Here is a 137,336-nt window from a genome sequence, read left to right as displayed (position 1 = left end):
AATGAGAGTTGTAAGCCCTCGCCGGTCACAGGACCACCGCCATTGCTGCATAATCTTGCCACCGGCCATTCTTATGCGTATCCGAATAGTCACATATATCCCGAATGACTAAGCAAGGAGAGTGAGAGTGATTTATCAAACCCGCAGCTTCTATCTCGAAGCATAGAACCCCCTTTTCTGCTGTAAGTTTGTCTATATTGGGGCAGCCTTCATGAGTTGGTTTGCTGATACAATTAAGTTATGGTGGGACATGGTGTTGTGCATCTGTTCCAGTTCTCTGATGGCACATGACTAAACTGGATCAGATATAGAAAATCGTTCAAATATGACAGGCAACTTGGGTTGACAACGGCCTCCAATGCAGATTTAAGTCCGAATACTGAAGAGATGAGGCCGCTGGGAAGGTAAATAGAAAGTGAATAAATACTTTCGGAATCATTGTATCTACCTTTTTAGTAATTGCACCCCACAAGAAGGACACAGAATGACCTATGCCTTAGGTCCTGGGAGCTGTAGGTAAATCTCGTATACCGAGTACTTCTTTAAAGTAATGGATAGGAGTAAATTACCAGAGTTACGTGACTGGTTGGTCATCCTACGATGTAATCATAATTAACTTGAGGCCTCGGGGCCTTTTCAGTGACCAAGATCCTATTACCCTCAACTCCGACCTAGGGTGGCTTCAAGCATAGCATGTCGCTGGGCAGTACCAGCTCGGGATGTTCTCGATCTATACCCTGCCACCATCACGAAGCTGCCGCCACGTCGGTGAAAAAGTCTGTGTTCTCATGATGGTTAGGGAGAGATTTTCTTTTATTCTATTCCAATCTTAAGACTAAGGTTTGCTTCTGTCTCTAATCGAGATGCTGCATGTGGGCGAGTGCCATCACGACTACTGGAATGAACTGCTCCACAATATGCAATGACGGAGGCATTCTCTTCTCTCTCTCTCTATCTCTCTCCACTGCATGATCTTGTGCTCTCAGGAGAAATGAAATAATTACCTTGTAGTCTAATCACCCTAGTTTCACTATCAGTCAACCCTTTCTCTTTCGTCACTTGGCACGTGATCGCAGTTGGAAACTCTTGCGCGAGCAAGAAAACACTCCAGGTTGCTAATTGGTCTGGATATAGTCTCTGTGAGGCTGTTGAGGAGCTACAGGTAAATACTATGCCAGGGGTTGTGAGCGTAATGGTCAGGGGGTGTCAGAACTCGCACTTGGCTACAACGTATCTATATGTATCCACACCAAATATCCGGCGCGCTGGAGACAGATGGTGGGCAGATGTACCTAGTAGTAAATATGCAGATAATACTCATTTAGGCTATATACAAATAGCACTTCCGTGCCTTCATCTTATGCATCGCTTAGAAGAAATACAGATAGAACCACGTATGACCTAGATACATCACCAGGCCAGCAAGGTCTGGAGGCTGCACTGGATATGAACTAGGGACCTTAGGTCAGGGATGGACGAAGGCCTGTGGTGTGAAGATCCAGAGAGTCAGAAAGTCAATATAAACCCTGAAAGCTTCGCGTAAGGCCAGATACCTAAGTACTCGGAGCGATCAAATGGTTTATCCTCTGCTCTGGTATACTCTCCTTCTTTCATCTATAAAAATTCATCAAAACAAACTAACGGTCTTTTAGACTACTCAAAATGCAATATTCTACTCTCTTCGCTCTTACTATGGCAGCGGCCACCACTTCAGCCTGCATGTTCAGCATGGTGGCCCAGGAAAACATGAATTCAGCTGATGGAGGCATTGCGATCCGCTGTGACATGTACATCTGGTCTGATGATCTGGATGTTTCGTACAGTATTACCATCAAGCCTGCCCATGCGTCCAAGACTGATTGTGATGAGGGCTGTGGACTGGAGTTCAACCATCGAACTTGGGAGTCTTGCCATTCATATTCTCCGCTCTTGGGCCTGACGCAGGTATCTATGTCAGTGTGCGGCAGACAGATAGCAATGGCGACTTGCTATTAATTCATCCAGAAGGGAGAAATAAGCATAAAAGGGGCGGGCCCCCTTTCAATATCGGGAATGCCCATCATTACTGGAGAAAGGGCATTAATTGTTGAGCGAAGAGACCAGGTATGTAGTGTTCCATACACTATATGTATGATAGGCAGACTCCCTCTGTTTATTGTCCTTTGACTCCCCCCCCCTATCATGTATGTAGTCGTGAGACAAGAAAGAACTGGGAGATCGACAGTGATGAGAGCAAGAAGAATTCACCACTAGTCTCTCTAGGGCTTCTTTGAGCCATCACTGCGTATAATGGAGAAATCACGTTCTTATTGGACCAACCCCCACAAGCTCCACCGGTGAGATTAATAATCACCTTGCTTCTAGTTAACTTAATGGTTATAAGTAGACGGATGAATGAATGGAATGTCTATCTGTGTTGAAAATCTTCATAGGAAAGGCCTGACCAGAACTAGAAAGTAAGATGACTCTTCTTGACTTCAAGCCCAGAAATATCCTCCTCTTCGGTGCGACAGGCAACATCGGGAGATACATTCTCGATGCCATTCTTTCCGCACGAGACGAATTTGACCGAGTTGCTGTCTTTACGTCGCTAACTACTGCGAACTCGAAGAAAAATCTCCTCGATGACTTAAAACGCAGCAAGAAGGTGGAGGTATTCGTGGGAGATGTGCAAGATGAGGACGCTGTTCGCAAGGCTTATAATGGTACGTCCACTGGCACTCGGTGTTTTACCCCGCCTCGACGGATGATTCATTGAATGGCAGTGGAGAAGCATTTCCGATTAATCAATACCAGGGATTGATACCGTAATCTCCGCCCTGGGACGAGGCGCAATTGATCGTCAGCTGGCTCTAATCCGCCTCGCCGACGCTTCTCCCACTGTCAAATGGTTCTTCCCCTCGGAATATGGCACGGATATCAAATATTCGCCGGCCTCAGCCCACGAAAAGCCCCATCAACAAAAGCTGAGAATACGTGCGCTCTTGGAGAACGAGAACCCCAACGAAGGGACCGTGTCCAATTTAGCGTATACCTATGTTATCACCGGCCCCTATGCCGATATGTACGTTCATTTCACAGATAGTCCGGAAGCGGGAGGGTGGGACGTGAAGAGCAAGAAGGCGACCTTGTTGGGAGAAGATGGATGTGCAAAAGTGAGCTTGACCACAATGAAGGAGTATGTCTGTCTACTTTCAGCTTGGTAAATAAATGCCTCGCCGTCGTCCGGAGACTAACCAACGGGGGGTTTCTGGTATCCAGTGTCGGGACGCTCGTGCTGGCGATTTTACGCCATCCCTCCGTTGCCTTCAACCGCGCACTTCGGGTTAACTCGTTCACCACAACACCGTCGGAGATTCATGCCGAATTTGTGCGCCAGACGGGTGGCCAGCCCTGGACGGATGTCCGATACACGCCGCTCTCCCAATTACGTGAGGTGGAGTCGGAAGCGTGGAAGGCGGGAAATCCAGTGGCCGCGGTGCTGACACTGGGACGCATCTGGACCGAAGGGGGTACTTTGTATGATCAGCGGGATAATGCATTGATCGGCGAGCCACCTCTGCAGACCCTGGGGGACGTGGTTGCGGAGGCGATAGGGCAATCGTCTTAGGATAGGGAGAGGGAAAGGAGATGTCTCTCATGCGGTATCTTGTCTACGCGGAATAGTTTTCTTATGATGACTATGTTGATATATGGGCTATACAGCTTCCCCTTCACAATTACATGCCACCGCTATTGAGTCTTAACTCTTGAGAGGTCTATTGAATAATTCAAGTCTCTTCCAGTCCAGGAATGCCACTCGCAGTTTCTTATACAAAAGACCTTTTATATCTTTTATCGCCGCGGCGGATAGCAGCGTACATGGATACTGAGAGGAGTCAGGAAGATAAAGCCATTTACAAATGGTTTGCAGGCATTGACTACTCTAAATAACAGAAATACTGCTTAGACAGATGGCAAAAAGGGACCAGTGGATGGCTTATTAAGTTAGAAAAGTTTCAACATTGGTTGGGTAAGGATAACCAGATTCTTTTCTGCCCTGGTATTTCTGGTTCCGGGAACATTTTTGCTGCCTCCTTTGCCATTAATTATCTTTGCCAGAACTACCATAGAGACATGAACATGGACATTAGTATTATGTATATATACTATGACTGGTAACAGCCCCAGACATTATATAATAATCTACTTTCAAGTCTTCTTTTGCAGTTGATTCGGCCTTCCATTCCAGAGGTTATAAGGAGGTTTTATGAACAGAATAGAATCTGAATAATACTCTGAATATTTTGGTGAATGCCATCCATAGATATACAAGGACCTTTATAATTATTAATACTCTGGATAAATGTAATGGTTCTGTCGGGTCACAGTCAGAAGTTACAGCAATATTATTCAGTCTGCAAATAAAATCAGTGTGAATCTCTTTGTAGTATCCTGACATATTCATGTAATAGAGAAAGAATTTGAACAAAGAGAGAGTATTATGCTTAAGATTTATGCTCGCGATAAAGATATCCAGAGATATGTTGACAGCCACGTAGCTCAACTACCAAAATTTATTCTGGAGAACCCTGAGATAGAAGAAAAGACTAGCAATTATTAAAGCAGCTGATAGGATGTAAAAGTGTGCATATACTATTATTTAGTAGTCTACTTAATCTTGGGCCGGGCTCCTCCTTATCATTATTTGCAGTCATTAGGGACTACTATCTCTGAAATCAAAAGAATTTTAGAAATACCATCTAAAGTATCCAGCGCATATAAGCAGGTATATAACACAACTATACACCAAATTAACAGTAGCCAACAAGCTATGGAGTACTAGCTGCTTAGATTCTTTCCTGGGTAATTCATGCACGGTGACTATTGGGAATCATAGAGCTATAGTATACCTTAGCTATTACAGAAAACTTATCTACAATCAATTTAAATAATATCTTAACTATTAAAGTAATAGTCAATATTTATACTGACCTGATCACCGCTAAAAGCTGTAGAATAGTACGCCTTTTCTACTTCACAGCGCAGGAGTACATTGATGAATCTTGGACAGCATGGTTTCCCAATGCCGATTTAAATATTATAAGGACTTGTATAACCTACTTTTTACGTAAAAGTTTTAAAAGGGGGCTGACTATGACTTGGAAAGAATACTGACAGCAATCAAAAGACTACCCCCTTGTGAATATATCACGTAGTATTAGGGTTTCTATACTGGAGAAGCCTAACTTGAAGCTAAAGACTTAATATCTAAAATCCTGTATTATAACTTACAGCTTGCCAGCGCAGTGCAGGTTCTAGTAGAAGAAGGATCTATTTTCTGTCTATTAAGAAAACTGGAAGGGATGATAGAGTTACATATTGCTGCATATTTCAGAATAAATCTGGAAGTTATAGACTTTCTAAGGAATACTCTGACCATAAATGCAGTAGACAGTTTTGGTCATACCATTGTACATTGAGCAGTTATGGAAGGACAGGTACAGACACTTGAAGTTCTTCTGCATAAGGGACTTGATATGAACGTGACAGATACCAAGATAATATCTGTATTACATTACACAGCAAGTAAAGGCAACACTGTATTGACACACCTCCTGTTAAGTAAAGGTACGCTTACTGAGATTCAGTACATAGATAGAAAGACGCCCTTACTGGCTACAGCAGACAAGCTCAACATTACAGCAGTAAAAGAGCTATTAGATACAGGTGTCTCTGTCAATGCCTTAAACATAATAAGTCAGAATACATTACATTTGGCAATCATTGCCACAAATGACCTAGACAGCGAGGAATGGATGATGAATACCGGTCAAGTATTTCTCTCTATACCCCTCATCTCCATGGAACTGTAGCACTGACTGAAACATTTCTGCAGGCCGAGTACCATTCCACCGAGTTATTTTATGGAATCGAGAATGAAGAGGCCGCAATACAAAATCTAAGGAGAGTGTTGACGAGACCCGGTCGGCTACTCGTCTTCTTCAACGTTCTTCAACATCGGGTTCGGGTTCAGTCATTCAAACTTGCCGATCCCACAAAGCCGGGCCTCCGAAAGATCTTGGCTATGTACTTAGCGGATCCACATATTCCTATTCTGTCGACGGCAAATGTCCCTCCTCAGAGAAAGGACTGGTGGGCAGATGAAGTTCGAAGGGTGCCCCCGTTCCAAGGCTTGCCCTTAGAAATATTCGAGATGATCATGCAGCATGTGACTAGCTTCCCCCTTAGTTGGGAGGAGGCCTAGAAGTAAGGAAGGCTCTCATGGATGAACGAGGAGCATTAGCCGAACACACCAATGCTGAAATTGAAGATGTATGTTATCTTTCGTCCTCAGAGCGCTCATATAGCCCACTTGCTCTTGTCGCGGGGTATTGATACTACCTTATGCGATGTTGATAATATGACTCCTATATTACGGAGTTACAACAGGAAATCGCCAAGTTGCAGATATACTTCTCCAGGTAGGCATCGACATACATTAATACTGGCATTGCAAGAAAAATTTAGACTATTAGTATAGAAATTGGGAAAAGAACTTATCGAAAATATCAGCTCCCTAAAACTGCAGAAGAGAATATTACCAACGCCATTGGTCTCAAATCGCTGCATTTTGCAGCATGTAGCAGCCACTGTACAATGACTGAATATCTCCTGAGCAAGGGTGCCAATCCAACTCACAGTCTCACGATAGGGGCACCATTGCATATTGCCCTGAATAGAGACCAAGAAAATCACAAGGAATTGGAGGAAATTGGCAAACGATAACGTATGGCAGACAACAGATGGCAAGTCGAGCTTTGTGCTGACTACATATCTGACTATAAAGGAGAGAAAGAACGCGAGATCTATTAATATATCAATATACAGAGATTAGCAGTATTTATTATCCTTCTTGCAAGAAATAATATTGATATAAATATCCCAAATATTGCACTAGAATTACCACTTTATAAAGTTCGCTATAGCAAAATTGACTCAGAAGTAGTTATTCAGGTACTACTCGCGAAGGGGGCTAATGTGATGGCCAATCAATATGAAGATGTTGGTGCTATCCTATCTAGAATTTCAAGCATGAGGGGAAAGGGATCCAATCGTTGTGGGTTGAACACAAGATGTATGAAGGGAAATCAGCACGCTATGTAAAACAGCGCAAGCACTGGTGAATTCGTCACAGCTAATGCTTTTACATGTATCTAGAAAGAATAAACAGCATTATATCTTACCTGCAGTGCAGAAAGTTCTATAAATATCTGCAAGTTCCTTGACTGGGATTGTTCTACTACAAACAAGGATTTAGAAGGTACAACCACTCTATATTACACTGTATACCAGAATAGGCGTGGTACAGTAAGAATAATTCTAGATAAGGATAGAGAGACGGGCCAATAGCTATATCGCTAAACGGACAAGGCAGATCTTTAATATATCACTATCTTTAATCAAATATCTGCTCTTTCAAGATAGTCACTATCCTACTGGACTATAGTATAAGAGTAAACATATTAATAAAAATGGAGACACCTCTCTAAGCTTATACTTATAGAGATTTAGATTATTATACCGGACTGCAATTTATCTCTTTCTTCTGTAACAGGAGCTAACGCACTCTAGACAAACTTAGAAGAAGAGAACTTAGCATACCTAGAATTATCACTGGAAGGCAGAGGTTGAAACTTTTGAAGATTTTGTCAGACCATGATATAAATTTATCCGCGGGCAAGAGTGGAAAGAATATCTTATATCATGGAGCTAGTCATCACTCAGCAAGTAAGCATATTCTTGACTTCATTTTGCAAGAGAATCTCATCAACTGGAATGACAGAGACGAGGAAGGACTGACCCAATTTAAATATGTGCTGGAAGAGTGCAAGTAAACACGGCATCCCGACCTGTTTGCGTCAGATAGATGGAAGTGCACATGGGAGTATCTCAGTAACCTAGCTGGGGATAAAGGGCTTCAGATATAGGCGGAAGTGGCTTTCAAAGATCCATATAATACTACGAACACTGAGCTGTCGCAGCTAGTAAGTCGCCATTTTGTTAATATTGGAGTCGCAATCAGGCAATAAATAAGAAGATCCATGTGAAACGATATTGTCTAGTTTATATTACAACTTAGTGAGCACGTCTCAAATCGAAGAATTAATGTTTAAGTGGGCATACTGCTGTTGCCCCTACTTATTAGTAATGCCACTACCATCCGTCTAGATCGCTGTTGGATTCGGCGTATTGTCTAGTATAGTGTTATATTGCTTGATCACTGTATCTGTGTCCCGCTCAGTCATTATATTTGATGGATTCCAGTATGGCCTGCAATATAGGACTGGACGCCCTCGATATTATTGCGACCATCTCGCCCAATCTGCTTTGCTGTAAGATCTTCGACCTTCTTTAACGGGTCCTAGCTCCACAGTCAGCATGAATTACCGAGATGTTTATTCCCTATCCCTTCTCCCCTTGGTACTATTTCTACCATTTCCATGGTTTTGCTGGTCTGGAGCTGTAGCAGTGATTCCGCGTTCTTATTCTCTAGAAGTCGATGCATCAAGGGTAGGTGGGCTTCTATGTTGAACCTCATTGAACCTGTCAGATTAGTGTTGGGGAGGAAAAAGTTGGAGAGCTCGGCACAGGCGTGAGTTCCTAGCAACGTCCCTCTAGCCCTTGTAGGTAAAGACTTTTCCTACGGGATTGCAGTATGGATTCAGTCTAGGGTTCAACCGCAGGCATGTTTCTAGTCCCAGCCTTGGAGATCTCTATTAACCGGAATACTCTATTCCGTACGGGGCGCATAAACCACTGTTAAGTTGCGTTGCATGGGTGTCAGATTGGCTCGCCATATAGATGGGTTTATTTTTCTAGGTTGCTGACAGCCCAATAAATTAAATCTCCATCAGTTTTATTAATAACGCTTATTCGCACAAAGATTCAGTGGCGCCGCCACGCGGCTTGCCATTGCCTTAAAAAAGTCTTGGTTGTTCACCGATATTTAAGTCCAACAACTAGCTTAGCGACATACACATCTGATACGGATAGATTTTAGTATAGCAGCGGGACCATGCGTTCAAAGCAATTGTAGGGGTCTTGCCGTAAGTAAGGATGGTGTGCAACGTCCGCAATCCCCTCCCTGGTGGAAGTGGTGATCTGAGCGGCTGAGAGCTTTAACACTCGCAACCACGGAAATCATGACACTATTCGGGACAATCAATGTATTTCATATATGTCAGGAAAGCTTTCAAACGAGCATTCACATATCTAGGGAGTATATGTACCCCCTATTCTAGTATCGGTGCAAACTTTCTATCTTCCGGTAGGCTATTAGCAGCTGGACCGACGCTTCTTAACCCTCGCGATCTAGTATTATCATGTCGAGAGTCATGCAGGTCACCGTGCGCCGCCAGCCACGAATGGCCAGTTCACCAGTAGATGAGCACACACACACACACACACACACGCACAAACATACCCTTGTGTATTACTTTTCCCCAGTGGTCAAGGATCGTGTCCACAAAGAGCCGCTTCCTGGGTCAATCACAGGCTGTCCGAGCCCATTGGCGTGCTTGGCAGCCGATGTTTGGCGGATGCCTAGACTTTGGGAATATTAGCCCCCAAGCCATAAGGCGTCCGGTCGGCTAATGATGGGGCAGAGGGATATTAGCACGTTCCTTGCCAAGGATTTCAATATAACTCGCCAAGTGTTTGTACGTCATGGGCGCTGTTGTTAGGCTGATGTAGAGGATCGTGTCGGTCCAGTTACGAGGGAACTGGCAAGCCACCCCCAACTACAACGACAGGAGAACTTCCAATCCCCGCAAAACATAATGTTTCCTCCCCGTTTCTTGGCCTTCCCCATGCCCTGGAGAAACCCTGCGGTCTCGGATTACCGCATTGATCCAGCCGAGGGTGTGGAGGAATGGCCAAGCTACATAACCAGCTGCTGGTCGCGATCTACCCATTTCAGAGTCCACACTTCATTCCTCACTACTTGCGCCGTCCCGTGCGTGCTTGAACATCATGTTTGGGCTCCCGAAGTATTTTGGGCTTAGAGGCCGAGCCTTGAACTTGGCGATCAGTTCCCTAGGGAGTCTTGATTTCTTGTATGGTGCTGTTGCCAAAATCTGGCACTCATAATGTCCTCACTCGTCACTGACTGGCGCCACAAACAGACTCTTCGGATATGATCAAGGTGTAACAGGTGGTCTGCTTGACCTCCCGTCGTTTTACAAATACTTTCCTGATATCAATCCCCTGAGGGCGGAAGAAGATACACCCGAATTCTCGCGGCTCCGTTTGAACCAAGGCATTGCAGTGGCGTCTTACAATCTGGGATGCTTTATTGGTGCGATCTTGACAATCTTTATCGGCAATCCGCTAGGCCGACGTAGAACAATCTTCTGCGGCTGCATAACTATGGCGACCGGTGCTCTATTACAATCAACTGCATTTCACTTGCCGCATTTCATCGTCGCACGCATCGTTACGGGGATTGGAAACGGTATGAACACCAGTACCGTGCCCACCTGGCAATCGGAATCATCGAAGGCCCATGACCGGGGGAAGATGGTCATGATCGAGGGTATGCTCATTACGGCGGGTATTACTCTGAGCTACTGGATTAATTACGGTGAGTGTGATCGGGTTCCGCGCTGCCTGGAGCGCAGTTGCTGACATGATTGGCAATAGGATTCTCATTTATCCCCGACAGCGAGGTGGCATGGCGATTTCCCCTGGCCTTCCAGATTCTCTTCGCCGTGGTGATTTTCATGTCAATCCTCAATCTGCCCGAGTCTCCGCGATGGCTAGTCATGCAGGGCCGGAATGACGAAGCAGTCGAGATCCTCGGATATCTAAACGAAAAGCCTCCCGATGACCCTTTCATCAGGAACGAACTCAAAGCTATCCAAGCGACAGTCGAGGAAATGTCCAAGGGTTCTTATAGAAGTCTGTTCGATATGAGCGAGTACCGTGAATTCCACCGAGTCGCACTCGCCTATGTCAACCAGATGTTCCAGCAGATATCCGGAATCAATCTGATCACTTACTATGTAAGATCTCGCTCATCCTGATGGTATCTAATCCCACTGCTAAGACGGTCACCATTAGGCGCCTCAACTCTATAAGGAAATTGGCCTTGGAAGCGGCAATCTGCCAAAGTTGCTAGCCGCTTGTAACGGAACTGAATATCTGATGGCTGCTTTTATCCCCATCTTTATTATCGAAAAAGTTGGACGCCGTCCACTCATGTTATTTGGGGTATGCAACTTATCGGCTGTCCGGTTTGAGATCCTGCCTGCTAACCACACTTGTAACTTAGGCCGCTGGCATGTCCATCTCGATGGCAGTTCTCGCGGGTACTAACTATCGGTTGCTGGAGCTAAAGGATAAGCAAGCTGGCATTGGACAGGCCGTCTTTCTTTTCGTCTTCAATACCTTTTTCGCCATCGGGTGGCTGGGAATGACATGGCTGTATCCCGCCGAAATTGTGCCGCTGCGAATTCGTGCCCCGACGAATGCATTGGCAACTAGGTAGGGCAACTTTCCAGCATCTCTATTAATGGTACCAACTCACTAACGGCTTACTAGTGCTAATTGGATCTTTAACTTCATGGTCGTTATGATTACCCCTGTCTCATTCGCCAACATTAAGTGGAAGACTTATGTTATCTTCGCCGTGATGTAAGATTCTATTACGGGGCCCTTGGGCTGTGCATTAGCTGACAATTGCAGAAATGCATTCATGTTTCCCTGCGTGTATTTCTTCTTTCCCGAGACACGGTACCGCTCTCTCGAGGAGATGGACAACATCTTCAAGAAATCCACCAATGTCTTCAATGCCGTCACCCTTTCGATCAAGGAACCTTACCGCTACGACAAGCATGGCCAACTCAAACCAGAGTACCTCGAAGAAGCCATCCGCCGCGAAAGCGCTTCCGTCCAGCCCTCCGGCAAGGCGTTTGACAGTGATGATAGCACGCATGAGGTCAAGGCCTGAGTGACCAGAAGGAGATCTGGATTAGGTGTGCCGTTACTAGCATTCTTGTACTACATCGATGGCCGCTGGCCAAATACAAATCTACAAATCTGATCCGGGAAGTTCGCCTGCAAAGGGAGCATGCATGCCTGGTCTTTTGCTTTCTTGTATCTAGACTTTGGTTGAGGTAGAGGCTTTGGGCTGTGATGGCTTACTGCAGCCCAGTACGCCAGCAATAGGACTATATTTTAATGTAGGGCAGCCGCATTGTCACCCGGCTTTGCCGCCTTTAGAACAGCTGTCTATTAAAAGAACGTTCATCTCTGATTTCCGACCTTTTCTGCTGATCGTTCTCACGGGTGAGGTAGCAGTAATATTTCCAAGAGGAATCTGGGGTGGACATAATTGGGTGCGGCGTGATCTAAGTCAAAGATCAAAAAGTACGGTATGCTGAGTGCCATCGATAGTAGTCACGCTCGGGATAGCTTCCCTTCAAGCAATATTTCTGCGTCTGTGAGACCTGTCTTTGGGGCCACTGGTGGATTGGGCAGTCCTATGCGATATTGTTACGTTGGTGAAACGTCCAATTGGAACGCTCCCAGGAACTGATGTCTGTCCGTCCATGGGATCAGATCATTTCACCTGGAACAGAATGCTCCGTATCCCCCGGGTTTCCGGCCCCATGGGGCAGAAATGTGGTCTACATTAATAGGGTTCGAACTATCAGAAGGAGGTTTGGCGGCACAGTCCGACTGTTGGAGATGGCTTGGCGTCGAGGAAGATGCCGTCTGAGTCAAAAATAATCAAGCACCACTGTGGCTGCATAAGACTTTCCTTAGCAGGGGACCAAAGATGTACTGTCAGTTAGCTTAGAACTGTCTATACCCAGGACGATGTTTCGCCAAACGGAGTCGGAGAGCTGACGCCGTTCCACAACTCGGATATTATGTTCCGATGCAGTCCAGTGCGGAATACTTTTCTAAGACAGTACTGGAAAATAAGAAGAGAAATTGAACCAGTCCATGTCCTGCATGTCTTTCCGGGATTCGGGATGTTAAGAACACGAGGCCAAGCCTTGGCGAGGAAATTGATACTACCTCGGGTTTCCCCATCCAGCAAACCCGCGGGGAAGTGAGGAAAAGAAGGAAGAATGATTGATCCCGAGGGAGAAATCGGACGTTATGACCAGTGACATAACCAATTCTGTCTAATGTGAACGTATGATACTAAGCGTGTGCAAGACACGTCGAGATAGATCTCTTCCGTTGGAAGTAGATTGTGATGCCCAGTGTCCTACGATTACTAATCACAGATAAAATCTCAACCACGATAGGGCACAATGAATGGTAAAACGAGCTTGGTGGAAGATGTGATAGTTATCGCGAGACTCAGCCACCGGGTGCTTCAAATCTCAAAGAATATATATATATTCGCAGCGACCAACTCTTATTGAGAATGTTGGTAATTTTCTGGCCTTTTTCTGCGTTTTACATCGTTGCTCAGTGAAAGGGGGTTGCAAGACCTTGAAGACCTTTGTACGGGCTTGCCTATATAAAGGGCCTCACCTACCCCTTCAGATAGATCTAGTTGATCATCAAGACAGTGAAACATATCGTTTCTTCCTTTTCAAAGACTTCTTCACAACTCCAGCTAGCAATAAGTTCCGCCAATCCTAGCCACGCTCAACCAAACGCGTAATATGTTTGAAGATATGTCGGAGTGGTTTGTCGATGTACAACGACCGTTGCACGCCACTGGGAACCTTTAACAACCTGCGAAATCACAGACCCTAGTCAGCACTGCACCTGCATTAGAGTCACCAGAAATGGGGACGCGTGTGGGAACAAGGTATCTAAAGAATCCCGTGAAACAGCCTCTCACAGACTGGAGATCCTAGCTATATGTTCTATCAATGACCCCCTTATTTTAAAGCAGCAGGCGATTGCCGGCCTCCTCGTCTGCAAGCGACGGCATCAAGACCAGGTGACCTTATTGAACAAGCGGTGGTGTACGCGTCAGGATCTTTTACCAGAGCAAGCGCGCCAATACTGAATCCAGCTTGCTCACAATCATCACAATACCGCTATACCTAGAGTAACCAGATCCCAATAACAAAGGCAGAGCGCCGCGTGTCTGGAAGCTTAACAAACCTGCTAATCACCTGCCAGCAAAGACAGAAAGCCACTGTTGCCATGATTCAGGAGAACCGGATACTGTCGCGCCCGATATTGCCTTCCATGCCATATACATAAGTTGTTTTCAAACCCGAGTCACATAATACGCTAAACTAAATATCCAGTAATTAAACTGTTTTGTCTCTAACACGTAACAATATCATGCCTTGTATAATACCAGTATGGACCCCACAGTGATCCTAGAAAGCAGGTCCTGAATCCGTCACGTCACCCCTCATAGCTTCTTGCGGTTGCGGCTAGCCAACGATGGGAGCCACAGCTAAGAGCCAGAGCATCCCTGAACCTATCCAGAATCAAGGAGGATACGTACTCTACTGTCTGATAGCACAAACTCTACATTGTCACCAGAGACCGTCATTTTCTCTCTCTATATATAAAAGGATTCAGTAATAAATTAGTATCTCTATCATAGAACCTGCGATAGATGCTGCCAATAAGACTTATAAATCATTTGACCTCAGATAAACTATTACAATTAATCTGGATGTCCTGGAGAGAAAGCTCTGCTATCTTCTCTGCTGGACAGATCAGTATATGTTAAAGATATAGGCAAGCATGCCTTATCTGCAAATATTGCTAAAAAGGCTTCTATAATCTTTATATTGTTCTGTTTCCTAGACTTAAGAGCAAGTAAGGAAGCTACAAATAGAACGACCTAACAGTCTCTGAAGCAGCCTTAAGCAATCGTGAAAGTCCTGCAGTCTTCAGAGTAAGTTATGGAATAGAGATATGCAAAAATCTTGTAAATGTTGATAACTCTTTCCGTCTAACTACTCCATTTACTCCTGTTACCTAGTTCAGGGTATAGCTTGAATAAACCCAGATCTATCAGACACTGCAGTAAGACATCCGCATTTTCCTTGGATTTCCAGTTGTCCCTGTGTAAGGTATTCGCCAAAGTAATATCTCTTACTCTCCCCAGATTTATGAAGTCAAAAATCTAGGAAGTCTCTTATATCTATTAAATACATTTCTAAAGCTTTCATAACATCCGCGTAAACTTGAGAAATGTGCCTTCCGGATAGCCACGAGTATCAAGAACAAAGAGTGAAATCTTGTTCAAACTTGGTTTATTCCAGTCCTCAACATGCTGATAGAAGCTGTATTGCAGTGCAAGAAGCAAAGAGCTGGTCCAGCTCATGAGATTGCAAAAACACATTCAATTATCGGTTCATCAAAATCAGTCCGATTTATTGGTCCGTTGGCACTATTCTCCTTCCATGGCCCGCTAACTCAAGCATTTAATGCTGACATGTTGCATGATGACAAGGCTCCAGGGTGCACAAAGTAGGAGCTCTTGCTATTCCCTATAATATCCTGAATTAGGTGCTCCCTGAAGATACTTTATCTACTTTAGCCATCTGTCTGGTTAGAGTGAGAAAGATTTACCTTGTACACTGATAGAGCTTTAGACATGATGCTATCTTCAACAGAGGAATGAAAAAGTGGCTAGAAGACCAAATCAAGAGAATAGTGCGCGTATGTCAAAGAACTGAAAGGGTGCTAAAAAAAAGAAGTACAGGAACAGACTACTGATCCAGCTTTTCTCTGTAGCAGTGGACGCATTCTAGAATATAATATTGCAATGCTGACAATATACAGAATTACCCCTTCCTAGGAGGAAAGTAAGGGTGCCTGCCCAACCATGCCAGGATTGCTGACAGATAAAGGGAATGAGAAGGATACTGTACGGTTTGACATGTCACTTTTAGAAAGAAAAATGAATGAGTAAAGATAACTATCACGTCCACTCTTATAAAGGTTTGCGGCTAGAGGACCGTATTCTTAGTATAGGGAAGGTGCTTCGCCGGATTGGATCGGCTCTCGGGCGTACAAGTCTCTGTCTTAGGATCTCTCAGCAGGCTCTCTGGAGTGAGTGAACCAGCTGATGCGTGTTTCTTTATCCGGTCCTGAGATTTGGATTCTCCACACAGAGTAAACAGATTCTCAGTTGCTGTTCTGGGGTTTCGGCCCCAGCATCAAAATCTCTTCTTAATCCCGGCCTAAAATGAGTTACTCGGCATTTTATTAAGGATATTATGTACTAGGCACATGACTACTATTCTAAATAGATACGTGACATGTATTGCAAGTACCTAATTTAGATAATATTTCCAGTCTTGCCTTCCTTATATCTGTGGTACTAAAAGTAGGAGAGGCGATTTAAAGCTTCTTGGCGTCCTGGTAGTTGCTCTCACGGTCCTGTTTAAGGAAGCCCAGGACAAGAAACTCTGGTAATTTGGTCAGAAGTGCTGTGAATAAAATAGGACATTTTGTCTTACCTCCAAGTGTGAGTTTTCTGTCCCGGGTGATATCCGCTGAGTCCATGGTAGAGTAAATCCAACTACATGCTTTTTGATGGTCTTCCATAGCCTTCTCGGCCTCTTCCCTAGTTTTGTAGCCCTCAGATTTTGGCTCAATGTTTTGCAGGAATTCCTCGACTGACAGGCGCCCTGATTTGAATTTAGCTCTAATATTCTTTTACTGTCTGACATACACATCTAATACGGATAGATTTTAGTATAGCAGCGGGACCATGCGTTCAAAGCAATTGTAGGGGTCTTGCCGTAAGTAAGGATGTTCACGGTCATACAAAACCCTAGCGAGCTCTACACAATGCTCCAGGACCAATATATTGATATGTTGCCCTGGAGTGATGACATTCAGTAACAGTCAGAATAATGGGCTCTATATATGTCTCATTATCAAGATGAAAGGGGGAGAATGGCTGAAATTGACACAGGGCACTTTCAGGCGCAACGTGTACTGCGCTCCTTGACTTGTAGTTTCTTTCAACTATCTCGAGTAGCTTCAATGTAATAAGCGGGTGAGAGCCCAGTAACCATCCGAGGATTATTGGATATCTTCTGGGACTTTCTAGATGGAGTCCCTGAGAAAATTCTCCGATATCTGATAGCTATATCATTTTAACCGTTTTACTGAACTCTACCTTCTTGCTATATTCGTCGCACCGCAAAGGAGTACCTTCGCTATGACTGAAAAGGGGTTTCCGGGATAAACGACTATATGTTGGACGGGGATATGCACCTATATGTGCCTAATTTTCTAGACAGACCGTATACTTCCTCTTCTGGACGCCACCGCCTAAGTGAGGGCGCTGAGGGAGGCCCGCCTGCTCAGTGGGTATTTCACGGGACGGATCACCTCCCCCTGATTGCTCAGCACTCCTCAGTAAGTAGCCGTGGCCGCTCACCCCATCTATTTTGTCTGGATAGTTTGACAACTATATTCGATGATTTTTAAGAACGCCAAAGTCAGTAAAATGTCCATACAAGATAACGCACTAGAAATTGATGAAACTCAGTCCATCCTTGGGTAGAGAAATCTGAGATGTAGCAAACCTTAGGGCTGTAGTAGATAGATGTTGAGGATAAGTGCGAACAAAGCATAGCTTTCCTCTCTTTTTGGGGACATTATATCGTGTAGAGAGTAAAGTATCTAATATCGTCACTTTTTTGTACCATTTTGCGAACCGGCCAATAGCGTCTAAGGCGCCCCTAACCATTCCCAAGTTTAACTGGTAGTGCCTAATCCATCCGCATGCATCATGCAAAAGTATCCATAACAACTCAAAAAAAAAAGTCCCCGTTGGAGAGAGGTTGAATACTCACTTTGGCAGAGGTAAATTCTGCCCAGGAAAAGCTTTCGGGCGACGGGAATCGATTTCAGCTAGAAGGCACATCAGGATTAAGTTATAAATTCATATTCCCGTGCTTGGCGCTGGGGCTTCTTGTATCTTGCGGTGACGAAAAGAGGGGCTATCCGTTAAAAGCACAGATTTAAGGTATGTCCGTTTTCCATGTACAGGGAGAACTTTTAGACGTTAGGGATATGCCCACTTGGCATGAAGATATCAAGCTGGACATGTTGGTGTCATTGCAATGGCGAGTCTTGGTCGGGTTTTATCACTTTTCTACACTTCATCTTCCGATCTCGAAAGAGAGGATGAGGAATGGCGTGAAGTCACTGAAGCACTCTCTGCTTGAAGCATGTGTTCTCGATACGGGGGCTTTTCCTAGAAGCCGGCTTGGTAGATTTTAAGAAAGCACCTCCCAACAACTTTGCGTAGCACATATAAAAGACAACAAGGGTGTACGTCCGGATGGGAGGAGGAACGGAGACCAGTTCTCTAACTAGCAATGATTATTTTTACTCAGATAGAAGCGCTGAAAAGCACATGACAATTATAAGTCCATGAAGTAAAGGAACTTCACTCCCATGCTGAGGTCTGACGCCATTTTTATGCATAGCGTTATTTTTACGCAGATGCAATTTCCTCCATAGAGCCCTTAACTTTGTTTAGAACCTCTTTAGTGAACGTTTCCTCATCAGTCACACCCAAAACACCAACTTGCCAATTCAGTGTAATAATCATGTCCGCGTCTTTCACTGTCACGACTTGAAAGTTCAGTGGAGAAGCAGTGACATTTGCAGGTTGAGAGAATACAATCTTCTCGATCTTCCAATCATTCTCTTCCTGTGACGGTGTAGCAGTCGCAGTAGCCGATCCATATATGGAAGGATCGAAAATACCAAGATTACTAATCTCATAGGACGAGTCTCGACGCTTTCCTATCTTCTCAAGAAACCAAGGGCGGAAGTTACTGAGGTATTGCAAGAGTCCAACAGGTTGATCATCGAGCTTGTTGGCAGCATCCGATAATCGAGATGTCGTTTTCCGTACCGCATCCCAAAATGATTGATCGTATGTTGACTCAATACCAGAGCAGGCTGACGTTTCATAAACGGCAGACACACAGTTTCCCATCGTGTTATCTGAATAATCTGATAGAAACGATCTCAGATCGATAACGATTTGTCCAATATAGGCCTTATATCTAGTCTCGCGGGGTAGGGCCTCGCTCAATGCGCGTACGACCAGTTGGCTCAGCAGTCCTGTCAGTTTCCCACGCTGAGTCCTACACGCTATTAGGACGTCATCAAGTAGGTTCTTCTGAATTATTAAGGTTTGAGAACCTGTGCGAAACCTTTCGGGAATGTAGGTTATAGGCTGGCCAGTATATGCATGGGCTGGTGGTTGGGACTGTACGCCGAACCAGCGGCATAGGAAACGTGGTAAATGCTGTTGAAGGAGTGGGGAGAGTAGGTAGGACCAAGAAATCCGTAGATTGCATGCATCTTCCAATGGTGGCGGAAGAGGGGATATGGGTGGTTGGCAGATCATGTTTTGATCATATTTATGTTCTGCGGTCTGGAGTCCGTGGAGGAACGATCTATGAAAGGCTAGGCCAGACTTTCCATCCCCATGGGTATGAGAATACACGAACATGACGTATATCCGCTTCTGCATAATATTTAGGGGGTTAGGTAGCGGCAGGATCAAGATCTTCCACTGGGGGATAGTCCCCACGTTCGACCAGGGTTGATCATGGGCCTCGAGGGTAGCTTGCTTTAGCAAATCAAGTGCATCGTGAAACTTATAATAGGAAAACCCTGGCTCGAGAATCTTGATGTGGTTTTGGAGGTCTAACTCTGGCGGGCGAATAAACATCGGGGTTTCGCTTGAGTCTCCTTCAATGGCGGCGCTAAGGATGGGGTGAGACTCGATACACCATTTCAAAGCAGGAAGATAGGAAGAGACAGCTGTAGCGTCAAAAGCTGTGCCTTTCTCCAGAGTATACAACCCTGAAATGACCAATGATCGATACCACCCAAGAGCATGACGCATAATATATCGTCTCTCATTTTTACCTGTTGTAGTAATTAATATTGATGTTACCTCTTTGATATTTAATTTATACTAACTAGCTGCCCGTAGCCTTGTAAAAGATTGTAAAGGCATGACGACTAGCTCTAGGTAATGTGTTTGAGAGCATATAATGAAACATTCATAGATAGGTTTAATGTCACAGTCCGCCGTCGTTCCAAGTACACATAACTCGTGTTTAAATATGCCAGACCATCATGTTGAAGACCGTGATCGGAGTCATAAGCGTGCTCCACAGTACGGGAAAGTGTGCGACTACTGGCAATCCGATTGGGCTGCAGAAATAGCCCATGTACTATGTAAATGGGTGATTGGCACACTACTCCACTTGTACAATCATAGTCGCTTACTGGCAGTGTTTCCAGATACGTCGTGGCTGACATGACGAGTAAGGAAACAAGCCACTAATTAATGGGTAGTCACAATAGCGGATGTACCACCCAAAGAATTACAATAGGCCGTAGAGTACCACTTCATGTTTGGGGTATGACTTGGATCATATGATACAATATATACAATATATACAATATACTATAATTTATGCGATGGTTCGATGTCCTCTCGACAATCTGGATAAACAAAGAAAAATTCCGGGCCGATTGTAAATCTTTCGATGCAGTCAGAAGCGTCACGGAATGGCCCTGAGAAGTGGTATTTTCCAGAACTTTGGTCCATATCGATGGTATGCGCCGGCGAGAATGGCCATTCAAACTTCACATTTCGAGTAAAGTAATACCAGAACCGATTGGTTAGATGTGGGTAGTTTAGGGTTATTAGCCTGTCTCGAAAACGCGGCCTGTAGACCATTAGTCCAATTCAACCTAAAGCGATGAGATCCGCCACTATACCAGGCAAAATAATCAATTACAATGCAATGGGGTTTTGAGGGTTTAGCTCTCCTATGAAGTATGTATCAGCGGTTATTCGAAAAAGAACTGAAATCTAGCACACCTTGGGCAAAACCATGGTGGAAGACACGGCGGGCGGTCTGGACAGACACGGGACTACTGCAGTTAGCAGCGTAGCATATAAAAAGACAAAAAGGGATATAATACTAAGAGCAGAAGGTGGATTCCGCGAAGAAGGGCAAGCCTGGTCGCTACTGCGGTGCCTGCCATCAGGAGGGCATCAATGCGGTGTAGAATACTCCATATAGGACAGGTAAAATATTCGTGCTGAAGCACATTCCATCCCAAAATAACGCCGCGGATCAGGGCATCCTGATTAAAATGATCGTTTGTGCATACCTGTGAGGGCTTGAACAAACACACACTACCAAGGATCTCATTCAATGAATCGCAGAGACTAGTGCCGTTGTTGGCACAATCGTTGAGTGTAAAGGGGCTGGTGTCAGTGCAAGCCCCTAGACTCTAAGAAGCAACATAATCGTCAGCTTTCCCTTCCTAGAGCCTACGAGCAGGCACGTATTACATTTGAGGGGGACGGTAACAATGCCAAACAGCGCTGCTCCATGTGGAATAGGCGATTGTTGATAGATTTAAGGGAATTCTTCAAAGCTTCCCGACGTCTAAGTTGAGAGGCTCGGTTCATTCGTCGCTTACGATCCCTCTGGGCATCGCTTAATAAACGACCAGAAGACCATGGGATCCTAGGAAGGCCCTGATCCATCGAGGACCTCGGTTTGCCCCTGATAAGATATTGGGGCATAATATAGTGCGAGGCTGGATATGCCAGTTATTTAGACGAGAACGTAGCAGAATGCATGAGGAGATGCATGTAAGGAAAACACAGAACAATGGCAACTCCTCTCCTATAGGAGGCGTAGTTGAGAAAGAGGGTTTTTCTAGATGGCAATGCATAAAAATTCTCCACTGACCCAGGGCACCAATCGGATTCGAGATAGTCGCACAAATCCGATTGGGATTGATGCACGTGATCATTCCTTTGCCACGTGCAAGATCTAAGTATTTCTTGGATGACGCTCCGTTATAAGGCGGGAGAGGCGATATATGAAGAAGGGATGCTTGATATATGAATTTCTGAGGGAGCTAAATTGGGTTCGTTTGCCAAGTGATGCTGTAGCTGGCGAGACCTCAGCAATTACCTAGCCGTTCGCAACGGAATAGTAAAGGAACCCCATCTGCCATTACTCTGTCAAATATTCGATAGCTCTGTAGTCAAACGAAACTCTCCCAAGGCTGTTCAATACACAGGCCACCAGCAAGTGAATAATAAAGGTATACTAATAAGGTATCTTACAGTGGCTAGCTAGTCTTCACTTAGGGTTGGATACTAAGCGGTAAAATACTATCTGTTATGGAAACACTATATCCCGCAACCGGCTTAGCGTGCAGGGATACTAGTTGGAGCTATTCAGCTCCTGAGCCTTTAGATAGAAGAGCACTCTGAGGGCTATAGAATGATATAGCTAGGAATGCAATAGGCTCAATTGGTTGAGACACGTTGATTCTTGGTGTTTCCACCGATGACATCTACCTCCTAATTAGGCACCCGATGAGCCTGTAGCCGATACGATAGCTCCCTGCGCTCCATTCCACTTGAGATTTCACAACACTATCTCGCAAAGTATGATTTATCTAGCGCCCTATCAGAGTCACCAAAGATATTCACCTAAAGCTGGTGCCGGCTTCTACTAAGATCGTCGAAAATTTTTGATTTTGTTCAGATGCTTGTTTAAGTGTTGCATTGGTTATGATAAGTAAAGGCGAGAAGAATTAGGCAACGGAAGAAGGCGGTACTGATGCCTAATGGATAAACTGGAGACCCCCATTTGGAGCACCGCATTTGCGATTTTCTAGCGCCCAGGATAGAAGTAGGAAAGGACCAGCATCGATCAGATCCATACCCTCCCTTAGCGTCGGCAAGCGCTCTTGATCACCTGCTGTGCCGGAGAATTTCCGATAAGCTTTAATATCCGTAGTTGAGGCCATAATGCAAGCTATGGATTCCCTAATCCTACGATGTCGTTCAAACGGCAGATTTTCGTTGTAGGAAAGATCTGCTTATCGCGGTGCGTTCGTCACACGCTTATTCCTTGTTTTGCTTTGAAATTTGTGTATACAAGACGCCGTTTTCCGCTGTATATTCGTTGTCAACCAAAATTACCATTAAAGCACCCATATCGGCCACCACCATACTAATCTACATCAGCGATCCCGATATCGGATAATAGTCATATTAAGGCCTATAAATATTGCTCATTTTATCATTAGGTCAAGGAATTAGACCTCGCCATTTCTTCATTGCGCCCCTTAGGTAATACTGAATCCCAGTGTTATTCGGACGAGACGCTAAACTAAGTAAAATATACACTCTGTATTGGGGATACCGCATATTTGCTTTTTGATTAAGGAAGAATTACGTGGTACACTATAATATCGGAGCAAGTAGAGAGAGTTTCTTTCATATATATACAATATTGTGATTATGATTATGATTATTATTAATCAAGTTTAACATCCATATCGTTCCGTTGGCTATGACAGACACATTGTGCCTAGGCAGTGGCCTCGGCCACTGCCTCTAAATGGTCCCTAGGGGCTCTATCAGCCTCCCCCCCTCTCCTCTAACGTTTGTGCGTCCATTCTGTTCCTTTCCCTCGCCCGAATCACCTATCTGCACCAGAGCCTTTGGGATATGCCCTCGTGTCCGTTACCTTCTGGGCATCATCTAGGCGTGCCTAGATTGCCTCTTTCTACTATCCCTCCCTCCTTGCTTTCTGCTTCTATTAGCTCTACTCCTCTAAGGTCGTCCCTATAGGCCCTATCTATCTCCCTAGCTGCTTCCCCCGGGAAGTGTCGCAAGGATAGTCGTTAGGGTCTTTGTGGCCCTCTGATCCTCCAAGAGACGGCATTCTGGGGCTATTTCACCCTGTATAGGTGGTGGCACTCCTTCCTTGACTAGGGCCTGTACAAGGCCTGTATCTGGTGGCGCCATTGTCTACATTCGACCTGTAGATAGCCTGCTGTTCCCTGTGGAGCCTGGCAGCTCTAACATCTACGTGAGTCTTGAACCACTATCTGACTGAGGTAGGTCGGTATTGCGGCGTGCCCAACCTTTAGCTGATAGTATCGGTGAGCGAGCTGTTTTGGTGCTGCTCCTGCTACTAGATCTAGTTTCTATCTTTTCTGGGGTTGATAGGGTTGTTGGGTCCTGTAGCACCGTTTCTCCAGAGCCTATACAAGCCATTGTTGCCTCTGCGCCTGGATTGCCTCAGTACGTTCTCTGTGTAGATAGGCTAGACTAAGGCTTCTGTCTATGTCCCTGGGGCCTTTTGTACAGCTATTTTAGCCGCTTGATTGCCCTTCTAATTTTCTAGTATACCTTGATGGCCTGGGACCCATTGGATAGTGATTTGACATCCTTGATTCTCGAACCTTCGGGCTATATCTTGGGCCTGAATTGCCCGGCCTTGCCCTGGGCCAGCTCTATTGTCTTGCTGGCGAGCTACAGCAGCCTGGGAGTCTAATGGGACCCTGGTAGGACCTTTATATCCCAGCTGCTCAGCTATTTCAAGTGCACCCGCTTGATCTTCCAGGTACCTGATGGCTCTAGCCATGCAATGCCTGCGCCAGTCCGTCCACCCTCTAGACGTGAACCATCTAACCATAGTGTTAGGCCTTTATAGGGGGTGCTTGCCTACTTGAGGGCTTCTACCTCTATGGGCACGTATAATACCTGGAAATATCTTGGGGGAAACCTCCACTACCTCTTCAAATCCTGCGGAGGGATCTATCTCTAAGATAGCTGCTACCTTAACTGCTATATACTGACATTAGTTCGCGTCTCCTAAAGGATGGTAAGAATCCTACTTGCTTAGTTTCCTTTTGGACAAAGTTTCATTGGCCGCTAATGTACGAGGTAGTTCACCAACTAGGCGGAATGCAATACTTATACCAATGCATCTCCGTATCAGCATCCTTAAACTTCCCAATCTTGTCAACCACCCCATCTTCTCCAATCCTCCACTCACCAGCCCCCACAATCTGCGCCCAGCGTAGCAGTACTTTATCTAACTGAACCAGACCGCGATTACTGAAGCCATTAAGTCCAGACCAGTAGAGGCTCTTATTATCCCCTTCAGGATAGGATTCAACTTCTTCTATCACTATTCCAGGTTGATCTCCATCCCTAGTGCGCGTCCATCATTTTTCCTAATCTTAAAAGATAAAATAAGATAATATGTGTTCAAAAAGGCACGGTTCATTATTGAATAAATACGTTCCATATATAATCATACTGGGAGCTCTGGAATATTACTAGGCGGTTGATAGGATGGTTGAGAGGACAGTAGTGAAAGAGGATAAAGCCCACGGCCAGACCCTTCTTGCCATCCGTATAGAAAAGAAGCAAAGATAGTGATATTGGATCATTCGTCAGGTAAGAGCCGAGATAGGACTGGATAGTGAATTCTGCAACAGTTGGTAGTTAGATTCCAGGTGCAATATAGTGAAAGGATATCTTTTGGGCGGACAAACCCGTAAGAAAGTCATATGCAAAGGTTTTGGTGGTAGATCAATTGAGGTAAGCAAGTCTGGATCGGACTAAGGATTGTAGGAGTCAGCTGCTTTACGGGCTGGTTAGCAGGCCTTAATAGAATCAAGTAGTCTTTGCATAGCAGATAAAACATTATCTACATCGACTTTAGTATATGGGTAGAGAACCCATGGCTTCATAAGCCTAGGCCAGTGTGGAGGACTAGGGCATATCAGGGTAACTTTGCCTTCGTCAATCATGTCAAGATATACATCAAGAATGACCTCCAGTGACTTGAATCCCCAGCCATGAATACACATCGGAGATCCCCTCTCTTACAGTTACCCCATAGCTAGAGAAAACAGCCCCAGTTATTTTCCCATATTTCTTTCATCCCGACATAGGTAAAACTCACGTAGTTATTTATAGTCTTGAATTCAGTAAATGCCAATCCACTGCGGCCAGTTAGTATTGTTAGCAACAACAAGTCACAAATAGAATATACTTACAAGCGAAGAGCCACCATGTTATCCTAGTATAGTAATTAGAGTTAGTGTATTCATGATACTAGGGTAGGGCACTCACTTCATCATAAGTAACAGCTTTGCAATACTGGCCGTAGTACTAGGATAGTGCCAGGGTGTATTGGCTCTGTCAATATTGCTTAGCACAAAGAAAGTTATTAAGGCTTATAAAAGAAGTAAATTTATAGTTATAAATACATTACCTGTTGTATAATAAGAGCCCGCAGTAATAGGGGCATAGATCAAGCCAGAAGCCTTGAAAAGCCACCTGGAGGGCTAAAAGAAACTTATCAGGATGTCCCTTGTCTATCTAGAAGGCAAAATAAGGTGAAGAGTCCCTTACCCTTTGTAAACGCGTTGTTAGTTGTACACCCCGCTACAGTCCCCTAGAATATTTGGGATTCCAGCTTAAGGATTGCGTCTTGGAGATAGGGAGCTCATCGGTGGAATAGCGAGCTGCTAGCTCTTCACTAAGATGATGTTAACGGAGAGACACAATAAATCATAAGTGGCCTCATGGTTACAGTACCTCCTGCATCCTTTGGCTTACTAGGTTGTTTTACCCTAAATAGTGTGGACTTCATAAGGCTTAGGCAAGCACAAAGGGGAATCAAATCGATGTTCTTGATCCTATATAGCATAAACCACTGTCCCTGAACTCACATTGCACTTTTTGGAGATTTATTGACAACTCAGCCAGGAATCAGATGGTTGAATCAATGGCCCAGGACAGCTCGTTGGTGATGGGACAGGGGTTACGGTGGCAGTAACTGGCACGGTGCGAGTTGAAGCAAACAAGATAGATTCGTAAAGAATTCGCTACATAGCTAGACGATACCTTGTTGGTTTTTATCATCGGTCGGTAGATTGTCAACAACAGTAACATACGAGGTCTTTCTTGTAAAGCTTGGTTACATCCATCATATCCTTGGTTATCTGGGTCGTAGAGAAGACCCGGTCTAAGCATTCTGGAGGTTTATTATCCTCATACTCATAATACTCTTCGGGATCCCATCTAGGCAAGTTTAGCTGCCTATTGAGAGATTCATAGCTCAGCTGTTCCTGTTCCCCTACGGAATATAATCACTACCTTGCAAGGTCTATGAATTCACAAAGCACCAATTTTATGAGCTGAATGTAGGTATGTTAATAGCTCTAAATCAATATTAATGGAATGAGTATCCCTTCATCTATCTCTAAACATCTCTAAACATACTAGATCGTGCCCTTCATTCCATGTGGTTGGAACAGTCTTCGCACGCATGTAGACGTCCCCAATAAACACCGTCTGCTGATCACAATCTCGAGACGTCGCACATTCTTGGGTACACAACTGTGTCGTGTTCTTCGTAGTCCAATCTAGGTCCAAACTAGATAATTCATGATATTACGTTCAGCAGAATACTGCTGAAGGAAAACAAGGCTAGCAGTACTAGTTGGAGCTCGAGACCGCTTGCTTCCTGTCGCTCCATCATATAGAACTGTGTTGTTTCTAAAAAGGGATGATATTTGCGGCAAGCTTTAAAAATTCAGAACTAAGTACAACGACTTCAGGCATTGTTCAGAAAGCTCAAAGTGTTCCTTTAAAAGCTGACTATCTAGTCTAGCATATACATTGAAGGATCCTTGCACCACATGGAGGAGACTAAACAGATGAAGAAGCATAGTCCCGTGATTCTAGTAGCCTTGACCTGATATACCATAGTGTGAGGAAGGGTACTTGCCGTCAGTTACTCCTTTGACTTGGGATGAGGCAACAACAGAGTGCCGGACTTATAGAAGCTTAAGGAAAAGATAGCACATAGAAAGGGATAATAGAAGCAAATTCAGAAGTTCCTCGGTAGTTCTTCGTGCAAGGGATCGTAGCTCAATGGCTCAATTTCAGGTATTGATGTAAAACTGCATCTGCTGATAAGAAGATTTGTTAATTCACTTATACCATATTGACATCAAGACCTCTAAAGTTGCAAATTTGATACCTTAGCACAATGAATGACCCCAATGCTCGTTAACAGGGGAAGGGGCCAATAGTTGCAAGGGCCTCTGGATAAAGCTATAATATTCTCTTATTTCTATTGTGAAAAAAAGCTGACAGGAAAAGAAAAATAGATTAAATAGATCTAATTAATATAACACTTTAAGTACAGTATGGAATTTATAGATTTGTCCGGTAGGTTTCGCAGCCGCAGACCCGAGAAAGGGGGGGTTAGGTAGGACAGGAAACCAAAGTAAATAGGCCACGACAGGCCGTAACGAGGCTCCAAGATTATCCGCATGAAATAGTATATTGTAAATAGACATGCAAGGATAGTTGCGGTTATAGTAGCCTCCATATCGCTTGTTTTGCGAAGGGTCAGGATAAATGAAACAACCAACCAACCAGCCTAGTGCAATAATAATTATAATGTGGATCTGCGGGTGATCGATGACTTATCTCCAGTTCCCAAAGACGTAAAGATGTTGGTAGACAGTAGAGGTGAGATCCACGACGGAGTTATGCTAGTAAGGATTCTTGGACTATAATGCTCTACCGGGTCCCCTACCTGAGTTGAAAATAATTTGGAACAGAGCTATCTCTATGCACGGAGTGGAGCGTTGTGCGCGGAGGAACTCCCTAAAACGACCATCTCAGCAGCTATCGCAGAGGATTTTCCTATTAGGGAATAGGGCACCTGCAGGTCTCACGATTGGCCAGAAGGTGGATCCAGCCTCGGCTTCTGGCCTTAAGCCATACCCTTGATAGCATCCTGTTATATGCCACCTTGATCATTTATATCTTATCTAAGTATTAGGGAAGCCTTACCATATATATTTGGCATACAATCCCACCATTTGTTAAGCCTTTGTCAAGACTAAGGAATTCCTTCGATCTGGAATCCGGCTTAAGTCCTGCTGAACCCTTTGGACAATATCGCCGAGATGAAGTGAGACCTGCAGAAATGGAACCCTACCTCACACAATTTGCTCGGCTTTCACCACGACATCTACTGCGGAGTTCGTTGTGTGCATTAATTATGAGACAAATTAGGATAGTCGTCGGTGGCATAGCTTGGCCGGGGTTCACTATATAAGGGACGAGGATTCCCACCCGATTCCGATACAGCAACCTGTTCAGCATCCTCTCAAACATCAGTATCCATCCTAATTCCATTTCATCTCAGACTCCGTAAGCTGCGCCTGATCTATCCCCTTACGCGCTAATATGATCTAACCCAAATCAGTCAAAACGAGCCAAGATGCATTTCTCCATCACCAATCTCCTCGCAATCGCTTCACTTGGCGTCCTAGCCGTCGAAGGCAAGGGAATAAACTGTGAAGGCAGCTCTAACTGCGGCAATGTTGCCTTCCACATTTCTAAGCTCATCAACGACGTTAAGAACATCGATCCTAACCGCTGGTACTACAACGGGAACCGCATTGCTTGCTGGCAGAACGTGGCCGGATCTGGCTTCTGCGCCTTTCCACAGAAGACTGGCGGTGTGCCGGGAAAATCCATCCCAGATCTGCTACAGAAGATCAGCGACCACGGTTGCAAGCGCTGCGGTAGTGTTCCGCTCTTTTATCCTCAGGACAACAATATCGACAGTCACGGTGAGATCACGGTGAATTGGGTAAGCAGCACCGGTGGCTGCAATGGGCTTTGTTAGGTCCGGGATAGAGCGTACGCTGCCGAGATATGGGGTATGTCTTCGTGTAAGGAGGCACCGGATACGTCGTGGAAGGGTCATGTCCTGGGAAACGAAGCTACTATGAGGCACGGTGGAGGGTTTTTCTCATTAGAGGGGTTTCCCTTCACTTGTGTATAGTGTAAATATCTTGGAATGATTATTTCAGTAATTGTCAGCGGTGTTAGCCTTTCCTTTGTCGAGATCCGAAAGCACTGCCACCTAAGCTAGAACAGAGACCTACAATTTCAAGCTCTTTACAAATATGCATACGTACCTCTCTACCTCTGACTACGTTAGCAAGGATGTACTTTCTCCCTCTTTTCAGTGAAAGAAAAGAGGGAGAAAGTACGAAGGCTATCGCACTCACATTTACCTAGTCCCTGCTGGATGATGTATGCAACAATGACTCCCCGTCCTCGTATGATCCCTGGAGCCACGAACTTGCTTACTGGGTGTCCCCCCATTACCATCCTACAACACGATCTACTCCAAGCCCAACCTCAGCTGTCACTGAAGAGAAGAACACATTGCAATTAGAGTAAAGATTGACAGTAGAGAATATCCCTATTCAGCCCACAGCAGACCACAGAAAATCCTACAAGGTGGACGCAGCTTACACAAACTTGGCGGACCATTGCGAGACCGTAAATGTGCTCTGAGCACCTGTGAAAGGTGTAGTGCTGAATTGCAAGGCTGAGGTACATTAGCAGGTATGCATGGGCAAACAATGCCAAGCAACATTGAAAAACAGAGAGCCGTACTGATGAGGTACTGGGAGTGAGGAGGATAGGATTACTTCTCCACCAGATGGGAGAAGAAGTCCTTGATATCCCTAGCGAAAGATGTGACGGGGGAAGAGGCAACGAAACTGCACACGTTTATGTTGCCATTCATGCCGTTCCATAGATCTCAGGTGCGTCCGCCCATATGGGCGGTGTTGACTTTAGAGCCAATCGGGCTGATATTTCCGTACTTTGCGAGCCTAATGCGCAGTCAAGTAAACACCAAGGTCCCAAAAAATCTCAAATGTCAGACGATTTAGAAGCTGGAGTAGCATTCTAGATCATTAGCACGTAGTCACCGCTGTAAGTGACATGGTTGATATTGGCTGCGGTGAAGAGATCATACGCAACATCGGCGTTGATGTTGGTATTGTCATAGTTCCGTTTGGTGGACGTGGGAATGCTCGAAATATCTTTGGCATGCTTCTTCTGAAGCTCTACTCCAGAGTTCGGGTAGCTCTTGACAGAGTAATCACCGCCAGACCAATTCCATTTGACGTGCCACGAAGCACCATCACCCGAGATTTTGTCAACATAGGTACACTGGGACCCGGTGCCAGAGACCTTTCCCCACATGTTGTTGTTGACCGTGTATCCTCTGGAGAAGTAGGTGTCGTATTGTGCGCAGTTTGGCTTTCTGAATGTAATCTTGTCCAAAAATGTCTGAATGAGTTGGTGATTGTTTATCTGGAAGGCCAGCCCAATTAGAGTTATATGTCTCAGCGGGGGGATCATCTGATTGAGCACGATCAAGCAATACTCAACAATACTCGGACGGCTGAACATACGATGTCCAAAGGTGTGCGTCTTGGAATCCTGACAACGAAGGCACTCCCTTCAGTTCAGAATTCCGCGTGAAATGGAGCAGGAGCCGTGTAGATCATGTCTAAACGGCCACCGAACTGCGTTGAGAACCTTAGTGTATGGGTTATGGGTTATAGTTCATTTAGGCTAAGTAAGTAAAAGCCTGGCTGCACTGCGGTAGTTCAGTCCGGCAAAATTGTTCGTTCGTGAGGTCCACTTTCTTTACATCGATTTAATTCGCGCTTCCCTGCCAAACCATGAAACATAACTAAGCTTTTAATGTCAGAGCATGTCATATTGATTAAGGGATCCTGGGATGGGGAGCAGTGTTACGCTATTGGCATCTCTTTGTAGAGGGTAGGTATCCTTTGTGCTCGAGTTGTTGATTGGGCGTTTACATGGAGTTCTCCTAGCGTCTGAAAAGAAAAGGTACCGGTAAGAACCTATTTAGATACCAGAGCAGGCTTTACCTTTGCTGTCAAGGTGCATACTGTAGATAGGATGTGTCGTTGGCTGTTATATCCGTGCGATAAGCAACGATGCTTCCCGGTCACCACTCTCGATATTACAGGCTATATACATCCTTGATTTCCGAGACTACGTCCCGACTCCCACATGCTTTTGTCGTCTCTCTCTCTAGTGGATCGGATTCCTATCATATCAGGTTAGATCCGGAACATGCTTGATGATCTGTAAGCGACCAAGCGAAAGAGCGTCGTGTCAAATGCAAGGGGTTTATCTGCCGAGCTAAAGAATATTCGCCCGATCAAATCTAGCATAGCGTACGGAGTAGTGAATGGCCCTTCCCCCTAAATACCGGCATGATATCGATTTAAACGGGGTTGTTGGTATACCGGAAATAAGGAGATGTACTTTGTCAACCCGACCAAACTCCTATACGAACCCGAATAATAGGGTAATTCCGAATTCTATGGGACAACCGCCGCGCACATAAGAACCGATTTGATCGCAATCACCGTTTCAAACTAGCACGGCAACGTCTCACTCGCATTGTGGACACTTTGTATTGGAAACAGGAATGTAATAGCAGGAATACTATTCATTGGTCGTCACACACCAAACTCTCTCTCTCTCTCTTTTTGGTTTTTTCTTTTCACTCCATCAACGACTCCACTAGAACGGCGCAAATTAGTTGTAGATAGTTACCGTTTGACTAGTACTCTTCGGCGCACCACAAGCATCGACAAAGTCATTGAATCTTTCACCCAAACCTTCCACAAATGCGTTGAAGTTCGACGCACCACAACTATCACCGGGTCCACCGCGACATCCCTGCAAAGGCTGCGGGCCCGAGTTCACTAGCACCCGATAATAATCGCCCTCGTCATATCCATAACTATCGCAGCTCATCTTCTCGATCGCAATGTTTGCCAAAAAGGGCAGAATGGAACTGCTCTTCCACGCACGGCTGTAGTTGATTGTATCTGTGGGCATCGTCTGGTTTACATCATCTGCCCCTGAAAAGGCACTGTTGTTGAAGAGACCTAGGGCTGTGATGATGGTTGGGGGTAGTTCGCGGTGCGTGAAGGAGACGTAAACATCCTGATCCGCGGTGGATGCTAGAGCACGATAGCTCGCATTTACCCAAGGGAACCCGATTCTGGGCGACGCATATTTCCCGTACCCCACATTATGGAAGTACCGGATATCCTCTCCGTACTCAAATGAGAGCCAATCATCTGAGGAGAAGAGATTCGTGTCACAGTACGGTGAATCGCCCCGGATAACGGTCTCGTAGCCGCAAAACTCAAACATGCTGACTATATCGGTCGTTGTGAAGTTGAAGTTGGGCGCTTGGGCGTTGAGCCTTTCCTTGATGGGCGCGGTGTACTTTTCTACCCATTCCTGATGCATCTCCCCTTAGCTAGGGGTGGATGTGGAGGTGAAGCAGGCGACGAGTGCAGGGGAGGGCTTACCTGGGACTGATCACTGCCATAGCTCCCACTATACGCGGGGCAGCTTTTGTAAGGTGTGAGGGAGTCAACCCCCGTATCCTTCTCGACTTCCACTAGATGCATACCCTCAGTATGATTCAGCGTATACCCTTTGATAAACCCGTCGGCCGTCTTGGTCGTCCTGTCTGCAGATGAGGACCACACTTTCCTCGGATGGCGGAGACCAGCATAGCGGGTACGGAATTCCACCCCCAAATTCACCGCTTCCCTGTATCCCACGCGCGTGACCTTTTCGAGATGCTCTTTGTCCACGGGAGCTCTCCAGTTGACGAGAAACTTGAGGTCGGAGGTTTTCGACCAGTCCTGGGTTGTGTTGCGCAGCTTCCTCACGAAAGGCTCGAGGTAGGTTTCGTAATCAAAGTCGTTAGCATAGACGGCAGCGTGCCGGATCAGGTATGCGGCTTTTGTTACGTTGCACCCCTGTGGAGGGGAGGGGTCTAGCGGAGGTTCATTGATAGTGTGGTAGGGAGCGATGCCGGCGAGATGGTTGAGGGGACTGAAGGATTCGCTTAAGGATGGGGCCGCTAGGGCGCCGAGGAGGGTGATATGTGCGAGGTGCATCTTGGCCGAAGTGCCGCTGGACTGGAATAGAACTGATGAGAGGCTCATCGTTCTTGTGTGCCTCTTGTATTTATAGGCAACTGACTGGGAGCCATCTCAAGCTTGCCTGCTGCATTACGGAACTCTGCATGGTAAATCTGGCTTGACATCCGATGCTGATGCATGCTTGATTCGTCTACTGGGAGAGGTGGGAAGTATACTGACGAAGGATCTACATTGTAAACAGGGAAGTAAGCAAATTACCTCATTCCGATCACCATAGGAATCATTGGGTTGTCAGTCTAGCGTCAAAGCTCCATTAAACCTCCTGCAGCCATTAGGGCAAATCTAGTAGTAAATTAATTAGATGACGTCATACTATCTGTCCCCCTTGATTTCCGTCTCAGTTGGAGAGTCCAAGATTATTATTATCCTGGCCTCCGCCCTTTGTTATTTTTCAGCTCATAATGTTCAGTTTTATTTCTGCGGGGCTAATCAATTGAATACGGAAATTATATTTCTAGACATGCCGAAATCTCGGAAGGGTATGGGAAACCAGTATTAATCTGGAAACTCCAATTTGTACTTTTCTCTCCTAACTAGTCTATTTGTACATCCGTACCTCAAGAACAGGTGTTCCGCCCTGTCCAATCGTCGTAACGGACATAACTTCTCAGGTATACAGCCGTTGATGCCAGGAGTACCGATTCGCGATCAAGTGAGGTCTGCTCTAGAAATCTAGAGCATGGAATGAAAAACCTCTGTTTTCTCAACGATAGAAAGTATTTCCCAATCGGGAGAGACTGCCGGTGGTGCAAGTGACCGGAATCATACTACCCAGAAGCAAGATCATACTACTCACTGTCAAACAAACATCGGATAACACGCATGGTGAAGTGTCCTGCAAAGGTCCAGCACGATCTATTGAACGGCCGGATCCTCTGACAGGTAGCTGTCATACTAATCAGGAAATATCGCCCGTGAAGAACTGCTGTCAGATGATTTCAAGTCTACAAACTTTATTTTATGATTCATAAAATCCCATGATTGTGAGGGTAGTAGCCAGAGTAGTCTGCCATGTGCCTGTAGAGATCAGGAGATTTCTGTTGCCACGAAGAGATGGGCTAGAAGCCAATGGGCAGAATCTATGGTTAGGGGGTTAGTTTGGCCTATGTAATATATGATTGGAAACACATCTATAACTACTACTAATTACATGTGTACATTCGTGCTCTGTCCCCAGAATCGTTTTCCTACATGGCAGAACTTTCGGCGTTCAACATGTCTGTCTCTCACCTACTTTCCTCGGCACTAGGGGCTGCGCATCTCGTTATCGGGATCCTCTCCTTGGGCGCTCCTATCTGGACTACGGTTACACTATATGGCGTTACGCCAGAAAAGCCGGTTGCAATGGCTACTCGCATCGGCGGTTCGCGTGACACTCTCCTAGGAGGGTGGCTTCTCTTCTTCTGCGACGGGGACGAGCAAAGAAGACTGTCAGTCCTTCTCTCCCTGATTAACGCCACGGACGCTGTTAGTGCAATTATCTGTTGCTCGGAAGGAAACATGCCTCTTCCGATTATGAAAAGCACGAGAGCTGCATCTGTCCTACTTGTTGCACTTGGGACTCTCGCATGGTGTTTGTAAATTATGTCGACCGCCGGACACTCGCGTTGTTATATACATAGAAATTTTGGGGCTCCCGTTATGTGCGAGTGCCAGCCAACGCCTTTATCCTGGCCAGTATCTCTCTTTGTACGGTGTTCGCGGACCCATACATCGCTGTTACTTATGAACTAGGATTGAATCCAATAGTTGTGTAGTGATATCTCCGAGTCTCGCCGTCCCATCATGGCATTCGGTTGACATATTCGAATAGGAACTTGCCACATTAACACTATATGAAATGGTTCAAAAAGGTAAAGGGGTTTATGAAAAGTTGAGAAGTGTCTGAGGCGTGACACAAAACCTTGAAGCCATGGCTCGCAATGGAAGAGTCGAGTTGCTGTAATGCGCAAGCGGTTGGTCCAGTCATAGGATTCCAATATGGCAGCAAAACGCTCACACTCCTCACCACCTAACAGCGTACTTGATCGAATAGCGCAGCCCGTAGGCTGGCGCTCTTCGCAGACAATGATCAGCGGGGTCCATTAGACCCCGATAGACGGCGCCACCTGGCCATTGATGTTAGCAAGCCTAGTGCGCCTGATCTAATGGAAGCACGAGTGAATCGTTTCGATGTCATATTTCTCCTCGTTCTTTTCGCCCCTCAATTACTGTCCCTTGGTATCTTTAAGGCGACATTATGGGCGTGCCAACGTATCTTTCTACGAATATGGAGAAATCTCTGTTGTAGCTGTGGCTCGTCCTGCGCTGGTCGGCTCTTGCATTGTCTGGGCCGATCATAGTTCTATCCAAGATGTTGATGATGAGTGGCAATCCTAGCTTTTGCAATATGTGTATTCCAACTTAGTATCACCTCATAGTTACATCTACTCTTTCAAGCCTTTAAGCCTTTTCCGGCCAGCTCCAAATTGCGCGACGCTGTTACTGCTCGGACCAACACTCGTAGAGTGTTTTGAATCCGATAGAATGAATATCAGAGGGCACTTTAGTGCCGGTGTTCGTGTGAATTTTGGTGAATTTTGGTCGCTGAGCGTGGAACACCTTACTTGCATGTGGTCATTTCAGCTCTTGGAGTCAAGCCGTAGCCTAACGTATGGTTTGCAGCTGCAAAGACTGGTATAGTTGATAGTCAACATGGCTGTTGCCTAGAAGAGTAACATCCATCTCCTAATTTGACTTTCGCCGTCCAATCCATGGATAGACTAACGGTAACCATATTAATTCCACCCGCCGATCGTTTCACTTTCATGCCATAGTTCATAGTTTCGATGCTGCCACGGTACGGTATAGCAACTAGAGTATTTCCGGGGAAAACCTTAAATTGGATTATGGACCAAGCTTAAACATAATTACACTAATCCTATTTTGGCAATGCGTGGGTCTTTTATCCGTGCACTAAATAACGGCCATTCAAACACTAATATTTCAGGACTGTTGCGGTGGGAAGTATTTTTATCGTGGGTTATAACTTACAAAGTCTGCGGCATAAGTAGGGGATGAGCGCACACTATCTAGTAGTAGGTAATGTAGCTATCATGGACAAGTGTGGGCGGGCAAAGAGAGAATGATAGAACAAGAGCAAGTAATTCCGAGTGCTTCTATAACGGGTGAATCTTCTCTTTGTGGTTATTATTTCAAACAGCTAGTAATGGGGCCAACATGATTAGGCCACACGTCGTTAGGTGAGGCTATGAATATGACAGTGTATCCAATTATTGTCAGAAAGGACAGGATAAAAGTACAACTATGGTAACAAGTTCCCACTTCTTGAACAAGACATGCTACGAAATACTTGTTAATGTACTCCACTCCAATTCCACCATAAAATAAACTCTACCATGCAGATTTTGCAAATGTGGGCCAAACGCTGTTGAGCGAGATGGATAACGTGGCGAACCATAATGCCTGGCGAGATACGAGACATCGTTGCTCATGAACGGTTCGTGATAATTATCAGTAATCCTAGACTCCCAATAAATAAGGATAATGGGATCCAGCGGTGTATGCCTCATATATTAAATGTATCTACAGCTAAGGACCAGAAAAATGAAGTGGACAGTACAAGGACCTATTGTCTGTAACATAGCCAGAATTCCTAACATGAAGACATCTTACCCCGAAGCCTAAATAACTCCATTGACTGCTTTTATGTAGAATACTAAATAGAAAGCAACGAGCCGCACCGAGCTGTGCCTTTTTTGAACCATTCTTTTAGAATATACTCCTTGTTCGTTTTGTGCGCTCCCTAGGATTTTCTATCAGAGCTAGACAACATTTCGGAAAGATATACAATATGCCATATATAGGTGAAAACAAAGGTCCTCAAGATCCTACAGCGCGCTTCCAGAACTAAAACTCGAAATACGTGGTGGTGGTAGACAACATTGGCTACTGGCAAATTGCCCTTGCGAGGGGAAGATTTCAAGTGAACGAGGAGTATAGTAACGTGCACTTGCAGAAGACGATAACGCCTTCATGATTATGTCAAGTGCTCCAAGAAACATCTCGCTATGATATGGTGGGTAAACCTTGTTGGCGGATATCTTTAAGCGTTTCTGCTCTTCGCTGTTAGCTTTAACATGGGCGTGCAGCTCTGTACTTTACGACCTGTAATGAGAGGCAGTAACAGACAAGGTCCCCTTGGGCTTCTGGACATAAGTGGTCGATCTGGGAAGTTAAACGTCACTCAATGTTCTTTGTGCATACCCTTCCGTATATCCCAAGTTGCTTCTTGTTGCCCACAATCAAGGAAACGACTTGAAGCCCGACACCGCAGTGTTTCCATCGGTGCGATTCTCCAAGCCACTTACATGATCCTAAGCCACTTACATGTTGCTAAAAGCCAGCCAAGATCTGGCTATTACCGAAATTAACAGATCCCTTCCCTTTACTGAAAAGCGTCTAGGAGGTCTGAGCGTCCAGCGTACTTAAAACGGCAAGTCTCACTAAGGGGTAGTAGATACGTCAGTGAGATCTATTTTAAACTGGTTCATTATCGAGGATAACAAAAGCATTTGCGATCCAGCATCGGGTCTGCATTGCCTCCGTTTATTAAAGTTCTAATAACACGAAGGGTTCGATCGGTAAGAGGAAAGAGGAAATGGAAACTAGTAAAAAAAAGTTTGGCAAAATGTATAGCATAGTATGAGTGTTACATCATAGCTAGTACGGACAATGTATTGTTCCTTAAGCCTTCCCAAGGAACAAGTATCACGGAGCCAAAGCTCGGGTAGGGCCACATACACCATAGGTCCCAACGTATAATGGATATCATATCCGTTCGCCTCTAATTTGCGCCCCCGTGTTCGCCCCCAGCGAACTTACAATACTTTGAAGATTCAGGGGCAAATGACGTCAAAGTACCGGAGCGTCCAAGGATGACCTAAAAATTGACCCCCTTCACGAGGCTGAGCCTTTGCATACCGGCAAAGCACGGCCCTATGCATACAACTCACCTCTATAGCAGTGATACCCTACTCGCATCGCAGGTATACTAGCTGGAATGGAGGCTTCCAAATGTAAACTGCAAGTGTGGCGCGTACGTTAAAAGAGGTTAAGTTGATAGGAGCCATGTCCTTGACCGGGGGTTCCTTGGGTGTCGTAGGATTGGAAGTGGATTGCCAGGACACGAGGAGAATATGCCAGAAAATCTATCGTGGGGGCGTGGTTGGCCACACCCCTGACAGGTAATAGCCTGGGGTCCTGGGATTGATTGGCGACAATCCTCGCTACCCCCTACTCGAGTGGCGCAGTGCGGGCCTGACCCGTGGGATTGTTGGAAAGTTCGGCATCAAACTTCAGCCCTCCAAACTTGCATGTGGCCGCCGAGAAAAATGTGATGTCAATTTCATCATGTATGTCTTGGATATATCAACCAAGCGTATATTGTTGGCAACTTCAACAATTCAATGCTGACTTATGACATCACGACCAAGAGCTAAGGGGAGCATTGGGAATTGCCAGTTCCATTGAAGTGGATTTGATAAAACTATTTAAGCATGCTGAAGTAGTCCGGGATGGCCCCAGGTCGTTAGAAACGCAATAAGATCTACAGTGCCAAGCACAAGATTACCACTGCGAAAGCTAATTTTACTTTACTAAGGTGAGGGGTGACCAAGAACAGGGCATTTGAAACATTATTGCGGTACCAGATGGCTAATAGATCTCTTAGGAAGCTTGGATAAATGGATATCAGAACAGAGTCCAGAGAGGTTACTCTTAGCTCCGTTGGGGCTCGGCTTTTCCTTTTCGTAAGTACACAAACACCCACGCGCATCGAATGTAACCCTAACATAACTCTCAGGCCATAGGATTCGTAATCTGCAAGGCTGTTTACAACATATACTTTCATCCTCTACGCAAATTTCCCGGTCCACTGTTGGCAGCCTGTTCCCCGCTCTATTACTTTTACTGGCTGTACACTGGGAAGCTTTACTATGCAATAAAAGAAAGTCATGACAAATATGGAGACGTCGTACGCTTCTCTCCCAACATGCTAGTATATCGGAAGACACAGGTGTGGCAAGAGGTCTATGGCTACCATAAAAATGGTACCACCTTTACAAAAGACCCTGGCTTCTACCCAAGAAACCCTAGTGGGCACACCATGATATCGACACCATATGAAGCGGAGCATTCAAGCATAAGGCATGCGTTAAGCCCTGCCTTCTCCCAAACTAATATAATGGGAAAGGAGCCGGTTCTCCAACAAAATGTGCAATTGCTTCTGGACCAGCTTGAAGGGTTCGCTGATTCTCGCACAAGTGTTGATATAACCAAATGGTATAATTATACTACCTTCGATATTGTCGGCGACCTAGCATTCAGTGAATCATTCAACTGTCTACGGGGAAGCAACCACCAGTGGATTGACGCCATATTCCGTGGTATGAGGATATTTGTCTTCATAAGGCCCTTCCTCTCACTTCCTACTTTCATCCTCAACGGATTACTCAGTTACGTCTCGGATGAGAGCTTCACTTTGATCAAGAAAAAGATAGATCAGCGGCTGAAACTGGAGCCTAGCAGGCCAGATTTCCTATCGCATCTCCTTGGACATGACAAGAACAATGAAATTAGCAAGGTAGAGGCGAACGCAGGTGTTTTGGTCGTAGCTGGGAGTGAGACAACCGCTACATTGCTCTCCGGCTGTACATTTTATCTTCTCACACATCCGCTGGTATATGAAAAGCTGGCCAATGAGATTAGAGGGGCCTTCGACTACGAGGATGAAATTACTCTACTTGCACTTGGCAAGCTCCCATACCTACAAGCCGTCCTGGAAGAGAGCTTGCGAATGTACCCACCAGTACCTGCTATACTGCCCAGAACGGTTCCAAAGGGCGGCGCAGCTGTTAACGGGGAATTTGTTCCCGAAGGGGTATGTGGCTTCATACGGAATAGTGAACACATACGCTGATACCTAAGATAACAGACATCAGTCACAATGGCAATATTTTCTGCCTTCAGGTCACCATCGGAGTTCACTGATCCCGACTCCTTTATACCTGAACGTTGGTTGAAAGATTCACCGTACAAATGTCAGAAAGAGGCCTTACAGCCGTTCTCTTATGGGCCTCGGAATTGCATCGGAAAAGTGTGAGTGGCATATTCCTTTACTGCATTGTACATGACACAATCTAATAATCCACCCTGAGCAGCCTTGCCTACGCAGAAATGCGTTTAATCCTTGCGAGACTTTTATGGAAGTACGATATGAAAATCGATGACGAAAGTTACAACTGGAATGACCAAATTGCCTATACTGTGTGGGTGAAGAAACCATTGATGGTGCATTTGTCACCCATCAATCGTTGAGTTCCCAACTAGAAGTGCAACAGGCCACCTACCCAAGGCCTTCGAAGAAAGACAGACTTTCTACAAGCGCTACAATCTTTTTTGCTATGATAAAAGCATCCCTGGTTCAGCAAACGTCGCCACTTGGCTTAGGTCTAGAGAGAGGAAGACTGAGAGGTCACATGTACAGTATGTATCGAATTATATCCTGCGTCTAGAGCCGAGAATATATTTCTTAGAGTCCTCACTATCTCAGGCTCGTAACGCGGGGTTCCTAGCGGAACTAGTCTGACATGCTACCAATGCTATTGTATCGTAATATGATGTCAGATTCACCCAGCTATCCCACTTCTGCGGTAATAAGTAGTGGTTCGTATCACGTGATATCCTGATAGAACGATATTATAAGCTTAGGACGTGAGCTCTTGTCGCCACATCCCCTCTCGTCGATATCTATGCAATCAAAGTTTAGGACTAAATGAGGGTTAAAGAAAAAGACGAAATGCCTGGTTACATCATTGAAGAGCAGAGTCCTCCCACAAATCAGTTACGATCAAACATTTGTAAGACAAAATAGCCGCAGTTGCCGTAGCCATACATTGATGCTCTCCTCTGTTCTCCAACCCCACATAGCGTTCTCTGGATGTTCGGCCATTATCTCTACAACATCCAATGTTGACTAAGATCCGCCACTGATGTGTATCTCAAGGCTCTCGCAAGTTTCACACCTTGCAAAGCCTAGAGAGGCAGGCTTCCTATCTTGCCTTGGACAGGATGAAAGTATACTGTTAAGTATACTCCAGCTGGCTCAGTATACGAGAAAGACACCCAGCGTTGGGCCGTCTTTGTTTGTTTTATATCGTGACATGGACTGTAGTTATGGTTGGTCTGTTTCTTTCAAGGAAATATGCCAATCCAGGGAGAGGGGCAAAGATGCTTACAAATTCGAGATCAACTCTTGCTTATAGCGAGCTGCAAATCCTCCCCATTCCAGATATTCAAAGAACTTTGTTAGTGCGTCTGCAATGAAGTCATCGTTCACGCCATGCAATGGGAGATATAGCTGTGGCTTTGGAGCAGTTCCTCCATGCTTCATTTCATAGTAGACAGCCAACGGTAATTGGTCTGCATCCATATCCGCATAAGAGAGTTCCTTGAAATGGAGCACGCTCCACAGTTTTTCGGCAATCAATAGGCCTTTCGTGGTAACAGGGTCGTCGAACCGGCCTCCAAGCGTCCATAGCGCACGGACGTTATCAAAGGAAAGGTGCGTATTAACAACATATAACTTGATGCGCGATTTCCTTGGTATCACGCAATCAAACCCAATGAGGAATACATCCGAGACAGCTGCATCGGAATCATTCTGGGCGTCCAACCAAGGGAGCAAAAACTCCTTAAGGACGGCCAAGCTGGCGTGAAAATGTGCATCCAGTCGTTCAATAGCGTCGAAGGCCAGGACACCAGTCGGCACTCCGGTCACGATAGATTTAGGCTTCAAGAAGAAATAGCCTTTTGGAACGATCCCTTCTTCCTTCAGATCAAAGGCAACCTCGTTTGTTTGCCGTAAAGGGGGGATAAGATGATGGGAAGCGAGGTTTGCCTCCTCGATGGTGACAGTGAGCTGAGAAGCGAAGTAATCGAACCATCGCAGATCAATGTTCGAGTCTAGGAGAGCCAGCCTACCTAGCAGCTCCCGTGCCTTGAATTGATTCAAGGGGTCATGCACCGTTCCAGCAAACTCACTTACCGGCCCACAGCCCAGTCGGACAATAGAATGACTTTGCTGGTAGTTCACACTTAGTTCCAATGGGTAGCCTTCCGGTGTGAACAAGCTTATATTGTCAGCGCTAACTCCGGGCCGTATGAATGGTCCCAAGACCGGAAGGATGTGTCTATGGTAGAAGCATAGATAGTGGTATTGTGACTCCACTGGATAGCCACACTGTATCAATAGCTGGTTAAAGAAGGGAGCTGTTTGTAGCCACCAAAGCTCCTGGTCACGATTCATGAACTTCAGCGCTTGGCCAAGCACGCGCCAGGCCATATCCGAGGACTCTTCAGGCATATCTCCGTCAATGGGCCTGGTGTCCTTTACTGCAATGCAAAAGGATACCTTGGACGGTACGGAAGGGGTTTAACAGTATTATATAATTAGTAGGAAATTTAACCGAGAGATAATACGTGCTACCAGATGTTCGAACAAGATTATCCAACCGGCGACGTATCAAAGATTAAATAACTAGCTCTAGTCAGCATGGGCCGTGGTGCATTAGGTTAGTCCAAGGATAACAGAGGACCAAAATCAAATACTGTACTTGAGGAAGATTAGTACCATCCCTAGGCACACGTTCAACGAGGAATGATGCGGCCCTGGAAATGACCTGATGAGTGGGGCGATCCGCTACTATGACATATAGAAACTGGTCCAATGTAGGATTGCACAATTCTGTGCATGAGCATATGATAAATCTGTCATGTCACCAGCTTGCCAGGTAATTCTGGACTAACTCTAAGTGAGACCATTTCGACTACGCTCTTCTATCGATCTATCGCAAGCGGTCTAGATTCAGTACTTGTCCGTATGCGGAAACAAAATAACGAATAATACGTAAATATGTAATTATGTGATAACAAAGCGCCAAACTTTCTTCTACAGATCTCCTTGACCAGCTGCCCTTTGTTACATTAGACCGGATATGAAGAGGATACATCGGTTTGTATCCCGCTGTAGACGAAGTCCAGGGTTGGCAAGTCTTTCAGACTTCCAGGATTAGCAACACCCTCAAACCATGGGTAACTCCTTTTGTGTTCCATGAGAGCCTCGAACATGTTGAGACTGCATTCCACTGAGTAGCATACAACGGCCCGTTCGAGCAAGAGCCTGTGCTTATTTTCCAGGCGACTCAAAGAAGCTATCCGAAGGCCGTCTCACACCGAAGGATGACTCATTGGATTGGCGACTCGTACTGGGAAGTGAACCAGATATTAGAGGTGGGTATCGGCCGCTGTGGCCTCTCATCTATCCTCACGCGCCATTTGCAGCTAAATTCCTAGGGTTTTCAGAGTGCATAGCCCATAGTTTGGCTCTACCTTTAAATTCTAAAAACTCTACTTAGTGGTAAAGCTTGGCTGAGGATTGATTTTCCCGGGCCGACAATTTATGAAAAGGCGGAATCTACGATCAAAACCGGAAACAGTATCCTGCTCTACATTATCTGGTCAGAAGCTTAATTTTAATTTTAATTGAAGACCGGGAGATCTGCTATAGTTACCATGGGAGAGGGTAACCTTCGAAGGAGGCTTAACCGGGAACGCTTGAGTTCTCCCTCCTTTCCCTTTAAGCGAGATTCCGTGGAATAGGCCATGCGCTTTATGCCATTCTCGGATGTTCGATGTACCGCTCCTAGACGGAGAAGTCTGTCCGTTTCCCACCCTCATCCTCACCTATCCTGCTTTACCGTGCAATGAAGTGCAGCACATATAAATCCATGTGCCATCTCCGGGAAAGCATTTTGAAATCATTGATAGTACAGGAAAATGCTTCAAAGCAAGGAGTGTGAAGCTAGCAAGACTGGCTTATTGGAGAACCCTTTACCGGTATGCGCGCAATACAAGTGCTGAGAGTTGGCCTTGCTGACAACTACTAGGAAAAGGATGCCAGTGATACAAATTCAGCCGAAGAGTATGCGTTTCTATCGCCCTTAGCATCAATTCCGCCCCTTGCCCCCACCCCCCAAGGAACATAAGGCAAACATAGGACCAAATAGACTAACCTGGGGATCCCTCATCAGATACTACGGGCAATCAAATGGAGTTGTGAACCGTCTTTGGGGAACTTCGCTTCATGTCTGCCGTCGGCTGCCTGAGGAGGCCCTCAGAGAAGCTATGGTGCGACATGAGCATTATTTGGCACTTAGGTTGAATCTGCAGCCTGGCCACGAAGTTCTCGACTTAGGCTGCGGAATAGGTGGTCCTACTCGAGAAATTGCCAGATTTTCGGAAGCCAATATCTGCGGGATCAATATCAGTCCATCTCAGATCAATGCAGCGGAGGAGCTCACTAAGAGAGCCGACTTATCTCACAAGGTACGATACGTTGTGGGAGACTTCACTTATATGAACCTAGAAGATGCATCGTTTGACCGTGCATATTCAATTGAGGCCACCTGCTATGCACCTAATCTTTCGGATGCCTATTCAGAGGCATTCCGCGTTCTAAGGCCTGGAGGTATCTTTGCGGTCTATGAGGTTGTATTGACGGAGAACTATGACCCAGAGAACCCAGAACATATCAACTACCGAAAACGAATGGAGTGTGTAGCAGGTCATCCCCACCTGGTCACGGCTTCAACAGCCATGGCGGCCATGCAGGAAGTTGGCTTTGTACTTCAAGCCGCTGAAGACCTGGCAAATACACCTGGTTACTTGCCGTGGTACTCAGCAATCGATGGATCCTTCAAATGGGCAGGCGGGGTTCTGGATACAGTCTCCAGTACTTTCTTAACATTGTTCCTTCGTTCATTCTCCTCTAAGGGAATCTTATATCAGCTTGTAAGGTGCGCGGAAAAACTGGGCATTTTGCACCCTGGAACCCATAGTCTAGGTACTGAAATGGTGAGAGCAGTAGAGGCATACCGTATCGCTGGTGAGAAGGGATTGGTGACACCGATGTTCCTCATGGTGGGCAGAAAGCCTAGGGTCTAGGTTTCGTCTTGATGGGGAGCATGAAGAGACGCAGGATACATGCCAAGTTTTCTAAATGATGTTATATATTCCTTGGGGAGTTAAGCTGATCTATACCTGCATTACAAATACAAATATAAATAGCTAGGTAGCTCAGCATCCAACATACGCAGTCTGTGGTCAATACGATTAATTTTCATTATTTGATGGTTTTATTTTTCAAACCCATGCTTTGAAGGCTCCCCATGAATTATCGACTAATGGAATAACTCAAATTAATAGAAGTTTTAACGATACCATTCGCTTAGGGCGTGAAAGTTCAAATCTCAATACACTGACTGATATTGCTTCACCAAATCTGGAAATTTAGATCGGAGGCGCATTAGTATCTAGGTATGAAATATGAGTGCCCAGAAGATTATTGTAAAACAAAACAAAACAAAGAAAACAAAAAGAAAAAAACGGGAGTGAGACAGAGAAGAATAGAACACATCCTATCTATTCCAGCAAGGCCAAAAAGCCTCTGGCGAAATATTTCTTACCTAGTGATAGTATATCGTCAAATAGGGCCCGGTTATTTTTGAATACGAGAAGGACAACCAGGCCTGAAAATCTGTGCTCCGCTTAAGATCTATTTCGGGGCTGAAGAGCGTGTCAGTCACAAAAGGAGCAGAAGGCTGATCCGTGCAGAGGGCTTACCGGTACGATTCTAGGTTCTCTGTATAGGACTTCGAATGTTCTGACCATCCCCATTTCTCAAAAATATGGGTTATGGTTCGTGCGATAACTTCGTCATTGATACCAGTGAGAGGGAGATATGCCTTCGGTTGGGGCAGTGATTTGTGTGGCTGAATCTCTAGATTGAACAGCAACGCGACCTTGTCCGCTGAATCTCCCGCTTGTGTGGGCCTTTCTGGAAAGGAACGTAGACCCTCCGGGATACCAAGCGACCCCCACAACTCTCGGAGCATACTTAATCCTGTAAGGGTCTCCTCATCTCCGAGTCTACCTCCCAGAGTCCAGATGTCTGATATGCGGGCAAAGTCTACTTGAAACTCTGCAACATACAATTTAAAGCGGGTCTTGCTTGGTGCCACAAGGTCACACGAAACAAAGCAAACGGACGTAGTGGAAGGAGCACCACTCAAGAAGTCTTCAATCATGGCCAGAGGACTACGAAAGACCCCTCCGTCGTCAACCTTTCGAATTGCGGAGAAGGCAAGCTGCGAGATGGGCGTTCCGGTTGCTGCACATTTGACAAGAGGATAAAAGTATAACTTGACAGATAGATCACTGCCTTTCAAGTCTAGAGCCAGGATGGTCTGAGTTTTAGAGGGCTGGGAGTCCAGTTCGTGACGGGAGGAAAGATAGTGTTGTTCCTCATCGGTTACCGTAAGACTTGTAATCAGTTGGTGATATAGCTGCAGATCCACCTGCGGACGCAATTGTTTCAGCCGATTCAAGGCTTCGTTGATCATCAGCCTGTTGCACGGGTCATCACCAGTACTTGCAGCTGCACTGGTAGGCTCGAACGCGATTCGAACTGTTGCTTGTTGCTTGGTCCAATTCTGACTGAACTCAAGAGGCCCAAGACCCCCGAGAATGCACTTATACAGTCCGGGTCTGGATGTTGGAAATGGTCCAAGCATCGGTATAATATGGGTGCCAAAGAGGTACAGGTGCTCAAACTGCTGGCATAGACTGTACTTGGCGTCGTAAAGCATTTTCCCCAGCATTGGGGCCATGTTTCTCCACCAATCATACTGGTCAAGGCTAGGGGGGGACATGCATCTGGTCAGAGAAACGTATGCACGTGACCATTCCGGACAGGAGTTGGGCGGACCCATCGGAGGCATTCCTAGACTCTGCGCAGATGCGGGCATTTCAGGCAAATCGATGGATAGTGTACGTGGTCCACCGCTGGGAAGCTGCGTCGCTATCATGGTAACATTGTGGACTATCCGGATTTAATACCTAGCGGATCTGGATATATCCTGCGAAGAACTGCATTGATGTCACCACTCCTAGTAATTTACTGCTACTCCACCTCCGCCGGATACACAGCTAGCGCTTGGCGTAGGTGGATATATCTCCGTTTTGGCTTCCTCTAGAAATCCTTGGTTCTTCTGTGGGTCAACTCATCCGACATTCTGGACGCACCCACGGTCGCCATTGCCGCGCACAGCTCATGGTTCTGCGTTCGGTGGTACCCGTGGTTCGCTCCATTCTTTCTTAGTACGCTTAGTCGATCCCTTCCAGAACCCAGGACAAATTATGTTCTAAAGGCTGGTCCTGGGTGACAACGAAATCGAAGAAAACTAGGCCCTAAGAGCTCTACACAGTCCGAAATCTAGAACGGCCGCTCCCTGCGGGTGTATGTCAGGTTACACAAACACATGGCCGGGGAGCATTGCCGATCAAGCAGTTGTTTGGGCCGGTTCTGGCCTTCGGATATGTAACTTGCCTCGGTGGATTCACTGCGGCTCTAAGCTGGACTTTCGGTGTCCTTGAGAATCAGGTGATGCCGTTCTTCGAAGTAATTGGGAAGCTGTCGGTGTTCAAACCCAGGATCACTAGTATGAGGTGAACTAGCATAAACGTGTGTCACGCTTATCCAGAATGTGGGGAAACAACAGGCCACCCGGGGGGGTCGACTGGGTGCTAGAACATCTCTGGCGGTGGTCCAGCCCATCTCCAAAGATGCAGTAGATTTTTACCATTCTCGGGCTGAGATAACTTGTTTACGGGTTAAGTTGACCGTGCTATATAAACCGGGGGATCTTGCGGTTGATCGGGCGCATTCAGTATCTACTCGGTTCAACTTCGTTTTTCTCCACAGTTGGAAATAGTTATTTACAGTTTTGCTGGAAGCCGAACATGTCCAACATGCAGGTTCCGGGGGACCTGGCGTATGAACTCCCAGGCAGGTTTCCCAAACTGAATGAGACCGGTGGCCACAGTAGACAGACAGCTCTGGTTACGCTGCAAGCAAATCAGTGTAACGCTCTTGCACGGATTCCGAAGGATGGGGCAACCTCCATTTATCAACAATTGATGTCCGCTTGGCCAGTACTCCTGGCCGAGTACCTTGATTCTTACAGTGTTTGCTTCGGCACTCTCGAAAGCGAAACTGGGTATAACACCATTGAGCAATGGTCAGCGGTTGTACACCCAGGGCAGCCAATCTCCCAATCAGTTACTCTGGAGAAGGCGGGAGTATTGTCGTTAACGCAAGACGCGCAAGATGCTCCATTCAACACTTATCTGGCCCGGAAGGGATCCACTGCCAGGAGCTCATTCCCCACTTCGTCACACACCTGTGTACCCATGGTACGCCCTACCCTAATATCATACATGGCCCATTAGACGTAGGTTGGGGACTAGGCTTATGCTAATGTTTAAGGCCGGCGATATCACGCTCATTGCGGACGACTCCTTAGCCACCCCAGGCATAGATTGCTATTACACAGTCTCCTTCATGAGTAGGAAACAGGCAGAGAATGTTATCACAGCGCTGGGCGCGGTGCTTGATCATCTAACATCCAGCTCGCTCCTACCATTGCGGGAGTTGACTTTGCCTCACCATGACCACTATAGACAGATAGCGAGCTGGAACAATCGGGCCCCGAAGAGACAAAATGATCATTGTATACATTATCTCTTTCAGCTGCAGTGTACGCAAACCCCGGGAGCACAGGCGGTGTGTGCCTGGGACGGGTGCTTCACGTATCACGAGGTGGATATATTGTCCACGAAACTCGCGGCGCGACTCAGAACACATGGCATCTCAGAAGAATGCATCGTCCCTATTCTAGTTGAGAAGTCAAGATGGGCTGTGGTAGGGATCCTAGGTGTGCTCAAGGCAGGGGCAGCATTTGTACTCTTGGACATCTCTTACCCAGTCGCTCGCCTCCAGACCCTCTGCCAGGATTTTGCGCCACGGGTATTAATCCGGTCGACAGGGGCACCTGCCGCAGACCTAACAGAAACCGTTATTGTTGTCGGCGATTCCATGTTGGATTGGGCGATATGCGAGCCACCACAGACTTCAGTAACCCCCCAGAATGCGGCGTACATATCGTACACATCTGGATCAACAGGAAGACCGAAGGGCGTAATCATCGAGCACGGTTCATTTTGCACAAATGCCATTGCGATTAGTGGGCCTCAGAACATGCGGAGATCCTCTCGAGTTTTACAGTATGCATCCTTTGCGTTTGATGTCAGCATTCAAGAGTGCCTTTCGCCATTGCTCCTTGGGGGCTGTACATGTATCCCGTCTGAATCACAGCGAGTAAATGATCTGGAGAGTGCCTGTGCCGAACTTCAGGTCAATTGGGCCGAGCTTACTCCCTCCGTTGCCAGGATTTTGCAACCCAATAAAGTCCCTTTAATCAACACACTTGTTATAGGAGGGGAGACTACATCGTGGGCTAACATCGCGAAATGGGATCGTCTCCACTTGATTTCAGCCTATGGTCCAGCTGAATGCACCATTGTATCCACAGTCCAACCGTTACTGAAGTTTCCCGGAAATATTGGTCGGTCGTTCGGCGGCACAACCTGGATTGTGGACAAGGAAAACTACCACCGCCTACTCCCTATTGGGGCGGTTGGGGAACTAATTATCGGTGGGGCTATTGTTGGACGAGGCTATCTCAATCGGCCGGCACAGACTGAGGCTGCATTCATTAAGAATGCCGATTGGAAGCGGTCCTTCGGCCTTGAAGACAGTTATCGGTTGTACAGGACTGGTGATTTAGCCAAGTACGATGGATATGGGAATATCATATATGTTGGAAGGAAGGATACCCAGATCAAGATAAATGGTCAGCGGGTTGAGCTGGGAGAAATCGAACACCATGCGCAAATCTGCCTGAGAGACTTCGCCGTCTCGTGTGAGCTTATCGCATCCCATACCCAGAGGCACCTCCTGGCCCTTTTTGTCGCACCGACCTGGAAGTTTGCCAAATGCGTCTCCATAAGCTCCTTACTCATCGAACCAGACCATGAATTTCGACAACGAATTTCGCCTGTAAAGACTCGCCTGCAATCCACTCTTCCACGTCACATGGTGCCTACGGCGTATATACCAATGACGGAGATCCCTCTTACACGCACCGGGAAAGTCGATAGGAAGCTGCTACAAAGTGCTATTGCCCAGCTATCAGATGCACAGATGCGGAAATACCGTTCTTTGCACACAGACCTTTCTATCACGTTACCTAGGAAGCCACTTGAAGAACGAGTTCGAGAGCTGTTTGCGACAGTGCTTGAGTTGCGCCCAAATGATATAGGGACGGATCAAAGCTTCTTTGAATTAGGTGGCGACTCTATGGCTTCTATATCCCTGGTTAAGGAAGCTCGGAAGAAAGGGCTAGATATTACAGTGGCGGAGGTGTTTCAATCCCAGACCATCAGCGATCTAGCGGCCAAAGTGCAGGACATGCAAGGTCAGAAGGATAGGTCAACGCCGCAGCCATTCTCCCTCCTGAGTGACGATAACTTACACCTCATCACTGGAGCTGCAGAGCAGTGTAAACTGGATCCTAGTGACATTGATGATCTGTACCCTTGCACCCCAGTTCAAGAAGCAATGATAGGGAACACTGCAGTTGATCCGAGTGCTTTCCAAGCCCGGTTTCTTTTCCGCCTCTCGCCTACTATAGATATTTCTCGCTTGAGGCATGCATGGGACGTGGTCATTGCTGCTCATCCAATCCTACGAACAAGGATCGTCCAAATTGACACACCTCGGGCACTTCAAGTTGTTGTCTCCCACAAGAAGGACATGCCATGGTGTTCCGTCGAACAAGTCCAAGAATATAGGCAACCACTCATGTCACACGGTACGCCTCTCATCCATCTTGGCATAGCCCGTGAACAAGGTAAAGAATCACCACCAACATTGATCCTTTCAATGCATCATGCCATATTCGACGGATGGTCATACGCAATACTCCTAGAGGAAGTGGACTCCGCATACCGTGGTCTAAAAGTCAGTCCGCAATCTTTCTCACCATTCATTAGGTATATCTTGGCCCAAGACATGGACACAGCCGAAAGGTTTTGGAAATCTGAATTCCAAAATCTGAACAGCGCCGAATTCCCTGTGCCAGCCCCGACGCGCAATTACAAGGCCTCTAGATCTGTTGCAAGGGTACGCTCCACCATCCAAATACCTACCTGGCCACGTGGAAGTTATACCCCGTCTACAATAATTCGTCTCGCCTATGCAATGCTTATCGCATCGTACACCCACTCCAATGATGTTGTTTTTGGCATCACCGTTAATGGTCGCAACGCACCCGTCCCTCAAATACACGATCTAGATGCACCAACCATCGCCACCCTACCACTTCGCACCATGCTTGATTCCCACCGTAGCGTCGAGGATACATTGATAGAGATGCAAGAGCATGCAACACGACTGATTCCATATGAGCAGACTGGATTGCGATGGATTAAATCATTTGGCCCTGAAGCAGTCCGTGCTTGTGCATTCCAGAGCCTGCTGATTATCCAGCCGCCGACCTCCAGAAGTATGCCAGAGCTTTTCAGGCAATTACCCGTCACCGACGCGGAACAGAGCAAATTTAGCACGCATCCCCTAACACTTATATGTGAACTTTCCGAGCATCCGACTCTAAATGTTACTGCCATGATCGATCCAGCAGTAATCTCTCCGCAGCGGACCAAGGGGATGTTGCAACATTTTGAAGATGTGATCCAGCAGTTAAGCCACAATCGTGAGCGACCAGTCAATGGTATTTCTTTTTGCCAACCAATTACATCTTCCCCCTTGTCTCAACCCAGCGTAACATGCCATCTTGAAGTCATAGAGAAGAGGGCGCAAGAGATTTTCAGTGGCGGTTCAGTAGCAGTTGCGGGAATGGTTGTCGCCAAAGATTCCTCCTCTGCGATTCTCGCTGTCTTTGTTTGCGACAGTCGGATAGGGTTCGACGCATTAAATGAGCCAAAGCCTTTCAGGACAGCAACTACGACTTATCAGCAAATCATGTCCAGGTTGGGACAGCACTTACGGCATATTATTCCAAGTACCTTGTCCCCGTATCTTTGTCTCCCAGTAAGTAATATGCCACGATGCCCCACCGGTCAACCGGACAGACAGGCACTATGCAATGCCGCATCCAAGTTGTGCTGGGACCACCTCCGCGACTTTGCGTATCCTGATAAAAAGAAAGCCTCGCGTCCGAACCCCATCCGACTAGCAAAGATATGTAGCATGGTTGCCCTCGCACTAGGCTTGGACCAAGGGGATATAGGCCACGAAGATGATTTCTTCGACCTTGGTGGCGATTCAGCCTCCGCCATGCAGGTTGTCATATCGTGTAAGAGGGAAGGACTCTCCCTAACAGCTCATGATATCTTTCAAGAAAGGAAAGTCGGCCTGATTGCCTGCAAGCTGCAGCCTCTGGCTGCTGCTGAACCTTTGCGAAAGGGTACCATATCCCTACCCTTGAGTAATTTCTTTTCTCAACAACACTTGACGCAGTATACCGATATAGCGACTCTTGAGGCCGATGTAAAATCGAAGCTACGAATACCCAGCATGGATGCTATCGAGGATGCATACCCATGCACGAGAGTACATGGTGGCCTGCTCCGGACCCAATCGCTTAGTGCATTCAGCTATGTCTCTCAGACTATCTGGGAGGTAGTCACGGACAGACTTGACAAACCTATATGCCCATTTCGCTTACGTGATGCCTGGTTAGCTGTTGCGCGACGTCACCCTGGGCTTCGAACAGTTCTGGTCAATAACTCTGGCCGTGAGCAAACGTGCGAAAAGATACATGTTGTGCTGCGCGGCATGCCATCACATGTTCCTGTACTCTCAAGCGTGAGCGAGACCCTGGTGTACGAGTCAGATTCGCAGATCGGCATTTCTGGGCCGCTGCCCTACTCTTTCACAATTTACCAGACGAAGCCAGGCCGGGTCTTTTGTAAACTGCAAGGGCATCAAGCATTCTTGGATGCGACTTCGGTATCTGTAATTTTAGAGGAGCTTGCGAACGCATACGGAGGTATATTGCCTTCCACCGTGGGTCCGTCCTATCGTTCTGCAGTCGAATATTTGAGTGAGACGCCCAGCATTCGGAGTCTAGAGAGCTATTGGGAGAAGAAGATGGCAGCTGCATTGCCATGTATTTTCCCCAAATTGCACAGCGAAAAGGCCCGGCCAGAGGCGCTACGCATTACCAGTGGCCAGATTGGAGATTCTACTCCTCTTCGTCAATATTGTTCTAGGAACGGCTTTACGTTAAGCAATATGTTTCAAGTCGCTTGGGGGCTTACGCTGCAATTGTACACTGGACAAGACGACGTCTGCTTTGGGACACTCGTCACGGGGAGAGACCTTCCTCTCCCAGATGTCCATAATACAGTTGGGTCCTTCTTCAATGTCCTTCCCTGTCAGCTGCAACTGAGCGCCCCAACATATATACTTGAAACCCTACAACAGAACCAAATGGAAATTGCGAACCGCTTAACACATCAATCCTGTTCTCTACAAGACCTTCTCCGGCTTTCAAATCATTTTGGCCAGGTATTGTTTAATACTTGCTTTTCTCTGGAAAAGCCATTATCGAACACACCAAGCGATAACGGCATTCGGTTCCAAGAGATCAGTACGCTTGAACCAACAGAGGTGAGAAGACACATTCCAGGAAACCATCGTGCGGTAGGCTAACTGTGCTGAACAATGATACAGTACGGCCTCTTCCTTGTCGTTATTGATAAAGGTGCAGAATTTGAAGCGCGGCTTACCTATTGGTCCTCACTTATGACCGAGGAACAGGCTGCTGAAGTGCTCGGACGATTTGTAGACTCCGCTTGCGCAATTGCAGCAAAATAATTGGGAATTTGAGGGTTTGTTGGGGCAATCCGGGGTGGAGATCAAGCACTAACTGTAATATAATCATCCAACTATTAATTACCAGTGGCAGTCCCACTAATTCTCAGCTGATGTCCCTTTTTCTACGGATAATTGTTTGTATCTGGTGCCAGTTGTGTATCACAGGATGCCACGAGAATGAACCATCCCACCCATTTAGTTGATCCTGTATTTGTCACAAATTGGATACGTCGGATCAGATCTGACCTGCTGAGATTCCCCACTATATATACACATTCAAATACACGACATTGCAGTTGCTTGCCTTTCAACTCGAGTAATGGCCAAATACTATAGCTGCAGCAGTAGTAATCCAGATATGCTTAACATACAAGGGGCTGAGACTTAGATTGATCATAGGAATTTTCGCGGAGGAGTTCTGAGTGCCCAGCGAGTACAGTGATAGAAAATGCTGTGTAATTAAGCCAACTGCGCCATCTGCGGGCTTTGGAGAAATCATTTGGTAAAAGCTTAGAAGGCTAGTCTAAGGGAGTCATTTCTGAACAACAATTCGCCCCACTCTCTCCTTTAAGTGTGAAGGGTATAAGTGTAACCTCGGGGAATTGCACCACAGCGAAATGAGAAAGACAATGAGCGATACCTTCGTGTACTGTGTATCAGCTGTCCTAATACACAGCATTAACCTTCCGCTCCCCCTGTAGCATCTTTAATTTCTGTAAGTGTCACTATGAGCGTGCCAGATTGGACCATGTTTTGGCCACAGTGCGTTGCCGTGATGGATCACATCATCCTAGGTAAACAAGAAATACAGTAACTTGTTTCGTTTTGGATCTTCAGCGGTGGTTCTACCTTAACTGGAAATGGGTAATAGACCTGGGGTAGAAGGAATGATATGCAACACTAAGGTAACGATTGACTAGCCAGTAAGAGACCCATAATGAACAGCAAATTCCACGTTCTTGCGCCCTGAGACGTTATTTTAATTTTCCCGCCCTGGTATATATTAGTAAAGTCGCCAACGTTTACTCTATTAGTGTTGGTGGAGGATATCCTTACCATGAATGGAGCTTCGCATTCTCGGAAGATGTCCGTTATCGTGCAGTCGTCTAGTACAGAGACGAAAGACGGCAGGACGTGGAATGGAGAGATTACAGCGAATCCGCACGCTAGAAGAAACACACCACTGATATGCTGGGCTACGCATCTCTCTTCCAATGGAAGAGTCTTACCCAAACAACAGGATTGAATATGATACTGCTATCCATATTGTTATTGACTGGAAGTGAACAGAGGCCCAACTATGTAGTTATGGTCGTCTAGGATTATACTGCCCAGTGCCATGCGTGATACAGTAACATGCTATACTTACTTTAGGCAGCAACGTTTGCTACATACCTTGTGGGTATATCCGCAATTTTGGGGCTGCGCTGTTTGATGGTATATCTAATCCGATATGAAAGTAGTTACGTGCGGCCTCTATTAAAAGTTAACCATTTTTTACAGCAGCCACTCTAGTTCCATTGGATGCCTTGACAGTTACTAGTACGCCGGTCTGTCTATCTATTGCACTAAATCTTTCTGGGATAACTTGGTCACAGGTATACCATAATACCAACATGTCTCCAATTGCGTTGCATAAAGTGGTAAAATGGCGAGCGGCAAAACAAAGGATAGATAGACACGGTATACCCTCTCCCAAGCACTTACTGATGCTCCACGAGGAATGGCCGTAGCCGATATTAACAAACAGCCCCGTATTGACCACGTTCAACCTTCCAAATCTGGAAATGGACCATAGAAAGATTTCTATCGCTGCTATTAAACGAATACGGGTCCTTATTGCTATCGTCTACTACTAGAGTCAGGTTTTTAAAACAGGATGGACAAGACTATCATGGATCATGCTAGGCGATCTCCTCACCACATCTTTCAACTTAGTGCATTGATGACGTCATGTTTGACTAGAAAGATATGAACGGTTGTGATAATAGGATAAGTGCATCACAACTTCAATATGTGAAGTTTCCTCAAGGTATTTGACAACTCGAATAGCACCTATCATTCACAGATATTTAGGCTGAGCACAAATGTACGGTACTCTGTTCTCCTGGGGTGCATGGAAAGCTACTAGTATGATCACCCCTCGCATTTTTTTTCCCTTTTTTTTCAAACCCTTTGTGTTGGGGCGTCACTTGACCGTGCTGCCCCCTGCTATAGTTATACTAACGTAACTGGTAAACGAGCGGGCCATGCCAGTCGAGCGGGCCACCTTTATTCCATACAAAAGAGTACTTTTTGAAACCAGTACCTCAACAACCAAGGCTAGTAGTGATCTGAATCTTAGTATATATACTAATTCAATACTGCAGATATAGGTATTAAAAAGAGAAAGCTCTAGATCTAATAATATATCAGGTAACATAAATTACATTGTATTTTTGGTAATTTATCTATAATTGTATTTGAAATGTGAGAAAAATATATTAAAAATGTATTAAAATATAATTTCTATTCAAATACCCTATATTTATATCAGTATCAAATATTATATTACTACCATCTCTGGTTGTTGAGATACCTGGATTATGAAAGTGCCATTTTATATGGAATACAACATGGCCCGCTCGACTGGCATGGCCCGCTCGTTTACCAGTTATGTTAAGCTAGTTCGACTTTATCTAATCGGAGCTTTTCGCAAGGCTGAACCTTCGGTTTCGTAACTTTGATCCGATCGTTGTTGCTAGGTGCCAAGATGCGGCCCGCTGAGGAGAGTTACGGCAGACCCTTAAGACAAAACTGCAATAACAAAAATTTCATGCAAGCGCTACTGTGGTTGATCACCTGATGCACGGCCCCACCTGATGCACGAATTTCAACATAACGTCAACAACAAAACTGAAGCCTTTTAACCACATACAACCTGAATTATACAGAGATATTTCGGTAGCTTAATACTAACATCCTAAAGAGCCTATATATACATCTTTTTTCTCCCGGAAGCGTTGTGGGAGGCGGATCTGCCTATCTTATTGATTTACTGTTATAGAGGCCTCCGCGATACCTTTAGTATCAGTAACTACTCTATCTATACTATTCTTTATCTCTGGAGTTATTGGAAGATTCTTCTTATACCGCTCGGTATATAAGACCCGGTAATAGTAAGATCCTGTTAGCATAGATATATATAATAGTAGTAATCTACTCTTGATTGCTATCCTATAAATATTGCCTATTATCTTCTCTTTTATACTATTGTTTAGAGAAGATCCGCTTGTCTTTACTAATAATTCTAATAAGAAACTTTTTTTTATCTATATTATAGATATTCTCCGGCTATATATTATATTCTTATATCTTGCAGTGGAGAAGCTCAAAATATAATATATATTTATTTACAGAATCAGCCTGCTTTCAAGAGACATCCATGCCAGTAGTATATTTTAAGAGAAGATTATCAGGAAATTGCTTTAGCCAGCAGCTAGGCCAGTATTTTCCAGGCCTCTTTCGAGTAATCTCTGTAGCAAAATTCCTAAGCATCTTATATAAAGAATATAAGCCACATTCAGTAAGCTTCTCTATATAGCTAATAAGGACTTTTGATTGCTGGTTATTGAGTACTTGCTGGTTTTTGTACCTAAAAGAGTTATTTGAATTTAAATTGCCACTCTCTAGAATATTCTGTAAGAGCCGCCAAGGCAAGAGAAATGGGGGAGATCGCCACGAGCGGAACACGACGGGCGCAAAACTCGAACACCATGCGGTCATCATGCAAGTGAGGCTCAATTACGGCTACTTGCGATAGGACCTGGCAAGGCTGATGGAGAGTAGTTGCTGACAAGGGGGGATTACATGCCCAAGGTCGCTAACGCAAGACCTACAAACCATACAGATCAGCAAAAGGATCATAGCTCGCATCCAGATGCTGGGTATGTTCAATTTCATTCGCAATCATATTCGCTGTGTCCTTCCCATACACTTCCGCGACCCACGCGAGAGTCAGATCAATCCCCGCAGTGACCCCTGACGCAGTCCAGATATTTCCATCCGTCACCCATCTCGCACGAGGGACCCAATCCACTTTGGGTCCTAAGGCCTTCATCTCATGAAACGCATTCTTGTTCGAGGTGGCTTTTCGACCGTCCAGCACCCCCGCGCGAGCTGCCAGTCCGGACCCTGTGCAGACCGTGATCAGATACTTCAATGACGAGTAGGTCTGTTTGATGAACGCGATGGTGTCCAGAACGGCCGGGCTCGATCCTCGCGTGCCGACCCCACCGGGCACGAGGAGCACGTCCAGAGGCGGTGCCGTCGCGAAGGTGTGTGTGGGTACGATTTGCTGGCCAATGACGTGCGGGTTGGTCATGGAGGTTTTGCTGGTCACCGGATCCAGAGTGGAGGATAGTACAGATAGGATTAGGGGATGGGTTATAGACAGGACGTTCAAACAGTCCAGAGGACCGAATGCGTCCAGGGCCTGGAAGCCAGGGAATAGGGCAATACCCACGCGAAGGGAGGTGGATTCTGCCATATAAGAGACTGAACGAGAAAGGTTGGAAGAAAACATACCTGTCATGGTTAAAGTATGCTGAGTGGCTCCTGTCGGGTGGTGCACGTGTGCAGGCACGAGAGGTATATATCCCAATTACTGACAAGATAGGTGTCAGTGATGGAGGAGTGACTCACCCTTCCCTCCTGACATATCTAGTCCGGGATCGGCGCGGGGTTCGGAGGCTGACAGTCCACCAGTCTACCAGTCAGTCCAACGGCAACAATGGCGAGCGGGATTGAATCCCTGTGACTTGATAATCAATTCTACCGTTCTTTCTCAAGTACGATCCTGTTGTTATCACCTCCAGCATGCAGTCTGTCCTGGTTAGCTGATTGATCATTCATGCTTGGTAATGGTTCCTGGCTGTCTGTTCCTGCCGAGGTTCTACCGTGTGCTGGTCATCGTTGGAACACTACCATCTTGGGTAGACTAAAGTAAAGCTTTACCGCTATATAACGTGTTACTGCATCATACAAGATATTCAGTCGTGGGGTTCAATTCCCTTGGGCACCTAGTGAGGGCGATAATATTTCCCGTTTAGGTAGCCTAAGCGAATACTAAAGAGTTTATATTATTATTATTAATCAAGTTTAACGTCCGTATCGAGCCCATTGACGATGGATGGCAGACACATGTTCTTAGGCATTGGCCTAGGCCACTGCCTCTAGATCAGCCCTAAGGGCGCTATCAGCGCCCTCTATCAATTGTATATTCATTCTGATCCTTTTCTCGATTATCTGTACTAAGGCCTCTAGGCTATACCCTTCTTAGTATCTATTGCATGCTAGGCATTATCTAGCGTATCTATATTGCCCGTTTTGCTATTCTTTCTCTCTATAACATAATTCCCAACCGAGCGCCGCACCTCATATAAAATTCTGCCCGTGGCTGAACTATTAGGGCCTTTATCAACAAAACAATCATATTTCTATATAAAAGCGAATTAGGACATTAATTAGGACATTGTCTGTGAGTATGCCATAGAATATGACAATCACTACAGCGCGGGGACGCTTGTACGCGCGGCCTAATTGGAGATAGCTCTTAATCTATAAGTATAGTATCTTGAGCTTCTTTAACCTTATTTTCATGCTGCATATACTCCCGAGCTTCCTGGACTGAGAAGTCTTCAGTGTAGGTGATTTGGCAATTAGATCACTTCTTTTTCTGCTGTTGTTTATCAATTATACCCCGTAAATATTGGTTTTCTTGAGCTAAAAAATGCCCTATTGTTGTATACTATTTCACATCTCTTAATCAATTGGTTTAAAGCAGTCTTTGTAGGAGAAGAAGGACTCTGTATATACAGCAGACCCTTAAGACAAAGCTGCAACAACAAAAACTTCATGTAAGCGCTGGTATAGGACTGGCAGAAAAATGAATATGTACGTACATGATGGCCTGCTTGGTTTCACCACGTAGCTGTGGCTACTTGTCCAGAGCACCACGAAGAGGTGCAAGCCTTGCTCAGGGTGTTGTACACAGGGCCCGTACAACTAGGAGTGCTGGTGCTGGGATATATTAGTGGCGGACCTGACCACCCACCGCCTTTGCCGGATGGGTGGCCGGCAATGGAGAGATGGATTTTGAAGTAATTTATATTTCAATACCTAGATTCTGTAGAATCTATAAAATAAAACTGGTTACCAGATTCTCCTGCCTTTTTACTGTTATGAATCTATACAAGACACGTGATTACCTAGCGACTTGGCCTTGGCTAGATCTCTAACTCTTCAGCCCTTGAAGGCTTTATCTATTAGTAGTTGATAGAGGTGACAAGAAGCGCTCAAGATAGTTAATATAGTTATCTATAGAATTAAGTATCTATCAGAATAGCATCTGGTCCTTAGTAGGCTACGTATATGTAGCTGATACATTTTTATCCTGCCTATCTTTCTCCTGAGATCACAATAATTACTATATAAAGCAGGTTTTTGATCTTCCACAGAAGGCGCGGGTAAGAGATAACCATACACTTCTCTATATATCTTACCTGTTTTCTTCTTATTTAACTTCTCTTTAACTCTTCTATCTATAATAGATCAATTTGCATCCCGTACGGTCAGTATACCACTATTTCCAAGGTGCTGAATCTCTTACTTAGTAGATCTACAGCACTGGGTTACCTGGGCCGATTTAATTTGCTCTAAAGTAGAGTTCATAACTGCAAGTTACTCAGATTAAAGTTTCTGCTGATAAAATAGATATTCTAGGCAGCGCTTAACTTGTGGAGAGATCTCTGTAGAATCCAGTAGATGGAATAACTTCTTCTGATTCTTTTTTACCTGTAGAGAGGCAGCTTTGTATGGCCCAAGATCAATAGCTGAACAAGACATGGCTTATACAATACTTGAAAATAGTACCCAGAATAATAACTAAGAAGGCCATATACACCGCTACTTGGAGATTATAATAATCTGAACAAGGCGGATAACTAGGCGGTATACACATGCTTTACGGAAATTTTTGTTGTTGCAGTTTTGTCTTAAGGGTTTGTCGTAAGAGTGCTTGATATTCTGGGTCAGTTGGTCTGCTCGTCTTGGCATGCCCAAATTGCGGGGGTGCTTGTGCATAAGGGTCGGAGAGGATAGATGGAGTATTGTTAATTATCCCGAGACAGACCCGGTAACCTAGAATAACGCCAGGCGGCAACAAGCGCCAACGTTTTGAGCTCTACTTAGCAAATTTCGGAGACTTTACGGGTGTATGGCAACCAAGTGGGACCCTTACTGCGCCAGCTAAACCCTGCATTTCTAATGCCATAGGATACTACTCCGCGATTTAGCGATTTCAACCAACCCCAGCTAATGGGGCCTGGGCATATGGGGCCACCTGTTACACATCTGGGCAACGTTTGCGATGAGGGTCCAAGTATCTCACGACTAATTGCGAAGCTAAGGGACGGTTGTGGATACCTAACCTCCTCGCAACATTCGTTACCGGCCTCCGCGTTGGGTTTAGATATAGCACTTTTCTTTCCCCTTCTTTCTCCCTGTCCACGTACTTACTCCGCCACCTAGAGGCCATTCATCATGTAGTAGACCCTGCCGTTATTCTCCAAGATAAAAAACCATCATGTAGGTTTAATATTCCACTAAAGCAGATGCATAGCCCAGTTGGTTGGACTTATGGAAAGGATATATGGTGTAAGTCAGAAACACGGCGTACGAGGGTTTGCAAAGCATTAATGGCTGCAGTGCCTGTATTGCCATGGGCTGAAGACCTGATAACAAGCGCATAGTTACATCAGGGGAACGGCGAAGGAGTGAGTGTGAGCACCTTGGTGGCAAGAAATACGAGGTCAGAGGAACGGCTTTACACGCTCGTGTGCGTACATCGGAACCCGCCAATTTACCAAGGTAGTCGGGTCCTGATACCCTTGCATATCAAATCATGCATGGAAGTACGGATTTCGCTGTTAGTTAATGTTCAAGTTCGTTTGTGGAGTTATGCGCCACCCCATTATCAAGATAGGACGTGTATATACTCGATCTTCCAACACAATTGTAAGGATATCTGCACGAGACAATTCACCTTCATCGCCTTTGCTGCGGTAAACCTCAACCTAGGGCTACGACTAATGCATGAAGGCGCTACATGTTTCTATGCTATTCACACCGCTTCGCAGGCGGCACCATTGCTGGCTACTCGCATTGCAATACTGATGTCATCCGCGCAACATTCTGGTACTAGAAAGTAATATCTCATAGCTAACTGAGTGGATACACTCGATACTGTGGTGGGTTAGCCTAGGCTACACGGGTGTATTGGTTTTAAGCTCCTGCCATTCTTTGGATATGCCTCTTTCATATCGCGGGAACGTGGTAAGTCGGACAGGTCGGTTGCCTGTTGCCTCCTCTTGATTGAACGTGAGTTTGACTTATTCCAGCTGGCTGATAGGATGTGTCGGCCTCTTGCTTGTTCAGGCTCTTTAGGGTCTGCATACCTCAAACCTCATCTCACTTCCAATCTCTGTGGGATAGGTGCCCTCGTAACGTCTCTTGGTTCTCTGTTCACATCAATGGACAAGAGTTGACCCCACTAATGTAAGACTGACCTATCTCTGTCGATCTTATCGGTCTTACTCCAGAAAGAGTAGCTTTGGCCAGTTTCTAGGCAGCAGAAGGTAGAAGGATCTCGGACTAGATGGTGCGGCATTTCCCGCTTCCTCTACTCTCAGTTTATGCGCGCACTCCATCACTTTTCCATCACAAACTAGGAAAGTTATGCGTCGGTTCGATTATCATTCGCTACATGTGAAGCTACTGCTGACCCAGCAACAACTATAAAGTCCTTGTCCAACCCATAAGAGATTGTCTTAATCATCGCACTTCCACTATATCCCAACCGGAGCTTAATTTCAAACAAATTGTTTTCCTCCTTTCTAACAACCACAATGCGCCCAGTCAATCTGGCTCGAGCTGCTATGGTCACCTGGGCCTTGCAGTTTGGCTCTGCTGTTGCGGCGGAAAGAACCAACTGGAAAGTCGAGGTCTTTCTGGATGATCTTTGCGAGCAGTCGACCGGAGTTTGGATCGATAATCATAAGTCTGGGTGTGAACGACTCGACAATCTTCCTGATATTCGATCCATTAAGGCCACGGGCGATGACCTGAATGCCCGGTGTGGCTGGAATGTCTTCGCCTGCGAAAACACCGAGTGCCAGAAGGGCTGGGAGTTACAAAAGGATATCTGTCTCCGAGTCGGCGTTGGCGACCTGAAGGACGCGATCAAGAGTTACATTGTCGTTGAAACTCCTTGCGTCTAATCTTAGAATCAAATCAGTTTGGTGAGATTATCAGTACAGCCGACATAGAAGCCTTGGCACAATGTCTAACATAGAGTTTTCATAGGCACAAGCGCCGAAAGAATGTCCAACCGATATGCTTCGTCGAATGGCTCCTCTATTCTAGGATGGATCGGATACAATGTACACAAATACATCCGGGGTGAAATCCATCATGTCGTTCTCTTTGGCCATTGCGACATGAAGCCTGACCTGTATTGGCGAAGATGGCTGTGATCAACTGCGTCACCAATCGAAAGCCTCCAATAAATTTTTTTCATAAGCGCCTCCCAGTAGCTGTTGATTAATTTATCTACTCTTGACTGTATTGAAGAGAAAGTAAGAAATGTAGCTCGGATAGTATCGTTGTCCACATCAGATCCTGGCCGATAGACGTTTACTATTATCATCTAGAAGAGCCATTCACCCATGTTTCCACCCGCGAAGAACGGATAAATCAGCCACTAGATGACAGAAGATGAGACGACTTCACAGACGGTTTCCACACTTGCCACCATTTGGGGCAGTTTTGCAGCCTCGAAGTCCTCTATCTTCCATGAGTAGTAGGCTAAATAATTTGTTCGCCTATTCGGCCATTAGCACCACCGGCCAATTCGTCCATTTCCAAGATCGGCCGAATGTGGTCCTGAAGAGCTGTATGTCAAGCTGTTTCCTAGATGCGACGGGAGCCTGGTCATAGCATGTATTGGTTCCTCCTCTACGAGATCGAACATGGCCGACGACGAGCAATGGAGCATGATGTCGCCAACGAAACTCTACTGGGAATCCACAGTTTCTTCTCACATATTAATCCCTACCTGCGGACGCTATAGCACGCCTTTAGGGAAAGCCAATCCCCTAGGGATATTGACCGCAGTTGCAACGTATGATTATTTGGATGTGATTGAGAAAGTACGAAGGCGGAAAGCGGTTGGGATGTAGAACGGAGGAATCGTTGTGTGATCGGCCGATCTAGATTGCGCAAAGTTTCAATGACCTCATTCCTTCTCTCCCACAGCAATTTTCTTTGCCGTTTTTCCTTATGATAGACGACAATGGTTGGCAGAATTTCAAGGTCGGATGATCTGTCATGTACACCCTGTGAATATGCGTCGGTAGGCCGTTCGAGGGAGGCGAATATCAGAGCCGTCCAGTATATAGCAGGTGATACATATAGTCCAAAAACAAGGTTAATACATCCCATATGAATCCACACTCGTAACCCCGGGTACTATGTGAGATTAAAACTCAAATACTTCGGATGTCGCGGATTATATTCTGTATAATTTTTAGCGTACTATGGGCAGAATCTTATTGTCCAACCCCAGCACTATGGCATTGAGTTCAATCCGCTACCTGTATATCCATAGATAAGCGACAGATACCCAGGGAACCTGGGCAGACACAGAGAGAGAGAAAATACAGTATGTGTGTGCTATTGGTTGTACCGGATTTCCAGTACCACTTAAGCTTAAAGTCATTTATTCTAATGGTTGACGGAAATATTCATAGGGTAAGTGGCTTACATATCCGAACACTGACTCCTTCCTTCTTTGTCTTACGAACAACAAAAGACGTATAAAGCTTCTAAGAAGACAGCTGTAATCACAACCAGCCTACTACTGTAGTGTCTTCTTTTAGTAGAAACACCCTTTGGAAAACAAACCCTGACTACTGTATAGTGTTACCAACCAACATCTCGCAGCTGAGAGTGGTTGGCCGTTGGTTTTGAGTCCAGTCTCTCCTCGACAGTCACCTTTACTTATTTTGCATACGTCCGCAGCCCAGCTAGCTCACACAATCATTCTCTTCAATCTATCCACAATACTTCCTTAAGAGCCTGTCCTTTATCCGTCACCTGCAACTCGGTTTTAAGGTAGAGCCAGACCAAATTGTCCACGATGTCATCGTCAAGCGAGCAAAATTATCAGAATAGCCCAGTGATAACGCACCCTACACGTGATAGCCATGAATGTGGGGAAGCGACTGAGAATAGCGCTGGGGAGGAAGAGAAGGCTAGTCATCTAGGACTGACAGTTTCAGATCCAAATAGTGTCAACTGGGATGGTCCCACTGATCCAGCAAACCCCCGAAATTGGAAGAGGGGGCGAAAGCTGATACATATTCTTGCACTTAGCGCTATCACCCTCTACGCGTAAGTCTCTTACCATGGACATCTGCAAGCGACTCATCTGACGCCGCAGGTAGGAACCTCGCTGCTATTATGTTCGCTCCTGCAGCTCAACAGTTTGCTATGGAGTTTCGCGTTACAAGCGGCATTGTAGCCACTCTAACCGTTACCATCTTCATCCTGGGGTTTGCCATCGGGCCCCTTCTCCTTGCCCCCATGTCAGAGCTCTACGGCAGACTAATAATCTATCATGTTTGTAATGTCGTGCATTTCGCCTTCACTATTGGTTGTGCATTGAGTACGAATACTACTATGTTTATTATATTTCGTTTTATCTGTGGGTGCGCTGCATCCTCCTCGATGTCGATCGGGGGCGGGACCATTGCAGACCTTTATACTGAGGCTGAGCGTGGAAAGGCAATGGCGCTATATGGCATTGGTCCCCTTCTAGGCCCAGTGAGCGTCTATTTACTTTTACTTGACGTCCGAACTACCCCCTGATAAGGAAACAGGTCATTGGTCCCTTGATTGGTGGATTTGTGGCGCAATCTCTAGGCTGGCGTTGGACATTCTGGCTGATTTTGATACTGGTAAGTCCCAAATCATATATCACGACTGTTGAACTCAGCTGATAGAGGTTTCCTCAGTCCGGCGCCACCTCTCTTCTTACTTTAATTGTAATGCGGGAGACTTACGAGCCCGCTCTCCTTGAGCGCAAGGCCGCTCGGTTGCGCAAGGCAACTGGGAACAGTGAACTCCGAGCCCAGACCTCCAACAAAAGGCTAAATTCTAGGCAGCTCCTGGGACGTGCTGTCATACGCCCAGCTAAGATACTTCTCCTCTCGCCTATTGCTCTTCTCCTCGCGATCTACACTGCATTTATGTTTGGTCTTGTTTACCTCTTATTCACTACGTTCCCCGTCGTGTTTCAGATGACATACGGTTTTAGTATTGGTATTACTGGGCTTGCATACCTTGGGCTTGGGCTAGGCATGATGCTCAGTTTAATTCTTTTTGGTGTACTGAGCGATAGACTTCTTCACCAGCCACGGGGAGCAACTATCGCACGGCCTGAGCTTCGCCTTCTCCTAATGGTATGGCTGTCACCTGTAGTTCCTATCGGCTTTTTCTGGTACGGGTGGAGCGCCGAAGCGAAAGTTCACTGGATTGTCCCTATATTGGGCACATTCTTTATTGGCATTACCATCTTCCTTATTCTTATACCTTCTCTGATTTACCTTATAGACGCCTTTGGGCCAGAGGCGGCTGCTTCTGCTGTGGCTGGAAATATGGTCCTACGAAGCCTTTTTGGGACATTTATACCTCTTGCAGGCCCCTATTTGTACAAGAGTTTGGGACTCGGTTGGGGAAATAGCTTGTTGGCTTTTATCTCTGTGGCATTTGTGCCTGTTCCCTTCTTCTTTTACAAATACGGGGAGCGCTTGAGAATGCGATTTCCGGTAGACTACTGATTGGAGTGAAATAGAGTGTTTTGCATCTGAATACCAAGCTAATAATGTTAGCTTTAGTATTAATGAACCATTATTAACTTATTTATGCGATTTTAGACTATTAAGCATATATACTTTATAAGCCTAACTTTCTAGACTTCTATTTACAGATGAATTATTATGTTCTTATTCAAATCTCCTTAACTTATCTCTATAATATTCTACTATTAACTATCAATAGATTCTGATATTCTCACTACGCAAGACGGCTAACTGGTAGCAGAGCACTTGGACGAAGCCACCTGTGTAATATAAAACTATTTTATAACAAATAAACTATATAGTTAGAGCTATGTATTATAGATAAGCAGGAGTTATTATAAATAATAGTTTGTAATATAGTACTACGTTTTGCAACTCTATATAGCCAACGGCTACCTAACCATGCGGCCAAGTATGTAGGTCTTGGTGGCCTTTTCGACTCTTTAGTTTATTGGAGACTCTCATCAGGAAAGGTATGCTGCTCTTCAAGTTGGTATAGGAGACTCTACGTTGCAGGAAACTAAACATCTCTGAACTCTCTGTGCCGTTAGCATTCGCTAGTCCCATTTACCCAGGGCACATTTCGGTTCCTCTACTCCGAGATGAATTTGAACTAAACAGTCCCAAGGTAATCTCAAAAAAATATCCTTCAGTCTGTTATTCTCCCTGAGAGTCGCATGGGCTCTGTCAGGTAGCCTCACGCTAGCTGCCAGTATATGGATTCACGGGGCTATGCTCGTGAAGGTTGGTCCCGATCTTGGTGAAATCAATTTACAAGATATTGACGTAACCTTATCCACATCTCCCTCTGCAATGTCTTGGCTAAACTTCCATCAGGTTTCAACTATCTTACTATCGACCAGCTATATAAAGAATATAGCGAGCCTGAGACAGCCTCTAAGGCTGGGGATAGTTAGAAATATACCTTAATCAACAAATAGTCATCCCGAATAAAACTAGTTTACTCGTGATGGATTTAACTGGCAATATTGCCAATATTAGTTGTTAGATGTCGATATATATTTATATCATCATTCCAAATACCTCTCCTAATATTAGAAGCCATATAGATGTTTACAAAACATAATAGAAAGGACAACCAAGCTCCTCCCAAAAAGTTATAATAATAGTAGTATTTGAAGTATCAGCATATTTGGCATAGTAGGGTTGGGCTGAACTACTAAGCTAAAAAAGACTAATATATCGAACAAGAAGTTCGATATACCTAACCACTACCTATATATGATGTTATCGTAACAACTACATACCAAAGGATAGTATTAATTCTGTTAGCTGGGGGCCATATACCTTAATAGAAGGAGAAAGAGCAGGATGGTAGCATATACGGTAAATGGTATATACACAATTTAGTTTAAGCTGCTACTGCAGTATTTGGCAAAAACAATTTAAATGATTATCAATATTTCGGTGGATAAGAACAAAGGTTATCTCTCTTTGTACCCGAATGACTGAGGCCCACATGAAATCTTCTACGAACAGCAATACTGTCAGGTAGTTATACAGCTACAGAAACATGCAGCTGCTATGTTGAAGGTCGGCTCAGGCTTTCTATTCACGGGCTATCTAGAGAGGGCCAATGGCATCAGGTGCATTGATTTAAAGGTGAGAACCAGTCGGACACGACCGGTAAGATCACCGATCAAGAAAGTAAGCGGACCATCTACCGTGAGGATGCTCTTTAACCCCTCCTTTTCTTGGTCTCTCTAGATCCGCAATGGACGAGATAGTATAAAGCGCAATATGGTATTTAATATACATAGATAGAGAGTCTCTGTGCAATTTTCGAGCAAGACTACTTCTTAAGTGGCTTGCTTGGTCAAATTGACAGAAGCAATGTTCTATCTGTTTTAAAAAGGAATTGCCTGTCTAACAAACTGTCGATCAGACAATTTTTAGCGACTCAAGGCCTCTTCTAGTAGCTATTTTGTTTATTTAGCATATTATAATTTGAGTAATGTCCTAAATCATATCCTTATAGTTGATTTAACATGTCCATCTACGACTCCAGGGAGAGCCTTCTACTACTCCTCTCAAGTCCATTATGGTCGCTGCACGCATGATATCAACCCTAGTATCAAAGGGTTCTGCGGGTCGTATTCATAATTTTGGAGTTTATCGATAGTGCTCGCAAATATAGTGGCTCATACTGCTGATGTATCTCAGAAGGCCAGGTACAGATACCTGTAGTCTTGTTGTCGATTTGTCTGTGCCTTCTGTGCGGCTACCATTGATAAGAGTGTGGAAAATTGGAATGTGAGCAATAATAATATCAACGGGCAATTCTCGTAGGCTCTAACTGGGAAAAAGGGTCTATTAGTTTACTAGATATATTATTTCTTACTGAGTCTTCTTCTGTTAATAAGCACAGGTCGAAAGTAACACACCTATTTCAGTTTAGGCTGGTCGGGTTTGTCAGTGTAATTGAAACCCTCATAATTTTATCACATTCCTGCAGTTAAAAGCATAATCCTGTTGATTGCTTATTATACTTGCTGTGCTTACACGGTCATAGTGTTCAAGACTCTACGCCTAGTGCTTTTAACCTTCTTTAAAGTTATTAGAAAGCAGATTCGGGAAACAGAATGCAAGACACCACCAACGAAATATAAAAGCTTACTTCTTTGTCCGCAGTTGGAGCTTAACTAGGAAAATTATTGGTAAAGCAATAATCTATACCTTAATAAGCGATAGTTTTCCTTATACCCTGTAGGCCACATACCCCAGGATCGGTGCTAGAGTTATCATAGATCAGCTTGCTATATTCAATATCCATCAGGGACTGTAGCTTCTACAGAACGTTTGATACTGCGAAAAGGATAAAAAATAGGGAGTGGGTGGATACAGTGGCCTGGAGGGGCCGGCCGGACTTGCCAGTAGTTATGTATTGGGACGCAGGTAAACTAAAACAACAAGTATAACTGCAATAAATGTTAATATGTAGGCGACTGCCGGACACACTACCAAGAGGCAATGCCACCTAAGCTTCCTGGCCAGGCGCTAGTACGGAAGGAGCATATTGACATTCATAGGCCGGAGCATACTCAGATATGCATACTCTATGACTTGTTCCCGTTTCGTACCGCGGTGGAGCCAGCGTGCTTGCTCATCTGCTATCGTATCAATTCACGCCCGAGTAAAGTCTGTAACGTTACCATTAATATATACCACATAGGAACCTATGGTTACGTTAGCCTAACAAGCTGGGGCCATGATAGAAACACAGTCCTCAGGTGTCCACTTTTGAAGCCAGGACTGCAGCAATGCAAGCCGACCTGTGAAAGGAGAATAGCAGTCCTGATTCCGAAGAGCGTCCAGAGCTCTAGGATCCACTGTGCTTAGAGACGTTATTATCTACCAACAAGTATAATTAAGCCGGACATACAGTGTAATCACGTACTAGGACCATTGTCTTTGCAACGATCGACAGGCTCACTGGGCTTGGAAAAGTCTTGCCTTCGTAGACGGGTCGAAACAAATCGAACGCAGGTGAATCTTAGACAACTTACAAGGTCGCTGTTGAAAGGGCTCATTGGATAGGGTCTAGTGTTTGAAAAATACTCTGGTTCTATGCGCTGAACCTCTGCATCTGTTGTACTCTCTCATTTGAAATATCCAATTCCCTTTCTCTGGACTGCGCCAAACAAACTAACTAAACGACTAACACATAGCTCACAGCCTGTCCACTCGTGGCTACTGTGAGAGACGTTTGAAGGGATCCAGAGTATGCTACCTGACCAGGTCGGAGCTCAGGTACTAATGTATGCTATTTTTCCAATATGATATATTTTCCTATTATCGCTGGAGTCGATTTCTAAATCGACGGTATGTCGAGATGTCGGGACTCACAACGCTGACTGGGTAGTCTAGACTGCCAATCAAAAGATAGTGACTGCTTCCACTCCGATATTCTTCGGCCAAATAGATGCAATAGTGTCGGGCTTATGAGCGCGCAGGTCACACCCTAGGGTCAACTGTATATTGGCGTGAAATCAATATCTGCGGCACCGCAAATAAAGTAACTATCCAGCGAAACTAGACTCATTCCAAAACCCACCACGGCCCAAATTCCTTCTCATCGGGTCCGAGGGTTTGGAGCCCTTTTAGGAAGCAGATCCGCCTACATCACCTTATCAATCAAGCCGTGTCTCACTAGCTTTTTAGCTTTACATCAGTCTCTGACAGTTATGTCGTATTTCTATATCCGGAAAATAGTTGGCTTGATACGAATAGTAAAGGCTTATTTCAAGGAGCTGTTGACCAGAGATAAGATAATTGACGAGCAGATGACATGGTTATTGAGGACTAAGAGTAGATACTTATAGATGGTTGTGATTGGTTGGGTTAGAGGAGACCAAGACCAAAACAACGCTATGCTAGATCCGGTTCCGCCTTCTTCACCAGTTACCTCTCTGAATTAGGTGATAAAAATGGAACGTTCAGCTAGGCCTTATCTACTGTTTTCTTATTCGAACCAAGAATGGATGAACCGCGGGTGGCTCACCTTACTAGTTGACTAATCGTCTAAATACGTTATTGCTGAAAGTTATAGCGGTAGCATCCAGACCTACACCATTGAAACCAAATAAGACGAATGGTCTAAATTGGATCCAGACCTTTTCGCCTGCTAAATGTAGTAATACTTAATGATTTGATGAACAGAATTACTGTTAGCGATTTGAATTATAACTGACCCCTCCAAGAACTTAGAATCTACCACTTTGTCTATTAGAGTTTGTCACCATGTAGCAAGGTTGAAGATCTAAGACCATCGGCTTTATTTCAATATTCATCAGAGCATGTTAGCCAAAAATTCCGGCAAAAATCTTAGCCACAGGCCACGGTTTGCATACATGGACGAAGACAGCATCTGTCTTATGTATTGAAGACATAGTGCATGTAACAGGTCGGTCTAATTGACTAGGGAGACGTAATTTTTACCTAGATTTCCGAGAATCCAAGTTTGTATTTGTAATTCAGCTTGTCATCACTTTTCCGCGTCTTCTGTTCCCACATGGTATTGCCAACCAGATTCCACCGCCTTCACTACCGCTTCCTGCCTACTACATAGTAATACTTCAATCCACTTCCATGACCATCGACACAGCTCCTATACCTTGCAAAAATATACAGCTTAGGAATTGTAATATGTTCTGATCCTCTAGGTTAGCAGCAATTTTGTTTTTCACTTTCTTATGATTGGAATATGTCAGAGCTATAAGGAGCCTAAGGCGACAACCACGTGGCACGTGACCTGACCACAATGCCAAGGAATCTCTGTATGATAGATTTACCGCTCCAGCCAACACTTTATTTACCTCATCTGTTTAAATTAACTATCTGCTTGTTTCTCCCTACAGAGCCCTGTTGATTTTCCTCACCTAATCTTCTCCCCCTATTTTACCTTACCACAAATGGACTATAAGTTAGATATAGAGGACTAGGTATAATAAATAATATATTAAAGTCCTTAAACGCGTTTCTCACACGTTTATTTACTATTATCTTTACTATTGATTAAAGAATACCGGTAGTTCGAGAATTCCGCGTTTCTCTAGAGCTAATGCTTTCTGCCCCTCATTCCCGCTTTTCTGATAAAGGTCATGAAAGGGTTCATAACAAAAGGTCGTCATTAATCAGGTTAAGTTACTTAGTTAGGAAATTAGTCCCAGTTTTATGATCGAGAGGGTTTATAGAATTTATTTATAATACTATATAGAATCGCAGGTATGTGATATCACTTTATGAATTGCCGCTTTGTGAAGTTAGGCAGATTATTAAAGCGGTAATCAAACCAGATATAAAAGACCTCATGTCTCTCTCACCTCCATGGGTTTTCTTAATATAATCATAAAAATTGACTTTGGATCATACAAATTGATTTCGTCTACAAACATAGAACTATTTGTTAACCTATACTCAATATATAAATTTTTCAACATATACTAAAAGTGGGTACTCATAAATACATTATCATACTTCATCCATTACTCAACATGTTATATCCGAATCAGAAACTACGATAAATTTCGGTTGTTCTCTCCGAGCAACAGCTTGAATGCCAATATAGCAACTAATTGGGAAATAAATTTATGCTACTTGATACTACGTCTTCCGCTAACGCCATAAGTGAATAGGAAAAGTACTTAAACAAAAGCTATTTGAGACTAACTGTTGTAAAATATATGGGGAACACTATCCCAAAGGCAGAACAGTAGTACGGAGTCTACTCGAGGAATTCTAATAATTTCTTGGAACAGTAAGTATTTTAGCCTGACACGTAGGCGGGTTGCAAGTCTCACCTTCCATCGAACCTCCAACACGTCTATTCTTTTCTCAGAGGCCGAAAGAGATTCCTTGATAAGCTGTAACTTGTGGTACTGAACCCAACGGACGTACTGTAAGACGAAGTCAATAATAGGAATTCCTACTGACAATGACGGAAGACTTACCTCTTCAATCGAGTCCTTAACGACATACCTGACGACCTTGACATCTTGTTTTTGACCGATACGATGCACACGGTCTATTGCTTGAGATTCTGCCATGGGATTCCAATGCGGCTCCACTATATGAACTGAGGTTGCGGAAGTGAGGTCAATACTATCAGTGTGGTCAGTGGAGTTGTCCAATTAGGCACATGACTATGGGAGAAGAGTCGGTACCCTTCACCAGCAGCTCCAATGCTTGCCAACATAATGTTACATTGTGAGTCGTTACCAAACTCCTCTAGAGCGTCCTTACGTTGAGCTAAGGATAACTGTCCGTCAATACGTTGGAAGGCCCAGCCTCTCTCCTCAAGGGCATTTCCTATAAGATCGAGCATTTTTGTCCAGTAACTAAAAATCACACTAAAGATAGTCAGCAAATGACTGCAATTACCATACCAAGAAGGATCTCAGTTACGTACGCCTTGCGGGATTTTGAATTTGGGACAGCTTGTTCCTGGCTCTGTGAGATATTGTGCAGAACTGCCTCTAGCTTGGCGGATGGTGATAATTGCAGTCTCACGGGTTTTGACGGTCCTCCTTGTGACAACAGCTCGCACCTAAATGACGGTGACCGTACATCAACTATACCACAGAGCAGACAAGAAAGTTGACTATCAGCGTTTTGAGACTTTGCTACACAGCTGTCGCAAAGAACATGCCCACAGCTCAATTCCTCAATAACAAGCTCACCCACTACTCCCTCTATGTCACAATGACATGAGACACATTGCTTGACATTCATTTTTAGCATTCTCCAAGTTAACAGTTTTTCGTCTCGTTCCTTCCATGCTTTGAGGGCCGTATCTGTTAGTAGTGCTTCCCCATGGTCGCAGATGAGGCGAAGAATCGATATCAGAACTAGAATGTTGGTTGCCGGCTTTCTGTGAGGGATATTGTCGCCTCCAGCGGTCAGATATGAGAAACGTTTGAAGAACTCATATAGTTCTCTATCATCTCGCTCCATCGTCACATATTGGACCATTTCTATCTTACGCGGTAAATTCAATTGTGAGGAGTAGTTCTTTTTCGTTCTTCGCAAGCAAGTTGCAGCCACTACTCTTCGAAGCATCTCGATACCGTTCTTTTTCTTCTCCTTCACCGGCTTGGCAATAAATTCGTCAAATGAGTCTTTTGTCTGGAGAGAAGGTGTTTGAATAAACGCTAGAAGAGCACCAAAATCATCAAGGCAGTTTTGAATTGGTGTTCCTGTGAGACACCACCGGCGTTGGCTGTGTAGGACTCGAACAGCTTGAAATATCTTAGAGTTGCGGTTTCTAACCTTATGAGCTATAGGTATATTCAACCACATCAGTAAGTTGGACGAGGATTGAGGCGCAAAATGTTGAAAGATCGAGTATATTGGTACCTTCGTCGAGAATCACCCTGGTCCACTTATTCTTAAACAAAGGACCTTTCCTGGTTTCCTCTGATCTGAGCGTATCGTATGTGGTTAACACAATATCACACAGACCCATTTGTCCTGCAGTTTCTTGGCGGTTTGGTCCATAATATGTGAGCCATCGAACTCTTTCTCGGTGGATATGACTGGTGTTGATTTGTAAGTGAATAATCTTGCAATGTGGAGGATGGCGAAGAGAACCGGGACAAGAAGCTTAAGGAGGGTGTGCGCTTACTCATTGATCTGTTTTTGCCATCCATAGATAGCTACGAAAGTTAGAACCTGCTTTATACATACTAGAAAAATTATGGGCATCATACTTGACTTGGGAGTCACAATGAGCGTAGACCTTGGAGCGTCCTGGTTCAAGTGTGCGGTTTGATCCATCTGATCTAGGTAGTGGCAAATGAGTGACAGGCTTGATAGCGTCTTTCCCAAACCCATTTCCTAGGTGCAGTTAGCTATATCGTATTCTGCGGCGATATTTAAGGCATTCAAAAATACATCTGCCAGTATGCCTCCACCAAGGGGATCAGGAGGAGAAAACTCGAACAATTCCGTAACAATGTTCTGATATCTAATGATGAAGCGCGATCCCTGGTCAGAATATTCCTTTCCATCGAGATAATGGCTCATTGTGGTAATAGTCAGAAGACTCACGTAACACGATTGCCGGGACCTCTACATGCCTTCCATATCGATGGAAAGTGCGCTTGCTCATGGGTGCCTTCCTCTTTCTCAATCATCATGGCTAACGCCTCTACTTGATGCCTAGTATGAGGATATCAGTGCATAGTTATTTCTATCCATAACACGGTGAAAAACTCACCTCTTTAGTTCCGTCACTAGCCTCGAGCTTGGTTTAGGGACTGCTATCGCCCCATTAGACGTTGCCGCTGTATCGAAAATTTTCTGGACCTGGTTGACCTCGCTTTCGCTAAGTGGGCCGCGGGCCTGTGCTGATTGCGGCCCATGAGGCGCACAACAGGTGCAAACCGAAAGTTCCTCTACAGGCGGCAATTCTTGCCCAGGTCCCAAGAGGTACTGAGGGTTAACATACTTTACACTTCGGTCGAATTCTGATTCTCCGGGGTGTTGCAGGAACAAATTACCCTCAGCCAGGGTGTCTGCAATAGCATCCTTTTGTTGCATAAATCCATACACAATGATCCGGAGTGAAAGAAGTCTTGTTCCAGCTTGGTAGCTCATTCCAAACCCGGCGGATCCATTGGGGGCGTCAAACTTCTGATTTTTACCGCACACGGTGGCAGTCAAGGTTACCGCAGACTCCTTGACCAAATGTGAGAGCGTCTCAGATACAAGGACCGCAACACCATCATTTGTGGAGTCCAAGACAATACGCACCACCTTTCCCTCGAATCTCAGCGCAGCAGGGGTACACTCGAGAGGTACTCTCTCCCCGCGAGAGGAGGTAGCTTGCATGCAGAGCTAGGCAAGCATATTAGCTCTATTGAAAGTAGAAATGTGTGATTATGAGGCTGCAATACCAATCCAAAACATGTGTCATACCCGCCCCCTGGGAGAGCAGCTGCTTGCTGTGCGGCCGTCATGGGGCGCTGGTTCTCTGAGCGGATCCCAGGATTGACTCTAAAGGATGTCCCCCAGTCTGGAGGCTGGGGATTAATGCTCTTAGTTTCATTGGTAAGATCGATGTAGGCTATGGCGTCAATAGCACCCTGTAGGTGTGCCTCGTCTGATGTGCTATTCTTGGCTCTTTTAGGCGCCGGTTCCCTCCCGGGGGGGATTCTTCGCTTTTTGGCTGTGGTCATGGCGGTCCGTCTTCGCAAACAAAGGCTGTAGTAAGAACAAAGTTTTGACTGCTCACGGCATTATTCGAGAGAAACGGTTTTTGTTCTCATGTTTCTCTCTATTTGTTTATTTTATTTGCGGGGTTGATCGGAAGGGAAGGGAGGCAGATTCAGCCTTCGGCCGATAAATGTGGCGCAGTCATTTAGCGCCAGACTAGTCAGCATGGATCTTATTGACATATATTGAAGGGACTCAACCAGGCACACACATGTCTCCATTGGAAGCCCTAGTGCTTTTTCTGCCCATTATGGCATCCATCAACCTCGTTCAGCAAGCTTTCACCGACGCTCAGCGTTCATTCCGGGCCAAACTCAGGGACCCCGATATCTATAATCAGCTTCTAGCGACCCGCAATGTTGACGAAGTTTACAAAACGACTATGAAGTTACAAGAAGAGGCAAACGGGAAAGGCCGACATCTAGCAAAGATCAGGTCCTTCCTGGACCGCCTTTCCAAATATGCTGGAGTGATTGATATTATCGTATCGGCTAAACCAGAGATCCTAGCATTGATATGGGGTCCGCTGAAACTCCTGTTACAGTGGTCAAGCCAAATGACTGCGGCCCTAGATAAATTCACGACTACCCTAGTAGAAATTGGACACGCCTTGCCACATGTTGAGGTAATGGGTGGAATATTTCAGAGCGTCCCTATAAAGAACGCATTGGCCTTGTTATACGAAGATGTCTTGGATTTTTATCGCGTTAACTTCGATTTCTTTCGAAAAAAGCGTGGGTGCACCTTACAAGTCACAATGCTAAGGGCAGAAACTTATACTGTGTGCTAACTATTGGAACAAAGGCTGGAAGCAACTGCTTGATTCTTTATGGGACAGCCACCTGACAAAGCTTAATGTCGTTGTAGACAACATTAAGCAACACTCAGGCCTGCTAAGGGAAGAAGTGACACTTCAAGATATCACGGAAGCCCGCAAACACCGTATCAAATCTCTCGAGGAGTTTGATAAAACACATAAGTCTCAACAGGATCAGAAATATTTCAGTTTGCGCGGTCGTCTCTCCATAAATCTGTATGACGACCGGCTGGATTGGATTCGTAACAGGTCTGTTCCCGGCTGTGAGAAGTGGCTTCTCAACGATACCGCGTTCTGCAAGTGGCAGGATGGTGTCAATCTGGGTAATCAATCTACAGCGTGGCTCTGGCTCCAGGGCATCCCCGGCGCCGGGAAAACATACCTCTGCGGCGCAGCTATTGACTACCTCAAGCAGCAGGGAAAGAAATTTCTATTTTGTTTCCTCAGCTACGCCAGCAATGCCAACCAGACAGCTCTCACTGTACTGCAATCTTTTATCTTCCAAGCGGCAGAGGACGATACGGATCTTCAGTCGGTATTGATTGATGCAACAGAGCGCGAACTCCGCGGTAACACGGGGTATGTCTTAGACTTGCTCAAGACTTGGCTTCGGACAGCTGGACCTACGTATGTGGTCATTGATGGCCTAGATGAGATGGATCGCTCCGAACGCCAAATTCTTCTACAAAGATTGGAGGAGCTTTCGAAGGGGTGCAAAGATCTGCGGCTTCTTATTTGCAGTCGATCGGAAGCAGACATTTCTAGAGTGCTTGAGGAAAAGGCGATTGGTATTCAAGTGAATACGAGGAACTCTGGCAGCATCCAGACCTACATCAATAGCAGGACTGATGACTGGATAAACAAATTCAAATTCGACACCGAAATGGGCCATGAGCTTCGCCTGTTGCTGTCCCCTTTATCGGCGAAGGCAGATGGTTAGTTTCAACCTCCATCCCACATAGATCAACGCTCGTACTAAAAATGATTCCATACACGCAGGCATGTTCCTCTTCGCACGTATTATTCTTGACAGCGTGGATGAAATCCGAAGCATTGATGAGATCCGGCGCGAGCTCAAAGCGATGCCGAACGACTTGGACGACGCGTAAGTTTTGCTTTGAATCACTTCCATCTGAGGGTCATGCGGTAAGACTGAATCATGAAACCAGTTATCAACGCATATTTCAGCGAATTAACGAGATGGACCATCGCCGCCGAGAGGAGCGCAGGAAAATTCTAGGCTGGGTCGGGTGTGCTCCTATACCCATGACTATCTTCGAAATGGAACAAGCATTATTTGTCGACTCTGATCCCGACAACACTAGCCATATCCCATCTAACATTGTCGAGCAATGCTTCCTTGAAATGTGTGGTCCTTTTGTTGAGATTGTAGATGGGAAATTGCAGTTTGTCCATTTCACTGTCCGAGAGTAGGTTTGCCTCACATTAATTCCATTGTCAACATTGGAGAAAGTGACCGTACGACTAACACAGGCATTAGGTACATTTTCAGCAGGGATATCCCCAATTTTATTGACGAGGGAGAAGCTACGCGAGACTTGGCTGCGGCATTTTTGGCCTACCTTGCCTCAGATATAATGGACCCGAACCTCGATGACGATCAAATTTCAGGTGATATTATGTGCGGTAGATACCGGCTCCTCCAATACGCGCATTTTTACTTCCCCACACTACTCCAGCGTATGAATAGCATTCGTCCGAATTCATATCTTGTTGGCAAGTTGCTAGATCGCTTAGCCAGGCGATATAGCAATGATGAATTTCAAACAATAGTCGATACTCGGGACCCACCGTATATAAATCAACATTACAAAAAGCATCGGCAAAGAGGGTACGAATGCGCCCGTCAGACATTCCAGTTTCACCTAGCAGAGAGACGATGGGGTTGGAACTGGAGCAACAGTAAGTGTCACCCCTCCCTAGAAAGGGGTACAAGTCGCTTATGGAGAGTATGCTCTAGGTGAAGCTTGGGTCAACTTTGATCCTCTGATCATTTCAAAAATGCTAGTCCGCATTCAGGAAAATTATGAGGCTTTGATCCACGATAGCTCTGTGTACCGGGAAATGGAAATTCACTACGGCCCTCGGCTTTTCAAGTGCACATACCTATTCTGCCCGTTTAGCCGTCAGGGATTTGAAACGAGACATGACCGAGACAAACACGTCACACAACATGAGCGACCGTGCAAATGTCCAGTGCCGAACTGCATATACTATACACTCGGGTTCAATACACAGAGGCGATGCAATGAGCATTTAGCCCAATTCCATGCTCCAAAATTCAGTATCGACGACCTTGCGAACCTAGATGCAGAGGAGGTTCAGCCCCTCCTGTTCACGTCCACCATAGAAGGTGATCTCGAAAACGTACGACGCCTGGTAACCTCACCAGGTGGGAAAAGGCTGAAGCCGGAAGTCCTTGCTTCGGCTAGATTCATTGCAGCCGAACAGGGGTCTCTAGGCATAACCCAACTTCTCGCTCCGCCGGATGAGATTGATGTACCGCTGAAAGTCGTAAAAGCAGCGGTCAAGAGCCAAGACGCTGGGTGTGCCGAGTGGGCTATTGCGAACGCTGGAACAAGTTATTATACTGATCTGATGAAGGTGATGCTGGGCACCAAGTCTGAGCAAATCTATAGAAGGTGGGAAGAATCTATCATCGACAACATAAGAAATTCAACGCCCAAGCCAAGGTCCAGGGAGACAGCGCTGTCATACACGCCGCTCGCCGGGACGGAGTTAATCAATGAAATCTTTAGGCAGCAAGTCTTTAGTGATATCAAAGGCAGTGTTTTGAAGGAATCTAGACTGCAACATACCCTGGAAATGCTCAAAGAATACATTGAACCATTTATGCTAGGAACGATTCTAGTGCGGTTAGCCAAGTCAAGCTGCACCTTTTCCCTCGCCAAACAGCTTCTGTCATATGGGGCACCGATTGATCACCCGTGGCGGACATATTCAAGGAATGGAATACCTATCGCTGGAGGATCAGGAATGACGGCGCTGCAGGGAGCGGCAAAGAAGACCACTAAAGACGCTGCGTTGCTCATGAAACATCTTATACTTCTTGGTGCAAAAACAGATTGGCCTGGTATTGAAGAGGAACGAGGTGTAAAGAAGATTGACGAGTTTGTCGGTGTCAAGTGGGATGATCTTCTTTTACAGGCACCGCCAAGGAGGTCCGAATATAGTAGGCATAACTCCACCTTTCAGAGTGCGGGTTCGGGCTAGAGTTTTTTAAACCTGCCTCCGACCAGGTGTTAGATTTGGATCTCCTAAATTTAATTTGAAATAAAAATGAAATACAAATGTAAAAGATTAGCTTATACAGGACAGAACAGATGTGGACTAGGTGAGAATCGCTGCTACCAAGCGCTAGAATTGATATGAAACTCGTCCTGCTAGTTCCCTTTAGAATACGCTGGGGCCTCGGTACTTTATCGTCCATGAATAGTAGGGTAACACCGCAGTAGGCATGATATCATAGAAAGAGTCCCGACTCAGTCCCGTATAGTGCCAGAATCACCGAGCTCCCGAGAATTATCTTTTACAACTAAGGGTATTAGCTCGAAGTAGTCACTGGAGGGTTGTAGAATACTGAAGCCAAAATCAGCGAAACGCAGAAGCTCCTAATCAAAGTGGTTGCTGTCATGCTGAAATCGCCCCGGAGACGCTTGAAACCGCGGATGACGCACAGAGAGATCTGATTCCATACTGATATCATGTATGGGAATTTGATGCCTGGTTTTTGGACTGTAGCGTTCGGCGAGCCTTGAGGAATGCGTTGTAGAAAGGGCTCCAATCGGGTATCTCTTCTCATAGTCTTAAAGCTCCCTCAACAACCCATCTCGAGCGCTGCTTTGCTTCCACTTGGCGGTAAACTCATCTAGGGTCCGAGGGATACGCTTCTCAAACCCAATGCGGACCTTTCGCTCGGATACACTGCCAGAGAGGTCAAAAAGTCCGCCGTGGTTTGGCGCTCGGGACAGCCAAATCCTATGTCCACAAAGAACTATTTTGCGGCGCTGGTGTGTCCAAATTAGATCTGTCTTCCTTCGTAGAGTGAGTAGGCTGAACTTGTCGAACATGTTGTACGCACTTTGCGGCGCCTGATAGATGGCCACACAGTTGACAGTGCGGGCATATCGACTCACCAAATCCAGGTTCCTGCAAATCCCGTTGCATTCGCACTATCTAGTCCACTAGTACTGTTGTCCCAGCATTGAATCGGTGCCGAGCTCGAGGCCGCCTCTGCTATGCTGACCCCTTCTGGAAGGTACCACGGGGCTCTGGCTTCAGCCGCAAAGAGAAGTGTATCGCCAACTGTTAGGTGCACGAAATGGATATCAGTCTCCACTGTGTAGATCGCCTGACCCTTGAAGAAGTTACGCGTCTCCTAAACGAGAATCCCTGGTGAGACCATCAGCAAGTCAGGTATGGGTAATTTTGGAAAACGGAGGCCATACCTTGATAATTCAACGTGGTGTTCTCTGACGTGTTAATGCCATTCATTTCACCAGCGATTGTTTCAAAAAAGTGGAACATCCACTGCCGGGCCGTCCTAGTACCACCAGCATTTCACCGCTTCTCACTAGCCCATCAAAGTCATGAAGAATCTGAATCTTCTGCTTTTTCATACCCGCCAGCCAGAGGGCTGAGCTGCCCAGTTCCAGGAATACATTCAAAACATCCTTCTGTTAATCTGTAGGAGGCCAAACCCTTAGACGCTGAGATCCTTGAATGCTATCCTAGCCTGAACCTACGGTTTATTTTTCTGGATTCAGACTCTCAATTGCGAGGATCATTTTGATCCAGTCTTTGGCTCCGAAGTTGTTGCCGATGGGATTTAATGTTTATAGTTCATCCTGGGCAGTAAATGGGTTTTTAATTGCTCCAGGCAATATGGTTACACTGCGTCTCAGTTCGCGCGCCAGATCCCCGACTTGCACCGTCTCCTCCCCCTCCTCCTTTTCCTCTTTCTCTGTCTCTGATGTACGAGTCTTTCATAAAGGTTCTGGGGTCCACGAGGCCTATTCAAAATTACACCGAGGCAGATTGTGACTGATAAGAGATTGTGTCCGAGCCGGCCTTGGATAGGCCGTTCCGAAGCTAGTAGACATGGTAGACATGTTGGATTTCCCAAAAAAAAAAAATTGAGGGGGGGGGGGGGGAAGGGGCTGTTTCTGTTAAGAGTTTAAGAGTCGAAGACACGCTTTCTTCAACGCCCTTTGAACTAGAAGTTAAATAAGAGAAAGCGGAGGGGATACGGTAGCACATCGAGGATATCTGCAGTTTAATTTATGCCTTTTCAAATCTGGATTCATTGGCTGGGCTCCTTTTTATTTCCATGACGTGTATGGTTTTGTATGACATCTTTATTCTCCATATGTCGTGCCAACGCGGGTTTCTGGGTAAAATACGGTGTTTATCCAGACCACGTTTGAAATGGAGTTAACGGAGAGCACTGACCATGGTTCCCTCCCTGCAAGTGTGACTTGAAGGTAACAACGGGTGTGCTCTCTACCCTACAATTATTCATTGTAACGTTTCCAGAATTAATAATAGGAATAGGAAGTTCTTTTCGTGACGCCCTTGACGGTCGGTTCCGCAAATCAAAGGCTATTCTGTCCACCCCAACCGTTCTTCACTAGCACTATTCTAGAACCCCATTTACGTTTAGGTACTATTCGCCACAAGTGGAAATTTTTTGTATGGTACGGAGACCAAAAATGGGAACGAGGGTACTGGGACAGTTCAAATATGGCTTCTAGATTTCTTGAAAACAGAATCCGCCGATATAGTATGGTCACTGCATTACGATGACACGCTGGAAGAACATCGAGTGGTGGGGAGATGCCGCGGACCATACGCTAATCTGCCGGTCCGGACCGTCCGCCACTAGCGTTAAAGGGTGGGTGCAGTTCGCTCTCGGGGCGGATTCCTTGGAACTTTGTACATGCCGAGTAGAACGACAGGGTACCATTAGAAACCCGGAGCTCCATTTTACATATTAATCTGATTTCTTAATGGCTATTCCCTTACTTTCTTGATTCAGGAAAGGTTGCTTCGGGGGTTGTCGGCTATATGCCTGTTGATCGGGTTCGGGGCGGATGGGGGGTTGGAACGGCCGAAAACCCGACCCGACAACCACTCTAGCCATAGCTTATTGTCGCGCACAATCCACCAATGGTGTAACATATCCCCACGTTCCAATACAGAGTCTATAATATAAGGATGTCGTAGGTAACCGGTGAGTCTACAGTTGACGACTCCAACGAAATCCGCAGCCCGTGGATGGAAGGACTAGCGCGTGCAAGCAACTCCCGCTAAAATCCCAACCTTTCTCTTAATAACTCATGTCTTGTATTCTATGGCAGCTTGTGCTTGTGCATTGTTTCATGCACCGCATTGACTTTGTTTCCTTTTCTAAACTCTTACTTCTGTCAAATGATTACACAATATCCAATTCATTACGGATAGGAGCGAAAATCGGTCAATCACTGCCTAAGATTCTCTCGTAATCCTGAACGTGCCTTTTGTACTTCGTCCAGCACTAGCTTTAGCCATCGCTTTCCAATGATGTAGCCTTACTAATGCTAGAGTAACTCTTTAAATAACGGGAAGTTCATAGCGACGTGTGCAATGCTAAATCAAAACCCAGTAAAGCTCTACTGGCTTTAGTTAAATCAATACTATTCTACCTCCAGTGATGACTTTCGACACACAAAGGATTCTGCAGCCATAGAGGCGGAGGATCTTTCACCGCCAGATGCCAAAATTGCTTCATCTTGCACATCCCGATTTATCGAAGTTTCAACAATAATATTCCCGAACGGCAAATGTCTCGTCTGCTGAGTTCTACTGAAGGTGGGTGTACGCATCACCTCCGCCCATACTAAGCTGCTATCCTGCGACCCTCCCGTGAAGCCTGTGTGCAAGAAGCTACATGGCCACTGGTGCGCGAAGACTGGGACTTCCGAGCATGCTTGTGAGGGTGCCTCCTTTCGATGTCGGCAAATAGTTAGATATTTGCTCATGTTCAAACAAGGTTGGATGATGGGGCGCATGAACACAACTGAGGCGCATATTATAGCGAGGTCTACTTCCAAAAGGGTCCAGAGGACCGCCAGGTAGCCGTGCGCTTCTATTTGTTAGACTGTTTCCTTACAACATTTCTTTCCCTTTTGGAGGATCTGGCAACTCACAGGTCATATACTTTGTCCTGAAGTTAGATATCTCGACTATGCGGAGGAAGCTAAACACACAAACCCTATCTTTATCAGACTGGACCAACCAGGGAAATGCAGGGTAAGACACCAAGTGCTTACAGTGCCCCAACCGAGAACAAAACCGTTAGCTGCATTTTCTGCCTTAAGGTCATACTTCCCATCCATATCAATACAATGGGGATCACCAAAAGCACGACGTCTTCCACCAGCGACGCCGACCCCGTGACAAGAAGCATAGTCATCCTTCCGCTCATACAGCTTCCCTTGATATTCTTGATCCAATAAAATTGCACTGGCCAACATTGGCATATTGTTCCTATAGCCGTCGTCAAACCCCAGGCGATAGTGAACCCAATAAGAATAGTAGATACGAGTCGTATTCGGTGAACAGACCCCAGCAACCGACGCAAGAGGAGAGTTATTGACAGTTTAACGCAAACCTGTGACGCACACCACACCATCTGGAGAATCCAGAAGACCTGGCCTCATCAGCATTTATTCTTCCGCTCCTGGGCGTCCAAAAGTTTGCATCTTTTGCATTTTACTCACCAACATGGCGCTCGCGGGTGTTTCTGTTGATGAATAATTTGTGCTGTCTTGGGGTGTGACTCTATGAACGCCTGGTTGGATCAACAGGGGGCCTTAGTACATAGCTATAAAATGTAGATGACCTACCGATTACAGTACAGATGGTCATACTGTAGCAGAAGACTAGCCCTAACCCCATGATTCCATCGCCGACATCGAATTTCGCACGCGTGGAATAACAGCAATATAAACGTAGAAAGTAGAAGACAGCCGCCAGAGCGGCACCAGTAATAGGTACCGCGGTGAGAACGCGAGTCCAATACTCGTCGCTGTAGCTCATTTGACCGGTTCCTCTTCCCAAGCTAGATAAATTCCATGATATAGCGCAGCAGGGAGAGTATTGAGTGTGGTTTAAACTAAACTACAAGGTACATAGAGGTCAGGTTTTTTACTACTCTGGACCGTCTATTAAATCAACAAAATAACAAATTTGATGAAAGTCGCCACACAAGTCTTGATGTCATATCTTGTTGCCGCTGAATTAGGCTATATTCTGGGCCGTCGGATGAATGTTCTGGTTGGTATTGATACATTTCTTACACCAATACAGTATTTTAGTTCTCTAGGAGCCTGTGAGTGGGTCTGATTACCCTGGCTAAATGAAGTTTATCTTTAGATAAATGCAAGTTAGTTTTATCTAGCCATGGCTACCAATTTCCATCTGAAGTAGTTCATCTAGACACTAAACCCCTGTCCCCGCCTTATGCCGCAGGCCTAATCGGGCCAGTACATTTAATAATCTTTAGCCAAAGCTAGAGAAGATTTAAAGAGATTCATTCATCGTTAAGGAATACGAATCTGTATTACTATAACAGACACCCCAAGACCAAGAGTAATAAGTCGTGATCGTGTTACTTGGAGTGGGTAAAACTCCAAGAGACCACCACCCTTAACAACAGCTTTAACCTTCCAAGACAGAGCTCCTTGATCAGGCCCCATGTTTTCTTCATCAAGCTTCTGAATAAATTATTTTCTACCTCGGAATCAGGTCATCTCATTCAGTTATCTTGTGAGATTCGGTGTGGGTGTTTTTATATTTCATAGCTGTTTTCCTAGCTTAAGCTCTTGGGCTCGTCAGTTCTCGAGCCCAATATTCTTTCTACTTTCTTTTATATATTCTTTTTTACTCCCCAGTGGCTCTATATAGGTCAGGTGGCTAGAGTATTCGTTACAGATGGAATTAGGGGATTAGCGGTAGATCTATGATAGGTATAGTCAACGACGGCAGTAAATAGGCCTACGATCATCTCTCTCAGATCTCGGACAATTCCGGGGCTGACGTTAACAAGCCTTACCTTCTAAACTCTGTCATCCAGATCGAAGGATCTATTGACGACCTACATGAAGGTTACGCTGACCTGGCTAATCGTATGAATTTGCTGCTGCTCGAATCCGAGCTAAACAAGCTACTTGCTGAACTTACTGCTGCTCTCAACGATGATATTATTAAAGAAGTCAAAGGACGTTTTCACATGTTTGTGAATAGGATACTGCAAAAACCCTAGTCATTACTATCCTCACTTATCTCTACATCGGATACCATGCAGGCTCGCAGTTCAGCTGTCGGGAACTACAGCTCGGATGTGCAGCTCCTCACAAGTTATCTGGCCAATAGTGAAACACTAGATAGCCAGAAGAAAGATATAATCCGTGGTGTGTATAACGAGCTCAAGCTGGCACATCTAACGATGACAGCATTTATGCGCATCTTATACACCAACTCTCTTACCACCATGCAACTGTGGCTGAAGAAGATGCAGCGGGCCTACACATTTATCGCCATGTATGAACAAAACATTATTGGCCACGCAATGGATATGTTTGTCTTCTTGCAGTTCACATATGACATTCTGAATATGTTTGGTCGAACCTCGACAGCTACTACGCCCAACGCGTCGAGACCTGGGGCCAGTCTATGCAGTCATATAAGGGAGTGGCATACCCGTTATCTGATGTGCAAAATGATCTACGAAATTTTTCAGACGGTAAATCAACCGTTAAAGCACTGATCACGCCTCAGACGATCAACCATAAATCTACACAGACTAGAGACGGTATGTCATTACTTTTACTTGGAATATTAATACAACGACAAGGATAAGCCCTAAGAAATACAGACAAATACACTCCCCAATGCCTCGTAGATAATGACTGTCTCTCCGGAGACGCGGCACAACACTCTCCCACCTTGGCTAGTGTCACTGCAGATCAGCAATTCAGTTGAAGCTTAAGACGTTTGATTTCTCCGACACTTAGAGAGGACTTGAGAGTAAACATGACTCAGCTCTTGCGCCAAGGAACGACATGGAAACTGAAGTATTATATCCCAGATTAATCCTGAATGCTTCTGCCTTCTCGAGCAATAGCAAGATATCAACGATCACATCCTTGTCCAATTTCACTCCAGTTGATTAATAGCGAGCTAATCTAGGCTGGCTAGTATAGAAGTTCTTGAGAACCTAGAATCGCTACGGCCGTTGACTGCCGTCCACCTTCGCCCCATGCGTGCAAACTCACTATGATAACATCTTCAAGGGCACTACAAGCAGAGCAGGTCACATTCTCAGGGGCGTAGCCGGAACGAGTTTGGAATTAAATAGAGTATCTTCCATTATGCATGGTTTTCCAAGCTGACGATATCCCGCTTGTAGATTTGTACATTAGCTAAGTATGCAGCCAGAAACCCAGAGACAATCTTTAATTTTCCTGTACATACAGCTCCCCACGGCTGATCTGTCTTGAAGAGCAGTCAATTTATCGTTCGTGTGCCCAGTCATGCGTGCCCTAACCCCTGAGAGAAATCGAAGATCATATGGGGGTCTGCGACAGACTTAAGCGACTTCAAGCGCCCAAGACCTGATCCATAGTATTCTTGCCCGAAATTCTTCAAGTAGGGGTCGATATAGTTCTGATAGGAGAGCCACTCGCTCTGTGGGCTGGCCTGCTTGATAGCAGTGGTGATGTTGGTTATCTTATCGAGTGCGTCAGCATGAGCCGCTGGATCGCTATACCCAGGGAAATATGCCGAGTAGATCTGTATGAGAAACAAACTCCGGCGATGAATATAAGACATATCACCAGTGGAAGGTGGACGATTGGTCTCTGCGCCTGGTCCAAGCAAATCAAAAGACACGTCATTTTCTGTACCCTGAATACTTTTCGCGACCTGGATTGCTTGGAAGACGCGATCCACTTGGGACTTTTTGTAATTCGGAGTTCCGCTATCCACCAAAGACTGCGCATAATAAGGTAGGGGGTCGTTCGGTCCATCCAATGGACCCATGAGGTCCGTGAGTGCAGCAATCCAGTCCTTAAACTCCTTAATCTTGGTCTCAGAGTTCACCGGCTTTATCCCTCGTTTTCCAAGTTTATCCAGTACCTTGTTGATCACAGGTAAAAAGGCGGCCTTTTTACCCAGATACTGGCCAGACAAGTAACAGGAACGTTCGTCCCTTTCACTGCGGCCTATGAAGAGCACTTCCATTCCCAGCTCAACGGGAAGGCCTTTGGGATCATTGGCGGGCAGCATCCCGAGGTCTTGGACTTCCAACAATACTTGTGTACAGTCAGAATCAGAAGTGAAATGATATTCATAGTTCACGGTTGAGGTGGGAGCCATCTCCATCGCAAAGGTGAATGAAGTGATGATGCCAAAGTTATTGGCTCCTGCACCTCGAACTGCCCACCAAAGTTCGGCGTCGTGTCCGGTGGAGCCCGAGTTGAGCAACTTGATATTGCCATCGATATCAACGAACTCCAGGGATACAACTGAATGCGAAAGTTAGCAAATCGCTATAGCTCCGATTTTCAAGGACATGACATCAAGGTCCACCTACTACGATCAACAAGCCAGCCCCATTTCCGCGAAGGAAAGCCCCAACCACCACCTAGGGAATGTCCTGCCACGCCAACTCCAGGGCAGGTGCCATGCGGCAGGGCGTATCCCTTCTGGCCCAATGCTTTTGCCAAAGGGCCCAAGGTCTGACCGAATTGTACAGTCACCTGCCTCTTTTCATCGTCAAAGGTTATCGTTTTCATGTTGCTGGGATCGAGGACCACCTGCCCCGACAGGCTATAGGCAGCATAACTATGTCCCCCTCCGCGAGGACTAAGCTTAACGTTACCTTTCTCGGCGGCCACACACCGCACCGCAGCGGCCACTTCTTTTGCAGAAGCGGGTACCACGATAACTTCTGGATGCGGGTGGTAATTAGAGTTTTGCGCTTTGGACAGTGCATCGTACTTCTGGTCGCCGGGGTACAGGACACTGGCTCGAGTTTTACTCAAACAAGTTCGAAGCGAAGATGGTAGAGCCTCGACAACGCTTGGTGCTGCGGATACTATTGACAAATTGACGACCGCAAGAGCGAATGCCAGCATCATGATGGTTGGCATGCCTGTTTGATCTTTGAGATAGGCAAGAAATGGCGCATATATTGGCGAGTTTGGGTTTAATATGGCTTCCTGAAGCTGCTCGTTTAACCCGCGATATTCAAGGCTCATAAAGCATGCTGATTTATCAGGGAAGAGACGAGGAATTTATAACGATTCAGAGATGGGAATGCTGACATGGTCCAAGGATTGCCAAGTTTCCAGGATCCGCAAAAAGCAAGCAATCTGAAACTGGTCCGTTGGAGCAACTTCTCCCTTTGCCTTTGACAGCGTGCATATCGTTGATATTATAGGAACTAAAGTCCTAGTCATTTAGCTCTATCCTGTCTCTACGCACTTGCCTTCTCAATAGAGACATCCAATTGACAACGAGAATGGGGATATTTGAGCGATTCAGTTTCTGGGTGATGCCCACCCAAACCACGAGCAGTTCGCCTGCTCAAGTGGCTTAGACGAAGAGGTGATACACGCACTAGGAACGCGCCACGGCGGTTGGCTATTGGAGCGTGCGTGCAGATACGAGATGTGCGTACATTCTTCCGGTCTGGCCTCTGTAATCCAAAGACATCAAGATCATGGGGTAGAGTAGTTATCACAGCTGCCTGCTCAAACCACTTCCTGCGGGGCGGTAAAATAAATGCTGCTGCAACTGCCGACGAAGAACTACTGGATGCTGACAGGCTCTCCTCCTCGCGGACATGAATAGCTTGACCTCTTTTTTTTTTTTTTTTATGTTTCCCTTGGCAGCCTCGCTTCGTACTTGGCGATGAGGAGTTTTCGGGTGGATTCTTGGCGAGCTGATCTCCTGCAGAACATGCTTATACACTATATCTACCTGTACATGCAAAACCATCACGGATGCATGCTTTGTGGTGTGGAATTCTGGCAATGCGGAGGTTCGTGCTCATTCCCCATTTGTCTCATTTATCTGCAAATAATCACCACCATTACGTTTGAGACCCCCGCGTCAAGACCTACAGCTGGACAGAATGACATGGCCTATCAGCAGTCACGACGGAACAATAGACAGTCTGATATCATCGTTTATCTTCAGATGAAACAATGCAGTTTAGGCTTTATTCGGGCGGTCATTGGCATTCGACTGCGGGCATTAGCAACGGGCAGGAACCATATACCCAGGCTGTGGGCCCATATTAAAGGGCTCAATCAATAAGGAGTTGTGGCATATCACATTGGCGAAAGGCCACCCTGCGCCGCCCTGCTCATCATAAAATTGGCGTTGATTGTGCCTAATTGCCGACTGATGCCAGTCTCGTTTAACGATCCACTGAGAATCCAATTCAATAATGTAACCCTGATAATTTGTCTCGCCAGGAGCCAAGGAACTAGCTAAGCACGGACCTGTCAGCTCTAAACCCTGCCAATGAGTAACTGGGTTAGTGATATGAATGTATACGAGACACGTGAGCGCCTAGTGGCTTGCCGGATCACCAACTCTTCAGCCCCTGAAGGCTTTACCTATTAGTAGGATGAGGAGAAGCAGTTAAGATAGTTGATACAGTCGTCCATAAAATTGAGAGTCATATCGAAATGGCATCCGGTCCTCAGTAGGCTACGTACGTGTAGCTGATACAGCCTCATGCTTCCCATCTTTCCCCTGAGATCACAGCAGTTAGGAATAATAGTCAGCCTGAGATTTACGGTAGGAATAATTACTACTTAGTTTGATTAGATGCAATTTATACTCTTGATCATGGGTTCATTGGCCCTATGGTTAATTTCCGAGAGGTAAAGGAGAACCACTACTTACCCACTGTAAGCGTAGGCACGATAGGCATGGCGCCGATTTGAGAAGGACACTTCCAACAAGGAAACTCTGAAGACATAGCTGGAGGCGGCCGCCAAGGGAAACATGATATCGATTTCACCGGAGAAAATGACTCGAACGTGCAGATGCTGCTGGGACGCATCGGATATATGCTTGTCGACTTTCCATAAGCCCATTCGTGACCTGGCTAAACTTAGCGACCAAACCATTTGCGGGCACTAAATGCATATATGCCCCAAAATCAAGACCTCTATGCGTGGATGTGGAGAGCACTTTGCTGGCCAGTAATTTACTTAGTTTTGATCAATGTCAGTCACTCTTTTGAAAATTTCCTTCGTTCTTCTCCTAAGTTAACTTGTCGAACCCTTTGTTGTCTGTTTCTATTCGTCTCTTCTGTGGAACGAAATCGCCGTCAACTTCAAAGTCTACAACAATCAATCAATGGCCAGAGATTAAAGGGTTTCAAATTACAAAATACGTCCTTTAGACATCTAAGCATCTCTTTTGCGCCTCTGGCTGCCGCCATCACCATCACCCAGTCCGCTGCCACCTCGACCCATGCAGCCAGGTCCACTATCAGTGTCAACTAGACCACAGTTGACACTGATCCCACCGAGTTCAGTCTCTATCTCCGGAACTTTGTCTCCTGGCGTCCCTCCTATGTCCCTCTTGCCCTAAACATCCCCACATCGGATCAGTCCCGTCTGGTGCAAACCCACCATCACTGAATGGGGCTACCAGATCAGCGCTATTAACGGCACCAACGTCTAAATTATCCACGCCCAGGGTAAACGGTTTACCGTCTGTGACCCAGTAAGCACTACCAGCTGTATTGATCAGACGGGCCGTCCTCGTCGCCGTCGCCCTCCACCCGCACAGCGGCATCAACCGTTTATGTCACGGTGATCCCTACCGGTTCCAGTTCTTGTCTTTTCCATCATTCCTCCCACGGCATTCATTCCAGCCATCACCATCTGCCTACTTCTCACGCCCACGCTGCTCCTTCACGTACCACTACCACTTCCTCTTTAAGATCTGTGAAGTCAGGAACCGTGCTTAAGATTAATGGTTGCTGTTCAGACTATTCCCACCCCGTAACCTTAGATAAGGTCACAACCCCGACCCCGGCAATGCCCAACCACGGCAATACCTCCCGCAGTGCTGCGCACCCCTCTACTACTGTCCCTGCCGCGATTACTGTTGCCCCTAGCCGAGTAACCGGAGCAGATGAGGTGGTTCGGGTAACTATTACCACCACTGTGCCTGTGGTTGCTGCTGCGGATGATGAGACTTGCCTATTTGTTTGATCGGGGTGTGGTGTGGTGTATTAGAAATTTGGTTTATTTCTTGGCGGTCTGTGATGATCATCTTCCTATTTATTCTTCTTTCTCCATGCGGGGCTTGATCTTGATCACAAGCTACGCCGACTTTTATCGTAGTCTTCTACGCTTCGGATTTTATTTTCATCTGTACCATATAATACTATGACTGTACATACAAATGGCCTAGTATGTTACTTTGTCAACCATTACGATTGAATTCCAGTTTGCCCCGTTTCAATGTGATACTCTATGCATTGTAGGGTGGGTATCTGCCCTAGCTCTCATGAGAATGTGAGCATATCTGCAGTTACCTGCAATTCTCCCGAGAAGCAGTAGAGGGTTCTCCGATTATTTGTTGACAAGCTGATTCTTCACTTAGGAAATTATGCCCAGAAGATATATATAAAGATGTCTTCCTTAAGTTAGAATTGTAAAAGGGCCTATGGATAAGTTTATGAATAATTTTACGTGATCCTGACCGCAGTATAATAACCTAAATAAAAGATATTTGAAAGGCATTACCTTAAATGTAATCTCTATTAACTCAATCTTTTGTATTCCGCTGCTTTTCCTTTTCCTTTTTTTCTTTAGAAGATTCCCAAGTAGCCGAAGGGGCTTAGCATACCCGCGGTGAATGACTTGGCGTAACCCTGAGATCACCTGACCACAAGGAGATGTGGAAGCGAATGTATGCTTGTCTTATTGGGTGGCCGGAACGGCCAAACTATCTAAATAACTAGCTTACTAAATGATGACTAAGCGAGATCGACCAATAGGGGCAGGCGGCGTAGGACGTCCGTATGTTCCAACAGGAGAACGACGGCGAAATATTCAGAGTGAAGAGAGGTTAAGGGGGTAGTTAAAGAGGCACGTGATAAACGTGATAATTGAGCGATATGGATAGATTAGGAAACCGAATATTTTTTTGAATAGAGAGAGATTCAACGATCACTGGTATCTGAGCACCGGCAATCCGGCTGGCAATTGATGGGCAAATGCCGAATCTACGGGGAAAAGATATAGATGTGAGTGGCAGTTTACTTCTACAGGTCCCAGGAGAAGGCGGTACTGAGATCGGACAACTGCGATAACCACTAAACAACGCCCTACCGCTCCCCCCTTGCGGAAACGATGATCCTCGATGAAAGCTGGTTGTATTTGATTAAACTTGACTTCGTTGTTATACTAGCAGAAGAATGAGAAGGGAAACAGTCAAAGAGACGATAGGAGGGCGGTGACCGGGGCGGTCTACTTTATGCTTGACAGTACCACCTCTCGGCCAATCAGATGACCGTTCCCTTCCAATGAGGGGCAACGATGCGGCCTGGAAGAGGACGACATACGGTCAACGCTAGAACTAACAGTCCTATACCCGTGGTTGTAAAAGCTTCCAATGTGTACGATTTACCCAGAATAATATCTAGCACTCTAGTATATAGGTTATCGGCCCTTGATGAGCCGAGACCAAGAGATACCGGGGGACTCTGAAGTCGTCGCGGAGACCAACGACCGCATCTGCGCAACACAAGAGGCCAGCGGCCCTGTTTAGAGAATCAACAAGGAGAGGGATGTCTCCGAGGCCAAATGGAAGCAAGCATCCAAGAAATAGAGCAACCGCTAGAGGCGGAGCTATCTAATGAGAATCTCTGGATGCTCATTCGGCGTTTCAACAAGATCGGTCCAGCTACTCGGATGCCCTCGAACGGACTCTAACCGACCAACTTCCGAGCACAGAGTATACCGTGTCAAAGCAGTGGAGGGTCCTCCCTCAGCTGAGCTGGATCTCAACCGGGTAGAGGAGGAAGAAATTTTCCCACAGAAGCTGTGGGCGGCAACGGAACCTCCGTGGCTGTAGGATTCACCGGTTTCTTTAGTCATGTTTCCAGGCTCCGGTCTTGGAGAGACCCTAGGCGTACCGCGGCATTTTGCGTAGTAGACACTGGAATCTGATTCCCCTAAATAGGGTATTGAGTTAGCGTACTGAAAAGTGTACTCCGTTGCATGGTTTTGTGATCTTCTCGTTCATTTGATCACTAGTGTCCTCGATGCGTTGATCTTGTCTCCGTCAATCCGATCACGGCTCTTCTATCTCTCCTATCCAGCTCACGATGCAGGAAGTAACTCTGATGCCAGTGGTGGTGAGACGACTATGTATGATAGTTTCACCAATGCCCCTGAAACCCACAAGGGCGAATCCGCCGAGCAGGAAGCCATGAATCTAGTCGATGACATTGCCAGTGTTGCCTTAGAAAGCACCAGCGATGAATATGGTTTCACTGTCAAATTCGATTACCCAGCGGCGCTCCCCGAGCTGGACCCAGGCGGTGCTGCGGCGATCACACCAGATGCACTGCTTGAGGCTGCATCAGTGGATGACAACGAAAACACCAATGAAAAGCAAATTTCCAGGCTACTGTTCGGACCCTGCGTATTCTTGGTGCTATAACAGATATCCACGAACGATTTTCCAGGTTAGTTCTTCCTTCTATCGGTAACATAACCAGTATCTCTGAACACAGTCGTGAACAGTCTTCTCTCCCCGACATCACCGTTTCCTGCTATCGCACCACGCCTACAGCTAGTAGGTGTACAGGTCTCTATTGGCCTAATGTTCCTCATTATTTCACACCCCTTAATTGTCAAGGATGGTAGCTTCATCGTCAGCCTGGCCGTTTTTGGTTACCCTTGTCTTCCAACACACTGTTGCATTCTTGAACCGTAGGTGTGCGGGCTGGAAGGAATATCTGGATTTACAAAACTAACATTCTCTCCCTTGACCCATCCAGCAAAGATGTACAGTTTCTAAACTTGTTTACAGTACATTTGTGAAAGGTGTCCAGACGAACGCTCACCTCTCTCTGGCTCTTGTACGTCTGAGTGAAATAATTCCACTCCCTTACCTCCTCCGCCCAGTTCCTCCCACAATGAGCCCTTGTGGCCTCTGTGCCGTAAAACACCCAAAAGCACTTCTCTTGCGGCAAACGATAAACAGCCTGTATCTCCCGCACCACCAAAAACCCTATTCAAAGAAGAGATCAAAGTAGCAAGAAAGAGGAGGTGGGATAAGATCTTCCGGTACATCGGCCATACAATTGCGGCTGTGATAAAAGGCCACGTCACAATTGATCGTGCAATGAGCATTGCTGGCTCGACAAGTGCGAAAAACCTTATTGACATGTTGCGCAAATGAGATTGGGCTTTGGAGCCTTTCGGGCCGCTCAAATTTGAAGCAAAGTTTGAACGCAAGCGAAGCACCGTGGTGATCGATTCGTCCCAAGAGCAACCTATGCTGTATTTTACCACCAGTCAACCCGCCAAACTGGACGATCTCCAACTGGAGAGCCAAAATAAGAGTATCGTGCCGTTCCAAATCCCCGTCACCACCATCAAGGAACTGAGGAAGATAGAGGGTTTGGGGTGGAAAGGGAAATTGATTGTCGAACTGATGGCGGGGACTAAAGATTCAGTCAATGGTTTGGTGATTTCAAGTGCGGTGCAGGAGCAATCCTATCATCTCACTGGCATGCATACTTATCCTTGGACGCACTCATTGACCCGGACCCGCTGACCACGAAAGAGCTATCCTGTGGTCCGTTTGCTAGTCAGGTTGTAGGCATCCTTTTTATGGTCTATTTAATGGTTATCTGATCTGCCTTGAAAGCAGCCGCGTTCATTGGCACTGACGGATACCCAAAAAAACTGGTGTTTGCGGATACGTATGGCGAATCCAGAATTTTGCATGTTGTTTAAGAGATGCCTACAATTTTTGCGATACTATGTTGTATCTACGAGTTATAGCGTTCTAGAATAATAGACTATGCGCATGAAACGGCCTGCCCAGGGCTCGATCTCCAGCCGGTCACATTCGAGCTGGATTCCAAGAAGAGAAGTGCACACTTTATTGATTGGCCAATGATTCATATTTCTATTAGAGCCTGTCTTACGCGTGTGATTAGCTATGTAGGAGGCGAGCCTAGCCTAATATCATGATTCCCTATCTCACATCATAAATAAATACAATAGGTGGACGACCTTGATACAAGACCAAATACATAATAGTTTCTATATATTATATGTGATATAAGACTTCAGTCACAAAATAGTGGCTCGGCTTTCGTTCTGTTGTCTGAAACGGACTGTTGATTCACTACCACTCCGTTCTTGTGTCGTTCGTCCCGTAAATTGCTCAACAGATTTGGCGAAACTCTGGGTAGTTAATTCCCTGGATGCCCATTATAATAAAAAGATTCAGTACCCTGTGATTAAGTGTTGAGGAGAGACTTTGCCAAATACTAAGAAATATAATCTTAAATCCAACCTTCCCCAGTGAACTGAATGTTTATGAAATCTTATTTGGAGTTACTAAGGATAAGGGAGCTAGAAAGCCATCAGACTCAGTCCTCTGACACCACTCTCCGGTACATTGATCAGGGAGGAGATAGACGAGTCCCCACAGATATGTCGAACAGAATAACTTAAGTAAGGTGAGTAACTTGCGTGGTTTGAAAGAGACAAATTCCATTGTGGAGAACTCAAAGGCGTGCACGGTCTCCTCGAGTCCACAGTAACCATCCCTGGGCGAGGGATCGGTAGGTTGTGGACATAATAAAGCCTTGGAGCCATGTGTAATGTAAGAGCTCCGAACATGATCGAGCTATACTCAAAGCAGCATCCCCGGTTATCAGAGTTCTTTCCTAAATTCTTATTTTTAAATTCTCTAAATTAAAGTTGATATGCATTGGTTTCAGCATTTGAACAGCATAGAGCACCTCTCAACTTCGTCAGAAAGAGAGGATTCTTTGGATTAAGGTACATTCCTTTTATTTAAAGAATACCATCCGCAAGTTCCACGTGGTCGCTTGTTTCTGCTACATTTTTCCAATGTCATTTCAACCTAACGACCTGGAGCTGTCATCAAATTCCATGGCTCCTCAAGCATTGACGAGCCCCCTACTTGCCTCTAGATCATACATTTTGTATTTATTATCAGTATTCGCCGACTAAAGTGGCAAAAAAGAATGAAACTTACGTCAATGAATGGGGTTTAGACGCCTTCATGAATTTATGTCGTTTATCCTCGCGGGATTCTAAAGAACTCTAGTATGAGAAATCCAAGCCGCGCCTCTCCAGCTACGATCGACCACGTTCCGCTTGGGATGTGATATGATATGCCTTGCTAACTCGTGTCGCCTCCCTGGATATTCCAAACGGATGTTGGACCAGAAACCCCTTCCTTGTGTGAGGGTCTGTCCCAGCTGACAACTTTACTCCTACAGGCAGAAAAGGATAAACTGTTTAGCCTCAACACAAATATGTGATGATGTATGACACTTTAATATTTCTTGCGGTGACTGGATAGTATCAATGAGTGAAAGAGTTGGAAATGCCAATAAACCAGGACCGATGATAGATATCACCAATGCGTTGTGCTGTGGTTCCTCCCAGATTCATCTTCGTGGGCAAATAGGAGACCCGACGGCAGCTCTAGGAGCTAGGCCTCTATTAGACATGTGTAACGCACTTACAATGCATTGATAATGGCGTTGTAAGCGGACTTCGGTTGGTAATTGCCATCAAAAAGCAATGGGCTTTCCGCTGAACGCCAAGAGTTCTAAGGATATCATAAGTCTCTTACATCATTCGTAAAGTATGGCAAACAAACCTTGTCAGAAACACCCCAAACAGTAATTCCAACACACTTTGAGACTTCCAAGCAGGCTTTTACAACCTGTACCCAGTTAGACATTTCCGGGTAATGCAGAATTCCGCGACTTACGTTCACATAATCGTTAGAGCTAGCTCTAGCAATATCAAGCTCAGTGATAGCGACTTCAGATACGCCAGAGGCGGCAAGCGTACTCAATGCAGTTTGGGTATGTTAGTCCTATTGTCCGGGAGCGGGCTTGGGAGACTTATCCTTTGACACTAGAAGAACCACCAGCACTAAAGACATCAGTATATTTCAGATAATGCGGCCGTGAGCCTTACCTAAGATGGGTTTGGGAACCTCGGAGATGTCAGTAAGAACACGGTTTGGTGAAAGCATCATAACTCACCGATTCCATCAATAGGGATGCCCTGAGCGATCCACTTCTTAACATGATTGGCCAGACCTGTGGTCTTGCCGTAGTTGGCAGAATCAAGGCTATGGAGCGTCAGCCGAGGATAATGGAAGCTTCGCTATCGGATATCATTACTTATAGTCGTTAATGTAAAGTTTGGCATGGGGGTCGGCCGCACGAGCCGTTTCAAATGCAATACGAACAAAGTCCTCCCCAAGGACTTTATAAAACACGCTGGGTCGCAATGTGCCGTCTTCATTGAAGATCTCATTGACCACATCCTATAGGCGTCAGTGAGAACGCCAAGTCCAAAAGACTCTCACCTACCCAGGCATAGACTTTGCCCTTGTAACGTTTCATGACCGTTGTGATATGGTTCTTCAAGACGGAAGTCAACGTATTCTTGTCTGTAATGCCCTGGACCCATGATGGGAGTTGGGAATGCCACACTATATTTATCAGTTTATCTGCATACAACCGCCGGCAGTTCTGCAACCTACCCAAGGTATGTCCCCGGATCAACTTTTTGTTTGTCGCAGCATAGTTTACCTATGCCTGATCAGCAATTCTATGTGTCATACCTTTCCATTAGATACCAACCAAGTAATCCGCTCCGCTAAAGCTGAACTTGCCCTGTGATGCTAGAGATATGGTCAGAGAATACTATGTTGATAAAAGTGTGTGATTGATACTCACGCTCAGTGGCATCCCACTTCATGCTGTTCTCTGGAGTCAGTTGGCCAAAATCAGCTTTGATAATGCCTGAATTGGTGCCGTCAGACAAGGTGCCCTGATCAGCACAAGTGCCAAAGTACTTTTTGCCCTTGGCTACGAAAGCATTGTTGATGCTTGCAGGGGCCTGTTGACTGCTAGCAATGCAGAGCGAGGTGTACAGGAGAATTCCTGCGAGAGACTTGAGATGAACCATGGCTAGGTTTTGGATTTAAAGACCTGTACGATTCCGATAACAGCTGTCGACTTGCAAAATCGAAACTTAGCGAGAGTATACGCCCTTAAATACCCGCTTGATAGAAATTGAAACTAGTCCGAAATCAGCAGAATAGCTTTAGGCTGATGTATCCGCACCTTAACGGCGCGGACTTCGGGCCGATAACAGAGACAAAACAACACTAGAATAAGATTCGTTTCAACCAGACCCGCGACACAGTCCCTGTTATTATCATTTCAAGAAATCAAGCCGCCGCCACATATTTGGAGTCGTTTCCAAGTTGGTGCATTCAGGCTGAAGCTAGCCTGATCCTGCAGCGGTGAAACTGCGGAAGATGACGGGCTAATTCCTAGCTAGGGCATGTTAGGCCTAATAGGCACGGAAGGACTAAATGCTATAGGGCCCACCGACGTTGTCAAGGCTCTAAATTGGGATTTATTAAACATCCACCTGGCTAGGCCAGCCCCATCATAGGAATTAGGTATTGATATTCCTGCTATATTGTACCCCATCGTTTCAGCCTTTCCTACGCATGCAAAGAGTCTCGTTCTTCTCCAAAGGTGGGTCTTAAAAGGAGAAAATATTCTTACTTTCCCTCTCCCTTTATGCTTCTTTTTTTTTATTTTTTTCGGTTTATTTTTACTTCTACCTTATTTTGCTCTAACAGGTGGCACCATTGTTTAGCCATTCCGGTTTCGTCGGTTCGACCCACCTCCGAGTACATCAGTAAAATCTTAATCCTACCTGACCATACGACTCCCAATCCTACCTCAACTTTAGTGTAGGTCATGGTCCAAATGTAAAAGCCAGAGAAGAATATATAGTCGAACTGAAGCGCTTGACTTGCGAGGCAGACAGTGTAGCACCTTTTGTAGTCGTCCTCCTGGGCAGGTGCATACGAGATATATATTTTGCCACCAGTCCTGATATAATAAAATTACGATAGCGAGCAATTAAGAGCCACATAGAACTGAATGTCGCTGGACTACTGGTCGGTTTCTAAGGACATCTACAACGTTATTCATAAGGACGCGCTACGAAGGCTTACAAGTATAGGTAAGTCAGTTTGTGTTTCTGCATTCTACCTTTTCCCAGGTCGTGGCTCCCCCTGCGTGAAGCACAAAGGGCAGTTTATACAACAGTCCAACTCATACCATGAGGTCTAGGAGCTGAGATATTGTGGGAGGAAGTAATTGAACAGACGTATAGCCCACACTAGAGCGCAGGTCACAATCACCCAAATTGACCGGATAAGAATCTTTTGCTTCTGGATTTCACATTCCCGCTAACGACAACAGAGGTGGATATGAGTATGTCAAGATATGGGTAGTGATATGTCTCTTTTGACTATGACGTGAAAATCCGGTGAAATCTTACCGTATACTAGCCGGAGCGATCAAATCGGCAGAGCAAACCACAGAATTTGTGAGTTTATTTCTTGACTTGGTTTTTCTTTCGCTCTCGTGTTTTGAATAGAGAAGTTAGAAGCAGACTGCCGCAGTGCTGAAGTGTTTTGATGACTTGACATTGAGAGTTCCCTAGGCCAAGCCTCAGCTTACGTCGAGAATATGTCTTTTCTAAGAGCTCTTTGACTACTTGCGGGAAATTTCCCACAAAGAAGGGCATGATTTCTTACTCAGAGATGGTATTATGCAGGCCGTTGCTGCAGGTTAGCCGAAATACCACCGGTACATAGAGGAGCAATATACGTTAACTACTGTATCTCAGGGCTCCTTGGCCAACGTGTTGAGTGTAAAAGAGTACAGAAAGAGCTTGACGGTAGAGGATGGTAAAGAATACCACGTATTACTTTTCAGCAACGTTTATATCTTTACAACGGGTATACAGTCCTGGACGCGCCACCCAAGAGTTTGTGATTGAACTGGCCTAAAGAGCTCCCTATTGTAACCTAGTGTTCGAGATACTCCAGGAAAAGATTTAAAAAATTTTCAAATATTGATTAATATCTTGACTCGGCCGTTGTCAAAATCGAGCTGGTGTAAGGCTTAGAAACCTGGAGGCAAATCATACGTTTCCGAGGATTTCAGAGGCCGTCATTGCTTGAAATTGACTTGTATAAAATAGGGTTGGTAGCGGCGTTGCTGGGTTTTGGAGTAAAACATGAGTTTAGCGCCTAACGTTCTTTTGCCCTTTCTCCTTGTCCCCACGGTGGGTAAGCCTACGGGAAGTCTGGAGTCTAGAACTTTATCGGGGCAAAACTAACTTAATAAACACGAGGGTCGGTATCTCGTTTGGGACGTGTGCAAGAATAGCACTGGCAACTTTGTCTATATTGTCTAAATAATCATACTGTGTATTTATATCGCTTATTCTCCCAAAAAATACCACGTACACTAACCTTTTATGATTCAAAGGGTTTTATGGACGTCGTGGCACCGGCATTCGACAGGGTTTAGGTTTCATCGGTTCTGGATGGACCCGCAGAAATAAGAATCCGCGGACGTGAGGGATTTGATAATAACTACAAACTATCCTGCCATAATATAACCAGTTATAACGAAAATTTCTTGTTTCTGGCCTTATATTATCTACCAACTGCTTATCAATAGCCATGGCTATGAACAACTTAACCCTCCGCGCACTGTTCACCCGGTAGAATCTATTAGTCAGCCGGTATTGGGTAAAGCTAGTCCTATGACGGATCAGTAAAGGAAAAGAGAGCCCTTTCCTAAATACATTTCTACCTTATCATATTACAGTACTTGACTAATGTGTTGAGTGGATACGTCGATGAGGCATGTAAGTTGACCCGCTGCAACATTAATTGCTCCAAGAACAAGGACTTCCTAGGTTCTAGCTTTATCAAAAGAAGCTCTTTTCCTTGTGTCTTGTTTATTTGAGATAATGCGTTGTTCCTATGTGTGGTAACGATGGAGTTTATGGGATGGAAGGTCAATATCGGCAAATTGAGGTGACAGATATGCCGAAAGGGAAATCACCAGTTGCCTATTTCGATGCGGAGATTGAGGACTGACCGTCTCCTCGCCAGTAATTGTAACTGGCCAACGCACCAACCTCTTCAGGTGGAGTGATATTACTATGGAAGGCGTTATTACATCAGGAACTCAGAATCTCCTGCGCTGCAGAGATTAGGCAGTTTTCGGCTATGTCTACCATACGACAACTGAATAAAGTCGCTATGTCTGGCTAAAAGCATCATATTGGACTGATTTCCTGGTACGGGTGGCTCCACTCGAAGAGAAACTGAGCCATAAGGTAGGCACCCACCACCAGACTAGTACCCCTTGTCAAAAACGTATCTTCAGTTGTAGAACCTCCCTCAAATGCGACTAATCCTCCTCCTTTCCTTCTTCGCCGCTGTTGCGGGCTAAGTAAGCCTGCCCTCGAGCTTTAGATGGAAATCGAGTGGTCCCCTGATTGGGCCTAAAGATGATGGTCGCAATATCGTCGGCATCAAGGATCCATCGATCGTCGAGGTCAACGGCAAATATCATGTCTTTCGCCAGCACTGCCACAAAATCGGGCTATAGTCTTGTCTATTTGAGCTTTACCAACTTCAACAAGGCCAACTCGGCCATCTTCCATTATCTAGACCAGGCCCCGATGGGCAGTGGTTACCGCGCGGCGCCGCAGGTTTCCTTCAAGCCCCACAACCTGTGGTACTTGGCATACCAGAACGGCAATGTGGCCTACTGAACTAACCCGGACATCAACAATCCACGTGGATGGAGTGCCCCCCAAGAACTTTTTCGGTGATATCCCTAGCATCATTAGTCAAAATATAGGCAATAGCAACTGGGTTGATATGTAGACTATCTGCGATACAAACAACTGCTACCTGTTCTTCGGATGACAACAGTCATCTATACCATTCACAAACCCCGCTTAGCAACTTCCCCAATGGGATGACCAATACAGTTATCGCACTGTCGGATCCCAACAAGAACAGATTCTTCGAGGCATCGACTGTCTACTGTGCCGGGAAAGGGCGACATTTGCTCATTGTGGCGGTGATTGGTAGTGATGCAGCCTGCTACTTCCGCTCCTAGATCTCTAACAGCTTGACGGGGGGAGGAGCAGCCTGGCGGATACGAAAGCGAACCCGTTCGCGCGCTCGAATAATGTTGTCTTCAACAATGGCAATGCCTGGACGAAGAGTATCAGCCACGGCGAAATGGTTCGCAGCCAGACAGACCAAACCATGAGCATTGGCCCATGCAGTCTCCGTTACTTGTACCAGGGCCTAGATCCTTTGGCCAGTAGGGACTGCAATTCGCTTCCATGGAGATTGAGCCTTCTTACCAAGACCAACTCAGCTTATTAAACGACTAGTGGACCAGGAGTACAGTGGGAGAGTTCGAGTGTGGTAGGGTGGTTGGATGGTCAGATGTACAAAGTACAGCTTTAACTTAGTACTATGTCTATTATATTTGAGGCATTAAGGGTGGGCTACCATGAAAACTTTAGTGAGTCAATTAAAGGAGATACTGTTGTTTCAACTACTTCAATTTAACGGTCGTCTGTAAGACGGCCTTCAGATGCGGAATCAATATTTAGTGGTATGTCCTCATTGTTATGTATTGATACGGGTTTACCGCAAACCAGGTCGCCTAGGATATTTTCCTTTGTGCTAGAGCTGTATCCCCTACTTAGTCTGCTCAATTTTCATAAATCACGTAGCTTACGAGTAGACTTCCCAAGGATACTAGCTTCCAGAGCGGCTCTTTTACCAATTCTGGGTAGTGTCTTTGACTAATGGCACATTGATGATGACTTTTCTTTTTTTCGGCTGAGGATTAGATATCAACTATTTAAAGGTATGGCAACCATATTAGCAAACCGTTCCATCCATAACACTATAGTTAACACGAAGTTCGTAACTTCGGTAGCTGTTACGTTAGACATTTGCCGGTGTCTGAGGTATGTGGCGATTAGTAGACTGTTATTGGTCAATCAACTGTGCTTTATTTGAATGGACTGTCAGGGAGCGGTATATTTCAATGGCCCAAGCGCCTTGAAGTCAGCGCATTATTCACCGTGCCCGCAAAGTAGAGTGACATAAACAGAAAAAAACCCCTGAAGACATCTTGACGTAAATCACAACAGATACTGTGCTTAATACTGATGAATTTAGTGACTGTAAAGTTAATTTAGCCGGCAATCGAAGCTTCTTATATGAAGACCTACAGATCATTCAAAAGCAGTATGGTGCCGCTGTGTTAAGTTTAGGCTAAGCAATCGTGTCCCTTCTAAACGGTTCGGATCCGGGGACAAAACCCTGACCAGCACCACAGAAAAAAGACATTACGGCCAAGGCTTAGGCTATTCCATACCTCTTCGTAATCCTGTTTGGATTTAAAGGTTCGGGCTAACCTAGACTCTTCCCGCAGTGTCCACGGTGGAAAAGACCTAAGAGTTAGCGGAGCATATTAGGATAAAGGAGACACAAATTGATGCTTACAGGGTCCACTGGCCGAGTACGCTAAGTAAATATCTTATTAGCTAGACTTATAGCCACCAGGTAATGTGGGTGAGTACACCCCTCCTGGTCTCCGTCTTTCTCTGCCTTGTTATTCTTCAGAACAATCCAGCCTTCCTATACGTTTTACTTTGACAAGCACGCAGTGGTCACGCCATCCTTTTTCCTCGATTTGACATGACTCTCAACGCACCTATAAAAGTCTTATTCTTGCTAATCCTTCAACCCCATTTCCAATTTCTATTTCCATTCTAGAACTAGCCTCGGTGTGGCGTATGTGGCATCGCTATTACCCTTCTACCATGTAGATAAAATTTGTAGTGCATGAGCTTGAAGACTAAAGTATCGGTAGGGCAGACCTGTATTTACGCTAACCTATTTGGTTTACTTGTGGTTTACTTCGGTGGACATCATTTAGCCCTCCTTACGTCAGCATTGTGAGTTTACTTAACATAATCCACTGGCTATGGTCCTATACCAAGCGTGAAAATGAGAGGGTAAAGAGTGGCTATCCATGAAATGTATCAGGGCTGGTCGAGAAGAATGCCAAGGTTACCCAGGGCTTTTGTCAAACGGCGATTGGATTGATCAAACCACAATACACCAAATCCTGGATGCCTCGAATGTGGAGTTTGATCGACTAATTGCTACGGAGCATCACACATAGCAGTCTGACTAACATTGGACACAAGTAACTATCAATAGTACGGATAAGCTAAAATAGCAACTGGCCAAGGTCTCCGCAATCTTAAGCGAAACGACCGATTTCCCGTTCCGGTATGCACGCCGAGAATCATTCCAAGTGCTAACCTATTAGCCTGCTGGAGAAAGAGTAGTCAAGCCTAGACCAATGAATGCCAAGCGATCGTCCTTCCAAAGACGAGCAGCCGTGCTTTTGTCTCAGATTAAAACTGGATTCTTCAAACCGGTGGTTGACAGTATTTATCATTGAGTTTTGATACCTCTGCCCGTCGAGGTTCCAAGCAGGATATGTAGACTTAAGCTCGGTATCAAGTAGATTTATCAGACCGCAGGTCATGCCCATAAGTACTATTTTAAACGGGCCTAAGAATACTGCTTCACGGGATACCATCCTTTTAGCCGGAAAGATTCACTTTACACTCGTCTGCTCCACCTAAGCTTGCCCATATAAGAGCGCTGAATATTCTGTATCCAACACAGGGCAGTCCACCCACAAGGATTATCCAAGTCGCAATATAATTCACTCAACTACGTGTTCATTGCAAATATTTTTATCAACACCATGAAGACCTTTACTTCAATGCACGCAATGATTCTTGCACTTTCAGCAAGAGCAGGCCTCGCCGCGATCACTCAGGGGATCTCCGAGGGCGCTTATGGCCGGTTGGTCGAAATGGCGACCATCTCTCAAGCTGCCTACGCAAACCTGTGTAATATTCCATCAACTCTCACCACGGCGGGCAAAATCTACAATGCAGAGACGGATATAAACGGGTGGGTTCTTCGAGACGATAGCCGTCAAGAAATAGTCACTGTCTTCCGTGGAACGGGAAGTGAGAAGAACCTGCAGCTCGACACCAACTATACGCAGGCACCTTTCGACACGCTCCCTCGATGTAGCGGGTGTGCCGTTCACGGAGGTTACTATGTTGGTTGGATATCTGTGAAGGACCAGGTCGAGTACCTTATCCAACAGCAGGCGAGTCAATATCCCAGCTATAGTCTGGTAATTACAGGCCATAGGTATACGACCTACCCCTATCTTCTTATAGTTCCATATGTCCTTCCCCTCCCCTTACCTTTCCTTTCCTTTTTTTATTTTTTTTTATTCTTTTTCCCCCTTCATTAGGAGTGCTTCAGTGGTCTAACATTCAGTGGAAACTAGCCTGGGTGCGTCGATGGCTGCAATATCCGCGGCTCAACTTTCTGCCACGTACAATAATGTTACCGTCTACACATTTGGTGAACCTCGAACCGGTAACCAGGCCTACGCATCGTACATTGATGAGACTTTCCAAGCTACAAACCCGGATACGACGAAGTTCTATCGCGTTACTCACACTAACGACGGTATTCCTAACGTGCCTCCTACTTCGCAGGGCTACGTTCACCACGGAGCAGAATACTGGAGTGTGGAACCTCACGGCGCCCAGAACATGTTCGTCTGTATGGGAGATGGGGTCCAATGCTGCGAAGCGCAAGGCGGACAGGGAATTAATGACGCGCATGTTACCTACTTTGGAATGGCAAGCGGATCCTGTAGATGGTAGGAGCAGGTCTATCCAACTTGTACGGTGATAAATATACAGACTATGTTTGGAGTGCTGGTTGTGCGGGGCAATAAAGCTAAAGAAAATAAAATGAACTCCTATTTACTCTACTCCGGTGGTTAATCATCTTTAATAATATCTTGTCCATGGCCCGTTTAAGTTAATTAGATTTTAATGGCCACTACCTTCAACGTCTGAGTTAATGTCAGTTAGACATGTATAGAAGTAATAGCATAAAAATATATAACTACAGGTCTCTGCAAGGCCTTCATTTGTAATCTACTGCAGAGTCTAGTTAATTCTGTCATGCATAGGATTAGGTCACAGTTGATTATAGGGAACATTGCCATACCTTATGAGCAAGAACTTAAATCTTTCGGCATCGACAATTACTAACCAAGATGCATCTAACGTAATATGAATAATGAGAAAGGTTTAGGTTTTGTAGTTGAAATTCCCTTGCTAAATTAAGGGTGTTGTAACAAAATACCTGGATAATAGCTATTCTCTTCTAGGCACCTGACATAATGGGGAGAATATTGGCTCTCCCGCTTGTGGTCGTGGGCTATTTCTTAAATCAATATTTAAACCAGGTTGAAATACCATAGAATGCATATTTCATCCATAATGGAACATACCGATTTTCTCACCCTTTCTCACTGTATGTCCAGCACTTACTGTAGCCTCGCACGACCCCCTTTCAGACAGACCTGTAAACAAGTATCATATAACACCAAGTTTCTCATTTGTAATAAAGGTCCAAGTTCCAGTAGCCACATGCGTCATATACACATGAGGTGAATAAAGCATGTTAGTTGAGGCCGCGCTGTCTAATTGAAAGGAACAGAAATTTCCACTGTCATCTAATATTTTGACAATGGTACCCGCAACGGCGCGTGCCAGCGCTGGTAGTTCGTTAGCTCAAGATAGTCCTAGAGAATACTACCATCAACGAACTTGCTCACGATTAGGTCACCATTCATCAAATGTCGGAGTATGGTGGGTCTTCGATGCAAAATATATCCTCTTCCTTTATATTCTGAGCAGCCTGATACGTTGTCGTGTCGCAAGCAGCGGTGACGATAGCTGGATTGTTTAGCTCTGTTATTGGCTAGGTACCATCTCAGAGCTTTCATGTGAAGAAATCATCCCTGGGGGCAAAGCTCCATTGCGGCAGGCTCTTGTCGCAAATGCACGTAGCTTCAGGCAAGGTGGCGAGAGCTTCAGTGCTGAACCAGCCAAAAGGTTCGTTGGTAAGGAAACTTTGGAGTCCGAGAACGAGAGAAAGCTGGACCACTCCTTGAGAAGTTTTGTGAAAATACGGTTTAATTTTAAGTGTACGAAAAGCGTGTGACCAGTAGATCTGCTGATGTATGGTTTTAGAAGATCTGGGAAGGGGCAACTTGCATAGCTCTGTTTTAGGTAGCTTGACAGAATATTGAAGCGCTTTAGACGAAGCTATTCAGAGCTGAATTGAACGAAACAAAGTTGTTGGAGAACACAGTGAGCACTGGGTGCGTCTGCGTAAATATTTTGGCCGAAAGCTTTAAGAGCTCAGGGTCATCCTCAATCAATAATTTGAGATCATCCTTGATGGCGGGATTCAGGCCGTGGCCCCTAAAGAAGGTATGATATTCGTTGCGCAACCCATCTTTGAAAGGTTTGCTGCTACTGATTGTAAAAGTACATGGCTTGGAGCAAGCAAAAGCTTATTTGTGAGTGGGACACGGTTGCTAGAGGGAAAAAGGCTGACCGATAGACAAAAAACAGTTTTGTTATGCGAGGATGACACTACTTTATCGTCAAGTCAACCAAGATGGGCCCCCGCACTAGATAGTTTCCTCCTGTTATGCCGCTTCTAGTTTTCCATTTCCTTGACGGGTCGGTGAGGAAGTGGATAAGCGTACTGTTAAATTGCCTCCCATAATTGGATCACAGCAAGAGGAACACACTTTACATGTCTCCTGTTTATTTGACATCCGAACTTTCATAAACTCTCCAGATATACCACAACTCACAGCTCCTAGGTTTTATATCTGCAGCAGATCCAAGCAACGTATGTGCGCTGTAAGAGTTCATGCTGCCGATCACTCTTTCTGCTTTGGCCAGCTTCATCTCTAAAGATTCTAGAAATATAGATTTCCTCCTTGTAACGATGCCTAGGAAACATTTTCAGCCACCTATAGTATTGTTCAAGCTACCGTATCTTCAGCTCCGGGCCTCGTGGATGGAACGTTAGCATGTTTAATGGTCCCTCAATCAGTACCGCGATCAGCTTTAACGATGACCTGACTTTCGTGCATAGTTACCTTTGGATTTCCAGCTCGACTCGTTCCTACTATCTTAACTACTGTGTATACGCATTTGGGTGACCCGGCCACCGACTTTGAGTTATTTTTGTATCTTCGTGATTACTTTGTGGAATCCTTCGGACTTGTGTGATTATCTTTTTATGGATACCTCGTGTGAGGCATCCGTGGATTCTAATTTCCAGGTTTGCACTTGACCTACCCAAGACAGCTAACTTGGTTGCAGAACACTTACAAGAAACCCAGGTGTAACACCTATGTCGAATGGACTGCTAGTATTATTAGTTAGGACAAACTCCCACACATCAGACAGTTTTTTATTACTAGGTGTTCGCTACTCTGAGGTTCTAGCTATTGGGTGCGTACGGTAACCGCAAAGTACTAAAGGGCAACACTTTGCGCGTAGCTTCACATAATTTATGTGTTAGAGATAGCGCTCTAGGATATGCCATTCCACTGGGCCAAAAAGACCATTACGCTTGGGTGCTATGTAACCAAGCGTCCCTAGACTGCTATATATACTACACCCTGCAACTAACATTATGATATTACCCTCCATGTAGTTGGGCTACTGCCACTAGCTATTATTGCTATACTCCATACGCCATAGCTTCTCTTAGATGACTCAATCAGCACTGTACCATGAATCAATCAAAAACTAAGGTAGATATCTGCGCTTTTAAGATATCGCGGATAGCCGGGTTAATAGAGTGTACCGTGGCTGTAATTAGGTACGTTATGATAGTCATGTAAACTTGTAAGACGCATACTAGTCAGTACAGGGCAAGCTTAATACAGCATTTCGCGCAGCTGCGATGACATTACATTTCTGTTGCGAGTAATAGAAAAGCCCCAACGAATTGGACTCCATTGTTAGATATCGCTTTCTATATAAGGCCTAGGGCTTTTCCTACCATTGAATGACTTACGCGCAACTAGCAGACTCTTTAGCCGGGGTTGTGGATAATCAAGATTATCGACATCGACGTTTAGCGGTGAGCCATAGAATTCCCACAGATCCGCTGACCGGTCGTTGCTTCGGCCGAGCGCGCCCTACCGTTTAGCGAAGCCTCGAATACCGCAATAAGCTCCTGTCAACCGCCGAAGCTCCGCAAGCTAGTATTCTACTAGTGAATGTGTGAAGGTTTGATTGCTTAAATCTGGCTAACAGTATAATTAAACAAAACCATCTGTAGAAAACTGCACCAAATATGGAAATAAAATACGTAATAACATAACTAATGACAAGCGGGTGCTGACTCCATTTGGTCGTTAGCTTCAAAGCTCCCATGGTTAGCTATCTGACAGCCCTCAACTCTATTCCCGGTATCTGTCAGTCCGGACCGTGATGGACTAGGACAAATCTTTTCTCCTATCTTAGCTCAAATGAGACCTCTTTGGCCTATATCTACTTTCTGTTGAGCAAGCCTGATCAAGTCTCTGCAACTATGCCTCCTCAAACAGAATCGGGAATTCCTCCTACAGAAGAAGTTGGCTCTACAGAACATAACATTGACATAGAAAGCATTGAGCGCGGCTTCAGAGAAGTACATGCCGTCAGGCAAGGTCTTTACCAGCGGCACATTCAGATGATTGCTTTAGCTGGAACAATTGGCACTGGCCTTTTCCTCGGCTCTAGCCAAGCAATTGCAATAGCAGGCCCCTTAGGCGCCTTCCTTGGGTATACTATTGTTGGCCTTGCTGTGTCTAGCGTTGTCCTTGCTGTTGGAGAGATGGGTGCTCTAGTACCTCTCAGCGGAGGTCTCATCCGTTATACAGAATACTTCTTCGACCCTGCGATGTCCTTTGCCAATGGATGGAATCAAGTATACTTATACTTAGTGACTATTCCTGCTGAGATCGTGGCAGCAGCGGTCTTAGTCGAATTTTGGATTACTGTCAACAACGCAATATGGATTACTGTTTTCAGTATGATGGTGCTCATCACTGCACTCGTATTCGTCAGGTTCTACGGGGAGCTCGAGTTTGTATTCGCCATCCTGAAGATTTTACTGATCATTGGGGTAAACCTAATGGCGCTTGTGATTACGTGCGGTGGAGGACCAAGCGGTGAATCCATCGGTTATCGATACTGGAGAGACCCAGGGCCCTTTGTTCAGTATCTGGGTATCGGAGGTTCTCTAGGCCAGTTCCTTGGTTTCTGGTCGTGTCTGAATAATGCCGTCTTTGCATACTCGGGTATCCAGAACATCACTATTCCTGGAGCTGAGACAAGGTCTCCAAGGCACGCAATACCAAAGGCAACCAAGCGCATCTTAGTCCGCATCTTCCTCTTCTATGTCCTGTCAATCTTCATGATTGGTTTAGTTGTTCCGTCTGATGATCTCAACCTTCTTCATTCGACTAGCACAGTTTCGCAATCCCCGTTTGTTATTGCCGCTCGCCGTGCAGGGATCAGGACAGCACCCTCGATTATTAATGCTGTTATCCTTACTTCGGCCTGGTCTGCTGGCAATTCAGATATCCTTTTTGGGTCTCGTATCCTTTTCGGCATGGCTGTCCATGGACATGCTCCAGCGGTTTTCAAAGAGCTAAACCGGTTTAGTGTCCCCTATGTGGCTATTACCTTCATTGGAATCTTTATGTGCTTGGGGTATATGTCACTATCTAATTCAGCAAGCATGATCTTTGGGTGGTTGCGGGATATTGTGGCGATCTCCACATTAGTGGATTGGGAAATCGTCTGCATTGTATACCTCCGATTCTACTATGGTTGTAAAAAGCAAGGAATCGACCGCTACAGAGAGCTTCCATGGGCAGCACCTTTTCAACCCTACTTCACTTGGGCTTCACTTATGTTGTTCACCTTTTTACTTGTCACTGGTGGTTTCAGCACATTCATCCACGGTCACTGGGATACTAAAACTTTTATCTCATCGTACGTCAATATTCCAATAGTCCTAGCTTTATATTTCGGCTACAAATTGTGGAAGAGAACGCGCATCATCGCTTTGGAGAATATCCACACCACTTTCAGGCTGAGGACTTGATCGAAGTAATCCTGTTTTATGGGGGTTTAGATACTCGATCGCAGCATTGATGGCATGTTTGATACGTTACTACACTTCACTAATATAGGTGAAGGACCTTCCCAATGGCTACCCGCCTCATACGCGTAAGTGAGAATGGTTAACCTGGAATGCCATCTCCACTCACGCAGGCTCCGCTCATCTAACACGTATGTTCAACCAATATCTTCCCAGTCTATATTTGTGGTTCGCAACTCCACTTTCCAACCAAGCGCATGTGTTACAAACTGAATTACAGGATTAACTACTTCCTTGCCACGTGGGACATAATGAGCTCCCTCAAAAAACTCTACCCATGCATTGTTAAAACGTTCAGCTAGCTTCAGCGTAAGCGGCATAGGGATTATAGGGTCTAGCGTCCCTATGAAATGGAGAGATGGAGTTCGTATGCTTGGCGAATACAGTGATTTATACTTTGTGTCCATTTGGATAAACCCACTAAAGCATATAATGAATCGGAATGGAGGGTGGCTAACCTGCTGCGTCTCAATGACATATTCACAGGGAGGATAGTTAGGTAGCTTACCTCCAGATCGAGTCCCTCTACCTTTCTCTTCCCTTCAAGTAGAGCGGCTACCATTGTAGCAAGTGCCGCACCTGCCGAGAATCCAACCACCCCAATAAATGGTCCTTGCTCATTTAAAACTTTCAGCAAATGATGGAGGGATCTATCAACACCGAATGAACGTCCTTCTGGGTCACCATAACCCCAGGCCCGCCATTCTGGTTTTAAGTCTTCATAAATGCCTTGGTTTTCGTTGTCATCATATTCGTTGCCTGTAGGTGTCCCCTGCAGAAACTCAAGTGCTGACAGTGGCGCGTCAACATATATAAATTCAAGTCCTCCCGGAAAGCTCGGTTGGAAACAGTGAAGGGGAGAATCAGAGAATGCTTTCTTGAGGCCTTGCTCTAGAAACCGCGTTTTAGCTTGGAAAAACGTGGCTGATTGTCCATTTCCTGTTTGGAGCAGGTTCAGCTCTGTACGAACATATGTTAACCCTAATTAGTTTATACTGACCATGGAGCATGAGGAGTTTAGCTCTTCTTTTCGGTGGCACAGAAGGCCTCGGGCTAGCTGGCATCATTGAAGGCTCAAAAGGAATAAAGACAAAAAGCCTCTTCCGCTCAGAAATGTGCAAGTTGTCAAGAAACTGAGGAAGCTCTCTGCAAAGCTAACCCTGCGCGTTCTATCATATATTATTCTTTGTCCTCTGCGGAGTTCATTGAACATATGTATAGGGTAATGTATTGTAGATGCCTTACACATTTGAAGCAACACGGGGTCTATTACCCTTCCAAAAATGAAGGAAGCCGAACCAGAAAGGGATTGGAGACAGATGAATAGGTGAAATCCGCGAAATCTTGAACTCAGACACATACCCACGACATTGTGATTGCCTAAGTAGTGCCTGCCATTGTCTGGGCATATTCATTGTATGTTGATATGAATAAGACCTGTGCAACGCGAGTCTGCTTCTATATCCAACCAACTTACGTCAGTTGATATAGCCGGTCGCTCCCCAAATCCTCTGCAAGGAGTGATTTATCAACAGAGGCACCGGCAGCAAGGGAAATTATGCTGTCAAATTACACGTATGTTATCATTGGACTTAAGGTTGGCTCAATGTATGTAGTGCCAACGTCTGCAATATAACAGAAAATTTATAAACTACTTTCGAAACATACAAAAATTATCTGAAGCATATTTGTAATCGAAGTTCTGCAAAAACGTAAACTTAGTAAGAATACTCAAAAATGGTATGCTAAAGACTAGCTTTCTGTGGGCTTCCCGTTCCGGGAACCGAGTTTCCTGTCCCGCATGATTCTAGATTGGATGTAAGAAAGAACAACTTGAGTGGCGCTTAATAGTCGACACATGGATATATGCAAAAATGGGAAAGAGGTGGAAGGGGCAATAGCTAAAAATAGACGAGCAAGGAGTTATGAATCAATACTTGTGAGTTACGTTGTCAAGTAAATTTTCAGGCGCATGTCTGCTAGTCACACTAGGATTTATTTTCTAGAGCTCAAGATGTGACAACTTCCTTGTGTCGCTGCACCTGTTTTTGATGATCATTAGAGTGTGCATAATCGTGGTCCTCATATGTTTGACTTTCTAGGCGCGGGCAGCCAGGAAGTATAAACAAGCATAGTGAGCATGCAAGTTGGTTACTATGTGCTGTAGATGTCTAATATGTGTAACTATAGAGCACTGTGTAAATGTAATAGAAGTATGCTTACACAACAGGTATCTAGACAATGTGACAGATTGTGTATATGCCATGAAGGAAAAACGTAAGCGCCAACCTTAATAGGTCCCACCAATGCACCTGACATCTTTTTATGCACGTTAAGAAGGGTCACCCGCTTTAAAGTGGAGTTTAAAACGTCTTTGCTTATCGAATTAGTTGCCTAAAAGGTGCTTGCGTATAGCTGTTTTGAAACCAGCTTGGACAGATAATGGCAGATTTTGCGCCTCTTAGAGCAGATGCCTGCAAACATATCTGGGAGAAGTAAAAGAGGAGGCCGCGTTTTATAAAAGCCAGGCCATCCTATCATGAGATCCTGCCTTGCTAACCTTCCCTTACCACTGGAAATTTCCAATATTCTATGCAACCACCTCAAGTATTGACTTTGCCACCATAAGATACCTTGCGACAGCCCCAAAATGCCCTGGAAAGTTCCGATGCTTGATTTTCGCCCCGTTGTCGTCCTAGGTGCCGGTATCTTGGGCCGTCGTATTGCCTGTACGTTCGTGGCCGCTGGATATAATGTTCATATCTATGATATATCGAACAACGCCTTAAATGAAACAATTCGGTATATTGATGAAAATATGGAGAAGTTCACAACACTCTCTAAAGTTGTGAAACTCCAGGGATCCTGCTCGGTCTTCACAAATTTTGAAGCTGCTGTTCCTAAAGCCTGGCTAGTCATAGAAGCTATTCCAGAAATCCTCGAGCTGAAGTCTCAAATATTAGGCGTACTAGACAGGATAGCGCCGGAAGACTGCATTTTTGCGTCCAATAGCTCATCATTCAAATCATCGTTGATGTTGAGCGAAGTTAGTAAGGAAAGAAGGAGACTTGTCTTGAACGCACATTTTTATATGCCTCCAAACATCCGAATTGTGGAGCTAATGACAGATGGAGAGACACAATCGGAGATTTTTCCATTCCTTTCGGGGGTCTTGGAATCTTGCGGAATGATACCTGTGATTGTTAAGATTGAGTCCACTGGGTGAGGCCCCCCGTCCACTGCCATTCCCCCTAACTTGCGACTACGATCAAATAAGGTCACTATATGTATAACACAACGCATGAATATGAGCTGACGTATGCGACTTCAGATTTATCTTTAACCGGCTATGGGCTTCCATTAAGCGTGAAATTCTTCTTATCCTTGCTGAGGGCGTCAGCGAGCCAAAGCAAATTGACCTCCTCTGGAGGCATATGTTCAAATCAACTGTAGCACCCTGTGAGTTGATGGATGATATTGGGCTAGATACTGTCGCACTTGTCGAAGATAACTATATTGCAGAGCGACAACTTGACGGGAGAATGACTGTTGATTGGCTTCGAGACCGCTATCTCTCCCATGGAAAGGTGGGCAAGAAGTCCATTAACGGCGGGCTCTATCATCCCTCGACTAATACACCGAGTTCTCCTCAACTCTGTCTTCCTGATATATCGATCTATATCATAGATGTGGGTTCGGGTGGCAATCTCAAGGATATGGATCATCAATTTGCGAATGGAAGGCTGGTTCGGTTCACGCCAGTCACGAACAGCCTTTCCACACTTATATCTGGTCTGAATGCACCAGATGGAATTGACATATCCTCATCCATTGGGAAATTGTTCTGGACTAATACGGGTCATCTGGCATCCGTCCCGGATGGGTCCATCATGTCAGCCCGGCTTGATGGTAGAGGCGCCAAGACTCTCATTTGTGACGGCCAATTGTACACCCCAAAACAATTGGTTGTAGAAGATAATACCCAAACATTATACTTCTGTGATCGTGAGGGCATGTCTGTTCACCGTTGTGGTTTCTATGGTCAGTCACACGAGATACTTATTAAACGTGGTGAACCCGGCACCGACGATAGATACGACATGACCCGGTGGTGTGTTGGAGTGGCGGTAGATGCAAAAGCTGGAAAGATCTACTGGACGCAGAAGGGACCCTGTAGAGGCTATAAGGGATGCATATATAGGACAAATATTGAGACCCCCTTGGGTCAGACAGCAGAGGCCCGGTCGGACATTGAGACAATATTTGAGGGATTACCTGAGCCTATCGATCTTGCACTGGACGTGGGGGAAGGGATGCTATACTGGACTGATCGCGGAGAACTTCCTAGAGGATGCTCGCTAAATCGGGCGTACGTTGGGGGAGGCGGATATAGTGAAACACAAGAACATCCTGATATTCTCGCACGGCATTTCGACCAACCCATAGGGCTCAAACTTGATCTGAAATGGAAAAAGATATATGTGGCAGATCTCGGTGGTTCTTTGTATCGCTTGAATTTAGATGGAAGCGGGAAAGAGACTCTCATTGCCGGACAGGGTGCATATGCAGGTATTACATTGTTCAGCAGTTGCAGCTGAAACATTGAGAAGTAATCTTACACCTTTTTTTAAATTTGAAAATATGATTTGATGCGGAATGCTGTTTGAACTGATTACCAAAACAACGTCTGGAAATAGAGACATCAGCAAGCTTGTCAGCCCATGAAGTATGTCGAGAACAAGACATACAGAGTGTTCGAATCCAGTAGAAGTCTGCAAAGAGCTACCGGTAACATGAATGACTACGAGGAGCCACAGAAACAGAGCTAAAATACAGGAATACCCTACAATTTACTTGCGAAGTTAGGACTGAATCATAAGTAATATTATGATTATATACCACGTGAAACCAATTAGGTAGTTGATACCTGTTAAATAAGGTTTTAACTTTTGTTGAGCGCGAAGGGCAGATCACCAGCGGTTTGTGAAGACAGTTTATTTTGCCATGTTTAAAGTAGTGAAAAAGGAGGTTGACCAAAAGTTTAACCATTTGTGTTGCCCGTTATGAGGCAAAAGGCAAACTGTATGGGAAAAGAAACAGAGTGTTGCACACTACAGATAGCGGGGTTGTCTGCAATTTACATAAAAATTTAGTCACCGTGGCAGGCTCCTTACAACGAGGTTCCTTATAGCGTTTAATGTACCTAACGTTCTTATCCCGATATCTTATGACATTACAACAGCCTCTGCAAGCCTAGCCAGTACGCTCAATACACTAACATATTAAGCCTTGTCGATGGTAGAGTTGGTCCGCGATAACCACAGCCTCAGCCAGCAATGCCGTTATTCGTCTAGTAGTAATATCGCCCATGTGCAACCTGGCGACAAGATTGTGGACGCTCCATACCCTACAGTTGCTCAAGATAATGACGAGTTTTGTAATGTTGCTAGCAACCAAGTCGGATAGTGCCAGCAATTTAGCGCCACTGGTGCCATTCAAGTCAGTGGTCCAGCGAACCTGATCAAGGCAGCATGGGCACTGAGTTAGACTTATCAATACACGAGAACCCTTCAAAACCTGGAGCACTGTTGTCTCAAATGACTCGGCGCTGTCAGGGAGTGTGTGGCTTTCGCTACTACCAGTTTGAGTGCACGCTCGTGCCAGAATATATTGCTTAGCAGGGACTCATAGATCAAAGTCCGGGTTGTATGTAGAGGTGAGCAATTGAGGTCAAGCCCAACATAGTCCGGCGTGACGCATGTGTTAGTCCACTGATTTCTCATGGTACTTAATCGCGACTTAACCATGTAGACCGCCCCGTCCAAGCGGCAGGTTGCTCCCTGTTCTGCGACAACCCCAAGAAGGACACGGGAGTGGATACCCTCAGTAGCCCATAAGTGGTAGATCATTGATAGCACAGTATAAGCAATCAGTCCTAGCTGGAGACCCACATAAGCAGAATAGATTACAATATTGTCCAGAATACGGCTGGCCACGTGGGCATCGTATTCACTGGCATTATGGATAGCGATTGACACAGCGCACACGTCCAGGTCCAAGGTGTCATCGGCAATTGTGAATTCCAACCCTTCACGCGCCTGGACTGCACATGCCGCAGTAGCGGCCACAGCGCCATCCCAGCCATGGCCGTGCCAGTTTTCATGCATCTCCCCCTCTTGTGCCGACTCTCCCTCTCCACAGTCGTTAAGTGAAATGACAGTGGAGGCCTTGAGCTCTACTGCAGCAAGATTAATCGATCGCACCAGGATAGTCTACCTATATAGTTATGCCAAACAAGAAGGAACTTGCCCGTATGCACCCACCGAGGTAGCCTGGCGTCTACACCGACTCTGTGGCAACCGCTACACTAGATGTCGTCGCATTTTCAGGTACTTCAGCCCTCGACATACCTACCGACATACACATTTCATGTGTAAGCATCCTCTATGCTACTCGTGTTCTAGCCAAGAGAAGTATTCGGTATTACTTTTGAGGCAGTACGACACGACACGTATCCGATCTGTAGGGTCCAAGTCGACATGACGAACCTTAGCGTGTATGCACTGTGCGATCATTTGCATTTGAGGCTTGGGACCATCTAAATTATCTGCGCTGCCTGAGGCCCAAGCTGCAGCAACGGTGCCAACGCTATCGTCAGACACAGTCCCGAGCGCCTCAGTGGGTGCAATTAGGTTCGTGGCCCTTTTTCATGCGATGGAATAAGTCTAAAGGGTCTCGGTTCGCCCTATCTAGAGCCGGATATCTGACTGTTGTAGCGTTCCCGCAGCTTATCTATGAGAAGTTGAGGGTCTCGTGCTAAGTTTTAATGACAAGAAGCACGCCAGCATTTCCCGAGGCTTGCCTATAGGCATACATCCCCAATGCTGTCCTTTGATTTGAGAACCAGACAACGGTCCACGAGTTGAGACAAATCATTGGTAAGCCCTTGATGGTTGTGTAGTTGGTCAGCAGCAGCGCCACTCGGCCTCACTGACTGCATATCAAGATGGGTATCCTTAAACTTTCGCTGTCCAACTTCGGATACTGTTTCCGTCTTCAAGATTGACCAGCTGATATCCGCCGCTCTCTGCAGCCTGCTAAGACGGTGAGAGCCAACTTCCCATATGCTATCGCTAGCGGGTGTCCGTTGAGACCTTTGTCCCAACCATAACACTAGTAGATAGTTCACTTAAGATAGCCCGTACAAGGTGTGTTTCTTTATTGCCCAAACAAACAAGGAGTGTTCACATAATTAGTTAACTATCTATATGCGCAGCAATAGCCACAAACTTGTGTGGAGACCAATATTTTGCAAGCGATGATCTGTAGTGGTGACTATTAGGAGGAAGTTTCAGGCATGATCTAGAGCTGACAATGTCAGATTGTCGGTGCAGGTAATAATGTAGCAAAGTTCGTAACCAGTTGATTAGAGAAATTGCTATGCATGATCTTAAATATATTCTCCATACATATCTAATAGTGGTCGCTTCCGGGAAGAAAAATATTGAGCCTGCATGCGCATCCCTATGGAACAAGAAGGGTCGTATTTAACCTTGAACTGCCACTACCCAAAGGTTGAGAATAAGTGAACATGGTCTGAATTCTGAATCAGGATATCATTCAGTATATCTGAAGCCTTGGGGAGTAAAAGTACTACACTAAGAGCAAAAGAAAGATCTTCCTATTTGATATAAGTAAGACTTTGATTTTTTTGGGACTGTTATATACAAGATAAGGCATTTTCACTGCTGGCTACCTCTTACATTAGTTCACTTTGACTTTCGGGAGAAGCAACATTTATGTGGAGGATGGTGTTGGGTGCAACCCAATTTGTAGCCTTTATGCATCAAATCATTTCGTAAGCTAATCCCGGTATTTCTAAATATTTCTGCTATATTTTCATGTCGCCTCATTACCGGTATATGAGCAAGTTTGATTGTGCTTAGCCTGGCCGAGGCAATAAGACTGCCTTATTCACTTTTGATCTGATCCCATAACACAGAAATTTTCCACAGTTCCTGTATGATAGTTCTTCTTCCTTCTCTACATTTGATGTTTCGTTGGTTCGCCACTTTGGATATAATTTATGCATTCAAAGTGTACAGGATCATCACAACCATCCTACTCAAATTTCATGTGCACCTGACCATGTGTTCATCACGAAAATTAGTTACCAATGGTACTGAAGATGCTTCGCCTTACTTTAGATTTAGCCTGTCCGTCTAAGTACCATCGGTTTATGTTTCACTAGCATTGGAATCTGGGCGATTCTTGTCGTGCGCTTTACGCTCTTGCATGCCGTGCCTTTGCTAGCCCCAATTGTGCAGTCGCAAATGGTCTATGTTATTCCGCTTTCTGCATTCCTTGTCCCAAATTCCGGAAAACAATTGTCAGCATTTTCGCCGATCTTTTGTGGATAGTAAGCTTATTTACGCACCATTTTTGGTGTTCTATTCGCGGCCATTATCCTCTGAGGTTTCACTTCATGACGTACATGAAAACGTTGGTTGACGGATATGCAAAATACCAAGAGGCAGGACTACCTCTTTACAGTTACCGAATCCTTGTTCACCTTCTGAGAGAACATACCCGCGCAGCAAATAAACTTGCCTTTTTCGCCTCTATCGCTATCGCCATAGTGATCCAGACCATAATCATTGCATTCAGGGCAACAGATAGTATCAGTAACAGTTCGTTTCTGCGAAAGCCCATCAGTTACCTCCATATTAATTATTTCACTTCCATCGCCGTCATTAAAGGCTACAGCTCATTTCTTCTGATGCACCTCCTCGGGAAAGTGTATAACTCCTCACCTATAGTATTGTCTAATCGTCATACCAATCAATTTGTACTTTTATTAATAGAGATATGTCTTTCTACACTTGACATTGCATTTGTTACTCGAACTATAACCTACGCATTTCGAACCATCGAACTGCATGCGGTTGGAATCCCTGACCAGGTTAACCACTTCGCGTACATATTAGTGTCTGTTCCTAATAGTTATAGGTATATTGGCTTTCTCTCAGTCCGCCGCGAATCTAACAAAATCCAGCCTTGACATTATTGCTCCAAAAAAAAAAAAAAAAGCAAAACCATCAACGGACACCCTCTTACATGAAACCGGCCTCTACTGACACTGAAAGAGAAAGACTAGTCTTTCTTTTTCTACACGGACTCGAATAAAACTTTAGAACATGTTTATTAAAACAGAAGATCAGAATTCCCATTTCCTCCAGAGAGGTGAACTTTGGACCTATTATTTACTTGAACAGCTAGCAAAGCACCCAAATTAACATCGCCTGGAAATTTACGGCGCTACTGTACTTCCAATATATAGATCTACCGAAATTTTAGTTTTAAACTATAGATATGACTCATAGATATCGACATAGAGCCATCGCATTGAAAGTGCTACGGGAAATGACTTCATAACTTTTCCATACCGAGCCCCGAATTGACCACTCTGTGTCATACAGTATTCGAGATCTACCAACACAGGAAGTATGGACAGTATAGAAGGGGGCGGCCATGGATCGGGTTAAAAGCCGTCCCCTTACCGGTGTTGCTGGTCTTGGTACAAATATCTCACTCGCATATTACAAGTAACTGAGTTGTAATCATGGACTCAATGGTTGCGTAAAAGGCCATTAACGTGAACATATATATTCTATCGTATCTGTAATATATTCAAGACTAAAGCTTTTCCTATGGATAAAATGAAATTCCTGGAGAAGTTATCTATCATCTATGATGCACTACATGGGGTTCAGGCTTGTGGACTAAAATTGAATTGTACAGTAACTTCTTGTATAGCAGACAAGACTTGACTGATAGTTGCGGATTTGCGTGAGCTTATTAAAACTATTGAACTTTCTTCTCTAGTGCCTTAACTCAGGACTTATATTATTGTTCCCGGGCATATTGCCGAGCTATCTGGGCTTCTATCCGTTAGTTAATACAGGCCTGCATTGACTCTAGCTCTATCTGATAGTCAAACTCCTGATTTTCTACCAATTCTACTAGAGCTTGACATTGATTTTGTAGTAAGAGAGGGTCAGGAATCTTTACCGACTTACTACTGGTACCAGCACCAGCTGACCAGTATTCCGGGCGAATTTCAGGGTAAAGATGTCTTGCTTATCTTTAGCGGTGTCCTTAGCCATACTTAATTTATTAATCTGACTAGACAGAGTATTACAACAGCCTTATAGTGCTTCGATCACCAACGCCTGCTCAGAGAGCTTTTCTTTTAGGTGGCGGTGGTATTACTTAACTTATCTAGGGCATCCTCGCACTCGTTTAATACCATTTCCAAAGATCCTGTCAGGGTCTGTTTGCTTATTTCTTCAAACTTATCTCTAGAGACATGTTCCTTCGTAGAATCTTCTCCCTTTAGAAGTAGGGTCATGCATTGATATGCCTTGGCAGTAAGCTTCTTCAATCCACTAGGGTGAGTCATAGTTCAGTATCGTTTCTATTGACGTTCGAACAGTTAAGTTCTAGGGTTCTTTCAGCTATTCAACATTGCTGGCACGTATAAGGAACGGAACCCTTTTGTGAAGATATTGCGACAAAACACGAGTTGCTTGTCTGTATCGTATGGGACTCGTAGGATATAAGAAAAGGAATGAGTTTAGTCTATGTGATAGCCACAGTGAATAGAAAACGATCTTATTTGTAGGTTCGTACTAGAAGACAAACAGAAGAAGGAAAGGAAACACAAATGGATCACCACTACTATGGCATTAATATGGGGAACATGTGATAAACAGTACAAATGACTTCGGGTACGCAAACAGTGATTAGATTGTCACAGTTATCTAGGTAGGATAAGCGTCAATGATGGGTAAGAGTAATAACATCTCATGGATAGACCTGGCTGTTATTCTAGTATGCATGCCGTCTATGTCATGTTCTTTCCGGGCAACTTTTTCAGAGTTCCCCCCTTCATCGCCCTGTCCTGCGTGACACATATCAGTTAATCAATTCATGTCAAAGAGCAATGGAAAACGAAACAACCCAGGGGCACTCACTAAAACAGTTGTCGGCATGTACTTGGACACAAACTTCACCATGGAAGCCATTGCACCACGCCACACAGGTCCCGATGCTCCGCCCAAGACATCCTTAACAACCTCGCGAGCAAAGTCTGCCGGTGCGCTCTTACTCGATATATCCTTCCTGACGCCGCGTGCTTCAATCTCCGGGAGCGCCTTCTAGTAAAGTGAGTTTTCAGGCAGGGTCAGGTTAGAATGCGACATGACATTTGTGGCGACGGAGCCGGTGACCAGGGAAATCACTCGGATATTGAAGGGCTGCAGTTCCAACCGGAGAGTCTCACTCCACGGCATCAGAGCGGCCTTTGAGGCATTGTAGACACCTGACGTGAATCGTCAGCAGGAACTTCATGATTTACTTCTATCGCGACCGCCGGGGCAGAGGAGCTTCACTCATCCAGGGGGCATACAAGAAGCCCGAGATGGAGCCGACGTTCACGAGGGTACTGTCATTCTTGGCAGCCTGAAGCAACGGCATGAAAGCCTGAGTGACGGCCACGACACCCCAGAAATTCACATCGAAAAGACGCTTGGCCTCGTTGATTAAGGTGTCCAGGGCAGGATAGACAAGAGATTAGCCGGCGTTGTTGATGAGGATTGCAAGGGAGTCACCCGTCGAAGACAAATTCTGGCGGACGGTATCGACGCCAGCGACAATGCTAACCGGGTCAACGACGTCGAGGGTAACGAGAATGACATTGGGAAGTTTGGCAAAATAGTTCATCTTAGCTAGAGAGCGAGCTGACGTGTAGACTTTCAGCCCTTGACTGTGGAGTTCCTCCACCAGGGCCGAGCCAATGCCTCCGGCGCTGCAACCGGTGATGAGGGCGCAACGGGGCACTGTGAGATTATCAATCTTGATGAGAAGAAGGGAGAAAGAGGGATTCAAAGATGCGACGGAGATAGAAAAAGAAAAAAAAGACGCGACTTTCCCTATGCTCCATTGCTAGGAGGGAAAAGTTCCGGAGTTGATTTGGTTTAATTTAATTTGATATGATTTATTCCTCCGACTCCGCGCAGCCTCAGAAAGTAGTTGGCTTCGACGCGCTAACCTCAGGCAGTTAGGTGTGTGGAACCCCAATGTGCCCCTACTAGGTTGCTCCCGTGCGGGGGAGTGCTCCACTGCGGAATTGCAATGTTCCGGACATTTCCGAGATCTCTCGGATCCCCCTGTTGTCGGTCCTCTTCAAGAGACAGATAATGAGAGCTTATGGGAAAGTTATTCTTATCCATACGCAAATTACAAAGGGTACACAGCAACTTTGCTCACTCACTCGCTCTCTACCTCTCCCATAGTTGTTATCATAGGTACCTACTTTTCTGCGTCACCCACTACTCATAACGCACACCACCACCTTTACCTGCTTATCCATTCCAAAAATGGCCACCGACAATAAACAAACTTATCACCTTTATTCATATTTCCGGTCGACATGTACGAGTCGTGTTGTGATTGCCATGCATCTTAAGGGTATTCCTGCTGAGCATACTCACATTGACCTCAGCAAAGCTGAGCATGAAAGCCCTGAGTTCGAGGAGCTGAATCCAAGCAAATCCGTGCCAATCCTTGTCATTAAAGATGGCAACGGGAACGAGACTGTTCTCACCCAATCGATCGCTATTCTGGAGTACCTGGAAGAAAGCCTGCCCACTCTGACACCGCTACTGCCTCCAAGTGGCGATCTTGTGCAGCGTGCCCGGGTCCGAGAGATGGTGAACGTGGTTACCAACGATATCCAACCTATCACCAATGGGCGGATCGCCAAACGGGTCCGCGCCATTCGAGGTGAGGCCAAGGACCAGATCAGTTTTGTAACGGACGTTTTTCTCGCTGGCCTGACCGCGTACGAAAAACTGCTGGTCAAATATGGAGGAAAGTTCACGGTGGGGGACGCAGTTACCATGGCCGATGTGTGTTTGGCACCGGCAGTGGAGATGGCGCTTGCTTATGGAACCAATCTGGATGGGCTGCCACACGTCATGGGATTATCTAAGCGCCTCTGGGAATTGTCAGCATTTCAAAAGGGACATTGGAAGAGGCAAGGTGATACGCCTGAGGCCCTGAGAGGCTCCTAGGAGCAAGAGTATAGACTGTTATACGGAGTACTATAGCCCACAATGCCATACCAGTATCACTGTTATAACTTCTGTCATGATATCGCACAGACCCACTGTACTATCATCTGTATCAACCGGACCTCATGTATAGATGCATATAATCTTCGTATCACCTCGCACAGCCCCTATATAGGGTCCCCCTGATTCCTCCTACGAGGGATCAGCGATTAGACTGACTGAATACCATCCCCCCACTCACAGTGTGTATCAAGCATAGTCTTGTTTTTCTCACTCTTATCCCACCGTATCATATGGACTCTTTGGAGGGAGTTCTGGCAATCACTCCCGTCACGGGCTTCATTTCATTGTCCAGGTTCTAGCTCTCTGGGATAAAAGCCTTTGGAAAGAATATCCATATAACTCATAAATTGGATGCGACAGTTGGCCTGTAATGTAGCTTCATGGGCGAAGATGCATTCTTTGATCTTGTCAAAGTTCTGACGTTGATACGTCATTGTAAAGTCCGGGTATGGTGACTGGTAGTCTGTCACGGATAGAGGTTTATTGATTGATTGATTGATTGATTGTATTTTACGGCGGTGGTTCGCCGCCGAAGCATTGACCCACCATCCCTAGTTGGGACAAAGGCCACCAGGGAGTAAGCCCTGGGTGTCTCTAGCTAGTGGCCTCAGTCGGGATGAAAGGCTTGCGGTGCAGGAAAAGGGGCATAATGCCAGCTGTAAAGAAAGGTATATCTTTTTTTTTTTTTTTTTTTGATGCATTCTCAGTCTTGCTGGGGTGGGGGATATTGTGGTAGATGCCCTTAAAGAAGCGGGTCTTAGATAGCGAGGCGGCTAGCTTCACTGTGCCTTTCAGTGTACCTAGTAGATAAGGGATTGCTTTAGAGGGAAGTCCAGAAGATCGGGGCAGGCGTCTCTTTGCAATATGGCAGTAGAAGAAGTGAATTGGGGACTTTTGTGCACCACAGCAGCAGAAAAGATATACATCTTCATGGTTAAAGTCCTTATAGTAGCTTGTAAAGTCCCCATGACCTGTACAAGTAGCCAGGATCCGGGCCGGAATGGATGTCGGGAACTTCAGCTTGGCGGGGTGCCAGGGGAAGATAGTGATCTAGAGATCCTGGTAGGATTTCGGAGCTGCAGACTGCCAGTGTCTTTATAGAGCAGATATAGTATCTGTTTTAGTTCTCTATTTTAGTAAAGCGTATGAATATCTGCTTAAGGAAGGAAATGGATTTATGGTAGCTTCATTCTTTATAGCTTGGTCAGTTACTTTATTCTCGGGTACTTCTGTGTGGCCAGGGATCTAGTAGATCTGTATAGAGCCACTGTCGGTATATATAAATCTCTCCTGTGCAAGCCAGGTTGAGGCAAGGGCCCTCAAGAATTCAAAAATCTTCTGTAATAAGCCAGTAAAAGATAATAGAAGCTAGGTGTCTATCTCTAGGTTATTTAAGTAGATTCAGAGATTAACGTAATCCAAGGCCGAACCGCAGATTTTTACCTCTTTCCTAATCAGCATTCACCAACGCCCCAATTCTTCACCTCTACCATATAAAATGCCGCTTTTCTCAAGAAGCTCGAATGTAGATGACTATTACTGCATATAAAGATAAAAAAATTAAATCAAAATTGAAGGCCTTGGATTACGTCAGTTATAAAGTAAGCTATATAAAGTTCTAAAACTACTTTAATACTAGCTAGAGTTACTTTAGCTCCAGTATAAAAGATCTCTTTATTAGAGCTAAGAAAAAAAAAGGAAACTAGAGAAATTACTTTCTAGATTAATATAAAGTAAGTCCAGTGCCTGCTATTCTATTTACTAGTTTAGGACTATCTGTAAAGACCTTTATATCAGTATCCGGAAGAGAAGTATGGAAGTCTTGGAAGCCGGTAGTTACCTGCTTCTTGATTTATATAGGTGCTCTAATTCTCTGCTGGGCAGCTTTCCATGGTTTCTGAAAGAGCTATAGAATATGTTGTAGTGGGTTTAGTTATTCTGATTCTGGCAGGGCCAGCACACGGCGTGTAAAGCAGCTTGTTAGAAATCTAGTTCAGGTTATTCTTTCTACTCTCCTGCAAAGGGGATGCTAGGAATCTAGATGGCAGAGGTAGACTATAGTATTAGTAGCTAGGCTGGCCATTGGGATAGGATTCCCATCCAGATTAACCTTAAAAACGGGATTCCCATATTTGTCTTAGCATTATTTTGGGATTCTGAGATGGGAAATGGGAATCCCGTCCCATCCCAAAATCCCAAAATCCCATCCCATCCCGAAATCCCTGGGATTATCCCGTCCGAACGGTCAGCCTAGTTGTATATATTAAAGTAGACAGATCTATTATCTTAAAACAGATTTTTGCTATGATTGGTTTGTAAGTGGCTCTAGTACAGATACTTATCAGATATCCATTGGATATCATGTGACAATCTGTAGATACCTGATAGGTATCCATAGATATCCAAAATCTCTATAAAACAACAAAGAGTCAGTATATTTAGGCTATAGAGTCAGGCTATTAACCAGGTCTATACACTTTTGTCAAGTGTTGGAGAATATCCATTAGTCAACCTAGTTGAAATAAAGAGAAGCAGTTAATTTAAAGGATTAACTGAGACAGCCTGCGCAGCCCTACAATGTTGATTATATAAGAGTGCTTTCTATAGTTAGTTATCTCTACAGGCGCGTGTACGCTAAAATCATCAAAATTTAGAACGCTGCATCAAGCAAATGGTAAATAAGCAATTAGTGAGCACATTTACATACATTTCTAGCCAGTGCAGCCATGGCTGGTGCCCGGGGGAGGGCAATGGTAAGTAAGCTGTAAGGGACATGTAAAGATCGCTTAGATTGAAATTTTTGGTGTTACGGCGTACCACCTGACCTGGCGATCACATGACCAAAACCTGATTAATGAAGCGCCTCAAGGGTGGCGCCACCGGGAAGTACGGTCCAGCTGACCTGCAACCACTACAGGGCGCGTCTCGCGTCTTTGTGTTCCTTCCCCACGCTGGGATTCTAGATAGATAGCGCCAATATAGATCATTTTGAGAGGCTGTCACATTAACAGGAATAGCAAGGCCAGTGAGACTAGCTATAATATAACTGTTACTTTATTATCTATAATATAGTAAATATATATCTTTTATGTACTATATAGAGTGATGATCTATTCCTGATTTACAAGCCACCACCACTACTTCCCTTATACACCAAAGCAAGAGCGTTAACGTTAGTAGTGAATATATTCATATATATAAATATTATATACAGTATTATAAGGGTGTCATGTAAAGGTTCTGTATGGTACTGTCATGCCCAGAACAAACATAACTAGTTAACTGTTAGTTACTGAACTTATTCAGCAAGTTATGTATCATGGAGTAGGCTAGATTAGGATAATTTAGCGAAAATTATACTAGTGCGGAGAGAAACAAGACATCCGCATCGTATCCATTGCGGATTTGGATGCAGATAAAGATAGCTTCTCAGGTATCTGGTATCCGCGGATATGCCCCAGTCTAAACCTAACCCTGAAGGCTTTACCCAGGATTAGTTAGAGAGTAGGAAGAGAAGCAGTTGAGATAGTCATTACAGTCGTCCATAGAATTGAGTATCTATCGAAATGGCATCTGCTCCTCAGTAGGCTATGTACATGTAGCTGATACAGCATCATTCTGCCCATCTTTCCCCTTAGATCACGGCAATCTGAGCTAACACAGAGAGTGGACGTCACAGGGTATTCAGCCCGGGTGGCCGTTTAAAGACAGGCACCTCTATACTTAGAGTATCAGATCATAGGATATACAAGTTTAATAAGCTGTGGAGGATAAACTATACCAAACCAGGAATATCATACTCGCTAGCGGCTCTTGATATTTTGAGGATCAATCTAGCGGGAATCGGGAATCCCCCACAAGTCGATCGGACAAACTTTCGACCACAGTATAGCCCGACACGACCAGTTATATTGCTAACCCATGTGGATAAGCACAAAAAGGATTGAGGCCGCTAAGCCCCAAGAAGGCAACGAGTACGAAACCGAAGTTCAATGCCTCAAATCTACATTGGTGATTGTCCAATTCGCGATGCTATTTGTCATGCTTGGTAGGCACCTAAGCCTCCAACTAGATATATTTTATGAGTATTTTCTTATTTGATTGCTCCAGAAGGGTCATCTATTACTCGATTCAGAAATAACAAGCATGTAAACGTGGCTCGGGATCCCAAGTCCCAGCAGAGGACGCCAGTTTCTAGAATAGTAAATGTCGCTTATTGGCTTTGAGCACAATATATTTGCACTGTGATCTTGGCATTAATATGTAGCTAAAGTGTTGTCAGATTGCTTCCATTCAGGAGTAGATGGTCACTTAGGCAGGAGCCTGTTCTATGTTTGCTCACGCGCGGCTAAAGCATGTCCAGAATGATATATTATCCTGAGAAAGAGGTATTTATATCTAAGGTCTTCCCCCAGTCTGAAAGGGTTCAATTTCTCAGCTTTGAACTAAAGTTGGTTAAGCAGCACACAATGGCTTATTCAAATCTATATCTATTTCTTAGAGCGACCTCTCCCACTCCGATAAAAGTGCCGGATTGCCATGTATACGACAAGTCTATCCGCTCGCCATTTGGTTATCAGCCTTCATTAGTTGCCAGCATTATGTTTACAGTGCTCTATGCCATAGTTTTTGTCTGGCATTTTGGACAGACACTCCAGCACAAAAATCTCTTCCTGGGCATTACTTTCTCACTTGGGGCATTCGGGGAATTTGGCGGATGGCTTGGACGCGCAATTGCCTACAGATGCCCCTACTCAGTTACCCTGTTAGAGGAGCAGCTGGTCCTGTTAATCCTAGGTAAGTTGCCTATGCCATGCTGATATACAAAGCTAACTTAAAGAATCTAAAGCACCTACATTCACAACCGCCGGTATCTACTGTATCCTTAGTATGATAGTTCCAATTCTTGGAAGAGAGAAGTCGCCCCTCAACCCCCGATCCTACTTGATCATATTTATCGGCGCCGATTTTCTTTCCCTGATCTTGCAAGGAATTGGTGGAGGCATGTCGGCATCTGCCTTAAGCAAAGATGGTAACGAGTGGCCCGGCACATATACAATGGTGGTAGGAATTATCTTCCAGCTTGTGTCTCTCTGCATCTTTGCCATCTTCTTTGAGTGGGTGATGTTCCGTGCAATCAGCCAAATCATGAGCAATCCACAACTCCGAAACCTTTGTATTGCGGTGAATCTTTCCATCCTCTTCCTCCTTATTCGTGGTGTCTTTCGCAGTGTAGAATTACTTCAGGGATGGCGGGGGTATTTATTCACGCATGAGATATACATGATTGTCTTAGATGCTGTGATGGTTCTGCTTTCGCTTTTGGTCTTCAACATATTTAATCCTGCTGTTCTCATTGCTAAGGCTGGGAAGACATCGGTATCAACTTTCGTGGAGCTGAGGGAGCGCAGTGTGGAAGAGCATGGAACTAAGTAATCCTCCACCGAGGGCAGCGCTGCTTTTTACTGGCCAGTTCTGATATAGAGACACGTCTAGCTCCCCCTCCTGTCCCCTTTCCACTTCCGATGAGCATCTGTCCTACAGTGTTGCAGGCATCATCCTGTACCGTTGTTTCCCGTGTCCGCTGCCTGCGGGGAAACTTGGCCGACTTTGCTGCAAAGAAATATTTCGAAGGGGGAAGACAGAAAGAGAAAGAGAGAGAAAGAGTAAATAATATATATATTATATATACACCCTTTATCAGTTAATTATACAGGTTAAGTGTATAAATATATATACAGATATAACGGTTAGTTCTATTTACTGTATAAGATAGCTTTCTCTTTGGCCTATTCTATAAAATCTTCTATTACTTAAGCAAGCTGTACTAGATATCACTACACAGTGGCCAAAGGTGGTTGCAGATGAGCTGGACCGTACTTCCCGGTGGCGCCAGGCAATGTGAGATTGCTGACTAATTTAACTAGTAAATGTAAGTTATTTCACAGTTACAGATAGTTTAAGATGGATAAAAATAAGATATTAGTCATACTATAGTTATACCCATTATTTTTTATTATGCTATATAGTTCTTATCCATATGGAGTATTACTGTTATTATTAATCAAGTTTGACGTCCATAACATGACCCGGGAAATACGTTATCGAGCCGCTGGCTATGACAGACACATGTGCCTAGGCAGTAGCCTATGCCACTGCCTCTAACTGGTCCCTAGGGGTCCTACCAGCCCTCTCTATCATTTGTATGTTTATTCTAGTCCTTTTCCTTACGCGAGCCGCTTATCTGCACTAGATACTTTGGGTTACGCCCTTCTCAGTATTTATTACTTACTGGGCGTTATCTAGGCGTGTCTAGTTTACCCTTTCTACTATTCTTTCTCCTACTTTCTGCTACTTTTACCAGCTTTAGATCCTAAAGTTATCCCTAGAGACTCTGTCTATCTCTCTAGCTCTCTCTCCTAGGAAGCAGCTAATATTTATTATTGCCAGAAAGGTTATTAGTGCCTTTATAGCTCTCTGATTCTGAAAGATACAGTATTCTGGGACTGTTTTTTTCTATCCAGGTGATAATACTTCTGCCTTGACACCTGTCACATACGGGGCGATGACCGCTACAATTTTGCCCTATATTTTCGACAGTTCTGACACACTAAGCGGACTCGATTTGGACGGCGTTGTTTGTGGGTAGCCGGTACCTTCGGAATCAGTACTTTTGAGACCATGAACATGTTACTCCTTGTGACTTCGGACCAGGGGGCCTACTTCTGATTAGCTTGATCTTTGGCATGGATTCAAAAACTTGAATATATCACAATTCAACTGCTGTCACTATATATAAGTACTAAGTAATATTCCATCCAATTTCACGCCAGGGTGCAAGGTGTACAACTGAGTAACAGATGATTTGTAGAGTAGGTTAGGTTGCCTTCTTTCGGGCAATTAGAAGGCTCGTAAGGACAATTGGGAAATACACTATGGCTGGAAAAACAATATATCCGCGGCTAATATTGACTTGGGCCGTGGCGATAAGCAGAACGTAGCGCGAAAAGATAGGTAGGAGGCCAGCAAACTTTTGCTGGTGGCTCGCGGGGGATAGTAATCTCTTTTATTCTGTTCCCTTGTTTCAAGACAAATCGCACCTTCGTTAGTGTACGGCCTCGCGGTCCTTGTTTTCATTTTCCCTTACTCTCACTTCGTTCCTCGTTGATTTCAGGGCATTATACAGTATTACAGTATCGTGTTACACTTAAGAATTTAGCTTGATTTTCCCGATTTTCACAAGAACAAAATAAAAAAGATTCATTGTTTGTCAAGACAGGAAGGACAAAATGAGCCGCTACACCGGCAACTATCAAGTTGTTGCTTGAGATTATTTTGTTCAGTGTTGGCCAAGGTCATCCGGTGTGTAAGCTCATCGTTATAAAAGTGTGCCAGAAAAGTGGAGGCTTCTGTTGAAGTTTTCCCCTTTGACTTCTCTGTCTGAGAAGTATGTGAAGGACAACTGCGTGTTGGCTTGGTAACAACTCTATCGGGAGAAGGTGATTTAGGTTGATGATAAGAAGAAACGGTCATCGTTGAAGTAATGCCTGTTTTGCAGTCTAGTAGTAGATGTTTTGAAGTGCCCTTGACATCGACTAGAACTAGCATTTTGCTATGTGGCTATAAGTACCATGCTACTATCGCCACACGATATTAGAAGTATGGGTCTTTGGAACATAAGCAGAACATTATTCGCTTGACCATATTGCATGCTTATGTTCTGCTTATGTCAGCTTCCTCATTAAGATGGGCATCGAAAACCCTAGAAAGGGGAAGATGTTACAGGATGTCTCTGCTTAACGCAATAAATATTTTAAGCAATTTGGACTTTTTAGCTCGCACTTTTAGTGCCGCTGGTGGGCCGTGATTCATGATGTATATTTATAATCTATATGTGCTAGCCAACCAACCCGTTCACTTGAAACTGGAGTATTGTAAGTATGTGAGGGGCTTTAGTATGAAGTTATCTACTCCTACAATATTTTTTTTACCGTGTTTCAAACCTGCACTTTAGTCTCTCTGTATGCGACTATTTCCTAGTCAGCAGTTACAAAATATATATGGTATTGGTAAGTATTTACGTCAGCTTTTCAAGCTACACACCATCGGACTGCAACAGTCTACCTAGATGTGGATTTATATTGAATGGATGCACATAAAGAGCGAAGGTTATTTGTCCCGGTTGTGTTGAGTTACAAGGTACGCAATTAATGGTATGCGATTTTGAAATTCACTTAAAGCAGTAATACTATAATGTACGACGTTTCTGTTTTCTCTTGCCTACATAGAAAACAACAAACTTATTTAGAACAAAAAGCACACCAGCCAACGCTTAGACATTATCACAAAACCCGGCGAAGCACAGAGGTTTACTCCTCCGGTTTGCCGGCACTAGTTGCGGAGCCGCCTTTGCGGCCGGCTTCTCGGGCCCTCGGGTCGCCGGGTTCGAAGCTACCTCCAGACGCCTGGCCGCCCTTAGAAGCGATGTCTCTCTGCCGAAGGTCAGCAAGACATGTTCAGCAAGATATAATTATCCTGTTTTAGGGAGTCCATGCCTGCCTGTCGGGGTCCATGCTAGCAAACCCGCTGTTGTGACTGGCCTCTCCACCCTTGCGAGCAATGTTTTGCACCTCCTCGTGAGGGCGGTTGGAGGAGGTTACCGGGGTTTTGATTACCGGCCATTGTGAAGCGAGTGTTCGCTCGATTGTTTGTAACGACTTATGTTGACCATATGTCGTTAAGATTTGCTGATATTCGTGTATTGCGAGCGGGAGTGCTTGATCTTCTATTTATGTCCTTAGAATTACCTCGCTGACGACCGCATAGGGGGTACACTCCACCTGGGTCTGACCACAGTGGAAGGTGACGACAGACAGCCCTCATCACTGGATAAATTAGCTTATGGGAGTGGACCTTTACAAAGGTCATTCAAAACTCAACCACAAAGTCAGGTCAGGAAGAACATATCTGATATGGTCGCACGCACCCAAGGCGCTTGGCTAATTATCGCTGATTATATCATATATGCAGCATCTCTATTATAGCTTGTTTCTCCATTGTAAGAAAGTTGACTTTGTAGGAATAATACATTGTGCATTTTACGCGGGCTTACAAGGCACTCTTACTAGATATCCTAAATGTGCTGCCTTTGTGCGAAGATGACTATTGGTATAGCGTCTTTAGAACGGTTCATTAACCTGTGTATAAGGCAGGCCAAGTACTCGGCAATGAATGTTTCAACTATATTGTAAGCACCACTCACTTCACGAACCAACAAAACACGCCGAGACGAACCAATCAAATTAATTATTTACCGACCGACCTTGGAACCGAACTCGCCAATGACCCCCGTCATTCTCTCATAAGAGTGACGGCTATCTGACGTCAAGTCATGGGTGCTGAAGATATATACTCTGCCCATTAGCTTGGGAATGTCATTATTTGATGCCGGCTCATTAAACAGCAGATTATCTATTTATTTTATTCACCACTGGCCTTGAAGGCCTTTTGAACTATTTTAAAAGAACAAAGAGTTGGCAATTACAACATGTCGAACAAATACGAGAGACAAGCAGAGGATGACTATGAGGCTCAAAACGACCCATCGCCTGTGTCAGGCGATTTCGGTGACAACTCGTATGCTCATGAGACTCGTTCTGAGCTAAAAAGCCATATTCCTGTCGTGAGAGATGAGGCCAACTTGGCCGATCCCATGCAACCTCCATTTTCGAACAGTGATCAACAACTGGGTAAGTTATAAGACTACCTGACCTATCTATGTTGTTTGTTATGAAAGCTGACAAATCCACAGAAAGAGATGAGCGCGAAGCTATAGATCGTTCTAACATCCTAGGTGGTGAACGTCTGCGTCATGCAAAGCCCAACACGCAGAACAAGTACGATGAAGGGCCTGGTGAGGATGATCTACCCGAGGATGCTCTTTACGGATACTCAGGAAGGTCAACCACGGGCAGGACGCTGTGAAGAGGTTCTTGTATCCACATCAGACAATTAGGCTAGGTGGGCACTACTCAAGTAAGACTTTACGAAATGATTTTGGCCTTGACCTCTGAGGAAACTGTACCCATCGAAAATAGCATCACTTGCTGAGTTTGTGTGCCGTTCTTAAAAAAGTTTTGGTATATATACGTCGCAATTTAACTCGCACAATTGTACTTAAGTGTGGCGAACGTAATGCTCGCAAGGGTCTCGTGATAAAGGAGCTCGTATTGGCTGGCTGAATTGCGCCAGGGCATCTGAGACCATTTTCTGCTGCGCTCAGTCTTCAATCGCTTTGCCTGGCCAACCGAACCGGCGGAAATTGGTTGACTTGGTAAGGCGCAATAAAGCTTTTACGAGGCCTCTGCTTAAAAGACTAGACTTGTAGGAGCCGCTTTCTTCCTTCACCAACAGTGGAAGGCGGTTTGAGATAATGCTGCTTAGCCCACACTTCTTCTCATTCTCTGTTACCATAGTGAGCTTTAACTATACAAGTTAGATAAAGGTGTTGTGTTTCTCTTTCTTTTGAC

At 45.3% G+C, this 137,336-nt stretch overlaps 35 protein-coding genes across 35 annotated transcripts in view; 21 read left to right on the top strand and 14 right to left on the bottom strand.

Moving 5' to 3' along the window:
* BDW43DRAFT_274690 (uncharacterized protein) overlaps window positions 1-390 on the bottom strand; it is a 428-nt gene extending 38 nt beyond the window's left edge. Inside the window, exons 1-2 of the mRNA XM_032041754.1 lie at window positions 239-390; window positions 1-182 (exon numbers count right to left, since the gene is read on the bottom strand). The exon at window positions 1-182 is cut by the window's left edge and continues 38 nt beyond it. Coding sequence (XP_031900787.1) covers window positions 26-182; window positions 239-264 — 183 coding nt within the window. The 5' untranslated portion in view covers window positions 265-390 and the 3' untranslated portion in view covers window positions 1-25. The remainder of the gene's footprint in view (window positions 183-238) is intronic.
* A 2,071-nt stretch (window positions 391-2,461) lies between these two features.
* BDW43DRAFT_310625 (uncharacterized protein) lies at window positions 2,462-3,610 on the top strand (the record flags this gene model as incomplete). The annotated part of the gene is made up of 3 exons (XM_032046993.1): window positions 2,462-2,705; window positions 2,797-3,178; window positions 3,262-3,610. The coding sequence occupies 3 exons, from the start codon at window positions 2,462-2,464 to the stop codon at window positions 3,608-3,610; spliced, it is 975 nt and encodes a 324-aa protein (XP_031900786.1).
* A 2,184-nt stretch (window positions 3,611-5,794) lies between these two features.
* BDW43DRAFT_310624 (uncharacterized protein) lies at window positions 5,795-6,247 on the top strand (the record flags this gene model as incomplete). The annotated part of the gene is made up of 1 exon (XM_032046992.1): window positions 5,795-6,247. One exon carries the CDS (start codon window positions 5,795-5,797, stop codon window positions 6,245-6,247), a length of 453 nt encoding a protein of 150 aa, XP_031900785.1.
* A 2,007-nt stretch (window positions 6,248-8,254) lies between these two features.
* On the bottom strand, window positions 8,255-8,682 carry BDW43DRAFT_274687 (uncharacterized protein). The gene has a single exon (XM_032041753.1). It carries the CDS (start codon window positions 8,579-8,581, stop codon window positions 8,417-8,419), a length of 165 nt encoding a protein of 54 aa, XP_031900784.1. The 5' UTR covers window positions 8,582-8,682; the 3' UTR covers window positions 8,255-8,416.
* Window positions 8,683-10,014: 1,332 nt separating this feature from the next.
* On the top strand, window positions 10,015-11,992 carry BDW43DRAFT_299904 (general substrate transporter; the record flags this gene model as incomplete). The annotated part of the gene is made up of 7 exons (XM_032044812.1): window positions 10,015-10,097; window positions 10,167-10,624; window positions 10,684-11,045; window positions 11,104-11,253; window positions 11,315-11,526; window positions 11,584-11,676; window positions 11,728-11,992. The coding sequence occupies 7 exons, from the start codon at window positions 10,015-10,017 to the stop codon at window positions 11,990-11,992; spliced, it is 1,623 nt and encodes a 540-aa protein (XP_031900783.1).
* A 6,453-nt stretch (window positions 11,993-18,445) lies between these two features.
* Window positions 18,446-19,990, bottom strand: BDW43DRAFT_310621 (alcohol acetyltransferase; the record flags this gene model as incomplete). Its single annotated transcript, XM_032046991.1, has 2 exons — window positions 18,446-19,899; window positions 19,954-19,990. The coding sequence occupies 2 exons, from the start codon at window positions 19,988-19,990 to the stop codon at window positions 18,446-18,448; spliced, it is 1,491 nt and encodes a 496-aa protein (XP_031900782.1).
* Window positions 19,991-28,713: 8,723 nt separating this feature from the next.
* Window positions 28,714-29,756, top strand: BDW43DRAFT_274676 (killer toxin). Its single transcript, XM_032041752.1, has 2 exons — window positions 28,714-29,062; window positions 29,118-29,756. Exon 2 carries the CDS (start codon window positions 29,133-29,135, stop codon window positions 29,541-29,543), a length of 411 nt encoding a protein of 136 aa, XP_031900781.1. The 5' UTR covers window positions 28,714-29,062; window positions 29,118-29,132; the 3' UTR covers window positions 29,544-29,756.
* Window positions 29,757-30,177: 421 nt separating this feature from the next.
* On the bottom strand, window positions 30,178-31,081 carry BDW43DRAFT_299903 (concanavalin A-like lectin/glucanase domain-containing protein; the record flags this gene model as incomplete). Its single annotated transcript, XM_032044811.1, has 4 exons — window positions 30,178-30,257; window positions 30,326-30,335; window positions 30,369-30,472; window positions 30,646-31,081. The coding sequence occupies 4 exons, from the start codon at window positions 31,079-31,081 to the stop codon at window positions 30,178-30,180; spliced, it is 630 nt and encodes a 209-aa protein (XP_031900780.1).
* A 1,218-nt stretch (window positions 31,082-32,299) lies between these two features.
* BDW43DRAFT_319055 (putative histidine acid phosphatase) lies at window positions 32,300-33,687 on the bottom strand (the record flags this gene model as incomplete). The annotated part of the gene is made up of 2 exons (XM_032048822.1): window positions 32,300-33,016; window positions 33,088-33,687. The coding sequence occupies 2 exons, from the start codon at window positions 33,685-33,687 to the stop codon at window positions 32,300-32,302; spliced, it is 1,317 nt and encodes a 438-aa protein (XP_031900779.1).
* Window positions 33,688-34,947: 1,260 nt separating this feature from the next.
* Window positions 34,948-35,313, top strand: BDW43DRAFT_310617 (uncharacterized protein; the record flags this gene model as incomplete). The annotated part of the gene is made up of 1 exon (XM_032046990.1): window positions 34,948-35,313. The coding sequence occupies one exon, from the start codon at window positions 34,948-34,950 to the stop codon at window positions 35,311-35,313; it is 366 nt and encodes a 121-aa protein (XP_031900778.1).
* Window positions 35,314-39,476: 4,163 nt separating this feature from the next.
* On the top strand, window positions 39,477-41,109 carry BDW43DRAFT_299901 (cytochrome P450; the record flags this gene model as incomplete). The annotated part of the gene is made up of 4 exons (XM_032044810.1): window positions 39,477-39,542; window positions 39,596-40,672; window positions 40,727-40,890; window positions 40,953-41,109. The coding sequence occupies 4 exons, from the start codon at window positions 39,477-39,479 to the stop codon at window positions 41,107-41,109; spliced, it is 1,464 nt and encodes a 487-aa protein (XP_031900777.1).
* A 693-nt stretch (window positions 41,110-41,802) lies between these two features.
* On the bottom strand, window positions 41,803-43,156 carry BDW43DRAFT_319053 (putative dimethylallyl tryptophan synthase; the record flags this gene model as incomplete). The annotated part of the gene is made up of 2 exons (XM_032048821.1): window positions 41,803-41,959; window positions 42,030-43,156. 2 exons carry the CDS (start codon window positions 43,154-43,156, stop codon window positions 41,827-41,829), a joined length of 1,260 nt encoding a protein of 419 aa, XP_031900776.1. The 3' UTR covers window positions 41,803-41,826.
* Window positions 43,157-44,628: 1,472 nt separating this feature from the next.
* BDW43DRAFT_299899 (S-adenosyl-L-methionine-dependent methyltransferase) lies at window positions 44,629-45,795 on the top strand (the record flags this gene model as incomplete). Its single annotated transcript, XM_032044809.1, has 2 exons — window positions 44,629-44,705; window positions 44,883-45,795. 2 exons carry the CDS (start codon window positions 44,629-44,631, stop codon window positions 45,793-45,795), a joined length of 990 nt encoding a protein of 329 aa, XP_031900775.1.
* Window positions 45,796-46,316: 521 nt separating this feature from the next.
* BDW43DRAFT_299898 (putative dimethylallyl tryptophan synthase) lies at window positions 46,317-47,561 on the bottom strand (the record flags this gene model as incomplete). The annotated part of the gene is made up of 2 exons (XM_032044808.1): window positions 46,317-46,416; window positions 46,474-47,561. The coding sequence occupies 2 exons, from the start codon at window positions 47,559-47,561 to the stop codon at window positions 46,317-46,319; spliced, it is 1,188 nt and encodes a 395-aa protein (XP_031900774.1).
* A 1,090-nt stretch (window positions 47,562-48,651) lies between these two features.
* BDW43DRAFT_310612 (nonribosomal peptide synthase) lies at window positions 48,652-54,652 on the top strand (the record flags this gene model as incomplete). Its single annotated transcript, XM_032046989.1, has 3 exons — window positions 48,652-49,104; window positions 49,178-54,445; window positions 54,509-54,652. 3 exons carry the CDS (start codon window positions 48,652-48,654, stop codon window positions 54,650-54,652), a joined length of 5,865 nt encoding a protein of 1,954 aa, XP_031900773.1.
* A 3,620-nt stretch (window positions 54,653-58,272) lies between these two features.
* BDW43DRAFT_274674 (DJ-1/PfpI family protein) lies at window positions 58,273-59,557 on the bottom strand. Its single transcript, XM_032041751.1, has 2 exons — window positions 59,503-59,557; window positions 58,273-59,444 (listed from the first exon to the last, which is right to left on the bottom strand). The coding sequence occupies exon 2, from the start codon at window positions 59,223-59,225 to the stop codon at window positions 58,527-58,529; it is 699 nt and encodes a 232-aa protein (XP_031900772.1). The 5' UTR covers window positions 59,226-59,444; window positions 59,503-59,557; the 3' UTR covers window positions 58,273-58,526.
* Window positions 59,558-63,597: 4,040 nt separating this feature from the next.
* BDW43DRAFT_310610 (uncharacterized protein) lies at window positions 63,598-63,969 on the top strand (the record flags this gene model as incomplete). Its single annotated transcript, XM_032046988.1, has 1 exon — window positions 63,598-63,969. One exon carries the CDS (start codon window positions 63,598-63,600, stop codon window positions 63,967-63,969), a length of 372 nt encoding a protein of 123 aa, XP_031900771.1.
* A 750-nt stretch (window positions 63,970-64,719) lies between these two features.
* On the top strand, window positions 64,720-67,590 carry BDW43DRAFT_319048 (MFS transporter; the record flags this gene model as incomplete). The annotated part of the gene is made up of 5 exons (XM_032048820.1): window positions 64,720-64,748; window positions 66,008-66,142; window positions 66,196-66,574; window positions 66,631-66,708; window positions 66,766-67,590. The coding sequence occupies 5 exons, from the start codon at window positions 64,720-64,722 to the stop codon at window positions 67,588-67,590; spliced, it is 1,446 nt and encodes a 481-aa protein (XP_031900770.1).
* A 6,272-nt stretch (window positions 67,591-73,862) lies between these two features.
* BDW43DRAFT_274654 (DEAD/DEAH box helicase) lies at window positions 73,863-77,513 on the bottom strand. The gene is made up of 9 exons (XM_032041750.1): window positions 76,349-77,513; window positions 76,180-76,290; window positions 76,024-76,096; window positions 75,840-75,966; window positions 75,755-75,785; window positions 75,487-75,665; window positions 74,540-75,407; window positions 74,082-74,480; window positions 73,863-74,027 (listed from the first exon to the last, which is right to left on the bottom strand). The coding sequence occupies exons 1-8, from the start codon at window positions 76,960-76,962 to the stop codon at window positions 74,198-74,200; spliced, it is 2,286 nt and encodes a 761-aa protein (XP_031900769.1). The 5' UTR covers window positions 76,963-77,513; the 3' UTR covers window positions 73,863-74,027; window positions 74,082-74,197.
* A 22-nt stretch (window positions 77,514-77,535) lies between these two features.
* On the top strand, window positions 77,536-81,563 carry BDW43DRAFT_274646 (uncharacterized protein). Its single transcript, XM_032041749.1, has 6 exons — window positions 77,536-78,080; window positions 78,151-79,098; window positions 79,163-79,268; window positions 79,333-79,593; window positions 79,665-80,086; window positions 80,145-81,563. The coding sequence occupies exons 1-6, from the start codon at window positions 77,558-77,560 to the stop codon at window positions 81,416-81,418; spliced, it is 3,534 nt and encodes a 1,177-aa protein (XP_031900768.1). The 5' UTR covers window positions 77,536-77,557; the 3' UTR covers window positions 81,419-81,563.
* A 5,982-nt stretch (window positions 81,564-87,545) lies between these two features.
* BDW43DRAFT_310605 (uncharacterized protein) lies at window positions 87,546-88,013 on the top strand (the record flags this gene model as incomplete). The annotated part of the gene is made up of 1 exon (XM_032046987.1): window positions 87,546-88,013. The coding sequence occupies one exon, from the start codon at window positions 87,546-87,548 to the stop codon at window positions 88,011-88,013; it is 468 nt and encodes a 155-aa protein (XP_031900767.1).
* A 764-nt stretch (window positions 88,014-88,777) lies between these two features.
* On the bottom strand, window positions 88,778-90,399 carry BDW43DRAFT_299892 (FAD-binding oxidoreductase; the record flags this gene model as incomplete). The annotated part of the gene is made up of 2 exons (XM_032044807.1): window positions 88,778-89,772; window positions 89,841-90,399. 2 exons carry the CDS (start codon window positions 90,397-90,399, stop codon window positions 88,778-88,780), a joined length of 1,554 nt encoding a protein of 517 aa, XP_031900766.1.
* Window positions 90,400-92,407: 2,008 nt separating this feature from the next.
* Window positions 92,408-93,492, top strand: BDW43DRAFT_299891 (uncharacterized protein; the record flags this gene model as incomplete). Its single annotated transcript, XM_032044806.1, has 5 exons — window positions 92,408-92,469; window positions 92,673-92,753; window positions 92,808-92,892; window position 92,972; window positions 93,026-93,492. The coding sequence occupies 5 exons, from the start codon at window positions 92,408-92,410 to the stop codon at window positions 93,490-93,492; spliced, it is 696 nt and encodes a 231-aa protein (XP_031900765.1).
* A 1,599-nt stretch (window positions 93,493-95,091) lies between these two features.
* BDW43DRAFT_299890 (uncharacterized protein) lies at window positions 95,092-97,075 on the top strand (the record flags this gene model as incomplete). The annotated part of the gene is made up of 8 exons (XM_032044805.1): window positions 95,092-95,185; window positions 95,244-95,352; window positions 95,382-95,419; window positions 95,496-95,875; window positions 95,917-95,978; window positions 96,037-96,225; window positions 96,421-96,662; window positions 96,699-97,075. The coding sequence occupies 8 exons, from the start codon at window positions 95,092-95,094 to the stop codon at window positions 97,073-97,075; spliced, it is 1,491 nt and encodes a 496-aa protein (XP_031900764.1).
* A 1,953-nt stretch (window positions 97,076-99,028) lies between these two features.
* BDW43DRAFT_310601 (endo-1,4-beta-xylanase) lies at window positions 99,029-100,497 on the bottom strand (the record flags this gene model as incomplete). Its single annotated transcript, XM_032046986.1, has 10 exons — window positions 99,029-99,118; window positions 99,170-99,235; window positions 99,284-99,365; window positions 99,496-99,514; window positions 99,564-99,652; window positions 99,705-99,850; window positions 99,897-100,018; window positions 100,070-100,118; window positions 100,170-100,210; window positions 100,266-100,497. 10 exons carry the CDS (start codon window positions 100,495-100,497, stop codon window positions 99,029-99,031), a joined length of 936 nt encoding a protein of 311 aa, XP_031900763.1.
* A 2,142-nt stretch (window positions 100,498-102,639) lies between these two features.
* Window positions 102,640-104,824, top strand: abfI (putative alpha-L-arabinofuranosidase; the record flags this gene model as incomplete). Its single annotated transcript, XM_032044804.1, has 6 exons — window positions 102,640-102,691; window positions 103,873-103,994; window positions 104,065-104,184; window positions 104,243-104,307; window positions 104,360-104,510; window positions 104,561-104,824. The coding sequence occupies 6 exons, from the start codon at window positions 102,640-102,642 to the stop codon at window positions 104,822-104,824; spliced, it is 774 nt and encodes a 257-aa protein (XP_031900762.1).
* A 2,419-nt stretch (window positions 104,825-107,243) lies between these two features.
* Window positions 107,244-108,231, top strand: BDW43DRAFT_299887 (lipase family protein; the record flags this gene model as incomplete). The annotated part of the gene is made up of 2 exons (XM_032044803.1): window positions 107,244-107,704; window positions 107,847-108,231. The coding sequence occupies 2 exons, from the start codon at window positions 107,244-107,246 to the stop codon at window positions 108,229-108,231; spliced, it is 846 nt and encodes a 281-aa protein (XP_031900761.1).
* Window positions 108,232-111,988: 3,757 nt separating this feature from the next.
* Window positions 111,989-113,551, top strand: BDW43DRAFT_319047 (putative amino acid permease; the record flags this gene model as incomplete). The annotated part of the gene is made up of 2 exons (XM_032048819.1): window positions 111,989-112,277; window positions 112,320-113,551. 2 exons carry the CDS (start codon window positions 111,989-111,991, stop codon window positions 113,549-113,551), a joined length of 1,521 nt encoding a protein of 506 aa, XP_031900760.1.
* Window positions 113,552-116,258: 2,707 nt separating this feature from the next.
* On the top strand, window positions 116,259-118,206 carry BDW43DRAFT_319046 (3-hydroxyacyl-CoA dehydrogenase family protein; the record flags this gene model as incomplete). Its single annotated transcript, XM_032048818.1, has 2 exons — window positions 116,259-116,830; window positions 116,940-118,206. 2 exons carry the CDS (start codon window positions 116,259-116,261, stop codon window positions 118,204-118,206), a joined length of 1,839 nt encoding a protein of 612 aa, XP_031900759.1.
* A 972-nt stretch (window positions 118,207-119,178) lies between these two features.
* BDW43DRAFT_310597 (uncharacterized protein) lies at window positions 119,179-119,775 on the bottom strand (the record flags this gene model as incomplete). Its single annotated transcript, XM_032046985.1, has 1 exon — window positions 119,179-119,775. One exon carries the CDS (start codon window positions 119,773-119,775, stop codon window positions 119,179-119,181), a length of 597 nt encoding a protein of 198 aa, XP_031900758.1.
* A 4,818-nt stretch (window positions 119,776-124,593) lies between these two features.
* On the bottom strand, window positions 124,594-125,612 carry BDW43DRAFT_299884 (uncharacterized protein; the record flags this gene model as incomplete). The annotated part of the gene is made up of 5 exons (XM_032044802.1): window positions 124,594-124,827; window positions 124,876-124,991; window positions 125,062-125,203; window positions 125,306-125,508; window positions 125,597-125,612. The coding sequence occupies 5 exons, from the start codon at window positions 125,610-125,612 to the stop codon at window positions 124,594-124,596; spliced, it is 711 nt and encodes a 236-aa protein (XP_031900757.1).
* A 268-nt stretch (window positions 125,613-125,880) lies between these two features.
* Window positions 125,881-126,760, top strand: BDW43DRAFT_274631 (maleylacetoacetate isomerase). Its single transcript, XM_032041748.1, has one exon. It carries the CDS (start codon window positions 126,049-126,051, stop codon window positions 126,742-126,744), a length of 696 nt encoding a protein of 231 aa, XP_031900756.1. The 5' UTR covers window positions 125,881-126,048; the 3' UTR covers window positions 126,745-126,760.
* A 4,648-nt stretch (window positions 126,761-131,408) lies between these two features.
* Window positions 131,409-132,243, top strand: BDW43DRAFT_299882 (RTA1 domain-containing protein; the record flags this gene model as incomplete). Its single annotated transcript, XM_032044801.1, has 2 exons — window positions 131,409-131,604; window positions 131,657-132,243. 2 exons carry the CDS (start codon window positions 131,409-131,411, stop codon window positions 132,241-132,243), a joined length of 783 nt encoding a protein of 260 aa, XP_031900755.1.
* A 2,933-nt stretch (window positions 132,244-135,176) lies between these two features.
* BDW43DRAFT_310593 (general stress protein) lies at window positions 135,177-135,489 on the bottom strand (the record flags this gene model as incomplete). The annotated part of the gene is made up of 2 exons (XM_032046984.1): window positions 135,177-135,299; window positions 135,391-135,489. The coding sequence occupies 2 exons, from the start codon at window positions 135,487-135,489 to the stop codon at window positions 135,177-135,179; spliced, it is 222 nt and encodes a 73-aa protein (XP_031900754.1).
* An 865-nt stretch (window positions 135,490-136,354) lies between these two features.
* BDW43DRAFT_310592 (uncharacterized protein) lies at window positions 136,355-136,791 on the top strand (the record flags this gene model as incomplete). Its single annotated transcript, XM_032046983.1, has 2 exons — window positions 136,355-136,556; window positions 136,619-136,791. 2 exons carry the CDS (start codon window positions 136,355-136,357, stop codon window positions 136,789-136,791), a joined length of 375 nt encoding a protein of 124 aa, XP_031900753.1.
* Window positions 136,792-137,336: the final 545 nt, after the last annotated feature.

This window comes from Aspergillus alliaceus (genome assembly GCF_009176365.1).
Source record: "Aspergillus alliaceus strain CBS 536.65 unplaced genomic scaffold BDW43scaffold_19, whole genome shotgun sequence".
NCBI lineage: Eukaryota > Fungi > Ascomycota > Eurotiomycetes > Eurotiales > Aspergillaceae > Aspergillus > Aspergillus alliaceus.
Note: the sequence above shows the minus strand (reverse complement) of the source record. Positions and strands in the feature narration are given on the sequence as shown.

Bases quoted from the DNA above. Each gene is read 5' to 3' on its own strand.
- BDW43DRAFT_274646 (XM_032041749.1), top strand. From the start codon at position 77,558: ATGTCTCCATTGGAAGCCCTAGTGCTTTTTCTGCCCATTATGGCATCC. The intron at 79,269-79,332 runs GTAAGTTTTGCT...TCATGAAACCAG, and splicing joins CCGAACGACTTGGACGACGC to TTATCAACGCATATTTCAGC. The intron at 80,087-80,144 runs GTAAGTGTCACC...AGTATGCTCTAG, and splicing joins GGGTTGGAACTGGAGCAACA to GTGAAGCTTGGGTCAACTTT.
- BDW43DRAFT_274631 (XM_032041748.1), top strand. From the start codon at position 126,049: ATGGCCACCGACAATAAACAAACTTATCACCTTTATTCATATTTCCGG.
- BDW43DRAFT_274676 (XM_032041752.1), top strand. From the start codon at position 29,133: ATGCATTTCTCCATCACCAATCTCCTCGCAATCGCTTCACTTGGCGTC.
- BDW43DRAFT_274674 (XM_032041751.1), bottom strand. From the start codon at position 59,225: ATGACAGGTATGTTTTCTTCCAACCTTTCTCGTTCAGTCTCTTATATG.
- BDW43DRAFT_274687 (XM_032041753.1), bottom strand. From the start codon at position 8,581: ATGAGGTTCAACATAGAAGCCCACCTACCCTTGATGCATCGACTTCTA.
- BDW43DRAFT_274654 (XM_032041750.1), bottom strand. From the start codon at position 76,962: ATGCAAGCTACCTCCTCTCGCGGGGAGAGAGTACCTCTCGAGTGTACC. The intron at 76,291-76,348 runs GTGAGTTTTTCA...TCCTCATACTAG, and splicing joins CTAGTGACGGAACTAAAGAG to GCATCAAGTAGAGGCGTTAG. The intron at 75,786-75,839 runs GTATGATGCCCA...TAACTTTCGTAG, and splicing joins CATTGTGACTCCCAAGTCAA to CTATCTATGGATGGCAAAAA.